We start from the raw sequence: 144,179 nt of genomic DNA, 5'->3' as shown, positions 1-144,179 counted from the left end.
CAAGTTGAGTGAGTGGGCAAATACATGGCAGATGCAGTATAATGTAGATAAATGTGAAGCTAACCCCTTCGGTAGGAAAAACAGAAAGGCAGTGTATTATTTAAATGGTAATAGATTGGGAAATGATGATGTACAAAGACCCCGGGTGTCCATGTACACCAGTCACTGAAAGCAAACATGCATGTGCAGCTAGCAGTTATGAAGGCAAATATTATGTTGGCCTTCATTGCAAGATAATTTCAGTAGAGGAGCAAGGATGTCTTATACAGTTATACAGGGCCTTGGTGAGACCACACCTGGAGTACTGTGTGCAGTTTTGGTCACCTGACCTAAGAAAGGATATAATTGCCATAGAGGAATTGCATCGAATGTTCATCAGACTGATTCCAGGAATGGCAGGTCTGTCATAGGAGGAGAGATTGGGATGACTAGGCCTGTATTCACCAGAGTTTAGAAGAATGAGAGGGGATCTCATTGAAACGCATACAATTCTGACAGGTCTAGACATACTGGATGCAGGGAGGATGTTTCCACTGGCTGGGGGTTCTAGAATGATGGGTCATGGTCTCAGGATACGGGGAAGAATATTTGGGACTGAGATGAGGAGACATTTCTTCACTGAGAGGCTGGTGAATCTGTGAAATTCTCTACCACAGAAGGCTATGAATGCCAAGTCGCTGAATATATTTAGGAAGGAGATGGATAGATTTCTAAACACAGAAGGCATCAAGCGGTATGGGGAGTGAGTGGGAACATGGTATTGAGAGAGAGCATCAGCCATGATCATATTGAACGGCGGAGCAGGCTCGAAGGGCCAAATCGCTTATTCTGCATCTATTTTTCTATGTTTCTATGACACTGCTGCTTGCAAAAGTTTTCCCATGTACCTGTAAGATGTATTCCTTTATTGGGGGACATCAGTCTTCATTTCAAATGTATTTTGTATATATCTTTTCTCAAAATGGCACATTTAAATTACACACAAATATATTTACAAATAACATAGACAACACTCACACAATAACAATGATAAATTACACAATGATACACACAAATATATTTATAACTAGTGCATAGATACAACCAAGTACATTTAGAATTATCACAGATGTAATTATATATATTTAATATTTTTATAACAGGACTTATCATATTATAAATATAAACTTTAAACTGTCCCACATATAATGCATCGCACTCATCACATAAACACTAATTTACTGTATAAACATCACACACTGACAGGAGGCTTGTTAAGAAGATTGAAACCCATGGAATTAAGGGAAGTGTGATGGTATGGATACGGAATTGGCTCAGTGACAGGAAGCACAAGGTGGTGATGGATGGATGTTTGTCAGACGAGGAGGTTGTTTGCAGTGGTGCTCCCCAAGGGTCTGTTTTGGGTCCATTACTCTTTGCAACTTTTATAAACGAACTTGACTCGAGCAGCAATATAAGGTTTGCAGATCTCACGAAACTTGGCACCTTAATAAATAATGATGAGGATAGTTGTCGACTTCAGGATGATACAGACAGGAGGGTGATATGGGCAGTAGCATGGCAGATGGAGGTCAATCCGGAGAAGTGTGAAGTGATGCACATTTGGAAGACGATTACGGAAATAGTCTGGCTGCTCTTTCTAAGCCAGCACAGGTACGACGGGCCGAATGGACTCCTTCTGTGCTGTGAGTTTCTATGATTCTACATACACACACACAGTTTATATTTTCACACGGCCTTGTTTGCAGTTCGGAACTACTGTCTCCACGCCGAAAGTTTAATTGTTTTCCATAAGCTGCTCGACCTGTTGTGTATTTTGAGCCGTTTCCTGGTTTATTTCTGCGGTTTCCATGACTTCGTGGCGCAACGGTAGCACGTCAGATTCAACATCAGAAGGCTGAGTGTAAAAATCACGTCGCGATCAAAATTTTTTCAGCGTTGATTGGTGTCTGGATAATTCCGTAATAGTTTCTTTGCTTTCTCACAATAAACAGAAACTTGCTAAAAATTCTGCCTCACTAGTTCCCCAGTGTTAGGGAGAGAAGTGCCATATGCTCTAATGTAACAAACAGAAGCCTCCGTTCTCACATCTGAGGCCGCTTTTAAAGAGTGTGTCCTTTCTGGGAGGGAGACTACTCCTGAAGTGAAGTCGGTGGGGGCAGTCAATCTGTGTTTGTGAGAGAAATGCGCTGTATAGGTGGGATTACTGGAGAAGGAAATGCAATTTCTGCTGTGTAATGAAGCAGGTGAGCCAGTGAAAGTCGTTGTATAACCCAAGAAAATCAGAGCCTGGATAGCTCAGTCGGTAGCGCATCAGCCGATTAATCTGAGGGTCCAGGGTTCAAGTCCCTGTTCGCGTGTTGCTTTTAAATCGCGATCCTCATCTGCACTTGCTAACAGCACCTTCAAACACTCATTATTGGAACAGGAGTAAGCGAATTACCCCTTCGGGCCTGTTCCACTATTTGATGAGATCATGTTTGACCTATGACCCAACTCCGTTTATAGCCCTTTTCCCTATATCCCTTAGATTAACTAAAACGATCAATCTCAGGTTTAAAACTAACAACTTCCTGGCACCAGGGGTGGCTCTGCTGCACAGAATGGGAGGAAAAAGAGGGGTAGAGCTATAGTAATAGGGGATTAAATTGTAAGGGGAATAGATAGGCGTTTCTGTGGCCACAAACGAGACTCCAGGTTGGTGTGTTGCCTCCCTGGTGCAAGGGTTAAGGATGTCTCCGAGCAACTCAAGAACATCTTGGAAGGGGAGGGTGAACAGCCCGTTGTCGTGGTGCATATAGGCACCAACGATATAGGTAAAAACCAGGATGAGGTCCTAAAAGCGGAGTATAGGGAGTTAGGAGATAAATTAAAAAACAGGGCCTCAAAGGTAGTCATCTCAGGATTGCTACCAGTGCCACATGCTACTCAGAGTAGAAATAGAACGATACTTCAGTTGAATACGTGGCTAGAGGAATGGTGCCAGGGGGAGGGATTCAAGTTCCTGGGACATTGGAACCGGTTCTGGGGAAGGTGGGACCAGTTCAAACCGGACGGTCTGCACCTGGGCAGGGCTGGAACCAATGTCCTAGGGGGAGTGTTTGCTAGTGCTGTGGGGGAGGGTTTAAACTAAAATGGCAGGGGGTTGGGAACCTGAGCAGGGATACAGAGGAAAGGGAAACAAGCATAAAAGCAAAAGATAGGAAGGAGAAAAACAAAAGTGGCAGTCAGAAAAATCAACGGTTTAAATCAAACATGGCCACAGTAAATAATAATTCTAATAGGTCTAAGAGCGTTAAAAAAACAAGCCTGAAGGCTTTGTGTCTTAATGCAAGGAGCATTTGTAATAAGGTGGATGAATTGGCTGTGCAAATAGAAGTAAACAAATATGATTTGGTTGGGATTACGGAAACGTGGCTCAAGGAAGGCCAGGACTGGGAACTCAACATCCAGGGGTATTCGATATTCAGGAAAGATAGGTAAAAAGGAAAGGGAGGTGGGGTAGCATTACTGGTTAAAGAAGGGATTAACACAATTGTAATGAAGGATATTAGCTCTGATGAGGTGGAATCTGTATGGGTAGAATAGAGAAATACTAAGGGGAAAAAAACGTTAGTGGGAGTGGTTTATAGACCTCCAAACAGTAAGGCGGAGGTTGGGGATGGCATTCAAAGAGAAATTAAAGAAGCGTGCAATAAGGGCACAGCAGTCATCATGGGTGACTTTAATCTACATATAGATTGAGCCAAATAAATGAGTAACAATACTGTGGAGGAGGAATTCCTGGAGTGTTTACAGGATGGTGTCCTGGACCAATATGTCGAGGAACCAACCAGAGATCAGGCCATCTTAGACTGGGTATTATGTAACGATAAAGGATTAATTAGCAATCTTGTTGTAAGAGGCCCCTTGGGTCGGAGCGATCATAATATGATCGAATTCTTCATTAAGATGGAGAATGAAGCAGTTGACTCGGAGACTAGGGTCCTCAATTTAAATAAAGGAAACTATGATGGTCTGAGGAGCGAGTTGGGTAGGATTGATTGGGGAATGGCACTCAAAGGGTTGACGGTGGATAGGCAATGGCAAACATTCAAAGACCGAATGGATGAATTACACAGAATTTGTTCATCCCAGTTTGGCATAAAAATAAAACAAAAAGGTGACCCAACCGTGGCTAACAAGGGAAATTAGGGATAGCATAAGGTCCAAGGAGAGGGCATATAAATTGGCCAGGAAAAGCAATAACCCTGAGGATTGGGAGCAGTTTAGGATTCAACAAAGGAGGACAAAGGGATTAATTAAGAAAGGGAAAATAGAATAAGAGAGTAAGCTTGCAGAGAACATAAAAACTGACTCTAAAAGCTTTTATAGATATGTGAAGAGAAAAAGATTGTTGAAGTCAAGCGTAGGTCCCTTGCAGTCAGAATCAGGGGAATTTATAAAGGGGAACAAAGAAATGGCTATCCAACTAAATACATATTTTGATTCTGTCTTCACAAAGGAGGACACAAATAAACTCCCAGAGATGCCGGGGAACATAGGGTCTGATGAAATGGTGGAACTGAAAGAAATCAGTATTTGTAGGGAAATGGTTTTAGGAAAATTGATGGGACTGAAGGCCGATAAATCCCCAGGGCCTGATAATCTACATCCCAGGGTATTTAAGGAAGTGGCCCTAGAAATAGTAGATGCTTTGCTGGTCATCTTCCAGAACTCGATAGACTCTGGAACGGTACCCATTGATTGGCGGGTAGCTAATGTTACCACACTATACAAAAAAGGTGGCAGAGAAAAGGCGGGGAAAAAGCTTGACATCGGTAGTGGGGAAAATGCTAGAGTCTCTTATAAAATATGTAATAGCAGAGCACTTGGAAAGCAATGAGTGGATCGGACAATGTCAACATGGATTTACAAAAGGTAAATCATGCTTGACTAATCTACTGGAATTTTTTGAGAATGTAACTGGTAAAATAGATAAGGGAGAACCAGTGGATGTGGTGTATTTGGACTTTCAGAAGGCTTTCGATAAGGTCCCGCATAAGAGATTAGCGTGCAAAATTAAGGCACATGGGATTAGGGGCAAGGTATTGACTTGGAGAGAGAACTGGTTGGCGGACAGAAAGCAAAGAGTTGGAATAAACGAGTCGTTTTCCGAGTGGCAGGCAGTGACTAGTGTGTTACCGCAATAATCGGTTCTAGGACCCCAGCTGTTCGCAATATATATTAATGATCTGGACGAGGGAATTGGATGTAATATCTCCAAATTTGCAGATGACACAAAGCTGGGGGGGAGGGTATTCTGTGGGGAGGATGTCGTGAAACTCCAGCACGATTTGGACAGGTTGGGTGATTGGGCAGAAACATGGCAAATGCACTATAATGTGGATAAATGTGAGGTTATCCACTTTGGTGGCAAAAACAGGAAGGCAGATTATTATTTGAATGGTAATTGTTTGGGAGATGGGGAAGTGCAAAGAGACCTGGGTGTTCTTGTACACCAGTCGCTGAAGGTAAGCATGCAGGTGCAGAAGGCGGTTAAGAAGGCAAATGGTATGTTGGCCTTTGTAACAAGAGGGTTCGAGTACAAGAACAAGGATATCTTGCTACAGTTGTACAGGGCCTTGGTGAGACCACACCTTGAGTATTGTGTGCAGTTTTGGTCGCCTTACCTGAGGAAGGACGTTCTTGCCATGGAAGGAGTGCAGCGAAGATTCACCAGGCTGATATCTGGGATGTCAGGAATGACGTATGAGGAGAGATTGGGTCGATTGGGCTTATACTCACTGGAGATTAGAAGATTGAGAGGGGATCTCATCGAAACCTATAAAAATCTGTCAGGCCTGGATAGACTAGATGCAGGAAGGATGTTTCTGATGGCCGGGGAGTCCAGAACCAGGGGTCATAGTCTAAGGATAAGGGGTAAGCCATTTAGGACTGAAATGAGGAGGAATTTCTTCACCCAGAGAGTGGTGAACCTGTGGAATTCTCTGCCACAGAGGGCGGTGTAGGCCAGTTCATTAAGTATATTCAAGAAAGAGTTGGATATATTTCTTAAGGCTAAGGGAATCAAGGGATATGGGGAGAAGGCAGGGACCGGGTACTGAATTTGGATGATCAGCCATGAGCTCACTGAATGGCGGAGCAGGCTCGAAGGGCCGAATGGCCTACTCCTGCTCCTATCTTCTATGTATCTATGTATCTATAAACCAGAGGATCTGAAGAATAAATGAATGCAAGACAAGAGAGAAGTTGACGACACACAGGAGAAAAAGGACTGAGAGGTTTTTCCTCCAGAGTGGGGGTGGTTTGAATTGTGGCTCATCCACCCTTGGGGCCTCCAAACTGGACCACACCCATCCAGACACCAGCCCACATGGAAACCCATCCACCCAGCTACCCACCAATCGAGACACAACCCATCATGGGACCCACCAACCCAAATATTGCCCCACCCAGTGATCCACTTACCCAGGGTCCAACTGATGCGCTATCAATCACTCAAACGACTGAGGTTAAGCGAGTAACTAACAGGCTTTTATTAACAAGAGAATGAAGGTGTGCATCGAGTGGTTGACCAGTGCAGAATACAAAGGGACTGTGGAGCAGTCACCATTATACCTGGAATCGTGGGAGGAGTCAGCCGAGGCATGTACAGACATGTACACAGTGGAATACAAACAGTGGTTTACCACATTCACCCCTTGTTTAAAAATGAATCCGGTGGGGTGAAGTGTATTCAAAGTTTGTGTATTGGAGTCTCTCCAGAGGTATTGTCTGCCGCTGTGATCGACATGGCGACGGCAGGGGTAGTGAAGCTTCCAGCATCGAGTCCCGCGTAGGCTGGGGCACTGGTGTGTAGTCCTCGTGGGTGTCGAGCGGGTCGCGGTGCCCAGGCATGCCGTCTGCTGGGGTTGGATATTGGATCGTGGGGGTGGGGGTGGTAGTGGGTAGTGGGTTACTGGGGCCCCCGAGGGTGCGAGGTCTTGTATGGAGACTGTGTCCTCCCGCCCGTCCGGGTACGCAATGTAAGCGTACTGGGGGTTGGCGTGGAGGAGGTCGATCCTCTCGACCAGGGGGTCCGTTTTATGGGTCCTCACGTGTCTTCTCAGTAGGACCGGCCCTGGAGACGTCAGCCATGGCGGTAGCGATTTCCCCGATGTGGACTTCCTTGGGAAGACAAACATTTTCTCATGAGGGGTGCCGTTAGTGGCAGTGCAGAGCAGTGACCGAATAGAGTGGAGCGCATCGGGGAGCACATCCTGCCAGCGGGAGGTCGGAAGGCCCCCAGACTTTAAGGCTAGCAGGGCGGCCTTCCAAACTGTCTCATTCTCTCTTTCCACCTGTCCGCTCCCCCGGGGGTTGTAACTGGTGGTCCTGCTTGTGGCAATACCCCTAGCAAGCAGGTACTGGCGGAGTTCATTGCTCATAAACTATGAGCCCCGGTTGCTATGGATATAGCTGGGGAAACCGAACAAGGTGAAGAGGTCGTTCAGACATTTAATGACTTTGGCACTGGTCAGGTCCGGCAGGGGATGGCGAACGGGAACCGGGAGTACTCATCAATAATGTTGACGAAGTACACATTACGGTCGGAGGAGGGGAGAGGCCCTTTAAAATCAACGCTCAGGTGCTCGAAGGGGCAGGTGGCTTTTATCAGGTGAGCCCTGTCAGGTCTATAAAATGCAGTTTGCACTCAGCGCAGACTTGGCAGTTCCTGGGCATGGTCCTGACCTCCGCAATGGAGTAAGGCAGGTTGCGGGCCTTGATGAAGTGGAAGAACCTGGTGACCCCCGGGTGGCAGAGGTCATTGTGGAGGGCCCGCAGTCTATCGATCTGCGCGCTGGCGCAGGTGCCATGCGATAGAGCATCCGGGGGTTCATTTAGCTTCCCGGACCGGTACAAGATCTCATAATTGTAGGTGGAAAGTTCGATTCTCCACCTCAAGATCTTGTCGTTTTTGATTTTGCCCCTCTGCTTGTTGTTAAACATAAAAGCAACTGAACGCTGGTCAGTGAGCAGGGTAAATCGTTTTCCGGCCAGGTGGTGCCCCCAATGACGCACAGCCTCCACAATAGCCTGGGCCTCCTTCTCCACAGCAGAGTGTCTGGTCTCCGGGCCCTGGAGGGTTCGTGAAAAGAAGGCCACGGGTCTCCCCGCCTGAATAAGGGTAGCGACCAGGGCAAAGTCGGATGCATCGCTTTCCACCTGGAAGGGGATGGATTCGTCCACTGCGTGCATGGTGGCTTTGGCAATGTCTTCCTTGATACGGTGAAAGGCTAAGCGGGCCTCTGCCGTCAAGGGAAAAGAGGTGGACTTGATCAGCTGACAGGCCTTGTCCGCATAGTAGGGGACCCACTGGGCGTAATAGGAGAAAACCCCTAGGCACCTCTTCAGGGCCTTGAGACAGTGGGGCAGTGGGAGTTCCATAAGGGGACGCATCCGGTCGGGGTCAGGACCGATGACTCCGTATTCCACAACACAGCCAAGGATGGCGAGGCGGGTTGTGCGGAATATGCACTTCTGCTTGTTATACGTCAGGTTCAGGAGTTGGGCGGTGCAGAGGAATTTTTCGAGGTTTGCGTCATGGTCCTGCAAGTCATGGCCGCAGATGGTCACATTGTCCAGATATGGGAAAGTGGCCTGCAACGCATTTTGATCGACCATCCGGTCCATCTCCCTTTGGAAGACAGAGACCCCGTTTGTGACGCCAAAGGGAACCCTAAGGAAGTGATAGAGGCGGCCGTTTGCCTCAAAGGCAGTATACTGGCGGTCCTCAGGGTGGATAGGGAGCTGGTGGTACGCTGATTTCAGGTCAATGGTCGAGAAGACGCGGTACTGCGTGATCTGGTTGACAATATCAGCTATGCGGGGGAGTGGGTAAGCGTCCAGCAGGGTGTAGCAATTTATTGTCTGGCTGTAGTCGATGACCAGGCGCTGCTTCTCGCCGGTCTTAACGACCACAACCTGGGCTCGCCAGGGGCTGGTGCTGCCCTCAATAATCCCCTCCTTCAGGAGCCGCTCCACTTCGGTTTTAATGAAAACCCTGTCCCCGGCACTGTATCGCCTGCTCTTTGTGGCGATGGGCTTACAGTCGGGGGTGAGGTTAGCAAACAGTGGCCGGGGGGTGACTCTGAGTGTGGAGAGGTTGCACCTGGTGCACGGCTGGCAATTTGGAAGCTGCTGGCTGTGGACTGTGAGTGGGGGGAGTGGTCCACCGTACGCCATCGTAACACTTTTAAGGTGGCACTGAAAATCTAACCCCAGTAGTATGGCAGCGCAGAGGTGGGGCAGGACCAGAAGTTTAAAATTATCATACACAGTCCCGTCTACTAAGAGTGTCACCACGCAGTAGCCGCCAATGTCCGCCGACTGGGACTCGGAGGCCATAGAAATCCGCTGGTGCACAGGCAGGACTGGGAGAGAGCAACGCCGCACCATGTCGGGGCAGATGAAGCTCTCCGTGCTCCCAGAGTCAAATTGGCAGATTGTTTCGTGACCATTTACCTTAATGTCCATTGTGGACCGGGCCAGTTGGTGCGGTCTCGCTTGGTCCAGCGTCACGGAGGCCAGCATAGGGGTCGGTGTGTCGTTGCGGGTATCAGATGAGGCGGTGTTGGGGGCCTGCTGCGTCCCGGCTGGCGTCCAAGATGGCGGCGTCCATGATCCCCATGTGGCTGGAGGCGTCCAAAACGGCTGCTGTTCCGGTGGTTCGCACATGGCTGGGGAGGCCCAAGATTGCGGCTCGCACGGCCCACATGCGGCGCTGCTGGGGTTCGGGGTGGCTTTGGCCCTGCAGATGCTGGCGTAGTGTCCCTTCTTCCCGCAGCCCAAGCAGATCGCATTTTTCGCCGGGCAGCACGCTCTGGGGTGTTTGGCCTGGCCACAGAAGTAGCATTTCTGGCCTTGGGACACTGCTGCGGTAGTTGGGCCATTGCTGGGATGTAGCTGGGGTGGCACGGCGCTATGAGACGGTCCTACCGTGTCCCAGGCTGTCGTTCCCCGCAGCGTCCATGGTGCAGAGGAGTAGGCATCCATGCCCTGGTAGGCTGCGTCCAATGATAGTGCGAGTTCAGAGGCCTTGTAGAGGTCGAGGTCACTCTGCTCCAACAGTCGCTGTCGGGTGTAATTGGACCTGTGGCCTGCTACAAAAGCATCCCGGATACGTTCCTCTGTGTACACGGCGGCCTTTACATCCTTACAACCACAGGCCCGGCCAAGCACAGACATTGCCTGAAGGTATTCCTCAGTCGATTCCCGTGGTTGTTGTTTACGACTCCCCAGGAGGTGCCTGGCGTACACCTCGTTCACTGGGCACATGTACTGGTCCTTGAGGAGCTTGATAGCAGCCGTGTACGAGGTCGCGTCCTGGATGACCGAGTACGCTCGGTGGTTCACTTTGGAGGTCAGGACATCCAGTTTGTCCTCATCCGATTTGACCGTTGCAGCGGAGGCGATCAGGAATTTTTCAAAGCACCTAAGCCAGTGAGTAAACTTGGTGGATGCGTCCGCCTCCCGATGGTCTAAGTCTAGGCATGCTGTTGTGAGGATGTTCTCCATTATAAAAAATCTTGTTAATAAAATTGATGCGCTATCAATCACTCAAAAGACTGAGGTTAAGCGAGTAACTAACAGGCTTTTATTAACAAGAGAATGAAGGTGTGCCTCGAGTGGTCGACCAGTCCAGAATATAGAGGGACTGTGGAGCAGTCACCTTTATACCCGGACTCGTGGGAGGAGTCAGCCGAGGCATGTACAGACATGTACACAGTGGAATATAAACAGTGGTTTACCACACCAACCAATCGAGATACAACCCACCCAGAGACACATCCACCCAATACCACACCACCCAGAGACCAGCCCACCCAAAGACCCACCAACCGAGACATTCTCCACACTGGGACTCACCCAGCCATGTGAGCAGCTTTATATTGCAGGCTGGAGCTCCTCCCCTGAGCCTTTGACAGGTTGGTATATCGCTCGTGTATGCCCGGTCTTTCTGCCCATTCTCATCTTAATCCGGACTAATGCTGTCCAGTCTCGGACTGCTTTACCCACGACCTTTCCAGGTACCTGTTTTTTGATTTGAAACCTTAATATTTGTTGTGAATATTACTGCAGTTTGATATAATCCTAAGCACTGATTCCACTCGCAGGCCATACACAGGGCTGGCCCAAGAACATCACCCGGTGAAACAGATCACAGCTCACACCAAACCACAAGGACCGGGCTGGACGGAGCAATACTGATGTGTGATGGACTCCTTCCCCATCCACTCCACTTCCTCCCTCCCCTGCTCCAAATCCCCCTGTGTGTATTCCTTGTCTGTGGACTTTGCCTCCGCAACCCCCAACCCCCGTCACCTGCTCCAAATCCCCCTGTGTGTATTCCTTGTCTGGGGACATCACCTCCCACCCCCACCCCCCGTCACCTGCTCCAAATCCCCCTGTGTGTATTCCTTGTCTGGGGACATTGCCTCCAGCCTCCACCCCCCGTCACCTGCTCCAAATCCCCCTCTGTGTATTCCTTGTCTGGGGACATCGCCTCCAGCCCCCACCCCCCGTCACCTGCTCCAAATCCCCCTATGTGTATTCCTTGTCTGGGGACGTCGCCTCCCCCCCCACCCCCCGTCACCTGCTCCAAATCCCCCTATGTGTATTCCTTGTCTGGGGACATCGCCTCCCCCCCCGACCCCCCGTCACCTGCCCCAAATCCCCCTGTGTCTATTCCTTGTCTGGGGACGTCGCCTCCCCCCCCCACCCCCCGTCACCTGCTCCAAATCCCCCTGTGTGTATTCCTTGTCTGGGGACATCGCCTCCAGCCCCCACGCCCCGTCACCTGCTCCAAATCCCCCTATGTGTATTCCTTGTCTGGGGACGTCGCCTCCCCCCCCCCACCCCCCGTTACCTGCTCCGAATCCCCCTGTGTGTATTCCTTGTCTGGGGACATCGCCTCCCCCCCCCACCCCCCGTCACCTGCTCCAAATCCCCCTGTGTGTATTCCTTGTCTGGGGACATCGCCTCCCCCCCCCACACCCCGTCACCTGCTCCAAATCCCCCTGTGTGTATTCCTTGTCTGGGGACATCGCCTCCCCCCCACCCCCCGTCAACTGCCCCAAATCCCCCTGTGTCTATTCCTTGTCTGGGGACGTCGCCTCCCCCCCCCCACCCCCCGTCACCTGCCCCAAATCCCCCTGTGTCTATTCCTTGTCTGGGGACGTCGCCTCCCCCCCCCACCCTCCGTCACCTGCTCCAAATCACCCTGTGTCTATTCCTTGTCTGGGGACATCGCCTCCAGCCCCCACCCCCCGTCACCTGCCCCAAATCCCCCTGTGTGTATTCCTTGTCTGCGGACGTCGCCTCCCCCCTTGTCACCTGTTCCAAACCCCTCTGAGTGTATTCTAAACCTGGGGCCATCCTCTCCCTCCCTCCCCTGCTCCAAACTCCCTGTGTGTATTCCTTGCCTGAGTTCACCTCCTCCCTCCCTCAGCTGCTCCATACTCCCCTGTGTGTGTTTCTGGTCTGGGGATATCCCCTCTTCCTAGAAAGTGATGAACTTTCCCGGCAAACTGGGATTAAGCTGTTGAATCACAGAATCATCGTATCATAGAAGGGTTACAGAAAGCGGGAGGCCATTCGGCCCGTCGGTCCCGTGCTTGCTCTCTGCAAGAGCAGTTCAGCTAGACCCACTCCCTCGCACTTACCCCCTGGCCCTGCAGTTTTTTTTCTTTCACGATTCCTTTTTTATGCCACGATTGAATCTGCCTCCACCACTATTTCAGGCAATGCATTCCAGATCCTAACCACTCACTGCACAAAAAGCTTTTCCTCATGTGGCCTTTGGTTCTGCTGCCAATCATCTTAAATGTTTGCCCTCTGGTTCTCGACCCTTCCAATAATGAGAACAGTTACTCTATACCTACTCTGTCTAGAACCCTCATGATTTTGAACACCTATATTAAATGTTCTCTCAAATTTCTCTGCTCTAAGGAGAACAACCCCAGCTTCTCTGGTCTATCCATGTAAATGACGTCCCTCATCGCTGGAACAATTCTTGTAAATCTTCTGTGAACGTTCTCTATGGCCTCCACATTCTTCCTAAAGTGTGGTGCCAGGAATTGAACACAATACTCCAGTCGAGCTCGGACCAGTGTTTTATAAAGTTTCATCATAACTTCCTTGCTTTTGTGCTCTATTCCTCTATTTATGAAGCCCAGGATCCCGAATACTTTTTAATTGCTTTCTCAACCTGCCCTGCCACCTTCAAAGATTTGTGCACACATAACCCCAGGATGTTTCAGCCCCTTAGAATTGTACCCTTTAGTTTATATTGCCTCTCTGCGTTCTTCCTACCAACATGTACCACTTCACACTTTCCTGCATTAAATTTCCATTTGCTTTGCGTCCGTCCATTCCACCAGCTTGTCTGCTCTCCTCAAGAAGTCTATCACTATCCTCCTCGTTGTTGACTCTACTTCCAGGTTTTGTGTCACCTGCAAATTTTGAACTTGTGCCCTGTATACCCAAATCCAAGTCATTAATATATATCAAGGAAAACAGTGATCTTACAACTGGCCCCTGGGGAACACCACTGTGTAACTTCCTCCAGTCCGAAAAACAAACATTCACCACTACTCCCAGTTTCCTGTCACTTAGCCAATTTCATATGCATGCTGTCCCTGTCCTCTTCATTCCATGGGTTTCAACTTTGCTGACATGACTATTGTGTTGTACTCTATCAAAAGCCTTTTCGGAAGTCCATGTACACCACATCAACCGCATTGCCCTGATCAACCCTCTCTGTTACCTCATCAAAAAACTCATTCAAGTTAGTTAAACATGATTTTCCTTTAACAAATCCATGCTGGCTTTTCTTAATTAATCCACACTTGTCCCGTTGAGTTTGTCCCGGATTATCATTCCGTAAATCATCCCCACTACCGAGGTTAAACTGACGGGGCTGTAGTTGCTGGATTTATCCTTACACCCTTCCTCTGGCACCACCCCTGTATCTATGGAGGATTGGAAGATTGTGGCCAGTAGCTCCGCAATTTCCACCATTAATTCCCTCAGCATTCTAGGATGCATCCATCATGGTGACGTATCTACCTTAAGTACAGCCAGCCTTTCTAGCACCTCCACTTTAACAATTTTGTTTTAATCCATTTTGTATCTCAACTACCTCCTCTTTCACGATGTCTTTGGCAACTCCTTCTCCCTTGGTAAAGACAGATGCAAAGTATTCATTTAGCACATCAACCATACCCTCTGCCTCCATGTGTAGATCTTCTTGTTGGTCCCTAATCACCCCCACTGCTCCACATACGAACCCTTCACTATTTATATGCATATAGAAGAATTTATATTCTTTCTAATGTTAGCTGTCAGTCTTTCTCACATTCTCTCTTGTCCGTTCTTATTTAATTTTTCACTTTCCCTCTGAACTTTCTATATTCAGCCTGATTATCAATTGTTCTCTCCACCTAACATCTGACATGCTCACTCTTTTTCTGCTTCATCTTACTCACTATCTGCTTCATCATCCATGGAGTTCTGATTTTAGTTAACCTATATCTCCCTCTCGTGGTAATGTACCTCGACTATACCCGAACCATCTCCTATTTAAAGGCAGCCCATTGTTCAACTACAGTTTGGCCTGCCAATCTTTGATTCCAATTTACCCGGGCCAGATCAATTCTCAACCCAATGAAACTGGTCTTCCACCAATTAAGTATTTTCTCTCTAGATTGCTCCCTGTCCTTTTCCATATCTAATCTAAACCTTATGATACTATAACCATTATCTCTAAATATGCTCCTGATGACATTTGCTCTACTTGACCCACCTCATTCCCCAGAACCAGATGCAGCAATGCCTCCTAGTTTGTTGAGCCAGCAGTTTGCTGATCAAGAAAGAACACACTTCAGAAATCCTTCCCCCTCTTTTCAATATTACTATCGCAGTCTATGTTAGGATAATTGAAGTCCCCATTATCACTATTATATAGTTCTTGCAGCTCTCTGTAATTTTCCTGCAAATTTGTCCCTCTATATCCTTCCTACTGTATGATGGCCTATAGAATACACCTAGTACTGTAATGGCACCTCTACTGTTTCTTAACACTAACCAAATAGATTCTGTCCTTGACTCTTCCAAGACATCCTCTCTCCAGCACTTTAATATTTTCCTTAATCAATACCGCCGTGACACCTCATTTCTTTCCTTCCCTGCCTTTCCTGAACACCAATGGTTAACTTGTTCATGCCTTTGCTGTCTATTTTACTTGTTGATATTAGATGATGTGGTTGATGACACATCGCCTTTTCACAATTGGAGCTGGGTTCAGATGCATCGCTGACTGATGGAATTAAAATCCCGGCCTGCTGTCTGACTCGCGCCTTAAATAGAGTTGGTCAGCTCAAATGTTTACGGTTCTGAGCTCGTTATCTTAGGCTTTTAAAAATGTCATACTAATTACAAACAGCTCGTTTTATAGATTGCTCTCACTCCCGCTATGTGGGAATCGATACAATTCTTTATTACATAATAATAATAAGTTAGTATTTAACTTCCTATGAGGGGAATTATTTTACTTATTCTTTTCAATAATGATAGATGGATGAATAAAAATAGGCTGAAGTGATCCTGAGACCGGGCAGGTAAATTGATTGCAATTAATTGTTAGGGTAGATGGTAAATGCAACCTAGGACTGGTTGTTTCATGTAGCCTTTGCTCCTGTCATAGCATTCTATTCTGTTGGCCAGTTGAGATTTTCAGTTAATATCTGTGAACAAAGATGTCTAATGTCACATTGACGAGACAAGTTCCTTTTGTCTCCATCATTAGACACTGATTAGGAGACAGGCCCCGGTGTATTGGTCCAGGAGACAATGGAGAACAGAGGCTGATGGGGAGACCAGCGTCTGCAACATTCACACTGAGATTACAGAATTATAGATAACCACCATTGTAAGATGTTGTTTCTACACTAAAGGAAACTTTACCTGTTAATTAAACTGAGCGTCTCATTCCAGTACCCGTGATGTGAGGCAGTTAACGCTAACGCCCTCATGGTCTACTCCACTGCTGAAGCTCCATCATGACTGTTCTCTCAGAGTATTACATAGTTTTTACAGCACAGAAACAGGCCATATGGCCCACCAGGTTCATTCCGCCATTAATGCTCCCCACGAGCCTACTTCCACCCCTCTTCTTCTAACCACATCAACATATCCTTCTATCCCTTTCCCCATATGTGCCTATCCAGTTTCCCCTTTGGACATCAATGTTATTCGCTTCAACTATTTCATGTGGCAGCGAGTTCCACATTCTCACCACTCACTGGGTAAAGAAGTTTCTCCTGAACTCCCTGTAGGATTTATTAGTGACTCTTCTATTTATGGTCCCTAGTTCTGGTCTCCCTCGCAAGTGGAAACATTTCCCCTACGTCTACGAATGAAACCCTTTCATAATCTTAAAGAACACTATCAGGTCACCCCTCAGCCTTTTCTTTCCTGGGGAAAAGATCCCTAGCCTGTCCAATCTTTCTTGATATGTATACTCTCTCAGTTCTCATATTATCCAGGAAAATCGTTATTTACACACCCTCCATTGTCTTTATGTCCTTGTTTTTAATATGGAGACCAGAAATGTGCACAACACTCCAAGTGTGGTCAAACTAGGTTCGATACGTGTTCAACATAATGTAACTACTTTGCAACTCTGTTCTTCTAGAAATAACCACTAGAGCTTGGTATTGCTTTTTTATGGCATTATTAACCAGCCTCATTTCTGACTCATGTTATTGTTGATAATGGTGTTATTGGCTGAGCTCAGCAAACAATCTCTTATGAATTAGAGTACAAAAACAACTTGCATTTATATGAAATCCGTTTGAATGTTGAGAGGGAAGGGCGCCTTTTAAGTGGGAATCAATTATGTTCACCCTGAGAAAGCAGCGGACATCAAACACCCGGCATAAATTGGAAGAAACGTTTCCTGATTCCTGCTCATTTTCACAACAAAAATTGGCATTCATCCTTACAGAAAGACGGTCATTCCTAAATGGAACACGGGCTGTAATATAACTCTAGTTATGTCAGGAAGATATGCTTTAATGTTACATTAATTTAACCAAAATCAGAATAAATGTTCAAGGAGATTTCACCATCTTCTTCAGCTCTTCCCTAAATTAAGTTTCTGCAGCTGCATAAATACACGTGTTTCTACAGGAACTCAAATGCATGAGCATAAACCAGCTTTCTGTGGCGATGTGTGCAGGAGATGTATAATCGGGTGGCTGATGAGTAGCGTTTGTCAGTTAAAAAACTTCCGGCAGATGTCAGCCACAACAACATTAAACTACCCGATACGCTGAACAGTAAAATGGTGGAATAACAACAGAAAATGCTGGAAAAACTCAGCAGGTCAGGCAACATCCGTGGAGAGAAATTTGAGTTGACGTTTCGGGTCGAACCCTTCTTCAAAACTGGAAAGAAAAGAAAATAGATCGAAGGCAGGGCTGCGATCTGACAAAAGAAGTAAAAGAAACAAAAGTAGTAAAAGAAACAATAAAAGGTATTCGAAGCTAGACGAGAGGGTAATAGGCTGAGATTAGGTGTGAAGTGTACTGGCAGGGCAAGATACAGCTGCCAGGTGTGAGAGTGAAACAAAAGGAAAGGGGGAGGGAAAAGTAGTGGAAAAATTACAAATAAAAATGTGATAGGGGCCGAGGTTATGATCTGAAATTGTTGAACTCGATATTGAGTCCAGAAGGCTGCAGAGTGCCTAATCGGAAGATGAGGTGCTGTTCCTCGAGTTTACGTTGAGCTTCCGTGGAACAATACAAGAGGCCAAGGACAGTGAGGTCCGAGTGGGAATGGAGCGGTGAATTAAAATGACAGGCGACCAGAAGCTCGGGGTCAACCTTACGGACTGAGCGGAGGTGTTCCGCAAAGCAGTCACCCAATCTGCGTTTGGTCTCCCCAATGTAGAGGAGACCACATCGTGAGCAGTGAATACAGTATACTAGACTGTGAGAAGTACAAGTAAATCGCTGTTTCACCTGGAAGGGGTGTTTGGGGCCCTGGACAGTGGGAAGGGGGGAGGTATAGGTGCAGGTGTTACATCTCCTCCGCTGCACGGGAAGGTGCCAGGCGAAGGGGAAGGGCTGTTTGGTGTGATAGAGGAGTGGACTAGGGTGTCTCGGAGGGAGCTGTCCCTACGGAATGCTGAAAGGGGAGGGGAGGGGAAGATATGTTTGGTGGTGGGATCACTTTGGAGGTAGAGGAAATGCTGGAGGATGATCTGTTGAATGTGGAGGCTGGTGGGGTGAAAGGTGAGGACAAGGGGAACCCTATCATGGTTCCAGGAGGGAGGGGCAGGGGTGAGGGCAGAAGTGCGGGAGATAGAACTGACACGGTCGGGGGTAGTGTCAACCACATTAGAGGGGAATCCTTGGTTGCGGAAAAAGGAAGACATGTCTGAAGCACTGGTGTGGAAGGTGGTGTCGTTGGAGCAGATACGGCGGAGACGGAGAAACTGGGAGAATGGAATAGAGTCCTTACAGGAAGCGGGGTGGGAGGAAGTGTAGTCCAGGTAGCTGTGGGGGTCAGTGGGCTTGTAGTGAATATTGGTCGATAACCTATTGTCAGAGATGGAGACAGAGAAGTCGAGGAAGGGAAGGGAAGAGTCAGAGATGGACCATGTGAAGGTGAGGGAAGGGGGGAAATTGGAGGCAAAGTAAATGAAATTGTGAAGTTTGGGGCGAGAGCAGGAAACGGCACCGATACAGTCATCAATGTATTGGAAAAAGAGGTGAGGGAGGGGACCCGAGTAGGACTGGAACAAAGGTTGTTCAACATAGCCCACAAAAAGGCAGGCATAGCTAGGACCCATGCGGGTACCCATGGCAACACCTTTGATTTGGAGGAAATGAGTGGAGTTAAAGGAGAAGTTGTTCAAAGTGAGAACAAGTTCAGCCAGGCGGAGGAGGGTGGTGGTGGATGGGGACTGGTCAGGCCTCTGTTCAAGGAAGAAGTGGAGCGCCCTCAGACCATCCTGGTGGGGGATGGAGGTGTAGAGGGATTGTACGTCCATGGTGAAAAGGAAACGGTTGGGGCCAGGAAACTGGAAACTGTTAAAGTGGCAGAGGGCATCCGAAGAGTCGCGGATGTAGGTGGGAAGAGACTGGACAAGGGGAGAAAAGATAGAGTCAAGATAGGAAGAGATAAGTTCCATGGGGCAAGAACAGGCTGAAACGATGGGTCTACCAGGGCAGTCCTGTTTGTGGATCTTGGGAAGGAGGTAGAAGCGGTCTGTGCGGGGTTGGGGAACTATCAGGTTGGTGGCAGCGGGGGGAAGATCTCCAGAGGAGATGAGGTCAGTGACAGTCTTGGAAACGGTGGATTTGCTCCGGCTCTCCATCGCTGGAGCGCTCTGATTCTCACTACTGTGACTCTTGAGGCCTCTGCGGTCTCTACTGGCCAGTAAAATACGTCTGATTGTCGAACAATTAAACAGTAATATCGAAACTAAAGGAATCTAAATCGTTAAAATACCTTGTAACCAGGAGAACGCGACACCTGCAGGCGATGGAAAATAGTCCAGTCCGGGGTAAAAACCCCAATGAATATTGTTAATTATTCGATCAGGTTTATAGGCAATTAAATCTGGAATGCTTTGCAAATTGATCAGGACAGAGACCGTTGTTATGGCGACAGCCGCGATTTTCACCCTGCAATAACTTGTTTTGAACCTCTGACAATATAAGGATAGAAATCGGCCAAATATGAACAAGACTGTAAACCACACCGACATATCTAGGCTGGTAGAACTGATGTAAGTAACGATCTTAAAAACGGCAGTGCAGGACAGGAAGGAACGTGGTAAGTGATTTGTACAAATGTGATACACTATTACATTGCGGATCGTGACCAGTAGATCAGCTGTTGCCATGGTCACCATGTAGCCAGAGATACATTTTGAAAGGCCGCAGGGTCGTCTGGAGAGAATCACCATTGTCAGTAGATTCGCTGTGAGAAAAAGGGACAAGAGGTCAGTAACGGGGACACTCAAATAAATCTCACAGCTTATTGTGGGGAAATGTTGCGCTGTGTTCCTATTATATTTTTATATAGGAGAGCGTTGTTCAAAAAATATATCATTCTACACTCAGTATAGAGGGACTATGTGGCTATGATAAATTGACCCTTAGTGTTAGGGGGATTAAATACATGGGGGTACGGGGATAGGGTGGGATATGTGTTGGTGTAGGGGTTACGGGGATCGGGTGGGATATGTGTCGGTGCAGGCTCGATGGGTCGAAATGGCCTCTATCTGCACTGTGGGGTTTCTGTGATTCTGTGATTCTGCGACTGAGAATGACCATCCTTCCAGCATACTTCAGTCAGACTTTGTCAAAGCGGCGGGGGAGGAGGCTCGCTCGGATTCTGTATCGGGATTGGACACGGAGAGTGCTCCCCAGCACCACAGACATCCAGGCACTGATATAGGCGGATATTAAATTTGTGCGATAATATAAAACCGGCGACATTGGATCAGCCGACCGTCATACATCTCTCCCGATTGTCAGTTCAATCACTGTCGCTCCTGACACTAGACTGAGCCTCCATTCACACTCTAACTGTGCGGTCTAGGTCAAGCCGGAGTACCTCGCAGGGAAGGTGCAGTTACAGTAAAAGAGACTTAAAGCGAAACCTTTGATGGTTCTCTAATTTGTTCGTTTTGATAGTCAATAAAGAAGGGGATTCCCTTGCATACATCCAAACACACATTCCATTGCAGTGTGGAGCGCTGAAACCATCCCGCCATGAGGCTGGTACCATGTGATGCACCGAGCCAATTTGATGAGTTTCTACAGCAGTCCCAGGGAGCAATCGATGGAATTTTACATTTCATCTCATTGGCTTAATTGGCGAGGGGGATCTCGGGAGCGGCATCAAATGTCAGCTGTATTCAATATCATTTACAATCAATTACTGGAAAGACATGAATTCAAACATAACTTTCAGCTGTAACACAAAGCATTATAACCACAGACCGCAAACGCTGCTGCCGACCAGGGGATCACCGGATGGGGAAAATAACAAGCATCACAAAGAATAATGGTGACACCTGATCAGTGAACTCCTGGTAAACTAGGGGAGTGAGCAGGAGCTGGGACTCCAAATAGAGAAATACTACTGATTAAAAAGAATTAGATTCCTGAACTTACTATTCATAGAGTTAAATCTATGGGGCTAAGTGGTCAGGTGTAAAACTATGAGAAAGGCCTTGATAGTTTTGACTGCTCCCATGAGACGACGTATTGCATCCCAGCAGCGGATCGTGCTGTAGGGAGTGCAAGGTACTGAAGGATTCTTTCCCGGCTCTTTAAAGAGAGGAAACATTCCGGACAGACCATTCCAGACACAAAGGGATATTCCCAGAAATCCCCGACCCATGGGCACAGCTCTTGGAGTCTGTCCACAGCTGAATGGGAGCTTGAGGTCCAGTGTCTTTTGATGGAAATTCAGCCCCAGCATCAATGGGCCTCAGACCCTCTTCGCCGAATTCACTGATCTCCGTCCACTCTGAGCAAAGCCGAGCCACTCCCGCCATGGCCAGTGATTCTGACAGGGGAATGTTGGCTTTCGCAGCCCGGAGGAAAGGGCTTTCACCCACTGGTGGACTGTCTGAGTTCACTTGGTTCCAGTCATTCTGCAATAATCTGAATCTACCCAGCATCTCCCGGGTTGTCATTTTCAAAGGCGAACACTCTGCTGGGACAGCATTGTAGTATCGGTCAAAGGCAGCACATGGCCCTCAGCAAGACCCAGAGAGACACCCAGTACAACATGGTTTAATTCCCCAGACCAGCCCCATTGTAGTATCGGCCAAAGGCAGCACATGGGCCTTAGCAACAGGCTCAGAGAGACTCCCAGTACAACATGGTTTCATTCCCCAGACCAGTTCCATTGTAGTATCGGCCAAAGGCAGCACATGGACCTCAGCAACAGACCCAGAGAGACTCCCAGTACAACATGGTTTCATTCCCCACACCAGTTCCATTGTAGTATCGGCCAAAGGCAGCACATGGGCCTCAGCAACAGGCTCAGAGAGACTCCCAATACAACATGGTTTCATTCCCCAGACCAGCCCCATTGTAGTATCGGTCAAAGGCAGCACATGGACCTCAGCAACAGACCCAGAGAGCTTTCCAACACAACGTGATATCATTCCCCACACCAGACCCATTGCGGTCTCTCTAACGGGGCTATCGTGCCCTTTTGCGGGGTCAGGAGTATTTTCTGTGGTGCGGGCCGATTATATAAAGAACTGACGCTGGCTTTATGAACTAACAGGGACTAGTTTCACAGAACAGACCTGTTGTGACCAAGACTCCCATTGAATAAGACGGCATAAAAAAGGAAGCTTCATCGATGATTGGAAAGGCTGAGAATCGCACCAGTACAGGACTTTTTCAACGTGAGAGACTGACAAGCTTTTGGGAGCCGTTTAATTTCTGGCAGAAGGCTCGGCCTTTGATGCAGTAATTTGACGGTGGATTCACTGGTATGTAAAGCTGGTCCATACCTCATCTGGGAGTGCGTGATGATTACATGTTCGGGGGTTTCTCTCCTGTATTCATACCATGCTGTACGTGTGATGGTGAGCTTCATTGGGTAGAGTCAGAGGAGCTTGTACACTGCATTCGCCACATGATGTTTCTGAGTCCACTGTGCTTGATGATCGATAATACAGTGAGATTTGCAATGTATCCAACTCCTGTGTACCTGTCCTGGGAGTGTATGATGTGACATTATTGAGGGGGCTTTACTCTTTTTTTTAACCCATGCTGAACCTGCCCTGTGCGTGTTGGATGGAACACTGTCGAGGGAGCCTTACTTTGTATGTGACACGTACTGTTCCTGACCTGGCTGTCTTTGATGGGACCGTTTGGAGGGAGCTTTACTCTGTATCTACCCCGTGCTGGGCTTGACATGGGCATCTTTGATCGGCTGTATGAATATGCTGTACACTGTATGTAACCCATGCTGTACACTGTATGTAACCCATGCTGTACCTGACCTGAGAGTGTTTGATGGGACAGTGTAGGTAGTTTTACTCTGCATGCACCGCGTGCCGCACCTGAACTGCGTATGCTTGATGGGATAGCGTAGACGAAGCTTTCACTATTATTGCCCATAATTTCCCCTCCAATTATTGCTCATATGGCCCCACCCGCTGATAGCCCCGATGACCCCTACAGTGTGGCACTGACGCCCATTCCCGTTTTTAGGGAACAAACTCGTTTTAGAACACTGATGTGGTTATTATATCTTCATGCAAGCACAAAGAACTGAAACTGTTTTTCACTGCTGAGGCAGGACGGAGACGCAGTGCTTTTGGGCCATTGAATAGTGGGAACTCCTTTTTGGAGTATGGGATGGGTAAATCATAAATGGCAATTTTGCGTGGTTGTGATCCATGCCTGGGGTCTCAGTACATGGTAACGAGTTTGGTGACAGAACTGAATGTACAACATGTGTTCATCCCCAGAGAGACTGCACACGAGGAGCAAGCCTGATCATGTGACCCTGTGAAACCTCCACTGGGCGGAGCTCCGGCTGCTTTGTGACATTGTTACTGGCTGCTGTGTGATTGGCTCCTGCCTCCTTTCTGATGTCACGTGGATACGCTCCATCAGTGGTGTGTTACTGTTGGCGGAGCTGGAGTTGGCAGCGGATATGGTGAGTGAGTTCAAACTCAATAAATAAGGGCAGGGAAAGGAAAAATCAATTAAATATTAAAATAAGTTATCCAACCAAATGTCATTAATTCTAAATATATTCAAATTAAATATATTGATAGTCCCAAAATTAGACCACTTGCTTTCGAGTAACATGTTCTAGAAATAAACTAAACATTTTTACTTTAAATTATTCTTTTAGTGAACTTTATCTCAGGAAAGTGGAGAGAGCAAAATCGAATCACACCCACACTAACTGGGAGTAGAGAAATGTCGATGGTTGCAGTGAGACTTACAATATATCTAACTCCTGTCTACCTGCCCTGGGAGCTTTTGATGGGTCAGTGTTGGGGGAGCTTTATTCTGTTTTTAACTCGTATTGTACCTGCCCTTTTAGTGTTTTGTGGAACAGTGTCCAGTGTGCTTTACTCTGTATCTGACCCGAGCTTGTTCCTGACCTGGGAGTGTTTTAAGGTACAGTGTAGTGGGATCTTTACTCTGTATCTAGCCCGTGTTGTACTTGCCCTGGGTGTGTATGATGGGAATTCGTAAAGGAACCTTTACTATTCATTTAAGCCATATCTAACCTGGGTGTGTTTATTGGGACCGTGCAGACAGAGCTTTATTCTGTCGCTAACACGATCTTTACCTGGCCTTGGAGTGTTTGATGGGACAGCCTAATGGGAGCTTTACTTAGTAACTACTCAGTGCTGGACAGGACATGGAATTGTTTGATCTGGCTGCTAAGAATGTGCTTTACACTCTATATAACACGTGCTGTACCTGATTTAGGAATGTTTGATGGGACGGTGTAGAATTAGTATTGCTCTGCGTGTATCTCGTGCCTTAACTATTATTGCCCTTGATTTCCCCTCCAATTCTTACTCACATGGCTCCAACCATTGATGGCCCTGGTAATCCCTACAATGTGCCTCTGATGCTCCTTCCTATTAATGGGGAATAGATTGGCTTTAGAGAACAGATCTGTTCGTTGCATCTTCATCCAAGCATCATTACCACAAACAGACTTTCAATGCCGAGGCAGGAGGGAGACGCAGTGCTTGATATTAAGTAAGGGAGTCTTTAGGGCGTATAAATCAAAAGGTGGACATTTGCGCCATTGAGCATTGGAGACTCATAGTTGGAGAATGAGGTGGAGAATTCTAAATGGGTAATTTTGTGCAGTTGTGTCACCTTGCCTGGGGTCTCAGTACATGGGAACGGGGTAGGATTGCACACCAGGAGCAAAGCATGGTCATGCGACCCTGTAAAACTTCGACGGGGCGGAGCTCCGGTTGCTTTGTGACATTGTTACTGGCTGCTGTATGATTGGCATCTGTCTCCTTTGTGATGTCACCTGGAGACAGGTCTCCGCCCCTGGTTACACACCATCAGTGGTGTGTTACAGTGGGCGGAGCTGGAGTTGGCAGCTGATACTGTGAGTGAGTGCAGCCCCTATAAATACTGCAAGGAAAGAAAGAAACAATTTAATATATATTTCAACTAAATGTAATTAATTGAAAAAAAAAATTATATATAAAATAATCACACAAATATTCCCCTTGTATTCCGATTACAGTTTATAGAATCAATATGAATCATTTTTACACTGCTAGATTCTTGGAGGCAGCAGTGTCTCAGGAAGGTGGAGAGAGAGAGAGGTCGAATCATCACCACATTAACTGGGACCGGAGAAAAGCCTCTGGGATTGCAGAACAGACCTGGTGTTAATGACCCCGTGTCAAAGACCGGATAAAACAGGAAGCTTCAGCAATGATTGGAATGATGAGGACCTTTCCTGAGAATCCAATCAGTCCAGGATTTTGTCGAGGTGAGAGTCGAACGCGGTTACTGCAGCTGTTCAACATTTGCCGTAAGGCTCGGCCTTCGATGCGGCAGTTTGACTGGGGACTCATTCGTGCGTGAACCTTGCCCATAGCTCACCTGGGAGAGCCTTAAAATTCCTGCAACCGCACCGCCCTGTACCTGTGTTAGTTTGCTTCATTGGAGAGTGTCAGAGGAGGTTACGCTGCATTAACCACAAGCTGTATCTGAGTTGACTGTGCTTGATGAACCAAAATTCAGCGAGATTTACACTGTACTGAACCCCTGCCGTAACTGCCCTGGTAGTATTTGACGGGACAGTAGAATGGAAACTCTACTCTGTATCTATCCTTTGCTGTACCTGCGCTGGGAGTGTTTGATGGGACAGTGTAGAGGCAGCTTTACTCTGTATCTAACCCGTGCTGTACCTGCCCTGGGAGTGTTTGATGTGACAGTGTAGAGGGAGTTTTAGTCTGTATCTAAACCGTGCTGAACCTGCACAGGGAGTGATTTCGGGGAGAGTGCAGATGGAGCTTTACTGTGGAACAAGCCTGTCCTGTACCTGCCCTTGGAGGGTTTGATTGCACGGTGTAGATCGAACCATTACTCTGTATCTAACCCATACCGGACCTGCCCTGGGAGTGCCAGCTGGTGCAGTGTTGAGCGAACTTTACCCTATATCTTACCCATGCTGTTCGTAAGCCGATGATTCAACCATTTGATGCCACTGATGATCCCTCTAATTATTTTTTCTGATGCTCCTTCTTGTTAAAAGGAAACTCACCCCAATAGCAGAAAGGGGAAGCTTCAACAATGATTGGAAATGTGGGGAGCTTTACTGAGAATCTCTTCAGTCGACGGTTTTGCCGAGGTGAGAGTCTAACAAGCTATTGGGAGAAGTTTAGAATCTGACATAAAACTCGACTTTTGATGTGTTAATTTGACTGGGGATTCACTGGTATTTAAAGCTAGCCGATATCTGTAATTCTTGACCCACTCGCCAGAGGGAATTGTTTTTCTGTGTCTACTCTATCATATCTCACGTCATCTTGAAAACCTATACTAGGCCACCTCTCAAGTTGTCTATTCCAAGGAAAACATTCCTAACTTTTCCCACTTCTCCTCCTAACTGAAGACCCGTATCCCTGCTAACATCCTGGTAAAACTCCTCAGCTCCCTTTCTATGACCTTAACATCTTTCCTGAAGTGTGGTGCTGAGAATTGTCAACAATACTCCAGCTGTTGCTTTACCAGTGATTTATAAGTTCTGGCCTGGTCGCTTTGCTTTTATATTCTATTCCTCCATTTATAAACCCAAGTAAATCATTTGATTTTCAACAAATGTGTGTACTTGCCCTGCAAAATTTACGGATTTGTTTATAAGGATATCAAGGTTTTTCTGATCATTTACAATGTTCTAAATTGTGCCATTTATAGTATACTGTCTTTCCATTTTAGTGCCCCCAAAGTTCTTCACTTCACATTTTTCCACATTGAACTCCATGTGCCATCCTTCTTCCTATTCCACCATCCTTGTTATGTCATCCTGGATTCTATAACTATCATAATTATCTTCTACTTTTTGAAGAGCTGTAAAATCTGCAAACTTTATAATGCTGCTCCCTAGGTTGTTAATTAAAAAAATGAAACGACGAATGGACCCAAAATGAACATTGAGGAACACCACGGCAAACTACATCCCAGTCTGAAAAACATCCATCCACTACCACAATTTACTTCCTGTCACTGAGCCAAATTTGTATCCATACCGCCACATTTCACTTAAATCCATGGGCTTCCATCTTTTTAATAAGGCACATATCCAATCCACATATCCAGGTATTGCGGCTTTCATAACCACCAGATGTCTCAATGCGCTTTATAGCCATTGAAGTACTTTTTGAAGTGTAGTCACTGTTATAAGGCAGGAAATGAGGCAGCCAATTTGCACTCAGCAAGCTCCCATAAACAGCAACGTGATCATGAACAGATAATATGCTTTAGTGATGTTGATTGAGGGATAAATACTGGCCCGGACACCGGGGATACCTCCCCTGTTCTTCTTCGAAATAGTGCCATAGGATCATTTACGTCCAACTGAGAGAGTAGACGTTTAACGTGTCATCCGAAAGATAGCACTTTCAACAGTGCAGCACTCGCTCAGTACTGCATTGATTTGTTGGCCTAGATTTTAACGCTCAAATCTCTGAAGTATACAAAGATACGCTACATTGTCAACAGTGTAGGTTTGAGCATAAACTCATAAAGATATATTCATAGATTAAGTAAGTGGGTGAACTGTGGCAAATGCATATGAATACAAGCATGTGTGAGATCATTCGTATAGACATAAAACGAATAGATCAAATACTTTCTAAATGGTGAAAGACTAGAAACAGTGGAGGTCCAAAGAGACGTAGGGGTCCATGTACATATGTCATTAAAATATCATGGGCAGGTGCAGAATATAATAAAAAATACGAATGGAATGCTGGTAATTATATCCAGAGGACGACAATATAAGGGGGAGAAGTTATACTACAGCTATACAAAGCCCTGGTTAGAATATGTTCAGTTCTGGTCACCACACCATAGGAAAGATGTATTAGCCTTTGAACGGGTGCAGCGTATATTTACCGGAATGATACATATACTCCAGGGGTTAAATTACATGGGGAGATTACGCAAACTAGGTTTGTAGTCCCTGGAATTTAAAATTTAAGGGATGATTTGATTGAAGTATTCAAGATATTAAAGGGAACTTATAGGGTAGATAGAGAGAAATTTTTTCCGATGGTTGGCGAGTCTAGGACGAGGGGGCACAGTCTAAAAAATAGATCCAGACCTTTCAGGAGTGAAGTTAGGAAAACACTTTAACATGCAATGGGTGGCAGAAATATGTAACCGACGGCCACAAGCAGCAGTTAATGCTGGGTGAATTGTTAGTTTTAAACCTGAGATTGATCGTTTTTAGTTAATCTAAGGGATATAGGGAAAAGGGCTATAAACGGAGTTGGGTCACAGGTCAAACATGATCTCATCAAATAGTGGAACAGGCCCGAAGGGGTAATTCGCTTACTCCTGTTCCAATAATGAGAGTTTGAAGGTGCTGTTCGCAAGTGCAGATGAGAATCGCGATTTAAAAGCAACACGCGAACAGGGACTTGAACCCTGGACCCTCAGATTAATCGGTTGATGCGCTACCGACTGAGCTATCCAGGCTCTGATTTTTTTAGGTTATACAACGACTTTCACTGGCTCACCTGCTTCATTACACACCAGAAATTGCATTTGCTTCTCCAGTAATCCCACCTATACAGTGCATTTCTCTCACAAACACAGATTGACTGCCCCCACCGACTTCACTTCAGGAGTAGACTCCCTCCCAGAAAGGACACTCTCTTTAACAGTGGCCTCAGATGTGAGAACGGAGGCTTCTGTTTGTTACATTAGAGCATATGGCACTTCTCTCCCTAACACTGGGGAACTAGTGAGACAGAATTTTTAGCAAGTTTCTGTTTATTGTGAGAAAGCAAAGAAACTATTACGGAATTATCCAGACTCCAATCAACGCTGAAAAAATTTTGATCGCGACGTGATTTTTACACTCAGCCTTCTGATGTTGAATCTGACGCGCTACCGTTGCGCCACGAAGTCATGGAAACCGCAGAAATAAACCAGGAAACGGCTCAAAATACACAACAGGTCGAGCAGCTTATGGAAAACAATTAAACTTTCGGCGTGGAGACAGTAGTTCCGAACTGCAAACAAGGCCGTGTGAAAATATAAACTGTGTGTGTGTATGTAGAATCATAGAAACTCACAGCACAGAAGGAGTCCATTCGGCCCGTCGTACCTGTGCTGGCTTAGAAAGAGCAGCCAGACTATTTCCGTAATCATCCTCCAAATGTGCATCACTTCACACTTCTCCGGCTTGACCTCCATCTGCCATGCTTCTGCCCATATCACCCTCCTGTCTGTGTCATCCTGAAGTCGACAACTATCCTCATCATTATTTATTAAGGTGCCAAGTTTCGTGAGATCTGCAAACCTTATATTGCTGCTCGAGTCAAGTTCGTTTATAAAAGTTGCAAAGAGTAATGGACCCAAAACAGACCCTTGGGGATCACCACTGCAAACAACCTCCTCGTCTGACAAACATCCATCCATCACCACCTTGTGCTTCCTGTCACTGAGCCAATTCCGTATCCATACCATCACACTTCCCTTAATTCCATGGGCTTCAATCTTCTTAACAAGCCTCCTGTCAGTGTGTGATGTTTATACAGTAAATTAGTGTTTATGTGATGAGTGCGATGCATTATATGTGGGACAGTTTAAAGTTTATTTTTATAATATAAGTCCTGTTATAAAAATATTAAATATATATAATTACATCTGTGATAATTCTAAATGTACTTGGTTGTATCTATGCACTAGTTATAAATATATTTGTGTGTATCATTGTGTAATTTATCATTGTTATTGTGTGAGTGTTGTCTATGTTATTTGTAAATATATTTGTGTGTAATTTAAATGTGCCATTTTGAGAAAAGATATATACAAAATACATTTGAAATGAAGACTGATGCCCCCCAATAAAGGAATACATCTTACAGGTACATGGGAAAACTTTTGTAAGCAGCAGTGTCATAGAAACATAGAAAAATAGATGCAGAATAAGCGATTTGGCCCTTCGAGCCTGCTCCGCCGTTCAATATGATCATGGCTGATGCTCTCTCTCAATACCATGTTCCCACTCACTCCCCATACCGCTTGATGCCTTCTGTGTTTAGAAATCTACCCATCTCCTTCCTAAATATATTCAGCGACTTGGCATTCATAGTCTTCTGTGGTAGAGAATTTCACAGATTCACCTGCCTCTCAGCGAAGAAATGTCTCCTCATCTCAGTCCTAAATATTCTTCCCCGTATCCTGAGACCATGACCCGTCGTTCTAGACCCCCCAGCCAGTGGAAACATCCTCCCTGCATCCAGTATGTCTAGACCTGTCAGAATTGTATGCGTTTCAATGAGATCCCCTCTCACTCTTCTAAACTCTGGTGAATACAGGCCTAGTCGTCCCAATCTCTCCTCCTATGACAGACCTGCCATTCCTGGAATCAGTCTGATGAACATTCGATGCAATCCCTCTATGGCAATTATATCCTTTCTTAGGTCAGGTGACCAAAACTGCACACAGTACTCCAGGTGTGGTCTCACCAAGGCCCTGTATAACTGTATAAGACATCCTTGCTCCTCTACTGAAATTATCTTGCAATGAAGGCCAACATAATATTTGCCTTCTTAACTGCTAGCTGCACATGCATGTTTGCTTTCAGTGACTGGTGTACATGGACACCCAGGGGCCTTTGTACATCAACATTTCCCAATCTATTACCATTTAAATAATACGCTGCCTTTCTGTTTTTCCTACCGAAGTGGTTAGCTTCACATTTATCCACGTTGTACTGCATCTGCCATGTATTTGCCCACTCACTCAACTTGTCTAAATCGCCTTGTAGCCTCTTTGCATCCTCCTCACAACTCACAATTCCACCTAGTTTCGTGTCGTCAGCAAATCTGGAAATCCCTCATCCAAATCATTGATATATATTGTGAATAGCTGGGGCCCAAGCACTGATCCCTGCGGTACCTCAATAGTCACCACTGCCACCCCAAAAAAGACCCATTTATTCCTACTCTCTGTTTCCTGTCTGATAACAAATTTTCAGCCCATGCCAGTATATTACCCCCATCACATGTGCTTTAATTTTGCATACTTACCTCCATTGTGGGACTTTATCAAAGGCCTTCTGAAAATCCAAATACACCATATCCACTGGATCTCCCTTAATTTTCTTTCAGTTACATCCTCAGAAAACTCCAGTAGGTTTCTCAAACACGATTTCCCTTTCATAAATCCATGTTGACTTTGTCTAATCCCGTTGATATTTTCTAAGTGTCACATCCTTTATAATACACTCTAGCATTTTCCCTACTACTGATTTTAGGCTAACCGGTCTGTAGTTCCCTGTTTTCTCTCTCCCTTTTTTAAATAATGGGGTTACATTTTCCACCCTCCAATCGGCAGGAACAGTTCCATAATCTGTAGAATTTTGGAAGATGACAACCAATGCTTCCATTATTTCCATGGCTACCTCTTTTAGTACTCTGGGATGAAGATTATCAGGCCCTGGGGATTTATCGGCTTTTGGTCCCATTAATTTCTCCAGCACTATTTTTTACTAATACTAATTTCTTTTAATTCCTCCTTCTCCCTATACCCTTGGTCCCCTAGCATTTCTGGGAATTAATTTGTGTCCTCTTCCATGATGACAGAACTAAAGTATTTGTTTAATTGATTTGCCATTTCTTTGTTGCCCATTATAAATTCTCTCGTTTCTGACTGTAATGGACCTACATTTGTCTTTACTAATTTTTTTTTACATACTTGGAGAAGCTTTTACAATCCGTATTTACGTTCCTTGCAATTTTACTCTCATACTCTATTTTTCCCCTCTTAATCAATCTCTTGGTCCCTTTTTGCTGAACTCTAAACTGCTTCAAATCCTCAGGCTTGCTACTTTTTCTGGCAACTTGATATGACTCCTCTTTGGACCTAATTCTATCCTTAATTTCTTTTGTTAACCATGGTTGGGCCGCTTTTCTTTTAGTGTTTATATGCCAGAAAGGAATGTATAACTTCTGTAATTCATGCATTCGTTCCTTAAATGTTAGCCATTACCTGTCCACCGTCATGCATTTTAATGCAGCTCCCCCAATCTATCATAGCCAACTCACACCTCATACCTTCGTAGTTTCATTTGTTTAGATTTAGGACCCTAGTTTTGGATTGGACTTCTTCACTGTCCATCTTAATGAAGAATGTTATCATGTTACGGCCACTCTTCACTAAAGGGCCCCACACAACAACATTATTAATTAACCCCTTCTTATTGCACAATACCCAATCTAGGATAGCCTGTTCCCTAGTTGTCTCCTCAACGTACTGTTCTAAAAAACATCTCGTGCACACTCCAGGAATGAATCCTCCACAGTACTTTTGCTCATTTGTTTTGGCCAGTCTATATTTAGATTACAGTCACCCATGATTACTGTAGTTCCCTTTTTACATGCATCTCTAATTTCCTGTTTGATGCCATCCCCGACATTAGCACTACTGTTTGGAGGCCTATAGACTACTCCCATCAATATTTTATTCCCCTTGGTGCTTCTTAGCTCTATCCAGACTAATTCTGCATCTTGACTTTCTGAGCCAATGTGCTTTCTCACTATTTTTCTGATTTCATCCGTTACTAACAACGCCATCCCACCTCCTTTTCCTTTTTGCCTGTCCTTTCTAAATATCTAACATCCTTGGATATTCAGCTCTCAGCCTTGGTCACCCTGCAGCCATGTCTCCGAGATCACAATGATATCGTATCAGTTTATATCTCTATGCGCTGTTAATTCAGCTACCTTATTATGAATGGTTCCTGCATTGAATTACAGTGCCTTTAGATTTGTATTTTTAACATTTTTAGACATCTACAAATTTCTTTGTATATCAGCCGTATTTGTCGTATTACCATTTATTCTTACCCGGACCCCATTTGATTGTGTGCTCCTTTGATTGTACGCTTTGTCCCTTTCTGACACCACCTGGTTATCCTTACCCCAATCACTTTCCTGCACTGCTTCCTTGTTTTTTGATCTTTAGCATTCTAGATTTCTCTCCACCGGGACCCTTCCCCCTTTATTTACTTAAAAGCCCTATCTATCTCCCTAGTTATTCGATTCGCTAGATCAATGGTCCCAGCATGTCCCAGCAATGGAACATCTCTCTCTCTTTCCCCAGTACTGATGCCAGTGCCCCACGAATTGAAACCAACTTCACCCACACCAATCTTTGAGCCACACATTCATCTCCCTGATCCTATTAACCCTATGCCAATTTGCTCGAGGATCCGGTAATAATCCAGAGATTATGTCCTCTGTGGTTCTGCTTTCTAATTTAGAACCTAGCTGCTCAAACACTCTCAGCAGAACCTCGTTCTTTGTCCTACCTATGTCGTTGGCACCTACATGGACCACGACAACTGGATCCTCCTCCTCCCACTTCAAGTTCTTCTCCAGCCCGGAGGAGATGTCCCATATCCTGGCACCGGGTAGGCAACCTGGCCTTCGGTTCTCATGCTCCTGGCTGCAGTGAACAGTGTCTATCCCTCTAACTATACTGTTGCATACTTCAACCACCTTCAATTTTACTCACCCTACCTGAATGGTTTCCTGTACCACGGTGCCATAGTCAGGTTGCTCGTCCTCCCCACAAGGGTTGCAAGAACCTCGAATCTATTGGACAATTGCAGGGACTGAGGCTCCTGCAATACTACCACCTGGATCCCCGTACATGCCTCACTCACAGTCACACCATCCTGTCCCTGACCATGTTTCAATTCTTTAGTATTTAATCTAAGGGGTGTGGCTGCCTCCTTGAGCAAAAGGTCCAGGTAATTTTCTGCCTCCCGGATGTCTCACAATGTCTGCAGCTTGGACTCCAGCTCCTCAACTCGGAGCCGAATTTCCTTGAGCAGCTAACACTTTCCGCAGATGTAGTCATCCTGGACAAAAATGCTCAGAAGCTCCCACATATTGCAGCATCAACACATCTCCTGTTCATCCATAATTTTTTTAATTTCTTTAATTAGATATGTATTAATCAAGTTATTTATCTCGTTTCGTTTATTAAATTAATTAATTTAAGTTTAGTTTTTAAAATTTAGTTATATGTTATATGTTATCTTAAATCTTAGCCCACAGTCACTACCAATCACTTACCTGCCTTACCTGTGACTTCACACTGCCGTTATCTTTTGCTGATGCAAGTCTGCTGATGCTTTTATCCCCGCTCTTGGGTGTTGGTCTGTACCCGCTCAGGTCTGCCACCACTCTGTGGGAGAAGTTAGGAAAAGCAAGCACCTCCTTTCTCCACTTCACCGAACGCCCACACGTATCAAACTCCCAGCTGTTCACTCTGTGTGCATTTACATGTAAAACAAGTCAATATAAATTTGCATTCAAAATGGATAGACCCAATTATATTTAAAATTAGCACAATATTTTAATTCAGTTTTCCTTCGTGGTTAGTTGTAAGGAATCGTAGTGGTAATGTCGCTGGGCTAGTAATACAGAGGCCTGGACCAATGATCCAGAGACTTGAGTCCAAATCCCAACACAGCAGCTGCAGAATTTAAATTCAGTTAAGTAAATAAATCTGGAATAAAAGGCCAGTATCAATAATGGCAACTATGAAAATATTGGATTGTTGTGAAAACCCATCTGGTTCACTAATGTCATTAAGGGAAGGAAATCTGCCGTCCTTACCTGGTCTGGGCAATATGTGACTCCAGATCCACAGCAATGTGGTTGAATCTTTACTCTGCAATGGCCTAGTAAGTCACTCAGTTGTAACTAACCGCTATGTAACATAATAAGAATGAAACCATATGGACCACCCGGCATCGACCTCGTCACCGGCTACGGACATGGAAACGGCACACACAGCCCAGTTATCCCTTCAAAGTCCTCCTCACCAACATCTGGGGACTTGTGCCAAAATTGGGAGAGCTGTCCCACAGACTAGTAAAGCAGCAGCCTGATATAATCATACTCACAGATGCATATGTTTCAGCCAATGTCACTAACTCTTCCATCAACATCCCTGGGTATGTCCTGTCCCACAGGCAGGACAGACCCACCAGGGATGGCGGCACAGTGGTATAAAGGTGGAAAGGAGTGGTCCTGGGAGTCCTCAACATAGATTCCAGACCCCATGAAGTCTCATATCTTTAGCTCAAGCATGGGCAAGGAAAACTCCTGCATATTACCACATACCGCCCTCCCTCAGCTAATGAATCAGTACTCCTCCATGTTGAACACCAATTGGAAGAAGCACTGAGAGTTGCAAATGTAGAACACCAGTTGGAAGAAGCACTGAGAGTAGCAAGGGCACATAATATACTCTGGGTGGGGGAATTGTCCATACCAAGAATGGCTGGGTAGCAACACGACTGACCGAGCTGGCCGAGTTTTGAAGGACATAACTGCCAGTCTGGGCATGCGGCAGGTGGTGAGAGAACCAACACGAGGGTATAACATAGTTGACCTCGTCCTCACCTATCTATCTGTCGCAGATGTAACTGTCCATGAAAACATTGGTAGCAGTGACCACAGCACAATCATTTTGGAGACTATGTCCCTTTTTCACAGTGAGGGCACCCTCCATCTTGTTGTGTGGCACTACCACCGTGCTAAATGGGATAGATTCAGAACAGATCTAGCAGCTGAAAATTGGGCATCCATGATGTGCTGTGGGCCATCAGCAGCAGCAGAATTATATTCCACCACAATCTGTAACCTCATGGCCCGGCATATCTGCAACTCTACCATTACCGGCAAGCCACAGCACTAACCCTGGTTCAATAAGGAATGTAGAAGAGTATGCTGGGAGCAGCACCAGGCGAACCTAAAAATGAGGTGCCAACCTGGGGAAGCTGCAACACAGGACTAGATGCATGCTAAAAAGCGGAAGCAACATGATATAGACAGGGCTAAGCAATCCCACAATCAACGGATTAGATCAAAGCTCAGCAATCCTGCCATATCCAGTCGTGAATGGTGTTGGACCATTAAACAACTAACGGGAGGAGGAGGCTCCATGAATATCCCTATTCTCAATGATGGTGGGGCCCAGCAGGTGACTGCAATGACAAGGCTGACGCATTTGCAACCATCTTCAGCCAGAAGTGCCGAGTGGATGATCCATATCGGCCTACTCCAGAGGTCCCCACCATCACAGAATCCAGTATTCAGCGAATTCGATTCACTCCGCGTGCTATCAAAAATCAGCTGAGCAGACTAGATACAGCAAAGGCTGTGGGTCGCGACAACATCCCGGCTATCGTGCTGAAGACTTGTGCTCCAGAGCTAGCCTTGCCTCTATTCAAACTGTTCCAGAAGAGCTACAACACAGGCAACATTTGACTGAGTCTGGCATCAAGGTGCCCTAATAAAACTGAAGTCAATGGGAATCAGGGGAAAACACTCCACTCCACTGGCTGTAGTCATACCTAGCACAAAGGAAGATGGTTGTGGTGATTGAACGTCAATCATCACAGCCCCAGGCCGTGGCTACAGGAGTTCCTCAGTGCAGTGTCCTCGGCCCAACCATCTCCAGCTGCTTCATCAATGACCTTCCCTCAGAAATAGGGATGTTCGCTGATGACTGCACAACGTTCAGCGCCATTCACATCTTCTCAGATAATTATGCTCTCCATGCTCGCCTGCTCAGAGCTCTTAAGCGAATGAAAAATTGGCTCTTTCATTGTCTCGGCCTGTGTTCGATTCCCAGCCAAAGGCTAAAGCGCACCTTTTAATTAAATTATTTGCATGCATCTGCTGTGAGAGAAAAAAAAACAATTGTTTTAATCACCATTAATTAACTCATGACCATCTTTTTTTGAAGAATGGAAGAAATGCTTATTGATCAAGAGTCGATACTTCAATATTTTTTCTGTGAAGAAATGTTACACACACCACATTTCACACATAGGAGTCTGGTTTAAAAAGTTAATTGCTTCTGACACCAGGATTCTGGGACACTTTGGTTAAACTTAACAGGACCGGATTTTTCTCAGACAATAATGGCCTGTATTTTCTGATGGCTGTGGCTATGTGCAAGCTGTGTACACACCTGTCGGGACATCGGAAATGCCGGTTTCAGGCATGCGAATCGAATGTGCTGAAAACCGGCATTTCTGATCTGTCAGGAATTGCCTTGACATTTCGGCTGCCTGCCCGGGAGAGAGGTTTCTGCAGAACCTCCGCTCACTGAAATCACTTAAAGATCTTGGCCCTGAAATTAGGATCGGTGGCTTGCCGCGCGTGCAAGCCCCCGATGTGCACTCACCCTGCGCGCCGACATCTGAAGCCCGGGCCTGCTTGCATTTCCTGTCACAGGCCCGGTTCCCATGTCGGCGCGATGTGCTTACCTGATCCAGCGGCATAGTTAGTGCGATGTGCCGGCTGGGATCAGGTGAGCACTGTGCAGCCAATCAGGGAAGGGGAAACTCATTCATGAGTTTCACAGTAGGAGCTGTCAAACTCATGAAAAGTATGGGCTGCCAAAACACTACTTTAACTTTAAATAAAATTTTAAAAAACATCCCACTGATTGTATTAACTATAAATAAGTTTAAAATAATGTTTTAAACAATTAATCAATTTTTTGAAAAAAATAAAATTTTTTAAAATAGGGTCTAAAACTAAACTTACCATCCTGTAAATTCTTTAAAAATAACAAACCTGTGGAAAAATAATTTCTACATTGTACTTAAAGCCCACTTACCTGAAAAACTAAATACTTACGTCTTGTTTTTCCACGCGTAAAGACCGGAGGCCTTTACGCGCGCGCAACTGTGAAAAAAAAAGGAATTTTACTGTGCACGCGCTGCCTGTGCAGTCGCGCGTGTTCTGCCTCTTAACCCCTTGGGTCAGAGGACAGGAAATGCTGGTTTTCAGCGCATGCGCTGTGCATGCTGAAAACCAGCAATTCCTCCGGGCACACGCGTGAGTACCCCATCCGTACTCACGCATTGTGCCCGGAATTACTGGGCCCTTAAGTCTGGTAAAGCAGGCGTAAGGTCTGCTTTTAGCAGCATAAGAGTTTAAAAAAGTAAAAAAAAAAAGGTTTTCACTCATTTATAAGTTAAAAGTACTTTGAAGAAAGGTAAGTCTTTAAAAATTAAAAAATCTTAGCCCTGAAAATCACATTAATTATTTTTTTCAAAAATTAAATGTTTGTTTCAAGTATTTAATTTAATGACATTTTAACTCTTTTAAAAAGAGTGATTTTTAAATTTATTTAATGTTTTAGTCTCTTTTTTCGTTGATCCCCATTCATACAGGTCAATCTATCAAAAGTATGAAGAGAGATTCCATTCGTTCATTGGCTCGCCTGGCCCACGTGGTCCCAGGGATGCCTGCGAACCGCAGGCATACCTGGGATACTTGGGCCCTGAGCATTTGATTCAGGAGAGGCCCAGGAGTGGAAATGGCCGGAGCTCGTGAGCCCTCAGGTAAGGGTGTACATTTTTTCCCGATCGTAGGCATCCGCACTCAGGAAGCCTCCTATCGGTAATTATGGGCCAATATTCAATGTCACAATATTCCTGCTCAGGCCTGGGACATCCCGCGCTTGAGGCGAAGGTGATAACCGCTCCGATCCGGAAACCAGTCCTTCACCGCGCACACACACTGTTCAGCGAGATGCTCAATTCCTCTTTCTGCAAATTCATCACCAGTGAACGACCAATCACATGGTGCTGGGTTTCAGATTTACATCAGGAACCTTTTAAATAAAGTCATGTCACCGCGAAACAGCTCTCCTGCAACCGGTGCGGTCTCCCTTCCAACCTTTTGGTGCCTTGTTTGTTCCAATATTGTCATCGAGCTGAAATGTTAACTCTGTTTTTCTCTCTCCACAGACGCTGCCTGACCTGCTGGATATGTTGATGGGGTTAGATGAAGGAGGGTGGGAGGAGGCTCATGTGGAGAATAAAAACATGGGCAAGGACCTCTTCGGCTGAATTGCCTGTTTCCCAGCTGTAAATACTGTTCAATACTGTGTAATACAGCACAGATATTCCCTCCTGCAAACGTCATCTACTTGTGCAACATTTAAGTGGTTCCGGGCATCAATTGTTCAAATGTTTGCCGCCGGTTTGATGTTGGCGTAGACCAATTTCACTCAACGATCGTCTGACGCGTAGATGACAGTGCTGGTACTGAGTCAAAGCTGTTCTGAACCCTACCTCTGTTCCTATATTGTTGTTTGGGTTGTTTGCTATTATCCTACTCTTTTCTATTCCAGGCTACGAAAGTTCCGACCCTCAGTTGTTGAATAAAATGATCACAAATCTTCGATGACCGACACTGAAAACTTTCTCAGTTTCCACACCCACTTTCTCCTAATATTGTTCGAAATGCCAGACCAATATCCAAACCACTTTTATATTAATGGTAATTATAATCCAAGTTCATCTCTCTTGATTAATCGAATCACATTCCAGGTTGAGTGGGTCTATATCAGTGCTTTGGTTGAAGATTTGTGCGTGGGGAATATTATTTAAGCTTTTGTGGCACTGAAACTTAACATATAAATTTCAGTAATATTGTGCACATGCAGTTGGTTTAAGTGTTCGGTTGGGACGCAGTGGCCGAATGGTTCAGCGGTGGATTATTAATCAATTGTGTGAAGTTCATGTGGATTTGAATTACGCCCTCACTCACGTCAAGTCCCATTCAACCATTGCGACTGTGCTCGCGGACCTACATTGGCTCCTGGATAATCAATGCCTCGACATTAGAAATCTCATCCTTGTTTTCAAGTCCTTCCATGGCGTCGCCCAGCCCTTCAACCCCCAGAGATTTCCGCGCTCCTCTAATTCTGGCCTCTTGTACATCCCCGATTTTAATCGTTCCATCATTAGTGGCTGTGCATTCATTTTGAAAAGACCCTAAGCTCCGGAATGTCCTCCCTAATCCTGTACGCCCCTCTCTCTCTCCTCTCTTTCCTTCTTTAAGACGCTCCTTAAAATAAGCTTTCGGTCATCTGCTCTAATATATGCTTATATATGATGCGCTTTGGGACATTTTAATACGTTACAGGCGCTATATCAATACTACTTGTTTTTGTTAGAAACATAGGACGCCATTCAGCCTCGTGAGCCTGTTCCACTAATTAATTAGATCACGGCTGATCTGTATCTTAACTCCACCCACCTGCCTACTTACCATTATCATATTTGCCTTTTATTTTATCCTTACTATATACATGTTTTAGACTGTGATTGACCTCGAGACCATCATTTCTCGATTATTGCCGAAACCCCATCGAGCTCTAGAATGGTTTCTCCTAGTTGTACTTCCAGCGTCCTGGATGGTGTGAGTGCTCCAGCGTGTGACGTCACAGTTGCTGCCATTGAGGCAACGACAGGAACATGGGAGAGGTGGGAAACCGCGGGTAGTGGCTGCTAACAAGGATCGGAGACAGAATCATAGAATCACACAGCATAGTAGGAGGCCATTGGGCCCAGCGTGCTTGTGCCGGCTATTTGAAAGGCCGATCCAATTATACACACTCTCCTGCTTTTTCCCCATATCCCTGCAATGCTTTTCATTTTATATTCCCTTTTTGAATTTATTATTGAATCTGCTTTCCCCGCCCTCAAGCAGTGCACGCACTCTCACCCAGATCGTAACAACTCGCCGAGTAAAGAAAAATCTCCCCACACCACCTCCCACGCCACGGCATTTATTAGCAATTATCTTAAATCAGTGTCCACTTGTTACCGACCCTATTGTCAGGGAAACAGTTTCACCCTCTCTGCTCTATTACCCCGCCAGCCCCGCACCCCCATAATGTTGACTACCTCAATTAAATCTCCGCTTAACCTTCTTTGCTCTAAGGAGAACAATCCCAGCTTCTATATTCTCTCCACCTAACTGAATTCCTTCATCCAAGGACCTGATGCAAAGCGACGATGTTTGGAAAATATTGCCAGTTAGGAGCGGGAAAATCGAAAGGATCCAAAAATTATAATACCGTCACCAGCTTTGTGAATCTTTAGATACGCTTTGGGAAAGGGAATCAGAGGAGAATGAACAGCGAACAGCCCGATCGACCAGAGGCGGTTAGGACACCGTTCCCTGGTTTCAGACGCTTTGATGTTATCGGTGACATTAACAGCTCTGAGACATTGAGACATTTAAAGGATTCTCGTTACTGTCGATCAGGAACTCGAACCTAACATCCGGTTCAGGACAAGCAGAATACTTTGCAACAAACAAGGAACCGAAAGAATGGACGGGAGACCGCTGTTTCGCGGTGACATGGGTGTGTCTGCAGTGAGCGGGATACACAGACTCTCTGTGTGTTTACCATGAATGTCCCATTCTTTAATTTGGAAATGTAAAACTGATAGTAGGCAATTGCTATTCCGGTCACAGAAATCTGAAACTTAATCTCGCCGGCACCCTGATTTAGGGAATCTTACAACAATGCGTCCGACAGTCTCTGTGGCGCAATTGGTTAGCGCGTTTGGATGTTAACTGAAAGGTTGGTGGCTCGAGCCCACCCAGGGACGAAGATTTTAACAGTTCTCTTTCCCTTTATGATTCTTTGCTACACAGTTCCAGGTTTTCAATGTGTGTTGTGACTGCAGGAAAATATTCCTCAAGCATTGCCAGCTGTGCTGTTATCCAGTATGTTCCTACACAAATACTTTTATGAGTGCTCATTCCAAATCAAATGATGAAAACATGTCGATGGATCATGTTCCTCCAAACAACCAATTACAAATATATTAAGTTATTGGGTTCAAATAAACTGATGGAAATTGATTCTGTATCTACGTATATAGAATTGGAACACGCCATCACACCGTGTGAGGCTACATTGAATGTATGGTTATTGTACAGTTGGCCTTAGGGAAAACAATTAAAACACGCTAGGCCATTTTAGTGATAATTTAGCTGCATCAAGTAACTTTATTTTTTCAATGTAAAACGTTGTAAAACGCTGGGGTCTGATCGAAGGCACATGCGAACATGATGCAATATTTGTGTAGGCATCATGCACTGGAACTCCCTGCCTAAACCCCACCACCTTTACCCCACCGTCAACTCCTTTCAGACCCTCCTTAAAACCGAAGGCTTTGAACAGTTTGTGTCACCCCCTCTTACTAGTTCCATACTTGTGTAATATAATGAGCTAAATCTGACGCCGATCAAAGGGACATAACACACTAAATATAAGGATGAGCTCACAAATATCAGGCGCAGTGCGGGACTGGTCAACTTCAAACTCCTCCTTTCTCATTCAATAGAGGAAGAAGAGACTCAACGGGAGTCAGACGCCAGAAAGTTGAATAAATAGAACAACAAAAGACACAAATATAAGTGACATCTATTTCCAAAGCTTGTCAATGCACCTTTATTTCACTTTATATTAAAGATGAATGCTATGACTTTGAAAATGAGCAGCATGTGGTTTGTGTTCACTAGTGACTTGTATTCCTATGCTTGTCCTTCAAGTTTGCAATTCACTTTGTATTGGATATTGAAGAGACTCGCATTTCAAATGAGAGGACAATGCACCACGTGTAATGCAATCGACTTGTATAATGACACATGGAGCTTTTCCAACACCTGTGCTACCAAATCCTTTCAATGCCTTTCAGCGGGTATATTGATGACAGAATGAAACGACTAACATCTGTGACTGGCATGGTCAGAGGGCACCTGAGTTCAATGGGTGGGCCCGACAGTTGAGTGAATAACCACATAAACCAATAAAGAGTAATTTGTGACACTGTTTGTATGTATATGCCCCCATTCTGTAGTAGGTGGGCATTGCTTATACAATTGTATAACTTGAATGAACAACTGCTCATCCCTTGTAAGTGCACCCCGAGCTTGAGGAAGCTGAGTGGCTCTCCCTTGTGCACAAGTTTCTCTTGGTTGTTTTGATACATTCTGAATTTGTCCTCAATTCCGTCTCCGTCTGGGGTTTCTCCAAATTCGAATCTAACAGTTGGTGTCGGAAGTGGGATATTGCGGGATACCATAGTAGTTAAAAGTTACTGGAATTGATGGCTGAGGCGAGAACCATGGCGTGTCCTAAGGGAAGAAGCCAGAGTAGGCTTATAGGAGGACAAGGAATCGCTCGTTCACCATTGGGGCTAAAAACCTTGTATGGGCCTGTCAGTATTAAATTACCCACATAGTAAATTATTCCTCATGGAGACCGTGGACTGACGGAATTGATTAGACTTAAGTGTATGTTTCTGATTTAGAGTATAAGGTGATACGTTTGTGCCGATAAAGTATAAGATAGAGTACAAGAATATACGTAACAATTAATACGGGTCACATGGGTGACGAGGGGAGCCCTCTTTCACCGGACGTTCCGGCTATGGCCACCAGTGTCACTGTCATTCGATGGGTCCTAGAGGCTAATTTGAAATTTCAAAGTGAGATGATTAAAAAGGGGTGGAAAGAAACAAGCTCGGTAGTTGAGCAAATAAAGTGGTGGGCGGAACAAAACAACACCAAACAAGCTAATTACGGGGCAGTTTTGTGTGCTAGTTGGATGGATCAGATGGGACCCGTAATCGTGGACAAGGGGGGCGACCAGCCCCGTTACAAGAATTCTTGAGACCCGTGCAGGAGGCTAAAGTCCAAGCCAGTAGTCTCCTGCATCTTAAGCCACCAGGGACTGAGAGTCCAGATGACTTAAAAAGTTGAGGTGACATTGTCGAGGCTCTAGAAAAAGTGACTCGAGACACGTCGACCTTATATCCTGGGCCCTCATCGGGGACCAAAGAAATTTAATGAGTCGAGACCATCCAACCCACATGCCCCCCAAATACACTCATATCTACCCCTCCTACCACTTCAGTCTGGGGCCAAAAAATCCAACCCCGTGGCCCCCGTCTGAGTTAATCAGGCAGTAGGACCCCAAAACTCAGATAGGTGGACGGGGTACAATGGGCGAGCCACAGTCTTTTAAGCCTCAGGAGAGATCTAGCGTCATCCTTCTCATTCCCGACCTCAAAAGACACAATCCTAACATCAAAGTATGGGCAAGAATATGAAGTGCTGCTCAGCACTTTCTGTACAAGACGTAAAATATATTATCGAGGTGAAATGTCCCTCTATGGTTTATGGGGCGTTGGGACACCATGACCTAAATGCCCCAGCCATGGTAGCGGAGTATGAGATCCAATTCGATGGTTTGAAAACTTGGGTTCAGACCGGACTGGGCAATGGCACCGCTACCTGGATGGGGCTCACCGCCCAGCACCAGAGTCCTGGAGAAAAACCCACTGTCTACATTGATCGAGTAATCGAGCAGTATGAATATTGGGGCCAGATGAATGACATTCCCACTAATCACGACGACACACGGTTTACAGATAGTCTACTCCTGGGACTGGAAAAGCCGTACCAAACTGCCCTCCGAATGGGGGCCAGCCCCCAGCCCATGGAAGCCGGAATCCGGGAGTGGGCTGGTCGACTTTTTGGGCTCCACCAGGTGGACCTTTATGCCACCCGTCAAGGTCCTATCCTAACTTCTCTGCCCTGCTCCATCAAAGTGGCCCCGGGCATTAAAACAGAGCCTGTAGCAGTCATACAAGAGGCTCGACTCTGTTACAATTGTAACGCACCGGGCCACGTGGTTAAGGATTGCACCCAGCCGAGAGTTAAGTGTACTAATTGTGCGTGGACAGGGCATCAACAGGCCGACTGTTACCTTCAAGGTGGAGGTAAAGAGGGGCAGGGACCGAACCGACCCACTTCAGGCCCTCAGGGACAACCCAAGAGAGGCATTTCAAACCAAGAGATGGAGGCGCTCAGAGCCCTCCTCGCCAGCCACTAGGATGAGCCGGTCTCCGAGGTCGGGAGCTGGGGTCCACACGACCATGTCTAAATGTACTGTTAGGAGGCCGGCAGTACTGTGCCCTTTTCGACACGGGGGCCTCGGTGTCGATAACCGACACAGAATTTCCCACCTTAGATCAAAGCATTCAGATAACCGGTGTTAGTGAAGAAAGGTGGTCCTCCATCGGACTGTTCCACTTCCCCTGCAACTATCGCCAGGAGGTAATACCTGGTGGGTCACCCTGTGGGTAGGTCCCAACAGTGAGGGCCTGCTCTTAGGCATGGATATTCTCCATCAGATAGAGGCAAATTTGCTCCTAAGGGATCATCTATTGGAAGTAGGGGGGTCCCAAGGAGGGAGATTCCCCTTCCAGGAATATAAAGCCCGACAATGCAGATTACAAGCTCTCCGTCCGGTTAAGCGCGCATGGGCAGAGGAAGGACCATGGGGGAAAGTTTGGGAGGCTTACCCTCTCGCATGGGCCACCCACAAATTAGACTGTGGTAGAGCAGAGATGGATTCAGTTAGGGTCCACGGCCCCTACCACGAGGCCCACCGACAATACCCCCTCCAATCAGAAGCGCAATGGGCTGTTGAGTCGATAGTAGCGGACTTTTTTGAAACTGATATAGTGACAAAGAGTCGCTCCCATAACAGCTTCCGGTATGGCCAGTGCAGAAACCAGATGGATCCTGCAGAATGACCATTGATTATACAGCTCTGAATCGGGTCACTCCCAAGCTCCATGCCTTAGTGGCGAATCCCGCCACTATTTAAGATGGCCTCTACCCAGCCCTGTCCACGTTCACGGCACTAGACATTCAAAACGAATTTTGGACATGTCCTTTGGATCCCGGGTCCCAAGAGCACTTTGTTTTCACTGTCCGGTCCGCCCAGTATACTTGGACCCAGTTGCCTCAGGGATTTCACAATGCCCCTACTATTTTTCACAAGAGCCTGGGAAAGCCACTCCAGCCGGCATTAGCAGATACCCAAATGCAAGATTCTGCCTGTCTTCAATATGTAGATGACATTCTCATTGGTAATCCCTCACCCTCAGCTCATCTGGACGCCCTGACGTGTGTCCTGGAGACTTTAGTTTTAGAAGGTTTCAAACTGAATCCAATCAAAGCTCAAATTGGGCTGCCTCGGGTTACCTACCTTGGTCAGATCATCTCCCCAGAGGGTAGGACCCTGACCCCCGAAAGTGTTCAAGCACTCTTGCAGATGCCGCAACCCGTCACTGTCTCTAGCCTGCGAAGCGTGATGGGATTGTTTAACAATTGCCGTACCTACATAGCCGACTTCACCGAATTGGCAAGACCTCTAAATGACCTCCTAAAGGGAGGGTCCCCAGGAGAGGCAAGGCTCAATTGGACACCAGAGGTAGTCGAAACCTTTGAGATGGTCAAAATCACTTTGGGCAACGCACCTGCCCTGGGTGTCCCGGACCCCGTTAAACCATTCCACCTGTGGAATTGGGTGGGCAAACGGGCGTATAGTGCGGTAGTGGGACAATCCCGGAACGATCGAATATGATCGACAGGATATTACTCGTGCCCGGTACCATCCTCCATGATGGGAGAGACCCGGTGCCTGGCGGCAACTGATTCTGCAGCTTGGGCGATAGAAGCAACAGAGTCCATGGTAGGTCCCGGGAAGGTAATCCTTCATACCCGCCACAGCCTCGTGAAACTTCTTGCAGGTAGCCTGAAAACTATTTCCAACCAGAGACGTGCGAAATGGGAGGCTTGTTTATTAGGGAGGGCGGTTCGGATCGAGGTGGTAACCGACCCTCGAGCGAACCCAGTATCCTTCCTAATCAATGAAGGGACCCCCCATGACTGCACCACTATCTTACATCTAGATTGTCAGGGACCCCTCCTAACTGAACCCATAACAGAGGCCTGCCTAGAGATGTACGTGGATGGGTCCAGTTACTACCACGAGGGCCGACGGTTCACCGGATGGGCAAGAGTAGGTCCGTTAGGACAGACCCTCGCCCAAGGGGCCCTGGGGATGGGAGGAGCCCAGCTGGCAGAAGTCACCACATTCACTAGAGCCCTTCAATTGGCAGAAGGAACAACCGCCAATATCTATACAGACAGCCAATATGCCTACTCCGTCGTCCACGACTACACCCGCCTGTGGCAACGACGGGGATATTTGACTACTTTAGGCAACACTATTAAACATGCTGCCATGATCGCCGACCTCCTTCGGGCAGCGGACGGCCCCACGTTGGGGGCGGTAGTCAAGATTCGCACCCAGCAGGCAGGGGAGACCCCGGAAATCCAGGGTAACCGAGCCGCTGATTTGGCCACCCGACGGGCCGCGTTGGCTCTCCCTGTGGTGGCCCTTAGTCCTAAGGCGGTAATACAAACTGAAGAGGCTTCCCTGATCAACGATTTACCGAACGATACGCTGCTAACCGTGTACCTTTCCGAGTCCCCTGAGAATATACAGTTTTGGGTGCGTGAGGGAGCGTACAAAGACCCCAGTGGGTTTTGGCATCACGAGACCTATTACGTGGTTCCTACGTCGATTCGACGTGCCCTGATACAATCTTACCATGAGCCCGTGCAATTGGGAATCTATAAATTTTATTACATTACAGCTGACAACTGGTGGTGGCCCAGCATGGCCAGAGAGATCCACGAGTTTGGGCGCCGATGTCTACCTTGCTTCCAAACAGGAATCGGGGGGCACATGCGAGTATGTATGGGGTACGCCCGGCAGCCCAGGGGACCTTGGACTCACTTACAAATGGATTTCACAGGACCCCTACCCCCCAGCGGTGGGTATAACCATGCCTTTGTAGTCATCGACCTTTTTATCCGTTGGGTCGAGGCCTTCCCCACTAGGAGGAATACAGCCGAAGCAGCTGTGAAAATGCTAGCGATGGAAGTCATTCCCCAATGGGGTTTCCTTACCAGATAGATTCAGACCAGGGAACCCACTTAACCGGCAATGCCATGAAACAGGCCTTAGCCCCCCTGGGGGTTCGACAATGGTTCCACATCCCTTACCATCCACAATCCACAGGAATGGTGGAACGGATGAATCGTACTTTAAAAGAGTCTGTGACTAAGGCCATTTTACAGATCGGAAAGGGGTGGCACGCAGTCCGCCCTGCCATCCTCTGGGGCATACGAGCCATGGCGGCCAAAGGCACTGGCTTAACCCGTTCAAACTAATGGCTGGACGAGCTATGGTGTTACCCCAAGACGCACCCCCTCAGGGTATGGGGGACGCTTCCCAATTCCAGACAACACTCCTGACATATCTACGCCTGATCAGTGAGGCCTGTGGTGTATGTGGCTTTAAGAGCCCCCTGTGTACTGTAATGCCAGTAATGGCCACTCGGGCTATATAAGCCTGTATATTGTCTTGTATCTGTTAGTTCACCACCAGACTTTGTTCAGTAAACACCTGGGAAACCAAATCCTGCCTTCCGTGTCTCTATTAACACACAGATACAACAGTGGCGACGAATTGGAAACAGACTTACCTGCAATTCGGCAGCACCTCAAGGAAATCGATTCCTCAGATGAAAGTCGAAGAAAAGAAAGAACAGAAAAAAAAAACTGTGGTTTCACCAGCTAGCCGAGCTGCTGGCAGGTACTGCAATAATCCTTCCTGGGTGGCGGGCTGGGGCTCCATCGGCTGGCTCTGCAGCGGTGCCGAGCAGCGAAGGCGGAGGCAAACAGAGACAGAGGGGGGGAGCACTCGGGAGAAGGCCGGCGCTGCAAAGCAGGTCGGCGTATGGACCAAGCAGAGGGGGGGGAAAGTCCCAGAGAGGCCGCCGGGAATGAGTCTCCACCTGTAAATAAAAACCGCGGGAAACAGCGTTGTCAGCAGCAGCAGCGGCGGGAAAGCGCGGGAAGCGCCATTTTTTTCTGCAGGGAAGAAAGGAAAGCGCGGGAAGTGCCATTTTTTTTCAGGATGCCTAAGGCTGGCAATATTAATGCTTTCGATAACAATATAGAGGATTGGAGCACATATGTGGAAAGAGTGGAGGTATATTGCACAGCAAATGGAATAGAAAATGATAAAAAGGCATCAGTACTTCTAAATCTAATGGGCGCAAGGACATACGGCTGTTAGGAAACTTAATCACTCCAGCCAAACCAAAGTACAAGAATTTTAAGGAGATTGTTGATACCCTACAGGAGCACTTAAACCCAACACCGCTGCTGATAGTGGAACGATTCAAACTCTTCAAGAGGAATCAGCACAAGAATGAAAGTAACGCTGATTACCTCACCAAATTAAGGAAGCTATCAAAGCACTGTCAATTCGGGGCAGGACTGGCAGATTCTCTACGAGACAAATTCATCTGCGGTCTCCTAAGTGAAGGAACACAGAAAAGGCTACTTTCTGAGAAAGATTTGACACTGGACAAGGCTTTCAGTATGGCTGTATCATACAAAGCAGCCGCAAGAGGAGCTGCAGAGATACAGCAAAAGACACAGGACTTCGGCACCCATGAAATGACACAGGGTTTCGAGAGATGTTATCACTGCGGCAGATCCACCCATGACCAGAGGGACTGCTGATTCAAGGACAAAGCATGCAGGCAATGCGGAAAGATTGGACACATTGCACGTGTATGCTGATCTGGACACAAAAAATCCACGGACAGGAAAAAAATCAATAAGGAAAAGTACAGGAAGGTACAAATGATGACGGACAGTAGCTCCGAAGACCAGAAGAGCGATAGCGACTCCGGAAACAAGAGACTAAGCTGTCTCAAATTACATAATGTAATTGCCAAAGAAGATTACCAGACCATTTGGGTTACCCTCACGATAGCGGGGTCCCCAGTTAAAATGGAGCTAGATACAGGATGAGCTCTGACCATCATAAGTCGGCGGGATTACGAGCGGCTATTTCCGCATATACCTTTGAAAGACACATCCATTAACTTGAAAACATATACGGGGCAGAAAGTATACCCCAAAGGGAAAATAAGGGTGCCTGTTGTTTTCAATGGCAAGGAAATACAGAAGTTGTATTTATACGTTCTGCAAGATGGTGGTCCACCGCTGTTGGGACGTGAATGGATCAGGAAGATACGTTTAGACTGGCACTCCATTCAGGCACTGACGGTGACCAGTAAGAAAAAAAACTGAGGATGACGTCATACCTGAACGATTAAAAAACTTCTTGGCCAACGCCAAGGAAGTGTTTCAACAGTAACTAGGAACCTTGAAAGGCATCACCGCCTCAATAAAAGTGGAAGATGTGGCAATTCCCAAGTTTTTTTAAGGCAAGGCTAGTGCCATACGCAATTCGTCCAGCAGTCGGGGCAGAGCTGGTGAATTTGGAAAAGGCAGGCGTATTATCCAAGATAGATTGCAGCGAGTGGGCAACACCCATCGTCCCGGTCATGAAGAAAACGTTGAATAGCTTTAAATCTGAAGAACAGAGAAAAATTCGCATCTGTGGGGACTTCAAGGTGACTGTAAACCCGGTCCTTCACACGGCATAGTAACCCCTTCACAATCTTATATGTTTCAATAAGATCGCCTCTCATTCTTCTGAACTCCAATGAATAGAGTCCCAATCTACTCAACCTCTCCTCATATGTCCATCCACTCATCCCCGGGATTAACCGAGTGAACCTTCTTTGTACTGACTCGAGAGCAAGTATGTCCTTTCTTAAGTATGGACACCAAAACTGTATGCTCTATTCCAGGTGCGGTCTCACCAATACCTTGTATAACTGCAGCAATACCTCCCTATTTTTATACTCTATCCCCCTAGCAATGAAAGCCAACATTCCATTGGCCTTCTTAATCACTTGCTGCACCTGCATACTAACCTTTTGAGTTTCCTGCACCAAGACCCCCAGATCCCGTTGTACTCAGTACTTTCCAGTTTCTTGCCATTAAGTTAATAACTTGCTCTACGATTTTTCCTGCCAAAGTGCATAACCTCACACTTTCCAGTATTGTATTCCATCTGCCAAATCTCTGCCCACTTACTTAGCCTGTCTATGTCCCCTTGCAGGTTTTTTATGTCCTCCTCACTCACTACTTTCCCTCCCATCTTAGTATCATCTGCAAACTTTGATATGTTACACTCGGTCCCCTCCTCCAAATCGTTAATATAGATTGTAAAGAGTTGGGGACCCAGCACTGACACCTGCGGAACACCACTAGTTACTGATTTCCAGTCTGAGAATGAACCATTTATCCCAACACTCTGCCTTCTGTTAGATAGCCAATCCTCTATCCATGCCAGAATATTACCCCCAATCCCGTGATTTTTTATCTTAAGCAATAAACTTTTGTGTGGCAACTTGTCAAATGCCTTTTGGAAGTCTAAATACACAACGTCCACTGGTTCCCCTTTATCCACCCTATACGTTACTTCCTCAAAGGACTCCAGCAAATTTGTCAAACATGACTTCCCCTTCATAAAACCATGCTGACTTTGTCCTATTAAATTATGATTATCGAAATGTCCTGCTACTGTCTCCTTAATAATGGACTCCAAAATTTTACCTACCACAGATGTTAGGCTAATCGGTCTATAGTTTCCAGCATTCTGTCTACTGCCCTTTTTAAATAAGTGTGTTACATTAGCAGTTTTCCAGTCTGCCAGGACCTTTGCTGAGTCCATGAGTTTTGGAAAATTATTACTAATGCATCCACAATCCCTACTGCCACTTCCCTCAAAACCCTAGGATGTAAGCCATCAGGTCCCGGTGAGTTATCCGCCTTGAGACCCATTATTTTACTGATTACCACTTCCTTAGTGATTTTGATCGTGTTTAACTCCTCCCACCCTATAGCCCCCTGTTTGTCCAGTGTTGGAATATTCTTAGTGTCTTCTACTGTAAAGACTGATACAAAATATTCAGTGTTTTTGCCATCTCCATATTTCCCACCATTAATTTCCCGGTCTCATCCTCTAAGGGACCAGCATTTACTTTAGCCACCCTTTTTCTTTTGATATAAATATAAAACCTCTTACAATCTGTTTTTATATTTTTTGCTCATTTAATTTCATAATCTATCTTCCCTTTCTTAATCAATCTTATTGTTATTTTTTGCTGTCTTTTAAAGTTTTCCCAATCCTCTATCCACCCACTAGATTTGGCTACCTTATATGCCCTTGTTTTTAGTCGAATACTATCCTTAATTTCTTTACTTAGCCACGGATGGCTGTCTTTTCTTTTACACCCTTTCCTTCTCAGTGGAATATATTTTTTATGGAAGTTGTAAAATAACTCCTTAAATGTACACCACTGATCATGTATCGTCTTACCCTTTAATCTATTTTCCCAATCCACTCTACTCAATTCCGCTCTCATACCTTCATAGTCTCCTTTATTCAAGCTTAGCACGCTTGTTTGAGATCCAACCTTCTCACCCTCTAATTGAATATGGAATTCAACCATGTTATGGTCACTCATTCCAAGGGGATCCTTTACTGGGACATTTTTAATTAATTCTGTCTCGTTACTGTAGTGTATGTACCTTTAAGAGCCCCTGTGTACTGTAATACCAGTAGTGACCACTCGGGTATATAAGCCTGTATAGCGTCTTGTATCTTTTAGTTCACCTCCACACTTTGTTCAGTAAACACCTGTAAACCAACTCCTGCATTCCGTGTCTCCATTAACACACGGATACAATAGTGGCGACGAATTGGAAACGGACTTACCTGCAATTAGGCGGCACCTCAAGGAGATCGATTCCTCAGACGAAGGTCGAAGAAAAAACAAATTCTGTGGTTTCACCAGCTAGCCGGGCTGGTGGCAGGTACTGTAGTAATCCTTCCAGGGCAGCGGGCTGCAGCTCGATTGGGTGGCTCTGCAGCAGGGCCGAGCAGCGAGTCGGAAGGCGGAGGCAAACAGAGATGGAGGGTGGAGCACTCAGGAGATGGTCGGCGCTGCAAAGCAGGTCGGCGGTCGGACCAAGCAGAGGGAGGGAAAAGTCCCAGAGAGTCCGGCGGGAACGAGTCTCCAACTATTAAAAATATCTGTGTAAATAAAAACCGCGGGGAACAGCGTTGTCAGCAGCAGCGGCGGGAAAGCGCGGGAGGCGCCATTTTTTCTCGGCAGGGAAGAAAGGAAACGCGGGAGGCGCCATTTTTGATTTTCAGGGTGCCTAAGACTGGCAATATTAATGCTTTCGATAGTAATATGGAGGATTTGACCACATATGTGGAAGGAGTGGAGGTATATTCCACAGCGAATGAAGTAGAGGATGATAAAAAGTCATCGGTACTTCTAAATCTGATGGGCGCATGGACATACGGGCTGTTACGAAACTTAATCACTCCAGCCAAACCGATGGACAAGAATTTTAAGGAGATTGTTGATACCCTACAGGAGCACTTATACCCAACACCACTGCTGATAGCGGAACGATTCAAATTCTTCAGGAGGAATCAGCACAAGAATGAAAGTAATGCTGATTACCTCACCGAATTAAGAAAGCTGTCAAAGCACTGCCAATTCGGGGCAGGACTAGCAGATTCTCTACAAGACAAATTCGTCTGCCGTCTCCTAAGTGAAGGAACACAGACAATGCTATTTTCTGAGAAAGATTTGACACTGGACAAGGCTTTCAGTTTGGCTGTATCATATGAAGCAGCAGCAAGTGGAGCTGCAGAGATACAGCAAAAGCCACAGGACTTCGGCACCCATGAAATGACACGGGGTTTCGAGAGATGTTATTGCTGCGGCAGATCCACCCATGACCAGAGGAACTGCTGGTTCAAGGACAAAGCATGCAGGCAAAGCGGAAAGATTGGACACATTGCACGTGTATGCCGATCTGGAAACAAAAAATCCACTGACAGAAAAAAAATCAATAAGGAAAAGTACAGAAAGGTACAAATGATGACGGACAGTAGCTCCGAAGACCAGAAGAGCGATAGCAACTCCGGAAACAAGAGACTAAGCTGTCTCAAATTACACAATGTAATTGCCAAAGAAGATTACCAGACCATTTGGGTTACCCTCATGATAGCGGGGTCCCCAGTTAAAATGGAGCTAGATACAGGATCAGCTCTGACTGTCATAAGTCGACGGGATTACGAGCGGCTATTTCCGCATATACCTTTGAAAGACACATCCATTATCATGAAGACATATACGGGGCAGAAAGTATACCCCAGAGGGATAATAAGGGTGCCTGTTGTATACAACGGCAAGGAAATACAGAAGTTGTATTTTTACGTTCTGCAAGATGGTGGTCCACTGCTGTTAGGACGTGAATGGATCAGGAAGATACGTTTAGATTGGCTCTCCATTCAGGCACTGACGGTGACCAGTAAGAAAAAAAATGATGATGTCGTCATACCTGAACGATTAAAAGACATCTTGGCCAACGCCAAAGAAATGTTTCAACAGGAACTAGGAACCTTGAAAGGAGTCACCGCCTCAATAAAAGTGGAAGATGCGGCAATTCCCAAGATTTTTAAGGCAAGGCCGGTGCCATACGCAATTCGTCCAGCAGTCGAGGCAGAGCTGGAGAATTTGGAAAAGGCAGGCGTGTTATCCAAGGTAGATTGGAGCGAGTGGGCAACACCCATCGTCCCGGTCATGAAGAAAACATTGACTAATGATAAATCTGAAGAACAGAGAAAAATTTGCTTCTGTGGGGACTTCAAGGTGACTGTAAACCCGGGCCTTCACACAGTACAGTATCCTCTTCCGAGGATAGAAGATATTTTCCCCTCACTATCCGGAGTGAAACGTGTCACCAAAATTGACTTGGCACAGGCAGATGGAGGTTGAGGTGGCCTCTAAAAAGTATCTCAAGATAAACACACACAAAGGCCTGTACCAGTACAGTCGACTGGTTTTCGGAGTAGCATCAGCTCCAGCTATCTGGCAAAGAGATATGGAGCAAGTCCTGCAACGGCTTCCGGGGACTCAATGCTACCTAGACGACATCCTTGTAACAGGAGAAAACGACAACGAGCACCTTGCCAATTTGGAGCAGGTGCTCACTAGGCTGAGAGAACGGGGCTTACGAGCAAATCGCCACAAGTGCGAATTTTTCCAGAAACAAATATCATATTGTGGCCATATAATTAACGAAGAAGGGTTGCATAAGTCACCTGAAAAAATTGAAGCGGCCATAAAAGCCCCAGCACCTGAAAATGTCTCACAATTAAGGTCGTTCCTGGGATTGATAAATTACTATCATAAATTTTTACTGAACTTGTCAACTGTTCTGCACCCTCTTAACGCACTGCTACAAACGGGAGTAATTTGGAAATGGGGCGAAGACTGTAAACGTGCCTTCCATAAATGCAAAGGCTTGATCACGTCCAAGGAAGTGTTGGCTCATTACAACACATCACTGCCAATTTAGACTGGCGTGCGATGCATCCCTTTACGGCGTAGGAGCGGTATTATCGCATAGATTCTCTGATGGCTCGGAGCGGCCGATAGCTTTTGCGTCACGCTCATTGAACTCAGCTGAGCGTAACTATGCCCAGATCGACAGGGAAGCACTCAGGCTGGTGTGGAGAGTGAAGAAATTCAACCATTACCTACGCGGACAAAAATTTACCTTGTTTACTAACCATCAACCCCTGGTCTCCATATTCAACCCTGAAAAGGGCTTTCCCATTATGACAGCGCAAAGGCTACAGAGATGGTCCCTTTTCCTAGGGGCACACCAATATGACATAGAATACAATGGATCAAAGCAGCATGGGAATGCTGACAGTTTATCGCGCCTACCGTTGCCAACGGTAGAAGAGGCACCTACAGTGGACCCAGTGGAGACGTTCCACTCGACCATAGTGGAATGTCTACCAGTAACAAATTCGACCATTGAAAAGGAAACGAGAAATGACCCGACTCTCACGAGTCTACGATTTAACGGTGAAGGGATGTCCAACACCTGGTGAACCACTGTTGCCAGCATTCTCGCAAAGAAGAGAACAGCTGTCAGTGTGCTGAGGAACCTTGATGTGTGGATCCAGAGTGGTGATTCCACCCAAACTCCAGGATAAAGTGCTAAAGGAGCTTCATGAGGGGCATCAGGGTGGAGTGAAAATGAAGAACCTAGCCAGAGCGTTTGTGTGGTGGCCAGGTATCAATGGAGACATCGAAGAAATGACAAAGAGCTGTCTAGGATGCCAGAAGGTCCAAAACGTCCCACCACAAGCCCCTCTACATCCATGGGAGTGGCCCTCATCTCCATGGCAAAGGGGACATATCAACTTTGCTGGTCCATTTATGGACTCAATGTTCTTAATCGCGGTGGATGCACACTCCAAGTGGCCGGAGGTAATAAAGATGTCCTCCACCACCACGGAAAAAAACCATCACAGTATTAAGGACCATATTTGCCGGGAATGGGCTGCCTGAACAGATCTGTTCTGATAATGGACCGCAATTTGTGTCCGAAGAATTCAGGAAGTTCTTAAAAAACAATGGGGTTAAGCACTACACGTCCACCCCATACCATCCCGCCACCAATGGATTGGCTGAAAGGTTTGTCCAGACCTTCAAGAAGGCCATGAAGGCCATGGGTAATGAAGACATAAAACTTCAGCATAAGGTAGATAACTTCTTGTTTGCATATAGGAATGCAACACATGTAGTTACAAACCAAACTCCCGCCATGATGTTCTTCAATAGAAGCCAAAGATGCCGGCTGGATTTGATCAAGCCAAACATCAGAAGGGACGTGGAGAACCGGCAATTTCAAGGCATGAATGAAAGGCCAACTAGAACCTTCCAGATAGGTCAACAAGTTTTACCGGGACTACCGTACCGAGAAAGGGCAGCCTGGAACTATTTGCACACGGCTAGGACCACTGATGTATACCGTGGACATTGGAGATAGCATAATAAGGCGCCATGCAGACCAGATCATAGAGTCATCCGAAAAGGGACAACCTACACCACAACTCTATACACCTAATGATGAAGTATTGCTACCCATAGTATCTACCTCCGATCCGGTGATACTGGAACCAGATGAACCCGACACTGGCATTCAAGCTGAATCGACCTTGCCAAAAGAACCTACTACACCACCAGAAACTACTACACCACCGAGGCGTTATCCGGACTGAGTCAGGAAGCCTCCAGAGAGACTGACTTATAATTGATTAACTGCAGCAATGTGTAGATTATTGTTCTAGTAACATGTTATTTAATGATTACTTAAAATATTATGTACTGGTTGTCTAAAAGGGGAGGAATTGTGGTGTATGTGCCTTTAAAAGCCCCCCGTGTACTGTAATGCCGGTAATGGCCACTCGGGCTATAAAAGCCTGTATATTGTCTTGTATCTGTTAGTTCACCGCCAGACTTTGTTCAGTAAACACCTGTGAAACCAACTCCTGCCTTCCGTGTCTCTATTAACACATGGATACAACAAGGCCAATCACGCCAACTACTTTCGGGTTCAACACTTACAGGAGGCACATGATGCCAAGAGACAAAGGGGAATTTGGGAAGCACCCCCTTGGTTAGGACAGTGGTTGATGGTTCAGGGACCGGTTCGAGGTACCTTTGAGCCACAGTGGGATGTGCCCTTCCAGGTCCTCCTAAGTACAAGTACCTCCGTTTGCCTACAGGAAAAATTGGATGTAAGATGGAGACACTGGAGCCAGACCAAGCCTGTGATGGAGCCCGGGGAAGAGATTTCCCCATCTCATGGGGACCATGTGATTAAAAGGAAATAATAATGAGTATTGACCTGCCTTTTCTCCCCTATGTTTGATCAGGACCGAATTTCAAAGGTCTAAGTCGATTCTTCGGGTTGCTATTTTACCTGTCCCTTTCTTACAGATGTGTGAGCCCGACCTCAGTACTGCCACCACTTCCGGGGATGTCGACCTTTCGACGGTCCAGTTTTTCGACTTAACCAGAGATCCTGTGAACTCTCACTACTATACGACTCTAACCTTCCTCAGAACTCACCCCTTGACTCTAGAGTTCCGATTATTTCCTTTTTGTGGTAGGACAACCGGACCCCTCATTCCACATCCCAACAGAACTCAGAATCTTTTATTTACCCTACCCCGCGCAGAGTAGACTGATTCCGGGACACAGCTGCTCTTTGGGAACTGCTGGTGTCGGCACTGGAGGACCTTCCCCAGGGGATATCCACCCCCTTTTATAGGCCCTCCTACCGCCGAAGGAGGACAGTGCAACCTGTCTTCACACATTCCCGTCCGACGGCTCCTAACCATCACCGAATTACGATAAGTCAGGTAAGTTACATTGAGCCACTGTTACAAGGCCACCGCCTCCGCCTCAACACCACGTATGAAGTAGCCTTAACCCCGCTCCGAGGCTTGTGCACACGGCGAATAGCAGGACAGATCGAAAGGGGGCCGGAGACAGAGGGTCGGAGGGAGAGAGCCTGCTAGTTACCACAAGCTAGTGCCGAGACTGCTAAATGAACTGGACTCCTTATGCTTGGTGGTGGTATAGGAAAACGATGGGGTGGCTTATCATGGGAATGATAGGGTTACTGTTCGGCGAACAAACAACACCCACCACGGCCCTGGAGTTCTGTGTCGACTGGCCAGGAGCCCCCTTTTTATGTGAGATGACCACTGGTCCATACAAAACACACAAGGGTGTCTGTACCAGTAAAATCACAGGAAGAAAGGACAGGATATGCTGCCAGAATAATGCGTGCTGTTGGGACCCCTTATGTACGCCTACCCTAGAGAGACGTCAAACTGTCAGGATTATAGAACAGCACGAGGAGCCCGGGCTACCACTTGTGATTGACAGCTACTGGGGTGCCCCCCCACAACCCCGCCCCCAGTGGTTTCCATGAGCTCGAGCCACTGACCTGCATCCCCCCCCCCATGACAGAGGGACCAGCTAGTGGGCTGGTGTTCACCTGTACTGGGGATATATTGTATGATAATATGCGTCATGAATTAGTGTCAGTGGTGCTGAACCTGGCCAACACCACCCTGCCTGCTTGGTGTTCACCACAAACTCAACAGTTATACCAACGCCTTCTAACACAGGTATTGAAACAAGGCGCAGACTGTAGCAGAGGCAGATACAGACAGAAAAGCCGGTGGGCATGGTGACGTAAGAGGTCTTTAGTTAATGATGCAGCGACGGTCTTTAACACCGGCACATCGGTTGTTAACACCATTGATCAGGCTACCATCGATCAGAAGGTCCGGGACCTGGGTTCCCACATTAAAGCCATTTTAAAAGAGCAAAATAAGAATGAGGACCAAGAGTTAAAAGAGGACCAGATGTTAAAGGTATACCTCCAGAATATAGCTACTGCATTAAAAACACACGCGCAGACTATAAATAAGTTAATTAAAGAGGAATACAATGCCTCACATCAGGCAGCAGCAAATTTCATTTGCAGGACATATGGGAATTGGATAGTGGAGCAAACCCAAGAAAACTTGGAACAGATACAGGCGGGGTAGGTACCCCTGTGGATTACCAACCGACAGTTAAAAGGGACCCTGATTCGCTGGGGCGGGTACGCCCAACCATCTCTTAAGTAGCCTCAATATGACCGTTTGTCAATTCCGAGCCATGGTACGGGTATACCCCACGCAGGTCAAATTCAAACCAGACGGGGGGGTTGGAGGGTGGTTCCTGGGTTTAGTTTTGGTCGTCCCGGTGATGACACTGGAGACACAAGGGCGGGAGGTATACCAGGTACAAAATATTGGTATATTAAAAATGGCATACATATATCTTACCACAATATGTTACCTTATGCAGTGATGGTGAAAGGAACCCGGACGGGTACCAAGCTGGAAGGATGAGTCACCAGACATGCCATCATCATGTGCCCGCTTGCAATCAGCCAAAGCCCACAAGCCCAATGTGGTTTCAATAACACAGGCATGGAGATTAACTGCACCATGGAGGCATTGGACGCAGCCTCAAAGCCCACCCAGGTGGCATACGCTGGCAAAGGCGAATACTGTGTAACGACCAACTTGGAGATGTTTGAGTATGCCAATCTAACTTGAGACATCCCCAGTCCAGAGTTCTGCTTCACACCAGCAGTTCCGCTACGGATTGGACACGATGAGTTTGTGGACATACACCAGTTTAATATTACCTCTCTTCAAGTGTCTGAAGACATCAAGTATGGATTATGGAACTACATCAACACATTTGGGTATCCTATACCCCCACTGCCAAACAGGTGAGGCAGTTGTGGAAGGAGATACAGCTCTCCCAAAAGGTGTACCATATTCTGCAACAACAGAATATGGATTTGAAGAAAGACATCGGTGCAATCAAGGTGACCACATGGGTGGATGGCATTTGGGACTGGGGACTAAATATACAGATCCATCCATGGATCCGACTGATTTCACATGTATTAGTCGTTGTGCAGTTAGTAATTGTCCTGACATTGTTATGTATGACATGCAGGAAATGTAAACGGACTCAGGCGAAACAAATTGCAAAACAAGTGGTTAAAACTGCTAATGCTTGTACTGCTCCTACTCCAAGCGTTTCAGATGATGGCTTTAACATCTTGTTGGGAAATCAAGTGTATGAATAGTGAAGCAATCATATAATGAATCGGGGAATGCCTAAATATTAACTTTACTCATCTGATGCATATCTGGTGCCTCGACGGGTGGCCACCCAGACAGGATTCACACCAGACCATATGCAACAAATGTGTGGCCTACCTAGAATAGCCAAAGGCCTGGGGGCGGGGGGCGGGGCGGGGGGGAAGTTTTGAACAAATTGGGAAGGGGTTACAGGAAAACCTTCATCATTCGTGCTATTTGATCTGGGAAAACCTATATGTGTTTCTGACATACTATAAACCCACCAGCTTATCACACTATCATAGCTTAGAGAGCACACTCTCCAACCCCGCTTTAAGGGTCCTTTCCAGGAGCTGGAAGGGGTGACTGAAAGGTCCAGCTTGTTTTCAATGAATTCTGGAATACTTGAATATGTTGACCCTCTATTTACCCAGTGTAGGTTTAGCTGAGTGCAGCACATTTGCAGACTGCAAGACGCCACTTCACTAATCAAACTTTGGAATGTGTGTGTTCACAGCCTCAGTAGAGCCATTGTCTAAACACGGCCTGTCCTCCCAGGAGATGATGGTACAATTAACAACCAACGTTGTACCAGTCACAGGATACATGAATCACTGTGGCCTTGTAGCCATCCTGCTTGTTCAACAGTTAAGGATAAAACATGTTTTCTCAAAACTATAAACTATGCCGACAACAGGGAAGAGATAACAGCAGGAATGTGGGGAGTAGGATGAAACAATTAACATCTGTGACTGGCATGGTCAGAGGGTACCCGTGTTCAAGGGGTGGGCCCGACAGTTGAGTGACTAACCACATAAACCAATAAAGAGTAACTTGTGACACTGTTTGTACGTGTACGCCCCCATTCTGTAGTAGGTGGGCGTTGCTTATACAATTGTATAACTTGAATGAACTGCTACTTGTCTCTCAATAGTGCACCCCTAGCCTGAGGAAGCGGAGTGGCTCTCCCTTGTGCACAAGTTTCTCTTAGTTGTTTTATTAAATTCTGAACTTGTCCTCAATTCCGTCTCTGTCTGGGGTTTCTCCAAGTTCGAATCTAACCCCTCCATTGGCCTTCAGCTGCCTAGGCCCTAAGCTCTGGAGTTCCCTCTCCACCTCTCTCTCCTCATTTAAGACACTCTTTAAAACCTCCATCTGTCAACAAGCTTTTGCTCACCTGTCCTAATATCTCCTTAGGTGACTCGGTGTCTAAGTTTTTTCAGATTACGCACCTGTAAAGGAGCTCGGGAAGTTTTACTACATTAGAGTTCTATAAATTCGTATTATTGTTCTGAGACAGTGAAGAGACAGAGGGTGTTTCAGTCCTAGACCGGGAACAAATCAGTCCAAGGCGGGGGCGGTTCAGCCTGAGAGAGAGGGTGGTTCAGTCTGAGAGGGGGGCGGTTCAGTCTGAGAGGGGTTGGTTCAATCTGAGAGGGGGCGGTTCAGTCTGAGAGGGGGCAGTTCAGTCTGAGAGGGGTGTTCAGTCTGAGAGAGGGGGTGGTTCAGTCTGAGAGAGGGGGTGGTTCAGTCTGAGAGAGGGGGTGGTTCAGTCTGAGAGGGGGCAGTTCAGTCTGAGAGAAGGAGTGGTTCAGTCTGAGAGGGGGTTCAGTCTGAGAAGGGGCGGTTCAGTCTGAGAGGGGGGGCGGTTCAATCTGAGAAGGGTGATGCTTCGGTCTGAGGCGGGAGACGGAGTCGCGGGGGAGGTTAAGTCTGAGACAGGGCTGAGTGGTAGACTGTGATCCAGTCATTCCTGTATTGGAAAAATAGGGTTGTCACCAACACAGCAAGTGTGTGGTCAGAACAATGAATGCAAGAGTTGGGTCACCACAATCAATGCAAGATAACAGTGACGGAAATAATGCAGGAGTGGGACCAGTACTGGCACTTACAGAGTGAGGGATTCACCAGTGCTGTGAGATAAGGCTCAACTGACCACAACTGACCGAGCTGGCGGAGTCCTAAAGGACATAGCTGCCAGACTGGGTCTGCGACAGGTGGTGAGGGAACCAACAAGAGGGAAAAACCTACTTGATCTCGTCCTCACCAATCTACCTGTTGCAGATGCATCTGTCCATGACAGCATTGGCGGAAGTGACCACCGCACAGTCCTTGTGGAGACGAAGTCCCGTCTTCATGTTGAGGATACCCTCCACCGTGTTGTGTGGCACTACCACCGTGCTAAATGGGACAGATTTCAAACAGATCTGGCAACTCAAAACTGGGCATCCATGAGGCGCTGTGGGCCATCAGCAGCAGCAGAATTGTATTCAACCACAATCTGTAACCTCCTGGCCCGGTACATCCCTCACTCTACCATTACCATCAAGCCGGGAGATCAACCCTGGTTTAACGAAGAGTGCAGGAGAGCATGCCGGGAACAGCACCAGGCATACCGAAAAATGAGGTGTCAAGCTGGTGAGGCTACAACACAGGACTAATTGCATGCCTAACAACGGAAGCAACATGCGACAGACAGAGCAAAGCGGTCTAACAACCATCGGATCAAATCAAAGCTCTGCAGTCCTGCCACATCCAGTCGTGAGTGGTGGTGGACAATTAAACAGTTAACAGGAGGAGGAGGCTCCAAAAATATCCCCATCCTCAATGATGGTGGAGCCCAGCACGTGAGTGCAAAAGACAAGGCTGAAGCATTTGCAACTATCTTCAGCCAGAAGTGCCGAGTGGATGATCCATCTCGGCCTCCTCCTGAGGTCCCCAGCATCACAGATGCCAGTCTTCAGCCCATTCAATTCACTCCACGTGATGTCAAGAAATGGCTGAAGACACTGGATACTGCAAAGGCTATGGGCCCTGACAACATTCCGCCAATAGTACTGAAGACTTGTGCTCCAGAACTAGCTGCGCCCCTAGCCAAGCTGTTCCAGTACAGCTACAACACTGGCATCTACCCGGCAATGTGGAAAATTGCCCAAGTATGTCCTGTCTACAAAAAGCAGGACAAATCCGACCCATCAGTCTACTCTCAATCATCAGCAAAGTGATGAAAGGTGTCGTCGACAGTGCTATCAAGCGGCACTTATTCAGCAATAACCTGCTAACTGACGCCCAGTTTGGGTTCCGCCAGTGCCACTCAGCTCCTGACCTCATTACAGCCTCGGTCCAAACATGGTCAAAAGAGCTGAACTCAAGAGGTGAGGTGAGAGTGACTGCCCTTGACATCAAGGTAGCATTTGATCGAGTGTGGCATCAAGGAGCCCTAGCAAAACTGAAGTCAATGGGAAGCAAGGGGAAAACTCTCCATTGGTTGGAATCATACCTAGCACAAAGGAAGGTGGTTGTTGGAGGTCATTCCTCTCAATCACATGACATCACTGCAGGAGTTCCTCAGGGCTGTGTCCTAGGCCCAACCATCTTCAGCTGTTTCATCAATGACCTTCCCTCCATCATAAGGTCAGAAGTGGGGATGTTCGCTGATGATTGCACACATCATTCGAGACTTGTCAGATACTGACGCAGTCCGTGTCCATTGCAGCAAGACCTGGACAAAAATCAGACTTGGGCTGACAAGTGGCAAGTAACATTCGCACCACACAAGTGCCAGGCAATGACCATCTCCAACAAGCGAGACTCTAACCATCTCCCCTTGACATTCAATGGCATTACCATCGCTGAATCACCCACTATCAACATCCTGGGGGTTACCATTGATCAGAAACTGAACTGGACCAGCCATATAAACTGTGGCTACAAGAGCAGGCCAGGGGCTGGGAATTCTGCGGCGAGTGTCTCACCTCATGACTCCCCAAAGCCTTTCCACCATCTACAAGGCACAAGTCAGGAGTGTGATGGAATACTCTCCACTTGCTTGGATGAGTGCAGCTCCAACAACACTCAAGAAGCTCGACACCATTCAGGATAAAGCAGCCCGCTTGATTGGCACTCCATCCACCACATTCAACATTCACTCCCTCCACCACCGGCGCACTGTGGCTGCAGTTGTACCATCTACAAGATGCACTGCAGCAACTCGCCAAAGCTCCTTCAACAGCACCTTCCAAACCCGCGACCTCTACCACTTAGAAGGACAAGGGCAGCAGACACATGGGAACATCACCACCTACAAGTTCCCCTCCAAGCCACACACCATCCTGCCTTGGACCTGTATCGCCGATCCTTCACTGTCACTGGGCCAAAATCCTGGAACTCCTTTCCTAACAGCATTGTGGGTGTACCTACACCATATGGACTGCAGCGGTTCAAGCAGGCAGCTCACCACCATCTTCTCAAGGGCAATTAGGGATGGGCACCAAATGCAGGCCTAGCCAGCGACGCCCACATCCCAGCAATGAATTAAAAAAAACTGTTAATACTGCAGGAGTGGGCCCAGTACCAGCATTGATGACGTAAGCCTACTTAAGCGGTGCGTCCGGCGCAGGCGTAGTAGGAGTGGCCACGCCCCTCAGCAATCGCAGCCGCTGTGGGCGGGGCGATGGCGTCATCCGCGCTCTCCCGGGCTTCCGCTGAGGCGGTTGAACGGCCGCGCGGGGTCACATCAGGAGCCACGTGACCCCGAACAACCAGCGCCTCTTAACATAGTGGGCGTGGCCTTGTGGCGTTACGGGCTCTGATTGGTGAGTGCAGCTGTCAATCTATGAGCCGCAGCCAACAGAAGAGACGGATTCAGTGATCGACATTAATTTGTTGCACTTGCGCGCTCTGTGGCCGCAGTGCGCATGCTCGGTGCTGCTCCAATACCCCGGATGAAACACAGGCTCTTGTAAAACTCGGTTGAGGAAGAAACGGTTCCGGAGATAAAATGGCCGAGTTACGGGGGAGCCGCTGGAAACCGGACTGAGGAGCGGCGGATCAGAGACTGGGCGGGCGGCGATGGTGAGTGTGGAGATCCTAGAATCATAGACATTTACAGCTCAGAAGGACTCTTGTCCGCGCCGGCCTGTCTCACAGAGAGCGAACCTCCCCAGTCACACTTTCCAGCTCCTTCAGAACATCAGAACCAGGAGCAGGAGTGGGTAACAGGGCCCTCGAGCCTGCTCCCACATTCAATCAGATCCTGGCTGATCATCGACCTCACTTCACTCTCCCGCCCCATCTCCATATCCCTGGATCCCCCAGAGTCCAAAAATCCATCTCAGCCTTGAATATATCCAAAGACTCGGCACTCACAGCCCTCTGGGGCAGAGAATTCCACAGATTCACAGCCTCTGAGTGAAGAAATTCCTCCTCATCTCAGTCTTAAATGGCCGACCCCTTATCCTGAGACTCTGCCCCGAGTTCTAGACACTCCAGCCGAGGAAACAACCTCTCAGCATCTACCCTGTCAATCCCCTTCAGAATCGTGGATGTTTCAGTGAGATCACCTCTCATTCTTCTAAACTCCAGAGAGTGTCGGCCCATTCTACACAATCTCTCATCAAAGGACAGCCCTCTCAACCCAGGAATCAATCGAGAGAACCTTTGTTGCACCGCCTCCAAGGCAAGTATATCTTTCCTTCGGTAAGGAGAATAAAACTACACAGTACTGCAGCTGTGGTCTCACCAAGGCCCTGTACAATTGTAGTAAGACTTCCTTACTCTTATACTCCAACTCTCGTGCAATAAAGACCAACATGCCATTTTCCTTCCTTATTGCTTGCTGTACCTGCATGCTAGCTTTCTGTGTTCCTTGCACGAGGACACTCAAATCTCTCTGAACACCAACATTTAAAAGTTTCTCACCATTTAAAAAATATTCTGTTTTTCTATTCTTCCTATCAAAGTGAATAACCTCACATTTCCCTACATTATACTCCATCTGCCACCTTACTGCCCACTCACTCAGTCTATCTATATCCCTTTGCAGACTCTCTGTGTTCTCCTCGCAGCTTACTGTCCCACCTGGCTTTGTATCATCAGCAAACTTGGATACATTATACTTGGTTCCTTCATCTAGGTCATTAATATAGATTGTAAATAGCTGCGGCCCCAACACTGATCCTTGCGGCACCCCACTAGTTACAACCTGCCAACCTGAAAAAGATCTGTTTATCCCTACTCTCTTTTCTGCCCATTAACCAATACGCTGTCCATGCTACTGTATTACCCCAACCCCATGAGCCCTAATCTTGTGCAATAATCTTTTATGTGGCATCTTATCGATTGCCTTTTGGAAGTCCAAATATACTACATCCACTGGTTCCCCTTTATCTACCCTGCTAGTTACATCCTCAAAAAACTCAAATAAATTTGTCAAACATGTTTTCCCTTTCATAAAACGATGTTGACTCTGCCTAATCATGTTATGATTTTTCTAAGTGACTTGATACCACTTCCTTAACAATGGATTACAGCATTTTCCCGATGACTGATGTCAGGCTAACTGGCCTGTAGTTCCCTGGGTTTTCTCTCGCTCCTTTCTTGAATAGCGGTGTTCGATTTGCGACCTTCCAATCCACTGGGACCATTCCAGAATCTGGGGAATTTTAAAAGATCAAAACCAATGCATCCACTATCTCTTCAGCCACCTCTTTTAGAACCCTAGGATGTAGGGGATTTGTCGGCTTTTAGTCCTATTAGTTTCTCTAGTTCTTTTTCTCTGCTTTATATTAATTACGTTAAGTTCCTCACCCTCATTAGACCCTTGGTTCCCCACCATTTTTGGTATGTGTTTTTGTGTCTTCTACTGTGAAGACAGATACAAAATATTGGTTTAACGTTTCTGCCATTTCCTTATTCCCCATAATAATTTCTCCTGTCTGAGCCTCAAAGGGACCAATGTTTACTTCTGCTACTCTCTCTTCCTTTTTACATACTTGTACAAGCTCTTACAATCTCCTTTTATATTTCTTGCTAGTTTTCTATCATTCCATTTTCCCCCTTTTTATCAATTTTTGGTTCAATCTTTGCTGGTTTCTGAAACTCTCCCAATCATCAGGCTTACTATTATTCTTTGCAACATTATAATCTTCTTTCAATCTAACGCTATCCACAACTTCTTCAGTTAACCACGGTTGGATCACTTTTCCCGTGGAGTTTTTGTTTCTGAATGGAATGTATTTTTGTTGAGAATTATGAAATATTACTTTAAATGCTAGCCACTGCTTATCTACTGCCATACCTTTTAATCTATTTTTCCAATCTACCTTAGTCAACCCGCCCCTCATACCTATGTAATTGGCTTTATTTAAGTTTAAGACTCTAGTTTTGGACTTGGGCAAGTCACTCTCAGAATTTCATGTTAATTTTATCATATTATGATCACTCTGCCCCAGAGGATCCTTTACTATGAGATTGCTAATTAACCATCTCATTACACAGCACAAGATCTAAAATTACCTGTTCCCTGGTTGGTTCCCTGTCATATTGTTGTCGGAAACTCTCCCGAATGCATTCCATGAACTGGTCCTGCAGACTCTTGGTTCGTTGCCCTGCTCTTCAAGTGCACACCCACGTACTTTTTAAAATGTGCTGAGGGTCTCTGCCTCTACCACCATTTCAGGCAGTGAGTTCCAGACCCCCACCACCCTCTGGGTGAAAACAATTTAATCTCCTCTGCACCCAGGGAGAAAGGTCTTTATTAGCAGAAGCAGAGAATATAAGAGCAGGGAGGTTATGCTTGAACTGTATGAAACACTAGTTAGGCCGCAGCTAGAACACTGCATGCAGTTTTGGTCACCACATTACAGGAAGGATGTGATTGTACTAGAGAGGGTGCAGAGGAGATTTATGAGGATTTTGCCTGGGCTGGGGAATTTTAGCTATGTGGAAAGCTTGGATAGACTGGGGTTATTCTCTTTGGAACAGAGGAGGCTGAGGAAAGTCCTAATTGAGGTGTATAAAATTATGAGGGGCCTAGATTGAGTGGATAGGAAAGACCTATTTCCCTTAGTAGATGGGTCAGTAACCAGGGGTCATAGGTTAAAAGCAGTTGGTCGAAGGATTAGAGGGGATTTGAGAATTCTTTTCACCCAGAGGGTGCTGGGGGTATGGAACTCACTGCTTGAAAGGGTGGTAGAGTTAGAGACCCGCATCAGAGTTAAAATGTACTTGAAACCTACAAGACTATGGACCAAGTGCTGGAAAGTGGGATTAGGGAGGATAGATCTTTGTCGGCTGGCACGGACAAGATGGGCCGAATGGCCTCCTTCTGTGCTGTAAATTTATATGGTTCTGTGGTAAGTATATCCTTTCTTCTGTAAGGAGACATAAACTGTACACAATATTCCCGGTGTAGTCTCACCAAGGCCCTATATAATTGTAATAAGACGTCTTTACTCTTTTAATCAAATTCTCTTGTGATAACACCATTTGCTTTCCTAATTGCTTGCTGAACCTGCATGTTAACTTTCAGTGATTCGTGTTCAAGAACAGCGAGGTCCCTCTGAACACCAACATTTCTCAATCTCTCACCATTTAAAAATATTCTGCTTTTCTATTTTTCCTACCAGATTGGATAACTTTTCATTTCTCCACATTATATTCCATTTGCCATGTTTTGCCCACTCACTTAGCCGGTCTATTTCACCTTGAAGCCTCCTTGCATCTTCCTCACAACTTACATTCCCACCCAGCTTTGTATCATCGGCAAACTTGGATATATTACTTTTAGTCCCCTCATCCAAATCATTGATGTAGATTGTGAATAGCTGAGGCCCAAGCACTGATCCTTGCGATACCCCACTAGTTACAGCCTGCCAATCCGAAAATCACCCGTTTATTCCTACTCTCTGTTTTCTGTCAGTTAACCAATCCATGCTGGTATATTACCCCCATTCCCAAGAGCCCTAATTTTGTTTAATAACCTCTTGCGTGGCACCTTATTGAATGCCTTCTAAAAATCCAAATACCCCACATCCACTGGCTTCCCCTTATCTATTGTTAGTTACAACCTCAAAACACTCTAACAGATTTGTAAAACACGAATTCTGTTTCAGAATTCCGTGTTGACTCTGCCAAATCCTATTATTATTTTATAAGTGCTCTGTTACCGCGTCCTTAATAATAGATTCTAGCATTTTCCCTGCTTCTGATGTCAGGTTAACTGGTCTGTAATTCCCTGTTTTCTCTCTCCCTCCTTTCTTAAATCGTGGGGTTACATTTTGCTCCCTTCCAATCCGTGGGAATTGTTCTAGAAGCTGGAACTTTAGAAAATGACAACCAATGCATCTACTATCTCTATAGACACCTCTTTCAAAACCCTAGGATGTAAACCATTGGGTCCAGGGGATTGATTGGCTTTCAGACCCATTAATTTCTCCAGTACTATTTTTTTACAATACTAATTTGTTTCAGTTCCTCATTCTCGCTAGACCCTTGGTTCTCCACTATTTCCGGGAATTTTTGTATCTCTTGCCCAAAACCTTAAATCTGTGTCCCCTAGTCATTGAACCATCCACTAGTAGAAACAGCCTTTCCCCGTCTAGCCTATTCAAACCCATCATAATCTTGTACACCTCCATCACATCACCCCTCAACCTCCTTTGCTCGAATGAAAACAAATCCAGCTTTTCCAACCTGTCCTTGTAGCTAATATATTATCCTCAACCCCATGAGCCCTTATCTTGCATAGCAAGCTTTTATGTGGCACCTTATCAAATGCCTTTTGAAATCCAAATATATTACATCCACCGGTTCCCCTTTATCTACCCAGCTAGTTGCATCCTCAAAAAACACTAAAGTTGTTTAAGCATGATTTACCTTTCATAAAACTATGTTGACTCTGCCTGATCATATTATGATTTTCTAAGTGCCCTCTTACCCTTAATAATGGATTCCAGCATTTTCCTGACGTTAGGCTCACTGGCCTGTACTTCTCTGCTTTCTCTGTTCCCTCTTTCTTGAATAGTGCGATTACATTTTCTACCTTCCAATCTGCTGGGACTGTTCCAGAATCTGGGGAATTTTGGAAGATCGCAACCGATGCATCCACTATCTCTGCAGCCACCTCTTTTAGAACCCTAGGGTGTAGGCCGTCTGGTCCAGGGGATTTGTCGGCTTTTAGTCCCATTAGTTTCTCAAGTACTTTTTTTCTCTACTGATATTAATTACTTTAAGTTCCTGACTCTCATCAGCCCCTTGGTTCCCTGCTATTTTTGGTATGCTATTTGTGTCTTCTACTGTGAAGACAGATGCAAAATATTTGTTTGAAGTCGCTGCCATTTCCTTATTCCCCATTATAATTTCTCCTGTCTCGGCCTCTAAGGGACCAATGCTTACTTTTGTTACTCTCCATGTTTACATACTTTTAGAAGCTCCTGCAATTGTTTTTTATGTTTCTTGCTAGAATACTCTCATTCTATTTTCTCCCTTTATAACAATTTTTGGTCATTCTTGTAGTGTCCGTGTGTAGATAAAGACACTGAAGACAGGAGTTGGTTCATAGGTATTTACTAAGCAAGTCTGGGGGGGGTTTCTAAAGGATATACACAATACACAGGCTTATATAGCCCAAGTGGCAATTACCGGCATTACGCACACCTGGGGCTCTTAAAGGCACATACACCATAATTGCGCTTAAAGGCACATACACCACAATTCCTCCCCTTCCAGCTAACTAGTACATCATATTTTAAGTAATTATTAATTACATGTTATATGCAAAATAATATACATTGCTGTATTAATTAATTATAAGTTAGTCTCTCAGGAGGCTTCCTGACTCGGTCCGGATAACGCCTCGGGGGTGTAGTAGGTTCTTCTGGCAAGGCTGATTCGGCATGAAGGCCAGTGTCGGGTTCATCGGGCTCCAGTATCACCGGATCGGAGGTAGATATGGGTATCTCTACTTCATCATTAGATGTATAGAGTGGTGGTGTAGGTTGTCCCTTTTCGGATGACTTGATGATTTGGTCAGCATGGCGCCTTATTATGCTGTCTCCGATGTCCACGGTATACATCAGTGGTCCTAATCGTGTGCAGATAGTTCCAGGCTGCCATTTCTCGGTAAGGTAGTCCCGGGCCAAAACCGGTTGGCCTATCTGGAAGGCCCTAGTTGGCCTTTCATTCATGCCCTGAAACTGCCGGTTCTCCACGTCCCTTCGGATGTTGGGCTTGACCAAATCCAGCCGGCATCTTAGGTTTCTATTGTAGAACATCATGGCGGGAGTTTGGCTAGGAACCATATGCGTTGCATTCCTATATGCAAATAAGAAGTTATCCACCTTGTGCTGAAGTTTTATGTCTTCATTACCCATGGCCTTGATGGCCTTCTTGAAGGTCTGGACAAACCTTTCAGCCAATCCATTGGTGGCGGGATGGTATGGGGCGGACGTCTAATGCTTTACTCCATTGTTCTTTAAGAACTTTCTGAATTCTTCGGACACAAATTGCGGTCTATTATCAGAACATATCTGCTCCGGCAGCCCATTCCTGGCAAATATGGTCCTTAATACTGTGATGGTTTTTTCCGTGGTGGTGGAGGACATCTTTATTACCTCCGGCCACTTGGAGTGTGCATCAACTGCAATTAAGAACATTGAGTCCATAAATGGACCAGCAAAGTCGATGTGCACCCTTTGCCAGGGAGGTGAGGGCCACTCCCATGGATGTAGAGGGGCCTGTGGCGGAGCATTTTTGACCTTCTCGCATCCTAGGCAGCTCTTGGTCATGTCTTTGATGTCTCCATTGATACCTGGCCACCATACAAACGCCCTAGTTTGGTTCTTCATTTTCACTCCACCCAGATGCCCCTCGTGAAGCTCCTTTAGCACTTTATCCTGGAGTTTGGGTGGAATCACCACTCTGGATCCACACATCAAGGTTCCTCGGCACACTGACAGCTGTTCTCTTCTTTGCGAGAATGCTGGCAACAGTGGTTCGCCATGTGCTGGCCATCCTTTCACTGTTAAATCGTAGACCCGTGAGAGGGTAGGGTCATTTCTTGTCTCCCTTTCAATGGCAGAATTTGTCACCGGTAGACATTCCACTATGGTAGAGTGGAATATCTCTACTGGGTCTACTGTAGGTGCCTCTTCTATCGTTGGCAATGGTAGGCGTGATAAACCGTCAGCATTCCCATGCTGTTTTGACACTTTGTATTCAATGTTGTATTGGTGTGCCCCTAGAAAAAGGGACCACCTCTGTAGTCTTTGTGCCGTCATAATGGGGACACCTTTTTTAGGGTTGAATATGGAGATGAGGGGTTGATGGTCAGTCAGCAAGGTAAATTTTTGTCCGTGTAGGTAATGGTTGAATTTCTTCACTCCCCATACCAGGCTGAGTGCTTCCCTGTCTATCTGGGCATAGTTACGCTCAGCTGAGTTCAATGAGCGTGACGCAAAAGCTATCGGCCGTTCCGAGCCATCAGGGAATCTATGTGACAATACCGCTCCTATGCCGTAAGGGCATGCATCGCACGCCAGTCTGATTGGTAGTGATGGGTTGTAATGAGCCAAAATTTTCTCGGATGTGATTAAGTCTTTCCATTTATGGAAGGCACGTTTACAGTCTTCGTTCCATTTCCAAATCACTCCTGTCTGTAGAAGATCATTGAGAGGGTGTAGAATAGTTGATAATTTCGGTAAAAATTTATGATAGTAATTTATTAATCCCAGGAATGACCTTAATTGTGAAACATTTTCAGGTGCTGGGGCTTTTATAACTGCTTCAATTTTTTCAGGTGACTTATGCAACCCTTCCTTATTAATTATGTGGCCACAATATGATATCTGATTTTGGAAAAATTCGCACTTGGGGCGATTTGCTCGTAGGCCCCGTTCTTTCAGCCTAGTGAGCACCTGCTCCAAATTGGCAAGGTGCTCGTTGTCGTTTTCTCCTGTTATAAGGATGTCGTCTAGGTAGCATTGAGTCCCCGGAATCCCTTGCAGGACTTGCTCCATAGCTCTTTGCCAGATAACTGGAGCTGATGCTATTCCAAAAACCAGTCGATTGTACTGGTACAGGCCTTTGTGTGTGTTTATTGTGAGATACTTTTTAGAGGTCTCCTCAACCTCCATCTGTAGATATGCCTGTGCCAAGTCAATTTTTGTGAAACGTTTCCCTCCTGATAGTGAGGCGAAAATATCTTCTATCCTCGGAAGAGGATACTGTACCGTGTGAAGGACCGGGTTTACAGTCACCTTAAAGTCCCCACAGATGCGAATTTTTTTCTGTTCCTCAGAGTTATTTTTCAATGTTTTTTTCATGACTGGAACGATGGGTGTTGCCCATTCGCTCCAATCTATTTTGGATAATACGCCTGCCTTTTCCAAATTCTTCAGCTCTGCCTCGACTGCCGGACGTATTGCGTATGGCACCGGTGTTGACTTAAAAAATTTTGGAATTGCTGTATCTTCCACTTTTATTGAGGCAGTGATGCCTTTCAAGGTTCCTAGTTTCTCTTGAAACACTTCTTTGGCGTTGGCCAACATGTCTTTTAATCGTTCAGGTATGATGTCATCATTGTTTTTTTCCTTACTGGTCACCGTCAGTGCCTGAATGGAGTGCCAGTCTAAACGTATCTTCCTTATCCATTCACGTCCCAACAACGGTGGACCACCATCTTGTAGAATGTATAAATACAATTTTTGTCTTTCTTTGCCGTTGTATACCACAGGCACCCTTATTTTTCCTTTGGGGTAGACTTTCTGCCCCGTATATGTTTTTAAGATAATGGATGTGTCTTTTAGAGGTATATGCGAAAATAGCCTCTCGTAATCTCGTCAATTTATTACGGTTAGAGCTGATCCTGTATCTAGCTCCATTCTAACTGGGGACCCTGCTATTGTGAGGGTAACCCAAATGGTTTGGTAATCCTCTTTGGCAAGTACATTATGTAATTTGAGACAGCTTAGTCTCTTGTTTCCGGAGTCGCTATTGCTATTCTGGTCTTCGGAGCTATTGTCCGTCATCATTTGTACCTTCCTGTACTTTTCTTTATTGATTTTTTGTTTTCTGTCAGTGGATTTATTTTGTCCAGATTGGCATACCCGTGCAATGTTTCCAATCTTACCACATTGCCTGCATGCTTTGCCCTTGAACCAGCAGTCCTTCTGGTTATGGGTGGATCTGCCGCAGCGATAACATCTTCCGAACTCCTGTGTCATTTTATGGGTGCCGAAGTCCTGTGTCTCTTGTTGTATCTCTGCAGCTCCTTTTGCTGCTGCTTCGTATTATACAGCCATACTGAAAGCTTTGTCCAATGTTAAATCTTTTTCAGAAAGCAGTCTTTTTTGTGTTCCTTCACTTAAGAGACCGCAAACAAATTTGTCTCGAAGATAATTTGATAGTCCTGCTCCGAATTGGCAGTACTTTGAGCTTTCTTAATTCGGTTAGGTAATCAGCGTTACTTTCATTCTTGTGTTGATTTCTCTTGAAGAACTTGAATCGTTCCGCTATCAGCAGCGGTGTTGGGTTTAAATGCTCCTGCAGGGTATCAACAATTTCTTTAAAAGTCTTGTCCTTTGGTTTGGCTGGAGTGATTAAATTTCGTAACAACCCGTATGTCTTCGCGCCCATTAAGTTCAGAAGTACTGAAGCTTTTTTTTCATCTGTTATTCCATTTGCAGTGCAATAAACCTCTACTCTTTCCACGTATGTGGTCCAATCTTCTATTTCGCCATCAAAAGCCTCAATATTACCAGATTTAGGCATTTCAGAAAAGATATGGCGCTTCCTGCGCTTTTTTTTTTCTCTCTGTAGCAACGATATGGCGCTTCCCGCGCTTTCCCGCCGCTGCTACCGATAACAACGCTGTTTTACTGTGGTTTCCGTTTATTCACTGTTGGAGACTCGTTCCCGACGGAGGTCTAAACGCTGACCTGCTTGCCGCGCCGGCCGTCTCTCGAATGCACCCTCCCAGTCCGTTATTGCTTGCCTCCGATTTCGCTGCCTGTCTCAGCTGTAGAGCCCGCCGCTGGAGCTCCAGCCTGACGCCCAGGAAGGATTAGCGCAGTACCTGTCGCCAGCTGGTGAAACCACAGTTTCTCTTACTTCCTTGAGTGTTCTGGACGCTGGAGGAATCGATGTCCTTGAGGTGCTGCCGAATTGCAGGTAAGTCCGTTTCCACTTCATCGCCACTGTAGTGTCTGTGTGTAGATGAGGACATTGAAGACAGGAGTTGGTTCATAGGTATTTACTAAGCAAGTCTGGGGGTGGGGGGGTTCTTAAGGATATACACAATACACAGGCTTTATATAGCCCAAGTGGCAATTACCGGCATTACGCACACCTGGGGCTCTTAAAGGCACATACACCATAATTGCTCTTAACAGCACATACATCACAATCCTTTGCTCGTTAACAGAATAAAACTTCCAAATGCAATTTCACACGCTACAGGTCTGCTTCTGTAAATAGCATTCAAGTACATTTATCGTTTATTACACGCTTAGTAACAAAACGTTGGAGGTCGATACCATCAGAAACTTGGAATCATACAGCTCAGAATGAGGCCATTCGGCACAACGTGCCTGTACCCGCTCTCTGAAAGAGCAATCCAATGTGTCCCACTCCCCTGCTCTCTCCCCAGAGCACTGCTAATATTGGCCCCGTCATGTATTTAACTAATTCAGTTTTAAAAGTTACTATTGCCTCTGCTCCCACCACTCTTTCAGACAGTGCATTCCAGATCATAATAACTCGATACCTGAAAACAATCTCCGCCTCTCGCCTCTGGCTCTTTTGTCAATTACATTAAATCTGTGTCCTCTGCTTTCCGACCCTTCTGTCAGTGGATACAGTTGCTCCTTATTTACTCTATGGAAAAACCTTCATGATTTTTAACACCTCTATTAAATCTCCCATTAACATTTTCTGCTCCAAGTAGAACAATTCCAGCTCCTCTAGTATCTCCATGTAGCTGAAGTCCCTCATCTCTGTTGCCATTCTCGTAAATCTCCTCTCCACCCTCTCCAAGGCCTTGAAAGCCTTCCTAAAGTGCGGTGCCCAGAATTGGGCACAATGCTCCAGCTGAGGCCTAACCAGTGTGTGATAATGGCTGAGCATAATATCGTTGTGTTTGTACTCTGGGCAAAACTGTGGCAGATAGAGTTCAATGTGGGAAAGTGTGAGGTCATTCACTTTGGACCTAAAAAGAGAGATCAAGAGTATTTTCTAAATAGTGAGAAGCTAGGAACTGTGGATGAGCAGAGAGAATTAGAGGTCCACGTATAGACATTACTAGAAGCTAGTGGAATAAGTTAAAAGGCTAATGGAATGTTGGACTTTATCTCAAAGGGCTGGAATACAGAAGTTATGGTACAGCTGTACAGAGCTCTGGTTAGAACCGATTTAGAGTTCTGTGTTACATTCTGGGCACCGCACCTCAGGAAGGAGATCTTGGATTTGGTGGTGATGCAGCTCAGAGTTAAGAGTTAAATTATGAGGACTGATTGCATAGACGAAGCTTGTAATTTCTTGAATATAAAGTGTTAAGGGGTGATCTAATTGAGGTATTTAAGATGATCAAAGGAATTTATAATAAAAAGATATAACCTGATTCTTCTGATGGAGGAGGCCAGTACAAGGGGGCATAACCTTAAAAGCAGAGCTGGGCTGTTCAGTGGTGACGTTAGAAAGCATTTCTTCACACAAAGGGTAGTGGAAATCTGGAACACTCGCCCTCAACAGCTGTTGAGGCTGGGGGTCAATTGAAAATTTCATAACTGCTATTGATAGATTTTTGTTAGGCAATGTTATTTAGGCTTATGGAATCAAGCAGGTAGATGGAGTTAAGATAAAGATCAGCCATGATTGAATTGAATGGTGGAACAGGCTCGAGCCAATGAATAGCCTACTGTTCCTACGTTCCTATATTCCTATGGCTCTATTTATAAAACCAGTGATTCCATATGCTTTTCTGAACTTGTCCTGCCACCTTCAAAGATTTCTGTATGTATACCCCCATGTCTGTCTGTTGCACCCCCTTTACTCTTGTACTATTTATTTTATATTGCTGCATCTCATTCATTCTTCCAAAATGCATCACTTCACACATCTCTGCATTAAATTTCACCTGCCATATGTCTGTCCATTCCACCAGACGGTTTATGTCCTCCTGACGTCTTTTATTATCCTCCTCGGGGTTTACGACATTTCCGAGTTTTGTGTCATCTGCAAACTATGAAATGAAGCCTTGTACGCCCAAGTCCAGGTCATTAATATATATTAAAAGAGCAATGCTCGTAATACCAACCCCTGGGGATACCACTATAACTTCTCTCCAGTCTGAAAAACCTCGCTTCACCACAACCTTCTGCTTTCTGTCCCTTCCCTAATTTAGTATCCACGCTAACATTGCACCTTTAATGTCATTGGCTTCAATTTTGCCAACAAGTCTAGTATGAGGTATTTTGTCAAAAGTCTTCTAAAGTTCCATATACACATCAACTGTACAACCTTTAACAGTCCGCTCCCTTATTTCATCGAAGAAATGAAACTAGTCAGACTCGATTTGCTTTTAACCAATCTGTTCTGGATGTTGTTTATTAACCCATGTTCTTCCAAGTGACAAGTACTTTTGTCTCTGGCTATTGTCTCAATGATTTATCTCGAAGTTTCCTGAACACCAGCACTAGACTGACTCGCCTGTAATTAATTGGTTTACCACACGCCCCACTTTTAAACAAGGGGGTAACATTTACAATCTCCAGTCCTGTGGCACCACTCCCTTATCCAAGGAGGATTCAAAGATTGTGGCCAGAGCCTTGCTTCTCTCAGCAACCCAGGATGCATCCCATCCAGACCAGTGACTTTTCCACTTTGAGCGCTGTTAACTGTTTTAGTACCGACTCTTGGTCTATTTATATCCTGTCCAATTTCTCTATCACATTCTCCTTTACTGTAACATTGGCAGCATCCTCTTCTTTAGTGAACACAGGCAAAGTACTCATTTAGTACCTCAGCCATGCCCACGGCATCCACAAGACCCTTTTGGTCCTTAATTGTCGCACCTTTCCAATGACTGTCCTTTTAGGCTTTATGGCCTAGAAATTCAGTCGCGTTTGCGCCCACTTAGGGGCGAAAGAGTGGGTTGCACCGGAAGTTTTTTAGTGCCCGAAATTAAGTTGGTCCCTAACAGCGGCGTTAGCCGGTAGCGCTGCGCCAGCACCGATGATGTCATCGGTGTGCGCAGCGCCCCGGTTCCAACGCGATTCCGTGCCGAAGGCCAAATTCAGTTGCGGCCGCAGCGGCCGCAAACGATGTTTGAAAAACGGGGCCTTGCAGCTCCGAGAGGCCGGCGCATAAAGGTGGAGGGGCGGCCGGCCACTTTCCCGGCGGCCGCATGGCCGCACCTCCCTCCCCGGACTCCTGCACCATCCCCCCGCGGCATTGCTGTCTGACTCCCGCGAGCCCGGCACTTCTCCATGGTGCCGGGCTCATTTGCCGGGGGAATCCAGCGGCGATCTCACGGCTGCAGGCAGCTCCTCCTTAAGAGAAGGAGGAGGCCTGCAGTACCCCAGCCTGCCGCACCGCATCGGGTGGCGCAGCGGCAGCTGGACGCCTGAAATAGACTTTCATCGCCCCAAGCGAGGCGGCCAAACCCTGCAATAGCGCCCGCCTCCGTCTTGGCCCGTTGCAACTGAATTTCAGGCGGGCGCTACGGGAATCCGGGCGAGCGCTAAATTTCGGGCGCTAAAGACCTGGCGGGGCCTTACTGAATTTCTAGGCCTATATGTTTAAGATAGATTTTAGTGTTCCCTATTGTAATACCACTAATCTTTTCTCATTTTTTCCTTCTTAATTCATTTTTGATTTCTCCTTTGTACTCTCTGTATTCAGCTTGATTCCCTACTGTGCTGCTGTTGCTGTCGTGTGTTTATTATACCAGCGTCTGTGTGTGTGAAACAGCAGAAAACTGAATCTTACAAGGTCTCAAATTTGGTTATAATTTAATGCCGGCGAATAACTTCAACCAAATTTTGTAGAAATTACTGATCTGAGACTGAATCACTTTTACATTTCCCCAGTGGGGAAAGGAAAGGACGCTGACTGAGTTTGATTGGACGAACGTGCAAGGGCCCACACACAGCGAGACACATGCACAAGTGGAGAATTGTGATTGTAAAACAGTAGTCAGATCAAAGTAGTTATGTATTTAAGACGTTTCCAGATATTCCAAACAAACATGTTGTGTATCGCCAATCTGCTTAAAGTTACACAACTGCTCACATTGCACATTAGTTTAATATTAGTGGAGCAGTGGTGAATGTCCTCACCTCCTACAGTGCTCATTAGTCAAGTGCTGACACCATGAGGGATGTCCTCGGCTTTATTGCTAGAGGAATAGCGAATAAAAGCAAGGAAGTTATGTTAAACAGTTATAAAAGACTGGTTAGGCCTCAGCTGGAGTATGGTTTTCAATTCTGTGCACCGCACTTTAGGAAGGATATCAAGGCCTTGGAGATGGTGCAGAAGAGATTTGAGAGAATTTTACCATGGATGAGCGACTTCAGTTATGGGGAGAGAATGGTTTGTTCTCTTTAGAGCAGAAATGGTTAAACAAAGATTTTATAGAGCTGTTCAAAATCATGACTGGTTTTGATCAGTAAATGAGGAGAACTTTCCTGTGGCTGAAGGGTCGGTAACCAGACAACGCAGATTTAAAGTGAGTGGAGAAAGAGCCACAGGCACCGTGAGGAAACATTCTGTTACACAGCGAGTTGGTGTGATCTGGAATGCATTGCCCGAAAGGGTGGTGGAAGCAGGTTCCATTGTAACATTGAAAAGAGAAGTGGATAAATACTTGAAATGAAAACATTTATAGGGCTATGAGGGAAAGATAGGGACAGTGTTAATAATGGGATAGCTCTTCCACAGAGTCAACACAGGCATGACGGGTCGAATGACCTTCCTCTGAGCTGTATCACATTGAGCCTATGATGCAGCCTCACCAAGTCAATGAAGGTGCATGATGAAGCGATCTCCGCACAGAGGTTTCAATCCACCGGCAAATCCCAAGAAGCAGATATTGAAACAATCAAATCTGCCTCTGGCGCTACAGTAATCGGTTACTATGAACCAGAAGCAGCATCATCGGTTCAATATTGGCCTACAATATAGGTGTGGATAGAAAGACGAAAGTTAACCCATTGCTGGAGATTTGCTATCTGCGGTCGGAGAGATGGAACAGTAAGCAGACAAGGATCAGTTTTATGGGATGGACAATGGAGGCCATGACATGGAAAAGGATGCCAGATGAGACCATTTCTAGAAATAGGCCCTACAAATAGTAGATGCATTGCTGGTCATCTTCCAGAACTCAATAGACTCTGGAACGGTACCCATGGATTGGCGGGTAGCTAATGTTACCCCACTATTCAAAAAAGGTGGTAGAGAAAAGGCGGGGAATTATAGACCAGTAAGCTTGACATCGGTAGTGGGGAAAATGCTAGAGTCCATTATAAAAGATGTAATAGCAGAGCACTTGGAAAGCAGTGACTGGATCGGACAAAGTCAACATGGGTTTACAAAAGGTAAATCATGCTTGACTAATCTACTGGAATTTTTTGAGGATGTAACTGGTAAAATAGATAAGGGAGAACCAGTGGCTGTGGTGTATTTGGACTTTCAGAAGGCTTTAGATAAGGTCCCGCATAAGAAATTAGCATGCAAAATTAAGGCACATGGGATTGGGGGCAAGGTATTCACTTGGATAGAGAACTGGTTGGCGGACAGAAAGCAAAGAGTTGGAATAAATGGGTCGTTATCCGAGTGGCAGGCAGTGACTAGTGGGGTACCGCAAGGATCGGTCCTAGGACCCCAGCTGTTCACAATATATATTAATGATCTGGACAAGGGAATTGGATGTAATATCTCCAAATTTGCAGACAACACAAAGCTGGGGGGGAGGGTATGCTGTGAGGAGGATGTCGTGAAACGCCAGCACGATTTGGACAGGTTGGGTGATTGGTCAGAAACATGGCAAATGCACTATAATGTGGATAAATGTGAGGTTATCCACTTTGGTGGCAAAAACAGGAAGGCAGATTATTATTTGAATGGTAATAGTTTGGGAGAAGGGGAAGTGCAAAGAGACCTGGGTGTTCTTGTACACCAGTCGCTGAAGGTAAGCATGCAGGTGCAGCAGGCGGTTAAGAAGGCAAATGGTATGTTGGCCTTCGTAGCAAGAGGGTTCGAGTACAAGAACAAGGATGTCTTGCTACAGTTGTACAGGGCCTTGGTGAGACCACACCTTGCGTATTGTGTGCAGTTTTGGTCGCCTTACCTAAGGAAGGACGTTCTTGCCATGGAAGGAGTGCAGCGAAGATTCACCAGGCTGATACCTGGGATGGCAGGAATGACGTATGAGGAGAGATTGGGTTGATTGGGCTGATACTCACTGGAGTTCAGAAGATTGAGAGGGGATCTCATCGAAACCTATAAAATTATGTCAGGCCTGGACAGACTAGATGCAGGAAGGATGTTTCTGACGGCCGGGGAGTCCAGTACCAGGGTTCATAGTCTAAGGATAAGGGGTAAACCATTTAGGACTGAAATGAGGAGGAATTTCTTCACCCAGAGAGTGGTGAACCTGTGGAATTCTCTGCCACAGAGGGCGGTGGAGGCCAGTTCATTAAGTATATTCAAGAAAGAGTTGGATATATTTCTTAAGGCTAAAGGGATCAAGGGATATGGGGAGAAGGCAGGGACCGGGTACTGAATTTGGATGATCAGCCATGATCTCATTGAATGGCGGAGCAGGCTCGAAGGGCCGAATGGCCTACTCCTGCTCCTATCTTCTATGCATCTATGTATTTCGAATGCTGTGGGAAGGTGAATGATGGACAAGGAAGGGTTACACACCATGGTCACAGACATGGAGGTTGTAGTTTGTGACTGTTCAGGGCAGCTTAGAGTTACATAGAAACTGCAGCAGAAAAACAGTTCATTCGGCCCAAGTGGTCTATGCTGTGTTTATACTCCAGGGGAACCTCCTCCCACTCTAATTACATCTTGACACCGTGTCCACTTTTATACGTTCCACGGCGTTAGACTTGCGACACCAATATTAAATAACATTCAGAACGCCGGAGATCCCATCCTTCTGGAATGAATTGAGCGAGTTTCTTGCACTCCCCTCACTTCCGAAAAAAATGAGGTTATTCACGTTGGACCTAAAAAGCAGAGATCAGAGAATTTTCAAAATGGTTAGAAGTTAGGAGCCATGCATGAGCAGAGAGAACTAGGGGCCCAAGTACAGAAGTCACTAGAAGCTCGTTGATAGGTACCAAAAATAAGTAAAAGTCTAATGGAATGTTGGCCATTATCTCGAGGGCTGGAATACAAAGGGTAGAAGTTCTGTTCCAGCTGTACAGAGCTCTGGTTAGACCCATTTAGAGCACTGTGTTTAGTTCTGGGCACCGCACCTCGGGAACAATATCTTGGCTTTGGAGGTGGTGTAGCTCAGATTCACCAGAACGATACCAGGGCTAAAAGCTTTAAATTAAAAGGATAGATTGCATAGACAAAGCTTTTATTCCCTTGATTATGCTAAATTAAGGGGTGATCTAATTGAGGTGTTTAAGATGATCAAAGGAATTGCTGGGATAGAGTTAAACTATTTCCTTTGGTGGACGAGTCCAGAAAAAGGGGGCATTGTGGTTATTCGGGTTCACCAATTGTAGGTGTTGGACGAATGCCTTTCAAATAATCGAGGTCAACTCCAGGAGAACAATCAAATAGTTCTTTCATGCAAGAATAATCAAATTCCAACAGCTGGCTGAGATCGGTACAGGAGAGCCATTAAGTAGGTCTTAACCAGACGGAGACGCCACAAGGACTGACTAGTCAGTCCCGGGGAATGCGTCATGACGTCATCGCGTTTTCCCGCGCTTGGGGCGGTCATGTGATGTGCGGCATGATGTCATCGTGTTTGCCCGCACTTGGGGCGGTCACGTGATGTGCGACGTGCCGTCATCGCGTTTGCCCGCGTCATCGCATTCGCCTGCGCTCCCGAAGGGGGAATGCCCTGAACCGGCAAACTGTATATATACATCGTTAAAGGGAATTATGTCCGGTAAGTAAGGGACACTCGGTGGTACTGCACCATGCGCCCCCCCCAGCATTCACTTTAATGGTCAACGTCAAACAATGAGATGGTCTGACGAGCCTGTCTGAATGACCCCTGTAGTCTCGAGACGGAGACTGTTGGGTGGCTGGCGGTCGTACTTGGGTTGGCTTAACGACGATGGGTGGCTGGTGGTCAGGTGGATGATCGTACCTGATGTGCCGTAATGACGATGGTGGCCGGTGGCCTTGGCGGTCGTGCTGTCTCGACTTGGCGGGCGAGGTCTAAAGGTGCTGGTCGTGAGTGGATCGTTGCATGCGTCGTGGCGGATAAAATGTATCCAGCCTTGCGAAGGACCGTGGCGTCATGGCGAATAAAATGTATTCAGCCATGCGAAGGACCATGGAAGCGTGTGACCTCTGCAGCCCATGGTTCGAAGCGGGCGCCGGGGCGAAATAGCTGGCCGCGTCATAGTGACTGGCAGGTTTGGCAGACACGGACCATGGTTCTGTCATTGTTGGAAGAAGGTCCCCAGTCTGACGAAATCTGCAGGAACGCCGAACGGGCGATCCAGGAGGAAATAAACGTGTGTCTTGGCAGGTCAGTGAACTCACCGACAGGCGAGCGAACTCTTCGGCATTCGGGAACGCACGGAACGGTGCGTGCCGTAGTGCTACTACGGTAACACAAGAGAGTGAACCATTGCTGCGTTGATCAGCGAACTCTTCGGCAGTCGAGAACGCAGACGAGAGTGACCCGATGCTGCGTTGATCAGTGATCGGTGATGACAGCAATTTTCGCGTGGCCGATCGCAGCCGCGGGATGCCCGCTGGACCCGTCCTCGATGGTTGCAGCGTCAGTAGATGTTTGCTTTTGTTGAGGGGAAAACTGTAGAGAGGACGGCAACGCTTCTAGTTGTTGTTGATTTCGGTAGGGGGAAAACTGCCGGGAGGGCGACAATGCTTCTAGTTGTTGTTCATTTAGGGGGAAAATGCCAGGAGGGCGGCAACGCTTTGCCTTCGCGCTGAAAAGCGTGGTAGAAGAAACAGACCAGCAGGCTGACGGGCTGGTGCTGCGTTGGCGGGGGATGGGTCCCCGTGGTTTGCGAGGGGCGAATCTTCGTGGTTTCCGAGGGATGGGCCCTCGTGTTTTGCGAGGGAGGAATCCTCATGGTTTGCGAGGGAGGAATCCTCTTGGTTTGCGAGGGGCGAATCCTCGTGTTTTGCGAGGGGCGAGTCCTCGTGGTTTGCGAGGGGCGAGTCCTCGTGGTTTGCGAGGGGCGAGTCCTAGTGGTTTGCGAGGGGCGAGTCCTAGTGGTTTGCGAGGGGCGAGTCCTCGTGGGTTGCGAGGGGCGAATCCTCGTGGTATGCGAGGGGTGAGTCCTCATGGGTTGCGAGGAGCGAATCCTCGTGGTTTGCGAGGAGCGAATCCTCGTGGTTTGCGAGGGGCGAGTCCTCGTGGTTTGCGAGGGGCGAGTCCTCGTGGTTTGCGAGGAGTGAGTCCTCGTGGTTTGCGAGGGGCGAGTCCTCGTGGGTTGCAAGGAGCGAATCCTCGTGGTTTGCGAGGGGCGAGTACTCGTGGGTTGCGAGGGGCAAGGCCTCGTGGGTTGCGAGGGTTGGTTTGCGAGGACTGAGTCCTCGTGGCCTCTCCACCGGAGCGCGCTCCGATCCTGTGAGCCCGAAAACGTGCTGCACCCGCGCTGTGAGGGTGTTATACTTGCTGTTCCGCCGTGGGGTTCTCAAAGAGGCTGACGCTCCGAAATTCGGTAGAGCTGTCGAAAACGGAGACTGTATCCAGGTACGTGGTCTGTGCCGTATCAATGTTGCACAGGGCGAACGGGGCTTCTACCAGAATAAAGCACGAGGGCGATTTTTGCTCCCAGTGTTGCCGTAGCAGAGCGAAACGGCTGTAGCTTCCATGCGTGCTTCTTTCGTGAAAGACGTTCACGAAAAACGGGGTCACCAATGTAGGTATTGATGGGCTCACGGTGTTGGTCACCAATTGTAGGTATTCGGGTTCACCAATTGTAGGTGTTGGACGAATGCCTATCAAATAATCGAGGTCGACTCCAGGAGAACAATCAAATAGTTCTTTAATGCAAGAATAATTGAATTCCAACAGCTGGCTGAGATCGGTACAGGAGAGCCATTAAGTAGGTCTTAGCCAGACGGAGATGCCACGAGGACTGACTAGTCCATCCCGGGGATTGCGGCGTGATGTCATCGCGTTTGCCCGCGCTTGGGGTGGTCACGTGATCTGCGGCGTGATGTCATCGCGTTTGCCCGCGTCATCGCGTTCGCCCGCGCTGCCAAAGGGGGAACGCCCCGAACCGACAAACTGTATATATACATCGTTAAAGGGAATTATGTCCGGTAAGTAAGGGACACTCGGTGGTACCACTACGGCATAACCTTAAACGCAGAGCTCGGCCGTTCAGGGGTGATGTTAGAAAACACTTCAGACAAAGTGTAGTGGAAATCTGGAACACTCGCCCTCAAAAAGCTGTTGGGTTTCGGTCAATTGAAAATGGCAAAACTGTCATTGATAGAATTTTGTTAGGCAATGGTATTTAGGCTCATGGAACCAAGGCGGGGAGATGGAGTTAACATAGAAGATAGGAGCAGCAGTAGGCCATTTGGCCCCTTGAGCCTGCTCCGCCATTTAATGAGATCATGGCTGATCATCCAAATTCAGTACCCTGTCCCTGCTGTCTCCCCATATCCCTTGATACCTTTAGCCTTAAGAAATATATCTAACTCCTTCTTGAATACATTTAATGAATTGGCCTCAACTGACTTCTGTGGTCGAGACTTGCACGGGTTCACCACTCTCTCTGGGTGAAGAAATTCCTCCTCATCTCTGTCCTAAATGGCTTACCCCTTATCCTTAGACTGTGACCCCTGGTTCTGGACTCCCCCGCCATTGGAAACATCCTTCCTGCATCTAGTCTGTCTAGTCCTGTTAGAATTTTATAAGTTTCAATGCGATCCCCTCTCTAGCGAATATAAGCATAATTGACCCAATCTCTCCCCATACATCATTCCTGCCATCCCAGGTATCAGTCTGGTGAATCTTTGCTACACTCCCTCCATGGCAAGAACTTCCTTCCTCAGATCAGGCGACCAAAACTGCACACACTACTCAAGGTGTGGTCTCACCAAGGCCCTGTACAACTGCAGCAAGACATCCTTGCTCCTGTACTCGAATCCTCTCGCTATGAAGGCCAACATACCATTTGCCTTCTTAACCGCCTGCTACACCTGCATGCTTACCTTCAGCGACTGGTGCACAAGGACACCCAGGTCTCGTTGCACTTCCCCTTTTCCCAATCTATTGCAGTTCAGATAATCTGCCTTCCTGTTTTTGCCACCAAGTGGCTAACCTCGCATTTATCCACATTGGGCAGATGCAGTATAATCACCCAACCTGTCCAAATCATACTGGAGTTTCTCTGCATCCTTCTCACAGCACACGCGCCCACCCAGCATTGTGTTGTCTGCAAATTTGGAGATCGAACATCAAGTTCCCTCGTCTAGATCAGTAATATATATTGTGAATAGCTGGGGTCCTAGCACCAATCCCTGCGCTACCCCACTAGTCACTGCCTGCCACTCGGAAAAAGACCCGTTTATTCCAACTCTTTGCTTCCTGTCTGCCAACCATTTCTCTATCCAAGTCAGTACCTTACCCCCAATCCCATGTGCTTAACTTTGCATGCTAATCTCTTATGCGGGACCTTATCAAAGCCTTCTGAAAGTCCAACTACACCACATCCACTGGTTCTCCCTTATCTATTCTACCAGTTACATCCTGAAAAAATTCCAGCAGAGTAGTCAAGCATGATTTACCTTTTGTAAATCCATGTTGACTTTGTCCGATCCTGTCACTGTTTTCCAAGTGCTCTGCTATTACATCTTTTATAATGGACTCTAGCATTTGGCCCACTACCGATGTCAGGTTTACGGGTCTATAGTTCCCCGTTTTCTCTCTACCATCTTTTTTAAATAGTGGGGTTACATTAGCTACCCTCCAATCCATGGGAACTGTTCCAGAGTCTATAGAATTTTGGAAGATGCCCAGCAATGCATCTACTGTTTCTAGGGTTACTTCCTTAAGTACCCTAGGATGTAGATTATCAGGCCCTGGGGATTTATCGGCCTTCAATCCCGTCAATTTCCCTACAAATACTGATTTCATTCAGTTCCTCCGTCTCATTAGACCCTATGTTCCCCGACATCTCTGGGAGGTTATTTGTGTCCTCCTTTGTGAAAACAGAACCAAAGTATGTATTTAATTGGTCTGTGATTTTGTTGTCCCCCATTATGAATTCCCCTGATTCTTACTACAAGGGACATACACTTTTCACCAATCTTTTTCTCTTCACATATCTATAGAAGCTTTTACAGTCAGTTTTTATGTTCCCTGAAAGCTTACTCTCATATTCTATTTTCCCCCTCTTAATTAAGTGCGAGTCAGCAGAGAGTGCTGTGAGTTTGTGTAAGTGTGTGAGTTAGGGTAAGTGGGGTGTTATGTGCTCTTTTCAAACTTTAACTCTGTGGGTTGTTGTTAATAAGGCCTTTCTGGTGCAGAGTGACTGGTAAGCCATTTAACTGGTGTAATTAGAGGGATTGATTTAATTTAAATCCAATTAATTAAAGGGGATACCAGCATCTAAAATCGGGCAGAGGGTGTCCATAACTAACAATAAAAAAATAAATTAATTACATAGAATGGAGCAGGTGATCTGTTACTGTTGCGAGATGTGGGAGCCGGTGGACCCCATTGAGGCTCACGGTGATTACGTCTGTGACAAGTGTCTGCTGCTACAGCAACTCCAGCTCCGTGTCGATGAGCTGGAGTCTGAGCTTCAGACACTGCGACACATCAGGGAGAAGTACCTGGACTCTGTGTATCAGGAGGTGGTCACAACTATGAAGTTAATTAATTCAGATGTAGCCCAAAGGTCAGGGACAGGACAGTGCGACTACGAGTGAGGCAGGTACGGGGATCCAGGAGGTAGAGCTGGAGGAGCCGCAGCAGGTTTGAGATTCTTACTCCCTGTGGGGACAGGAGCAGGGACTGCAGGGAGGATGAGCAACCTGGCCACAGCACCGTGGAACGGGGGGCCATTCAAGAGGGGGGAGTAAATAGAAATGTTGTAGTGGTAGGCGATAGTATTACTAGGGGGATAGATAGAGTTCTCTGCAGCCGAGAGCGAGAGTCCCGAAGGCTGTGTTGCCTACCCGGTGCCAGGGTTAAGGACATCTCCTCTGGGCTGGAAATAAACTTGCAGTGGGAGGGGGTGGATCCAGTTGTCATGGTCCATGTTGGTACAAATGACGTAGATAGGACTAGGAAGCCGGTTCTGTTAAAGGAGTATGAGCAGCTAGGGGTCAAATTAAAAAACAGAACCTCAAGGGTAATAATCTCTGGATTATTACCTGAGCCACGAGCGAATTTGGCTAGGACAAATAAAATTAGAGAGTTAAATGCGTGGCTCAAAGACTGGTGTGGGAGAAATGGGTTTTGCTTCCTGGGACACTGGCACTAGTACTGGGGCAGGAGGGAGCTGTTCCGTTGGGACGGGCTTCATTTGGTCAGTGCTGGGACTAGAGTCCTGGCGGATCATATAACTAGGGCTGTAGCGAGGGCTTTAAACTAACCAGTCGGGGGGAGGTTCCTAGAGAGCAAATAATAAAAATGACAACAGAGAAGGTCATAGACTTAGGTAGCAGTGGGGAAATTAAAAACCAGAGCGTGTCAGGAAGGGGCAGAAGGTATGGAGTAAAAGATAAAGTAATAAAAAGGGCAAAAGCAGGAACTAAGTGTCACAAATCATATTTGAAAGTTCTCTATCTGAATGCATGTAGCATTCGTAACAAAATAGACGAGTTAATGGCACAAATAACTACATATGGGTATGATCTTGTGGCCATTACAGAAACATGGCTGCAGGGTGACAATGCCTGGGAATTAAACATACCAGATTATTTAACGATCAGGAAGGACAGGCAGGTAGGAAGGGGAGGTGGGGTGGCTATGTTAATAAAGGAAGGAATCACTGTAATACAGAGAAATGATATTGGGTCAAAAGATCAGGATAATGAAACAGTTTGGGAGGAGATGAGGAATAATAAGGGGAAAAAAACACGTGGGCGTAGTCGATAGGCCTCCAAACAGTTGCAACTCTGTTGGACGGAGTATCAATCAGGAAATAGTTGAGGCTTGTAATAAGGGAACATCTATAATCATGGGGGATTTTAACTATCATATTAATTGGACAAATCAAATTGGGCAGGGCTGCCTTGAGGATGAGTTCATTGTGTGTATTAGGGATGGACTTCTTGAGCAGTATGTAACTGAACCGACCAGGGGGCAAGCAACCTTAGATCTGGTCCTGTGTAACTATTGTATCCGTGTGTTAATGGAGACACGAAATGCAGGAGTTGGTTTAACAGGTGTTTACTGAACAAAGTCTGGAGGTGAACTAAAAGATACAACACGCTATACAGGCTTATATACCCGAGTGGTCACTACCGGTATTACAGTACACAGGGGCTCTTAAAGGTACATACACTACAATTCCTCCCCTTTTTAGATAATTAGTACATAACATTTTAAGTAATCATTAATTAACATGTTTACAAGAACAATAATCTACACATTCGCTGCAGTTAATCAATTATAAGTCAGTCTCTCTGGAGGCTTCCTGACTCGGTCCGGATAACGCCTCGGTGGTGCAGTAGTTTTCGGTGGTGTAGTAGGTTCTTTTGGCAAGGTCGATTCAGCTTGAATGCCAACGTCGGGTTCATCTGGTTCCAGTATCACTGGATCGGAGGTAGATACTATGGGTATCTCTGCTTCATCATTAGGCGTATAGAGTTGTGGTGTAGGTTGTCCCTTTTCGGATGACTCTATGATCTGGTCAGCATGGCACCTTATTATGCTTTCTCCAATGTCCACGGTATACATCAGCGGTCCTAGTCGTGTGCAAATAGTTCCAGGCTGCCATTTCTCGGTACGGTAGTCCCGGGCCAAAACTTGTTGACCTATCTGGAATGTTCTAGTTGGCCTTTCATTCACACCTTGAAATTGCCGGTTCTCCACGTCCCTTCTGATGTTTGGCTTGATCAAATCCAGCCGGCATCTTAGTCTTCTATTGAAAAACATCATGGCGGGAGTTTGGTTTGTAACCACATGTGTTGCATTCCTGTACGCAAACAAGAAGTTATCTGCCTTATGTTGTAGATTTATGTCTTCATTACCCATGGCATTTATGGCCTTCTTGAAGGTCTGGACAAACCTTTCAGCTAATCCATTGGTGGCGGGATGGTATGGGGCGGACGTGTAGTGCTTAACCCCATTGTTTTTTAAGAACTTCCTGAATTCTTCGGACACAAATTGCGGTCCATTATCAGAACAGATCTGTTCAGGCAGCCCATTCCTGGCAAATATGGTCCTTAATACTGTGATGGTTTTTTTCCGTGGTGGTGGAGGACATCTTTATTACCTCCGGCCACTTGGAGTGTGCATCCACCGCGATTAAGAACATTGAGTCCATAAATGGACCAGCAAAGTTGATATGTACCCTTTGCCATGGAGATGAGGGCCACTCCCATGGATGTAGAGGGGCTTGTGGTGGGGCGTTTTGGACCTTCTGGCATCCTAGACAGCTCTTGGTCATTTCTTCGATGTCTCCATTGATACCTGGCCACCACACACACGCTCTGGCTAGGTTCTTCATTTTCACTCCACCCTGATGCCCCTCATGAAGCTCCTTTAGCACTTTATCCTGGAGTTTGGGTGGAATCACCACTCTGGATCCACACATCAAGGTTCCTCAGCACACTGACAGCTGTTCTCTTCTTTGCGAGAATGCTGGCAACAGTGGTTCGCCAGGTGTTGGCCATCCCTTCACCGTTAAATCGTAGACTCGTGAGAGTCGGGTCATTTCTCGTTTCCTTTTCAATGGTCGAATTTGTTACTGGTAGACATTCCACTATGGTTGAGTGGAACATCTCCACTGGGTCCACTGTAGGTGCCTCTTCTACCGTTGGCAACGGTAGGCGCGATAAACTGTCAGCATTCCCATGCTGCTTTGATCCATTGTATTCTATGTCATATTGGTGTGCCCCTAGGAAAAGGGACCATCTCTGTAGCCTTTGCGCTGTCATAATGGGAACGCCCTTTTCAGGGTTGAATATGGAGACGAGGGGTTGATGGTTAGTAAACAAGGTAAATTTTTGTCTGCGTAGGTAATGGTTGAATTTCTTCACTCCCCACACCAGCCTCAGTGCTTCCCTGTCGATCTGGGCATAGTTACGCTCAGCTGAGTTCAATGAGCGTGATGCAAAAGCTATCGGCCGCTCCGAGCCATCAGAGAATCTATGCGATAATACCGCTCCTACGCCGTAAAGGGATGCATCGCACGCCAGTCTAAATTGGCAGTGATGGGTTGTAATGAGCCAACACTTCCTTGGACGTGATCAAGCCTTTGCATTTATGGAAGGCACGTTTACAGTCTTCGCGCCATTTCCAAATTACTCCCGTTTGTAGCAGTGCGTTAAGAGGGTGCAGAACAGTTGACAAGTTCAGTAAAAATTTATGATAGTAATTTATCAATCCCAGGAACGACCTTAATTGTGAGACATTTTCAGGTGCTGGGGCTTTTATGACCGCTTCAATTTTTTCAGGTGACTTATGCAACCCTTCTTCGTTAATTATATGGCCACAATATGATATTTGTTTCTGGAAAAATTCGCACTTGGGGCGATTTGCTCGTAGGCCCCGTTCTCTCAGCCTAGTGAGCACCTGCTCCAAATTGGCAAGGTGCTCGTTGTCGTTTTCTCCTGTTACAAGGATGTCGTCTAGGTAGCATTGAGTCCCCGGAATCCGTTGCAGGACTTGCTCCATATCTCTTTGCCAGATAGCTGGAGCTGATGCTACTCCGAAAACCAGTCGACTGTACTGGTACAGGCCTTTGTGTGTGTTTATCTTGAGATACTTTTTAGAGGCCTCCTCAACCTCCATCTGCCTGTGCCAAGTCAATTTTGGTGACATGTTTCACTCCGGATAGTGAGGGGAAAATATCTTCTATCCTTGGAAGAGGATACTGTACTGTGTGAAGGCCTGGGTTTACAGTCACCTTGAAGTCCCCACAGAAGCAAATTTTTCTCTGTTCTTCAGATTTATCATTAATCAATGTTTTCTTCATGACCGGGACGATGGGTGTTGCCCACTCGCTCCAATCTACCTTGGATAACACGCCTGCCTTTTCCAAATTCTCCAGCTCTGCCTCGACTGCTGGACGAATTGCGTATGGCACCGGCCTTGCCTTAAAAATCTTGGGAATTGCCGCATCTTCCACTTTTATTGAGGCGGTGACTCCTTTCAAGGTTCCTAGTTCCTGTTGAAACATTTCTTTGGCGTTGGCCAAGATGTCTTTTAATCGTTCAGGTATGACGTCATCATCATTTTTTTTCTTACTGGTCACCGTCAGTGCCTGAATGGAGAGCCAATCTAAACGTATCTTCCTGATCCATTCACGTCCTAACAGCAGTGGACCACCATCTTGCAGAACGTAAAAATATAACTTCTGTATTTCCTTGCCGTTGTATACAACAGGCACCCTTATTATCCCTCTGGGGTATACTTTCTGCCCCGTATATGTCTTCATGATAATGGATGTGTCTTTCAAAGGTATATGCGGAAATAGCCGCTCGTAATCCCGTCGACTTATGACAGTCAGAGCTGATCCTGTATCTAGCTCCATTTTAACTGGGGACCCCGCTATCGTGAGGGTAACCCAAATGGTCTGGTAATCTTCTTTGGCAATTACATTGTGTAATTTGAGACAGCTTAGTCTCTTGTTTCCGGAGTTGCTATCGCTCTTCTGGTCTTCGGAGCTACTGTCCGTCATCATTTGTACCTTTCTGTACTTTTCCTTATTGATTTTTTTTCTGTCAGTGGATTTTTTGTTTCCAGATCGGCATACACGTGCAATGGGTCCAATCTTTCCGCTTTGCCTGCATGCTTTGTCCTTGAACCAGCAGTCCCTCTGGTCATGGGTGGATCTGCCGCAGCAATAACATCTCTCGAAACCCCGTGTCATTTCATGGGTGCCGAAGTCCTGTGGCTTTTGCTGTATCTCTGCAGCTCCTCTTGCTGCTGCTTCATATGATACAGCCACACTGAAAGCCTTGTCCAATGTCAAATCTTTCTCAGAAAATAGCATTGTCTGTGTTCCTTCACTTAGGAGATGGCAGACGAATTTGTCTCGTAGAGAATCTGCTAGTCCTGCCCCGAATTGGCAGTGCTTTGACAGCTTTCTTAATTCGGTGAGGTAATCAGCATTACTTTCATTCTTGTGCTGATTCCTCCTGAAGAATTTGAATCGTTCCGCTATCAGCAGCGGTGTTGGGTATAAGTGCTCCTGTAGGGTATCAACAATCTCCTTAAAATTCTTGTCCATCGGTTTGGCTGGAGTGATTAAGTTTCGTAACAGCCCGTATGTCCATGCGCCCATCAGATTTAGAAGTACCGATGACTTTTTATCATCCTCTACTTCATTCGCTGTGGAATATACCTCCACTCCTTCCACATATGTGGTCAAATCCTCCATATTACTATCGAAAGCATTAATATTGCCAGTCTTAGGCACCCTGAAAATCAAAAATGGCGCCTCCCGCGTTTCCTTTCTTCCCTGCCGAGTAATAATGGCGCCTCCCGCGCTTTCCCGCCGCTGCTGCTGACAACGCTGTTCTCCGCGGTTTATATTTACACAGATATTTTTAATAGTTGGAGACTCGTTCCCGCCGGACTCTCTGGGACTTTTCCCTCCCTCTGCTTGGTCCGACCGCCGACCTGCTTTGCAGCGCCGGCCGTCTCCTGAGTGCTCCACCCTCCATCTCTGTTTGCCTCCGCCTTCCGACTCGCTGCTCGGCCCCGCTGCAGAGCCACCCAATCGAGCCGCAGCCCGCTGCCCTGGAAGGATTACTACAGTACCTGCCACCAGCCCGGCTAGCTGGTGAAACCACAGAATTTGTTTTTTCTTCGACCTTCGTCTGAGGAATCGATCTCCTTGAGGTGCCGCCTAATTGCAGGTAAGTCCGTTTCCAATTTGTCGCCACTATTGTATCCGTGTGATAATGGAGACACGGAATGCAGGAGTTGGTTTACAGGTGTTTACTGAACAAAGTGTGGAGGTGAACTAAAAGATACAAGACGCTATACAGGCTTATATACCCGAGTGGTCACTACCGGTATTACAGTACACAGGGGCTCTTAAAGGTACATACACTACAGTAACGAGACAGAATTAATTAAAAATGTCCCAGTAAAGGATCCCCTTGGAATGAGTGACCATAACATGGTTGAATTCCATATTCAGTTAGAGGGTGAGAAGGTTGGATCTCAAACAAGCGTGCTAAGCTTGAATAAAGGAGACTATGAAGGTATGAGAGCGGAATTGAGTAGAGTGGATTGGGAAAATAGATTAAAGGGTAAGACGATACATGATCAGTGGTGTACATTTAAGGAGTTATTTTACAACTTCCAAAAAAAATATATTCCACTGAGAAGGAAAGGGTGTAAAAGAAAAGACAGCCATCCGTGGCTAAGTAAAGAAATTAAGGATAGTATTCGACTAAAAACAAGGGCATATAAGGTAGCCAAATCTAGTGGGTGGATAGAGGATTGGGAAAACTTTAAAAGACAGCAAAAAATAACAATAAGATTGATTAAGAAAGGGAAGATAGATTATGAAAGTAAATGAGCAAAAAATATAAAAACAGATAGTAAGAGGTTTTATATTTATATCAAAAGAAAAAGGGTGGCTAAAGTAAATGCTGGTCCCTTAGAGGATGAGGCCGGGAAATTAAGTGGGAAATATGGAGATGGCAAAAACACTGAATATTTTGTATCAGTCTTTACAGTAGAAGACACTAAGAATATTCCAACACTGGACAAACAGGGGGCTATAGGGTGGGAGGAGTTAAACACGATCAAAATCACTAAGGAAGTGGTACTCAATAAAATAATGGGTCTCAAGGCGGATAACTCACCGGGACCTGATGGCTTACATCCTAGGGTCTTGAGGGAAGTGGCAGTAGGGATTGTGGATGCATTAGTAATAATTTTCCAAAACTCCCTGGACTCAGCAAAGGTCCTGGCAGACTGGAAAACTGCTAATGTAACACACTTATTTAAAAAGGGCAGTAGACAGAATGCTGGAAACTATAGACCGATTAGCCTAACATCTGTGGTAGGTAAAATTTTGGAGTCCATTATTAAGGAGACAGTAACAGGACATTTGGATAATCATAATTTAATAGGACAAAGTCAGCATGGTTTTATGAAGGGGAAGTCATGTTTGACAAATTTGCTGGAGTCCTTTGAGGAAGTAACGTATAGGGTGGATAAAGGGGAACCAGTGGACGTTGTGTATTTAGACTTCCAAAAGGCATTTGACAAGGTGCCACACAAGTTTATTGCTTAAGATAAAAAATCACGGGATTGGGGGTAATATTCTGGCATGGATAGAGGATTGGCTATCTAACAGAAGGCAGAGTGTTGGGATAAATGGTTCATTCTCAGACTGGAAATCAGTAACTAGTGGTGTTCCGCAGGTGTCAGTGCTGGGTCCCCAACTCTTTACAATCTATATTAACGATTTGGAGGAGGGGACCGAGTGTAACATCAAAGTTTGCAGATGATACTAAGATGGGAGGGAAAGTAGTGAGTGAGGAGGACATAAAAAACCTGCAAGGGGACATAGACAGGCTAAGTAAGTGGGCAGAGATTTGGCAGATGGAATACAATACTGGAAAGTGTGAGGTTATGCACTTTGGCAGGAAAAATCGTAGAGCAAGTTATTAACTTAATGGCAAGAAACTGGAAAGTACTGAGTACAAAGGGATCTGGGGGTCTTGGTGCAGGAAACTCAAAAGGTTAGTATGCAGGTGCAGCAAGTGATTAAGAAGGCCAATGGAATGTTGGCTTTCATTGCTAGGGGGATAGAGTATAAAAATAGGGAGGTATTGCTGCAGTTATACAAGGTATTGGTGAGACCGCACCTGGAATAGAGCATACAGTTTTGGTGTCCATACTTAAGAAAGGACATACTTGCTCTCGAGTCAGTACAAAGAAGGTTCACTCGGTTAATCCCGGGGATGAGTGGATGGACATATGAGGAGAGGTTGAGTAGATTGGTACTCTTCTCATTGGAGTTCAGAAGAATGAGAGGCGATCTTATTGAAACATATAAGATTGTGAAGGGTTTGGATCGGGTGGATGCGGGGAGGATGTTCCCGATGATGGGTGAAACTAGAACTAGGGGGCATAGTCTTAGAATAAGGGGCTGCTCTTTCAAAACTGAGATGAGGAGGAACTACTTCACTCAGAGGGTGGTAGGTCCATGGAATATGCTGCCCCAAAAAGCTGTAGAAGCTACATCATTACATAAATTTAAAACAGAAATAGACAGTTTCCTAGAAGTAAAGGGAATTAAGGGTTACGGGGAGCGGGCAGGAATTTGGACATGCGTCTAGGTTCGGATCGGTCATGGCCCTGTGGGTAGCGGAGCGGGCCCAGTGGCCGTGTAGCCTGATCCTGCTCCTATTTCGTGTGTCTAATTCTGTTAGATTCAGGAGGTGGTTCTGTGATAGTGGATTTGAGGTTAGGATCAGATCAGCCATGATCTTATTGAATGGCGGAGCAGGCTAGAGGGGCCGATTGGCCTACTCCTGCTCCTATTTCTTATGTTCTTATGTAATCCCTTTGTCCTCCTTTGCTGAATCCTAAACTGCTCGCAATCCTCAGGTTTGCTGCTTTTTCTGGCCAATTTATATGTCCACTCCTTGGATCTTACGCTATCCCTAATTTTGCTTGTTTGCCACGGTTGAGCCACCGTTTTTGTTTTATTTTTATGCCAGACCGGGATGAACAAATTCTGTCGTTCATCCATGTGATCTTTAAATGTTTGCCATTGCCTATCCACCGTCAACCCTTTTAAGTAATGTTCCCCAATCCATCCTAGCCAACTCGCGCCTTATACCATCGTACTTTCCTTTATTTAAATTCAGGACCCTAGTCTCCGACTACTACTTCACTCTCCATCTTAATGAAGAATTCTATCACATGATGCTCCTCCCCAAGGTGCCTCGCACAACAACATTGCTAATCAATCCTTTCTCATTACATAATACCCAGTCTAAGATGGCTTGATCTCTAGTTGGTTCCTCGACATATTGTTCCAGGAAACCATCCCGTATACACTCTAGGAATTCCTCCTCCACAGTATTGTTACTAATTTGTTTAGCCCAATCTGTATGTAGATTCAAGTCACCCATGATAACTGCTGTGCCCTTATTGCACGCGTCTCTAATTTCCCATTTAATGCCATCCCCAACCTCGGCATTACTATTTGGGGCCTGTACACAACTCCCACTAACCTTTTCTGCCCCTTGGTATTTCTCAGCTCTACCTATACAGATTCCACATCATCAGAGCTAATATCCTTCCTTACGATTGTGTTAATCTCCTCTTTAACCAACAATGCCACCCCACCTCCTTTTCCTTTTTGCCTGTCCTTCCTGAATATTGAATACCCCTGGATGTTGAATTCCCGGCCTTGGTCACCCTGGAGCCATGTCTCTGTAATCCCAACCATATCATATCCATTTACATCTATTTGCACAGCTAATTCATCCACCTTATTACGAATACTCCTCGCATTAAGTAACAAAGCATTCAGGCTTGTGTTTTTAACACTTAGTCCTTTTAGAATTATTATTTACTGTGAGCCTGTTTGATTTACACCCTTGATTTCTCTGCCTTCCTGTCTTTTGCTTCTATCCTTGCTTACCTTACGTCTGTCTCCCTGCACAGGTTCCTAACCCCCTGTCATTTTAGTTTAAACCCTCCCCAACAGCACTAGCAAACACTCCCCCCTAGGACATCGGTCCCAGTCCTGCCCAGGTGCAAACCATACAGTTTGTACTGGTCCCACCTCCCCCAGAACTGGTTCCAATGTCCCAGGAATTTGAATCCCTCCACTTTGCACCATTACTCTAGCCACATATTCATCTGAAATATCCTTCTATTTCTACTCTGACTAGCACGTGGCACTGGTAGAAATCCTGAGATTACTACCTTTTGAGGTCCTATTTTTTAATTGACCTAACTCCCTATATTCTGCTTTTAGGACCTCATCCCATTTTTTACCTATATCATTGGTACCTATATGCACCACGACAACTGGCTGTTCACCCTCCCTCTCCAGAATGCCCTGCAGCCGCTCGGAGACATTCTTGACCCTTGCACCAGGGAGGCAACATACCATCCTGGAGTCTCGTTTGCGGCCGCAGAAGCACCTATCTATTCCCCTTACAATAGAATCCCCTATCACTATAGCTCTCCTCTTTTTTCCTCCTACCGTCCTGTGCTGCAGATCCACCCATGGTGCCAGGAAGTTGGCTGTTGCTGCCTTCCTCCATAAGCCAACTCCCCCAACAATATCCAAAATGGTATATCTGTTTGAGTGGGGGATGGCCACAGGGGACCCCTGCACTACCTGCCTGCGCCTACTACTCTGCATGGTGGTCACCCATTCCCTTCCTGCCTGTGCAGCCTTTAGCTGTGGTGTGACCAACTCCCTAAATGTGCTATCCACGACGTCCTCAGCATCGCAAATGCTCCAGTGTATATCCTTTCGCAGCTCCAGCGCCGCAAGGCGGTCTGCCAGCAGCTGCATCTGGATACACTTCCCACACACATGGTCGTCGGACACAGGAAGTGTCCCTGATTTCCCACATTGCACAGGAGGAGCATGCCACGGGGCTGAGCTGTGCTGCCATGACTTGCCCTTTAATTAACTTAAATTAAATTACATCAAATCAAAGACCACTAATTACACTACAATTAAATGATATTAATTACTCAAGGGCCCTTGTTTACTAGCACTCCCTGCTACACAACAGAGACCTTGGAAACTATAAACCACAAAAAGTAAGACCTTATAAGCCTTATAGACTATTAACCTTAACTGTCAAACTATAGAGCAGTAAAAATACTCAACTGGCCGTACTCACCCAATCAGCTGCTTCCTCTTACCCTCGTCACTTATTGAATCGTGACGTGGCTCTGGGACGCTGCCACCTGTCTGAGATTGGTAAGCCTCTGAAAAAACCCGGGAAACTGAGTATAAATACTCACCAGCTGCTCCCGACACTGGGCCTCTGAACAAACCCGCGAAGCTGAGTACCAACTAAGATAAAGCTCAGCCATGATCAAATTGAATGGAGGAACAAGCTGGAACGAATGAATGGTCTACTCCTGTTCCTATGTACCTATATTCCTATGTCTCTATCTATTTATAAAGCCAATGTTTCCATATACTTTTCTAAAAGCCTTATCGTCCTGTCCTGCCACCTTCAAAGATTTCTCCATATTTTCCTGTTCCTGCAACCCCTTTAAAATTGAAACATTTAGTTTATATTGCCGCATTCTTCCTTACCAAGTGCATCACTTCACACTTCTCTACATTAAATTTCACCTGCCATGTGTCTGCCCATTTCACCAGACGGTCTATTTCCTTCTGGAGTCTTCTCCTATCCTCCTCATAGTTTGACTTTTTCGAGATTCGTGTCATCGACAAACTTTTAAATTATGCTCTGTATACCTAAGTCCAGGTCACTAAAATATATCAAAAAGAGCAGTGGTCCTAATACCGACCCCTGGGGACACCACTGTATACTTCCCTCCAGTGTGAACAATATCGGTTCACAACTACTTTCTGTTTTCTGTCCCTTCGCCAATTTAGTATCCACGCTGCCACTGCTCCTTTAATATCATTGGCTTCAATTTTGTTAATAGTCTATTATGAGGTAATTTATCAAACGCTTTCTGAAAGTCCATATATTGAACATCAACTGCACTACCTTCATCAATCCTTTCCTATTTCATCGATTAGCTCATTCAAGTCAGCCATTTTTGATTTGCCTTTATAAAAAAAATCAATTTTGGCTGTTGCTAATTAACTCATGTTCTTCCAAGTGACAGTTAATTTTGTTTCAGAAATGTTGTCCTGAGGAGTTTCCTCAACACCGATGTTAAGCTGAGTCGCCTGTAGTTATTTGGTTTATCACTCTCCCCTTTTTTTGAAGAAGGAAGTAACATTTGCAACCCTCCCGTCCTCTGGCACCTTTCCCATATCCAAGGATTGGGAGGTTGTGGCAGAGCGGGTGACATTTCTACTTTGAGCCCTGTCAACCGTTTTAGTACATCATCCTAATCTATTTATATCCTCTCCAATTTCTCTACCACCTCCTCCTTTACTGTACGATTGGCAGCATCCTCTGCTTTAGTGAATACGGATGCAAAGTGTTAATTTAGTACCTCAGCCATGTCCTCTGCTTCCACAAGATGATTGCCTTTTTGGTCCCAAATCGGCCCCAACATCACTTGGACTGTTCTTTCACGCTTTATGGCCTAGAAATTCAGTTGCTTGCACCACCAGTTTGTGCCCAAAGAGGCCACTCAGAGGCTTTATCGCCACTGGCCACAACCACCGTGATATTTAGCGGGGCGCTAATGGTGGCGTTAGCCTGTAGTGCTGCGCCGCCACCGATGACGTCATCGGTGTGCGCAGCGCCCCGCTACCACCCCGAACGCCATATTAGGTCGCGCCCGCCTCTTCCGCGCTGGCCGCTATTAGCGACCGGTACACAGGGGCCAACCTGTGGCGGTAGTGGCGCTAGTTAAGGTGGAGGGGCGGCCGCCTGCATGCACCTCCGTCCCCGGCCTCCTACACCCCCCCCCCCCCCCCAGCGGCATTGCCGTCTGTTTCCTGAGAGCCCGGCACTTCTCCTTGGTGCCAGGCTCATTTGCCGGCACTTGCGAGCGGGGATCACGCTGTTGCAGGCACCTCCCCCTTAACAGTGGGAGGAAGGCCTGCAGTACCGCAGCGTGCCGTGCCGCAGCGGGTGGCGCTGCGGCACTTTGTGCGCCGATATTCAGTTTCAGCGCCCCAAGCGGGGCGCGGGAAGCCTCGTTTAGCGGCCCGGTTCCATTTGGGGCGCAGAAACTGAATATCCCGCTGGCGCAAGTGGCTCCGCGCGCAACGGTAATTCCGGCGCCCAGGCGAGCTTGGCGCCCCAAACTGAATTTTTAGCCCTATATGTTTATAAAAGTCTTTGGTGTTCCCTATTATGTTATCGCTAATCATTTCTCATACATTCTCCTTGCCCCTCTGTTGCTGTTGTGTGTTTATTGCACTAGTGGCAGTGTTAGTGAAACAGCAAAGTGCTGAATTTTACAAAGTCTCAAACTGGTACTGAATTAACTGAATCGCTTTTACATTTCCACAGCGGGGAATGGAAAGGACGCTGATTGATAGTTTCAATGGACACACGTGCATGGGAACACACACAAATGGAGAATTATGATTGTAAAACAGCAGTCAAATTTACCACTTGTATATTCATGGTATTTTCTGAAATCCCAGAGCTAACAGTTAGTTGTACTTATTGGGGAGGAGGGATTTGATATCATGATTAACAAGGCAACGTTCTCCGTCTCATTTCAATTTTTCTGTCTAACCCTCCTGTTAATATTATATTTATTACAGAGCATCAGAATCTGGGAACGCCTGTCACCACCATGGCTGAAGGTCCAAACAGGGGAGAAGATCCAACATCTTCAAAAAGAATGATAATGGACACAGGTAGGTTCACAAAATACTTTAAATACAATTTCTGTCCTGACAAAAGGTCCAGCTCTCGTGCATGAACCTGCAGCTCTCACAGGAAGAGGGAACAGGACAGCGACTGAGTACAAAGAGGGAAGTGAGAGACCACCTAGCGGGACACCGCAGTCACAGATGGAGGGAGCCCCTGAGTACAGGAAATGTCCAATAGAAGCTTGGTATTGGGGACTGTAAGGTGGACAGAGACAGTAACTCAGAGGAGGGTCTTCCTGAGCAACAGTGTGTTACCAGGGAGCAGGAGGTCACCCAGCGGGGCGACCGTGAGGGGCAGGTGGGGCACAGGAATAGGAGAGCGATAGTCGTGGCAGATTGTATAGTCGGGGGGAATAAACAACCTGTTCTGCAGCCCTGAGCATGTCCCGAATGGTTAGTTGCCTCCCTGGTGCCAGAGAGGAGAACATCCTGGAACGGATGGGACCATCTGTCTGAAGGAAAGGAGAGCAGAAATTACCCATAGTCATAGCCAGTAACACAGATAAAAAAACGTTTATAGAGGGACTATTAACACTTAGGCACTAAACTAAGAAATCAGGCCTCAAGCTGTTGATCTCCGGATTGTTTTGCACTGATCTGCTTAAGGAGTGAAATATGAGGCAGGTCAATTTGCAGCTGCAGGGCTGGAGCAGGAGGGAAGGGCTCACGTTCTTGGGGAGCTAGAGTGATTTCAGTTGGAAGGGAGGGGACGGCGGTGAATGGAGCAGTGGGAGGGTATCGGGATGTGACTGGAGAGTGGGAAATACCCCGAACTGAGACTAGAGAGTGGAATTAATAAAAATGTTCGAGCTGAAGCAGAAGGTTGAAGAAATAGTGAAAAGTTATTGGCAAGAAAAAGGAAGGAGGATTTTTTTTTTTAAAAGAGAACCGGGGACAAGTCAAGTTTCCAAATGTCGGAGCTAGTATTGAGTGTTGTGTATGTGAGTGTACAAATCATTCCAAACATTTAGAAGCATGAGGGATGTGATCTAATATCTATAAGACAGGGCCTTGGTTTTCACAGGATTTAGATGGAAATGTTCCTGGTGATAACATTTTGAGGGAAGAGCAAAAAATGTTTGGGCTCCAGTATCAATAAAGTATTCTATGACAGCTCAAGAACAACAACAAGAACAAACTGGCGTTTATATAGCGCCTTTAATGTAGTAAAACTTCCCAAGGCGCTTCACGGAATGTTATCAATCAGAATTTGACACCGAGTCACATAAGGTGATATTAGGACAGGTGAGCAAAGGCTTGCGCAAAGAGGTAATGTTTAAGGAACATCTGGAAGGAGGAGAGCGAGAGAGGTTTAGAACATGCGGGTGTTCCAGGGAGCTATGCTAAGATGGAATCCATATGTACGCAGTTCAGCAATAGGAAGGGAGATAGCACAATTCTCATTGGCTTTGTGGGCCAGCAAGCAGTGGAGGTGAGGTAGTGGGGTTGCTGGGGAAACTAGTTGTGGAGGATGCAATTTGGGGGAGATACAAAATATTTCCTGTACTTTCTAAAAATGATGGTGGAAGAGAGAATGTTGATGTTCTAGAGCAGGATGTGGGTCCACAGTTAGAGATCACTGTAGAGAAGGAGTGGATCTGAGTAAAATAGCTGAGGTGGAGAAGTCATTGGGCTCAGAAATAAGGCACCCAGATTGTTAGGAAGTCAGAGAGGAGATAGGAGGGACTGACCACAGCATTTCAACCCACGTTTAATATCAAAAATATACTGGTGGACTGAAGGAGCCCAAGTGATGTTTCTGTTATAATGTGGAGAGAGGATTAACCTGGTAACCAGAGATTATTGTTTCCATCTAACCCTCCCATTAATATTATATTTATTACAGAGCATCAGAGCCTGGGAATGCCTGTCACCACCATGGCTGAAGGTCCAAACAGAGGAGAAGATCCAACATCTTCAAAAAGAATGAGAATGGACACTAGTAGGTTCCCAAAATATTTTAAAATATAATTTCTGACCTGATAAAACGTCCCGATCTTGTGCATGAACCTGCAGCTCACAGGTCGAGGGAACAGGACAGGGGCTGAGTAGAAAGAGGAAAGTGAGTGACCATCTGGAGGGGCATCGCAGGCACAGGTGGAGGGAGCCCCGAGTACTGGAAATGTCCAATAGGTACCTGGTATTGGGGACTGTAAGGTGGATAGAGACAGTGATTCAGAGGAGGGTCTTCCTGAGTAGCAGTGACACCAGAGAGCAATAGGACCCTGAGTGGAGCGCGAGTGAGAGGCAGGAGGGACACAAGAATAGGAGAACGATAATGGTGGGAGATTCTATAGTCAGCGTAATAGACAGGCTCTTCCACAGCCCTGAGCAGGTCTCGAATGGTAAGTTCCCCCTGGTGCCAGAGGGAACAAGAACCTGGAACATGTGGGGCCATCTCTGGGAAGGAAAGGAGAGCAGAAAATAGCCATGGTCGGATTCAGTAACACGGATAGAAATGCGTTTATAGAGCGACTATTAAGACTGAGGCTCTGGAATAATAATCAAGGCCTCGGTGGTGATTTCCGGATTGTTTTGCACTGGGCTGCTTATGGAGGAAAATATGAGGCAGTTCAATGTGCAGCTGCAGGAGGGGAGCGTTCACGTTCTTGGGGCACTAGAGTGAATTCAGGGAGAAGCGAAGGGATGGCTGAGACCTGAACTGACCAACAAAAATGATTTTCCAGAATGATAGAATGAATTGCATTTATATAGCACCTTTCACGACCACTGGACATCTCAATGCGCTTTACAGCCAGTGAAGTACTTTTTGAAGTGGAGTCGCTTGTAATATGGGAAACGCGGCAGGCAATTTGCGCACAGCAAGATCCCACAAAAAGCAATGTGATAATGAACAGCTAATCTATTTTAGTGATGTTGATTGAGGGATAATTATTGGCCCGGACACTGGGGATAACTCCCCTGCTCTTCTTCGAAATAGTGCCATGGTATTTTTCACATCCACCTGAGAGCAGACGGGGCCTCGGTTTAACGTCTTATCCAAAAGACGGCACCTCCGACAGTGCAGCACTCCTTCAATACTGCACTGAGTGTCAGCCTAGGTTTATATGCTCAAGTCCCAGGAGGCGAGTGTGCTACCCATTGAGTCACAGCTGACATTCTGGGAATGGGTGAATGGAGCAGTGGGAAGGTATCAGCTGATATGACTGGAGGGTGAGAAATATCCGGAATTAATAAAACTGTTGAAACAGGAACACTTGGGTAGGGTTTGCCGTGATGTTGACCCAGCGATGATGACGAACGGCGATATATGTCCAAGTCAGATCGGTGTATGACTTGGAGGAGAAATGGGAGCCAATGGTATTCCAATACACCTTCTGCCTTTGTCCTCCTGGGTGCTGTGATCTACTAACTATGAGACATGACTTAGGTTTGAACGGGACTCGGAGCGGAACGATCCTGATTTATAACATTTTGAGGAGAGTGAAACAATATTTGTGGATGCCAGTATTACTCGAGGGTTCCAAGTCCGCCCTGGAACACAAGGATGTTCCCTGGAGTTATGTTAAGATAGAACCGATATTTATACAGTTAAGGAATAGGAAGGGTAACAGCACATTTTGTGGTGGGTTTTGCAGGCTATCGAGCAGTGGAGATGAGGTAGAGAGGGAGGAACGTGTTGTGAGCAAACTCCTGGAATCTGTATTTGAAGGTCGAATTAGTGAACATTTACAGATACCGGGGATGATCGGGGTGGCTGTACCGATAATTTGTAGGCAAGTCGTGTTTGACAAATTTTCACGCTGTTTTTAATATTGGCCATATAAATCGATGGAATGAAACACATGCGATGTATGTGGGTTTTCAGAAGGTGTTTGTTAATGTGCTTCTTTGTGTTCACAGATCCGAACTCGACAAACAATAAGTTCTTGACAAATTGCGACGATTACCAGCTGTTCCGGTGGATGAAATTCTGCCGGGACAGACTGGAACAGGCGATTGAAGAGGGTGTGGAGGGACTCGGTCTCTGGTTAACAGGTGAGGACCATTTCAGTGGACAAGAGTATCGCGTAAGTGGGAGGGACACAATGACTTTAGATTATTTTAACATCACAGAACTAACAGAATATCCTAACATAGGAACAAAGGAATTGACAGATGAGAAAAGACCGAGGTCTGTGTAATTCCCCTCCTAACATCGTGGTAGTAAAATGGTACAATGATAATGCAGTTGTTGACTAATCGATCTCTTAACAATTAGTCTACATCAGACTCGAACATGAGGTGAGGAAAACCTCCGAGTTGGAGTGCTCTGGGAGCAGAGGTCAAAAGTCACCTGTTCCCCTCAAGCATGCTACACTTACCACGTCATATCTCAAATTACTCATATACTGCACCCCAAAATGTGATTTTCTGAAATAAATTTGCCTTTTAAAGAATCAATACTGTTTCTGCCATCTCCCGAGGGAGCCTGTTCCCCAGATTGACCACTCGCTCACTGAAATATTGTTTCTGTGGAGTAGTTTTGAATTTACCCTCCTTCAAGCGCAGGCTGTGTCCCCTGTTTCTACTATATTGGACTAAGTGAAACAGCAATCATATCAACTCTCAAACTTCTCTTTTCCAGTGAGAACATGCCCAATTTACACAATAATTCCTTCTAATCCAACCCCTCCACCGTCCTAATCCAACCCCTCCACCGTCCCAATCAATCTAGTTGCACTCTTCAATAGCTGCGATAAAATTTTTGTACTGTCCATGGTATTCTAAGTGTGGTCACACCAATGATTTATAAAGTAGCAGGATTATCTCACTATTTCGGCTCAAAAATGTTAATAAACGCCAACTTGCATTTAATTTATTCACTGCCACTGAGAATAGTTGAAACAACAAATCTTACAATCATATAATGTTATATAGAAATATAAAACTGAAGAAATGGATGAAACTGCAAATATTGTGAATCTGAAACAATGATACAAATAGGTGAAAATACCCAGCGGATCCATCAGTATCTGTACAAAGGACAGGGGAACGGTTTGGGTATAACTCATGAGTGGATGGAAAGTAAAAGGGCAACCGTTTTATTGGGACTGGGAAAAGTGGAGATCTGAGACAATAGACATGAGTTAGAGGGAAGGCAATGAACTAAGTGACCAGGAACTACTTAATATTAACTCGGGGTAAGGTTAGAGGACACAAAAAACATCCCTTGTGGGTAAAACAAAGGTTATTTAAAAAAACACAGGAGCTCAAATGATGAAAACGCATAAGACTCGGGGAAAACAACCCAGAAATAACTGTGGATGGAAAAATCAGATCGCTCCCTTCTCGATGTTGTGCAAAGTTGTTTTCTCCTCAGTCACCGAGTCTAATCCCAACCTGCTCACTACACATTACCGTTAATATCCGTCCCAGTCTAATCCCAATCTCCTGCTCACTACCCATTACCGTTAATATCCCACCTCGTCTAATCCCAACCTCCTGCTCACTACCCATTACCGTTAATATCCCACCAATCTAATCCCAACCTCCTGCTCACTACCCATTACCATTAATATCCATCCCAGTCTAATCCCAACCGCCTGCTCACTACCCATTACTGTTAATATCCCACCTCGTCTAATCCCAACCTCCTGCTCACTACCCATTACCGTTAATATCCGTCCCAGTCTAATCCCAACATCCTGCTCACTACCCATTACCGTTAATATCCGTCCCAGTCTAATCCCAACATCCTGCTCACTACCCATTACCGTTAATATCCGTCCCAGTCTAATCCCAACCTCCTGCTCACTACCCATTACCGTTAATATCCGTCCCAGTCTAATCCCAACATCCTGCTCAGTACCCATTACTGTTAATATCCGTCCCAGTCTAATCTCAACCTCCTGCTCACTACCCATTACCGTTAATATCCCACCTAGTCTAATCCCAACCTTCTGCTCACTACCCATTACCGTTAATATCCCACCAATCTAATCCCATCCTCCTGCTCACTACCCATCACCATTAATATCCGTCCCAGTCTAATCCCAACCTCCTGCTCACTACCCATTACCGTTAATATCCGTCCCAGTCTAATCCCAACCTCCTGCTCTCTACCCATTACCGTTAATATCCCACCTCGCCTAATCCCAACCTCCTGCTCTCTACCCATTACCGTTAATATCCCACCCTGTCTAATCCCAATCTCCTGCTCACTAGCTATTACTATTTATATCCAACATAAGCTATTTCCAACTTTCCAGTTTCCTGTTCACTTCTGAAACACTATCAATTCAATTTGTCAAAAATAATAGAACTTTCTTTTATAATAATTTATCGAGTGCTTCTGCAACAGGTTGTTGGATGAAATTATGCATTCTAACCACAATATACGTAAATAAATGTATCTAACCTTACCCGAAATACTTCGAATTATCCTACATTTGTCCCCTCTGAACAAACAGTGGAAACAATCTATGGTTGGAGGCGTAGCTCGGGAGTGCAACTCCAACCCACAGATTAATTCAGAAAGTACATGCTGAGGGCCAGGCTTTGAAGAGTTCCAGTCTTGGGCCTCCAGGCGGAGGCAGCGTAAGGGCCCACATATCCCAGTGACACAGGTGGTTTGGAAACATCCCTGGGATCTTGTGCGCCTGGTCCTCCAATGACAAATGCAATCACTTATGAAGGGAATCCCCTAATGAAATGCAATGTATTCCCCAAATAATTAGAAATATACAGAATGCGAATAATTATAAATGTACTGAACTGCAATTTTATTCAAAAGATCCTTCAATAAAAATGTAATTTTTTGATGAATAATTTTAAGCATCTTCATCCAGGCCAATATTTGCATGAACTCATTTGATGTGTATGTGCATAATTTTGGATTATTAAATATTTTATTTAAGCCTTATATAAACCATTATGCCAATGCAAGCAGACCCTGCACCTGCTTTTAGCAGCCATAAGAGTTGCGTGGGCAATTGCTGGGCAAATAGCCCTACTCTGTGCCAGCAATGCTCATTTTACAGGCGCTTCAGATGATCTGTCAAGGTGTAAATTGACGGATCACAAGTTCCGGCTCCAAAAGTTGCGAGTCCTTTCAAATGGAATCCAGAGACACTAATTTCAGGGCTATTTATTTCATCATGTCTGTTCAGAACCTTGAAGACTTCCATCAACTCCTCACTTAATCTTCTCAACTCTAGTGGCATGAGCCCATATTTTCAAATTCCCTCTATAACACATGGCGTACCGTGACTGCAGTGTGTACCATCTACAAGATGCATTGCAGCAACTCCCAAACCCGTGACCTCCTCCACCTAGAAGGACAAGAGCAGCAGGCACATGGGAACACCATCACCTCCAAGTTCCCCTCCAAGTCACGCACCATCCTGACATGGTAATATATCGCTGTTCCTTCATCGTCGCTGGGTCAAAATCCTGGAATTCCCTCCCTAACAGCATTGTGGGAGTACCTTCACCTCACGGATTGCAGCGGTTCAAGAAGGCGGCTCACCACCACCTTCTCAAGGACAACTAGGGATGGGCAATACTTGCTTGCTTTGCCAGCGACGCCCACATCCCATGAACGAATTTTAAAAAAAATAACACACAACTCCTCATTTCTGAAAACATCCCGGTGAATCCGCAAGATAGGTTCCCAGTTTTTAAAATTTCCTTCCTTTAACTGGAGTGTCCAGAATGGAGCCTGCGCTACTTGGTAAATTACCTACTCCTGTGCTCTTGGTCTGGAGTGTCACTCCCCAGAGGAACATCAGGAAATTGAACTCATTCAGTCTGCAAATTTTGTCAATTAAATTTAGTGGATGAATTTCCGCTCCACTCTGGTTTCAGAGAGAATGACTGACAGATTAATGTTAATAGTTGCATTTTTTTTCTTCCACGTTTTAGATTCAGCATTTTTATTAGATCGTGCTGTTTCTTGAGTTTGAACTTTCATAAGAACATAAGAAATAGGAGCAGGAGTAGGCCAATCGGCCCCTCGAGTCTGCTCCGCCATGCAATAAGATCATGGCTGATCTGATCCTAACCGCCAATCCACTATCACATAACCATCTCCTGAATCTAACAGAATTAGACACACAAAATAGGAGCAGGATCAGGCTACACGGCCCCTGGGCCCGCTCCGCTACCCACAGGGCCATGACCGATCCGAACCTAGACTCATGTCCAAATTCCTGCCCGCTCCCCATAACCCTTAGAAAGTTTCCTAGAAGTAAAGGGAATTATTTCTGTTATAAATTTATGTAATGATGTAGCTTCTACAGCTTTTTGGGGCAGCATATTCCATGGACCTACCACCCTCTGAGTGAAGTAGTTCCTCCTCATCTCAGTTTTGAAAGAGCAGCCCCTTATTCTAAGACTATGCCCCCTAGTTCTAGTTTCACCCATCATCGGGAACAACCTCCCCGCATCCACCCGATCCAACCCCTTCACAATCTTATATGTTTCAATAAGATCGCCTCTCATTCTTCTGAACTCCAATGAATAGAGCCCCAATCTACTCAACATCTCCTCATATGTCCATCCACTCATCCCGGGATTAACCGAGTGAACCTTCTTTGTACTGACTCGAGAGCAAGTATGTCTTTTCTTAAGTATGGACACCAAAACTGTATGCAGTATTCCAGGTGCGGTCTCACCAATACCTTGTACAACTGAAGCAATGCCTCCCTATTTTTATATTCTATCCCCCTAGCAATGAAAGCCAACATTCCATTGGCCTTCTTAATCACTTGCTGCACCTGCATACCAACCTTTTGAGTTTCGTGCACCAGGACCCCAGATCCCTTTTGTACTTCAGTACTTTCCAGTTTCTTGCCATTAAGATAATAACTTGCTCTACGATTTTTCCTGCCAAAGTGCATAACCTCACACTTTCCAGTATTGTATTCCATCTGCCAAATCTCTGCCCACTTACTTAGTCTGTCTATGTCCCCTTGCAGGTTTTTTATGTCCTCCTCACTACTTTCCCTCCCATCTTAGTATCATCTGCAAACTTTGATATGTTACACTCGGTCCCCTCCTCCAAATCGTTAATATAGATTGTAAAGAGTTGGAGACCCAGCACTGACCTCTGCGGAACACCACTAGTTACTGATTGCCAGTCTGAGAATGAACCATTTATCCCAACTCTCTGCCTTCTGTTAGATAGCCAATCCTCTATCCATGCCAGAATATTACCCCCAATCCCATGATTTTTTATCTTCAGCAATAATCTTCTGTGTGGCACCTTGTCAAATGCCTTTTGGAAGTCTAAATACACTACGTCCACTGGTTCCCCTTTATCCACCCTATATGTTACTTCCTCAAAGAACTCCAGCAAATTTGTCAAACATGACTTCCCCTTCATAAAACCCTGCTCATTTTGTCCTATTAAATTATGATTATCCAAATGTCCTGTTACTGTCTCCTTAATAATGGACTCCAAAATTTTACCTACCACAGATGTTAGGCTAACCGGTCTATAATTTCCAGCCTTCTGTCTACTGCTCTTTTTAAATAAGGGTGTTACATTAGCAGTTTTCCAGTCTGCCGGGACCTTTGCCGAGTCCTGGGAGTTTTGGAAAATTATTACCAATGCATCCACAATCGCTACCGCCACTTCCCTCAAGATCCGAGGATGTAAGCCATCAGGTCCAGGTGATTTATCCGCCTTGAGACCCATTATTTTACTGAGTACCACTTCCTTAGTGATTTTGATTGTGTTTAACTCCTCCCACCCTATAGCCCCCTTTTTTTCCAGTGTTGGAATATTCTTAGTGTCTTCTACTGTAAAGACTGATACAAAATATTCAGTGTTTTTGCCATCTCCATATTTCCCACCATTAATTTCCCGGCCTCATCCTCTAAGGGACCAGCATTTACTTTAGCCACCCTTTTTCTTTTGATATAAATATAAAACCTCTTACTATCTGTTTTTATATTTTATGCTAATTTACTTTCATAATCTACCTTCCCTTTCTTAATCAATCTTATTGTTATTTTTTGCTGTCTTTTAAAGTTTTCCCAATCCTCTATCCACCCACTAGATTTGGCTACCTTATATGCCCTTGTTTTTAGTCGAATACTATCCTTAATTTCTTTACTTAGCCACGGATGGCTGTCTTTTCTTTTACACCCTTTCCTTCTCAGTGGAATATATTTTTTTTGGAAGTTGTAAAATAACTCCTTAAATGTACACCACTGATCATGTATCGTCTTACCCTTTAATCTATTTTCCCAATCCACTCTACTCAATTCCACTCTCATACCTTCATAGTCTCCTTTATTCAAGCTTAGCACGCTTGTTTGAGATCCAACCTTCTCACCCTCTAATTGAATATGGAATTCAACCATGTTATGGTCACTCATTCCAAGGGGATCCTTTACTGGGACATTTTTAATTAATTCTGTCTCGTTACTGTAGTGTATGTACCTTTAAGAGCCCCTGTGTACTGTAATACCGGTAGTGACCACTCGGTTATATAAGCCTGTATAGCGTCTTGTATCTTTTAGTTCACCTCCACACTTTGTTCAGTAAACACCTGTAAACCAACTCCTGCATTCCGTGTCTCCATTATCACACGGATACAATAGTGGCGACGAATTGGAAACGGACTTACCTGCAATTAGGCAGCACCTCAAGGAGATCAATTCCTCAGATGAAGGTCGAAGAAAAAAAAAAAATTCTGTGGTTTCACCAGCTAGCCGGGCTGGTGGCAGGTACTGCAATAATCCTTCCAGGGCAGCGGGCTGCGGCTCGATTGGGTGGTTCTGCAGCGGGGCCGAGCAGCGAGTCAGAAGGCGGAGGCAAACAGAGATGGAGGGTGGAGCACTCAGGAGACGGCCGGCGCTGCAAAGCAGGTCGGCGGTCGGACCAAGCAGAGGGAGGGAAAAGTCCCAGAGAGTCCGGCGGGAACGAGTCTCCAACTATTAAAAATATCTGTGTATATAAAAACCACGGAGAACAGCGTTGTCAGCAACAACAGCGGCGGGAAAGCGCGGGAGGCGCCATTTTTTCTCGGCAGGGAAGAAAGGAAACGCGGGAGGCGCCATTTTTGATTTTCAGGGTGCCTAAGACTGGCAATATTAATGCTTTCGATAGTAATATGGAGGATTGGACCACATATGTGGAAGGAGTGGAGGTATATTCCACAGCGAATGAAGTAGAGGATGATAAAAAGTCATCGGTACTTCTAAATCTGATGGGCGCATGGACATACGGGCTGTTATGAAACTTAATCACTCCAGCCAAACCGATGGACAAGAATTTTAAGGAGATTGTTCATACCCTACAGGAGCACTTAAACCCAACACCACTGCTGATAGCGGAACGATTCAAATTCTTCAGGAGGAATCAGCACAAGAATGAAAGTAATGCTGATTACCTCACCGAATTAAGAAAGCTGTCAAAGCACTGCCAATTCGGGGCAGGACTAGCAGATTCTCTACGAGACAAATTCGTCTGCGGTCTCCTAAGTGAAGGAACACAGACAATGCTACTTTCTGAGAAAGATTTGACACTGGACAAGGCTTTCAGTGTGGCTGTATCATACGAAGCAGCAGCAAGAGGAGCTGCAGAGATACAGCAAAAGCCACAGGACTTCGGCACGCATGAAATGACACGGGGTTTCGAGAGATGTTATCGCTGCGGCAGATCCACCCATGACCAGAGGGACTGCTGGTTCAAGGACAAAGCATGCAGGCAAAGCGGAAAGATTGGACACATTGCACGTGTATGCCGATCTGGAAACAAAAAATCCACTGACGGAAAAAAAATCAATAAGGAAAAGTACAGAAAGGTGCAAATGATGACGGACAGTAGCTCCGAAGACCAGAAGAGCGATAGCAACTCCGGAAACAAGAGACTAAGCTGTCTCAAATTACATAATGTAATTGCCAAAGAAGATTACCAGACTCTTTGGGTTACCCTCACGATAGCGGGGTCCCCAGTTAAAATGGAGCTAGATACAGGATCAGCTCTGACTGTCATAAGTCGACGGGATTACAAGCGGCTATTTCCGCATATACCTTTGAAAGACACATCCATTATCATGAAGACATATACGGGGCAGAAAGTATTCCCCAGAGGGATAATAAGGGTGCCTGTTGTATACAACGGCAAGGAAATACAGAAGTTGTATTTTTACGTTCTGCAAGATGGTGGTCCACTGCTGTTAGGACGTGAATGGATCAGGAAGATACGTTTAGACTGGCTCTCCATTCAGGCACTGACGGTGACCAGTAAGAAAAAAAATGATGATGACGTCATACCTGAACGATTAAAAGACATCTTGGCCAACGCCAAAGAAATGTTTCAACAGGAACTAGGAACCTTGAAAGGAGTCACCGCCTCAATAAAAGTGGAAGATGCGGCAATTCCCAAGATTTTTAAGGCAAGGCCGGTGCCATACGCAATTCGTCCAGCAGTCGAGGCAGAGCTGGAGAATTTGGAAAAGGCAGGCTTGTTATCCAAGGTAGATTGGAGCGAGTGGGCAACACCCATCGTCCCGGTCATGAAGAAAACATTGACTAATGATAAATCTGAAGAACAGAGAAAAATTTGCATTTTGGGGACTTCAAGGTGACTGTAAACCTGGTCCTTCACACGGTACAGTATCCTCTTCCGAGGATAGAAGATCATGTATCGTCTTACCCTTTAATCTATTTTCCCAATCCACTCTACTCAATTCCGCTCTCATACCTTCATAGTTTCCTTTATTCAAGCTTAGCACGCTTGTTGAGATCCAAACTTCTCACCCTCTAATTGAATATGGAATTCAACCATGTTATGGTCACTCATTCCAAGGGGATCCTTTACTAGGACATTTTTAATTAATCCTGTCTCGTTACACAGGACCAGATCGAAGGTTGCTTGCCCCCTGGTCGGTTCAGTTACATACTGCTCAAGAAACCCATCCCTAATACATTCAATGAACTCATCCTCAAGGCAGCCCTGCCCAATTTGATTTGTCCAATTAATATGATAGTTAAAATCCCCCATAATTATAGATGTTCCCTTATTATAAGCCTCAACTATTTCTTGATTGATACTCCGTCCAACAGAGTTGCCACTGTTTGGAGGCCTATAGACTATGCCCACTAATGTTTTTTTCCCCTTTATTATTCCTTACCTCCACCCAAACTGTTTCATTATCCTGATCTTTTGACCCAATATCATTTCTCTGTATTAGTGATTCCTTCCTTTATTAACATAGCCACCCCACCTCTCCTTTCTTCCTGCCTGTCCTTCCTGATCGTTAAAAAACCTGGTATGTTTAATTCCCAGGCATTGTCACCCTGCAGCCATGTTTCTGTAATGGCCACAAGATCATACCCATATGTAGTTATTTGTGCCATTAACTCGTCTATTTTGTTACGAATGCTACTTGCATTCAGATAGAGAACTTTCAAAGATGTTTTGTGACACTTAGTTCCTGCTTTTGCCCTTTTTATTACTTTACATTTTACTCCATACCTTCTGCCCCTTCCTGACATGCTCTGGTTTTCAATTTCCCCACTGCTACCTAAGTCTATGACCTTCTCTGTTGTCATTTTTATTATTTGCTCTCTAGGAACCTCCCCCCCCCCCCCCACTAGTTAGTTTAAAGCCCTCTCTACAGCCCTAGTTATATGATCCGCCAGGACTCTAGTCCCAGCACTGGCCAATTGAAGCCCGTCCCAATGGAACAGCTCCCTCCTGCCCCAGTACTGGTGCCAGTGTCCCAGGAAGCAAAACCCATTTCTCCCACACCAGTCTTTGAGCCACGCATTTAACTCTCTAATTTTATTTGTCCAAGCCAAATTCGCTCGTGGCTCAGGTAATAATCCAGAGATCCAAACTCCCTCGGCAGAACCTCCTTGTAAACATTGTGAAAACTGAAGCCATCATATTCAACCTGTCCCACATACTCCGTCTCTTCACCACTTCATTTCATCCTCCTACCAGAACACAGAGGCTGAAGCAGACTGACCAAAATATCTTCATCCAACCTCGATCTGAATTCCTGACCCCATATTCCTTCCATTTCAATGGTCACCCACTTCTGTCTCTGTCATATTGTCCGTCTTCAGCCCTACCTCGTTCCAATTACTGCTGAACCCTCATCCATGCCTTTGCCAACTCCAGACTCGATTAATCCAAAGCTCCCCTTGCCGGCCTCCCACACTGCCCCTCCATAAACTTCAGCTACTCCAAACTATGCTGCCTGTGCCCTGTTGTTCTGATTCAGGCCTCTTGTGCACCCCTTCCTGGACAACACCACTGGTGGCCAAGCGTTCAGCTGTCTAAGGCTCCACACTCTGGAATTCACTCTCAACACCGCCTCTTCGCTCTCCTCAAAATGTACCGTTCCTCCAGTTTTTGGTCATCTCTAATAGTATATCCTGCTTTGTCTTGGGTCCATTGTCTGATTCCGCCTCTGAAGGGCCTTGGGACGTTCTTCTACATTAAAGCCGCTATATAAATGTAAGTTGTTGATGATAAAGGTCCTGATGACAGGAGTCACATTGCTGCAGGTGTGCCTCGGTTACTGCGGTTTCATACCGGCAGCGGGTGAGTAAAATAATGGTTGTCAAACCAAGGGACATGTGAATGGAGTTTTCATTTTATTTTTTGTCGATTTTGTGACCAATAAATCAACAGTGGTTGCTTCGATTAGTCGATGTAATTTCTCACATAGTTTTCCAGCAGCTTCCCTCACTTCAGAATCGTCCCTTCCCTGCCACTCGAGTTCCGATTCTCTGCTGTTTTAGTTCTCAGTAAATAACAAAAGTCTGACAGCCGGAACTAAGTGTGAGAAACGCGTGCATCATATTGTCAAATCAGTAATCTGATGTCATGTTGGACACTGAAGAACAGAGAATACTAATCCCATTAAAACAATTTCAGATTCTCAGTGATTCCTCACTCTCCGAGAGCAATATCTCATTTATTTCCCGTTAATGAGTGAATCAAGATATTTACAGAATATTTAGACCATGTTCAGAATGGATCAGTACCCGGCCCAGTGATTGCTTTCCATGCTCAAAACAACTGAGAGATGCCACTATTGAGCAGATCCGTTCCTTCTCATTCTCAGTGTGTGTCTTTCACTCCGCTCCTCAACACATTCATTATTATTCATTACAGAAAGTCACTGAGCTCGCAGAGAAGGGAAACCGTGCGGACAGTTCCAAACTTCTCCTAACGCTGGTGATGGAGAAAGGCTCTCGGGCACGAAGGGTGATGTGGGAATCCTTTGTGAAAATGCGCCCCAGGTTACCAAAGCTGGACAAAATACTGAGAGAAATACAGGAACTTGGTACAGTAAAATCGCACACTGAACTTGTGCACTAACAATGACAATAAAGTTGATTATTATTATTATTATTATTTATTATCCGAATTCATGATAGTTAATTGATTTAAACAGGTTCTGAGCCATTTGATTACATGCACATCGCAGAAGGTTTATCCGAAATACCAAGTAACCTGAAAGGTAAGTGATGAAATGTGGATTTCAAACCGTTGATTGAATTTCTGAAGATCAAATAGTATGACTGGATCCTTTTGTTTAGAGGTTGTCAGAATCTGGGAATCAGAAGTTCAAAGGCTGGGGAAACAGGATTGAACATCATTTGGATTGTTCAACAATCCTCAACTATTCTGTGTTGATTCATGTTACAATTTGTACGATCCCTGACATAATCCAGTAAATGTGCAGCCGTTTTATTATTGCACGTAATCCAGCTGCTGCTCACTATAAATTGTGCACTCTTATACACACCTGGCAGCATCCAGATACAATGAGATGCCAATTGCACAGCTGGCAGGATCCTGATGCACTGTGAAACCCCATACACACCTGGCAGGATCCTGATACACCGTAAAACCCCAGACACACCTGGCAGGATCCTGATACACTGTGAAACCCCAGACACACCTGGCAGGATCCTGATACACTGTGAAACCCCATACACACCTGGCAGGATCCTGATACACTGCAATCCCATACACACCTGGCAGGATCCTGATACACTGCAATCCCATACACACCTGGCAGGATCCTGATACAATGTAAAACCCCATACACACCTGGCAGGATCCCGATACACCGTGAAACCCCATACACACCTGGCAGGATCCTGATACAATGTAAAACCCGATATACACCAGGCAGGATCCAGATACAATGAGACACCAATTACACACCTGGCAGGATTCTGATACACTGTGAAACCCCATACACACCTGACAGGATCCTGATACACTGTGAAACCCCATACACACCTGGCAGGATCCTGATACACTGAAACCCCATACACACCTGGTAGGATCCTGATACACTGAAACCCCATACACACCTGGCAGGATCCTGATGCACATGGAAATACCATGCACATCTGGCAGGATCCTGATGCACTGTGAAACCCCAAACACACCTGGCAGGATCCGGATAAACTGTGAAAATCCCTACACATCTGGCAGGATCCGATGCACTGTGACAACCCATAAACACCTGGCAGGATCCTGCTACACTGCGAATCCCCATACTCATTTGGCAGGATCCAGATATACTGTGATACCCCATACACACCTGGCAGGATCCTGATCCACTGTGAAACCCCATACACATCTGGCAGGGTCCTGATGCACTGTGAAACCCCATACACACCTGACAGGATCCTGATACACTGAAACCCCACACACACCTGACAGGATCCTGTTACACTGTGAAACCCCATACGAACCTGACAGGATCCTGAAGCACTGTGAAACACCATACACACCTGGCAGGATCCTGATGCACTGTGAAACACCATACACACTTGGCAGGATCCTTATAATCTTGGAAACCCACTTACACATCTGGGAGGATCCTGACACACTAAAACCCCATACACACCTGGCAGGATCCTGATACACTGTGAAACCCCATACACAACTTACAGGATCCCGATATAGTGAGACACCAATTACATACCTGGCAGGATCCTGATACACTGTGAAACCCCATACACACCTGGCAGGCTGCTGATGCACTGTGAAACACCATAAACATCCGACAGGATCCTGATGCATTGTGAAACCCCTACACATCTGGCAGGATCCTAATACACTGTGGAACCCCATACACACCTGGCAGGAACCTGATCCACCTTGAAACGCCATACTGTTAAACGCCATACACACCTGACAGGATCCTGATGCACTGTGAAACCCCACACACACCTGGCAGGATCCTGATGTACTGTGAAAACCCCTACACATCTGGCAGGATCCTGATACACTGTGGAACCCCATAAACACCTGGCAGGAGCCTGATACACTGTCAAATCCCATACACACCGGGCAGGATCCTGATGCCCTGTGAAACCCCACACACACCTGGCAGGATCCTGATGTACTGTGAAAACCCCTACACATCTGGCAGGATCCTGATACACTGTGGAACCCCATAAACACCTGGCAGGAGCCTGATACACTGTCAAATCCCATACACACCGGGCAGGATCCTGATGCCCTGTGAAACCCCATACACACCTGGCAGGATCTGGATACACTGTGAAATCCCATACACACCTGGCAGGATCCTGATGCACTGTGAAATCCCATACACACCTGGCAGGATCCTGATGCTCTGTGAAACCCCATACACACCTGGCAGGATGCTGATACACTTGGAAATACCATGCACATCTGGCATGATCCCGATATACTGTGAAACCCCATACGCACCTGGCAGGATCCTGATACACTGTGAAACCCCAGACACACCTGGCAGGTTTCCGATATACTGTGAAACCCCAGACACCTGGCAGGATCCCGATACACTGTGAATCTGCATACACACCTGACAGGCTCACGAAGCAGCGTCAAAGTAACTTTGGCAGCTGCCCACAAAGATTTAATCGTCTTTAGAGCAGAGACGTGCTGCCATCAATCGTCCTTTCCAGCACTTTTCCCTCTATAGGGAATCTGTGGACTGTGAGCAGGCGAAGAAACGGCGAGACTCTTCACCCAGTCATATGGAAGTATCCTCACTGAGACACGCAGATTTTAAAACAGTAAATATAAATTACATTTATATCATGTAGAGAAAGTGAAATAAAGATTTGTAAATATACATTGGATTAAGAGAGAGACATAAAAGTGACAAACAGAAAAAGTAAATATACATAAGTATATACATTTTTAAATCTGTAACATTAATTTTCTTAATGAATGAGACAAGAAGTCGCTGTCAATTTTACCCAGTAATAACGGCGAGCGCTGATAGTCTCCCCATTATTATTACAGCAAAATCCCCGCCAATGTTCAGGCTGACGAGGAGGTTATTGTCTAGCTTCCCAATTGCAGTGAAAGAGCGAACAATATTCTACTCAAACAATAGTCCTTCAATTCAAGAGTCTTTTTAGACCCAATGTAATGACGAACAGAAAAATATGTTGGTTCCCAAACCTGCAGTATAGGAAACTATGACCAAAATAAAACAACGGAGTATAATTATTGGTAGAAAGTTTCAAATGAACTGTATATGTTTTCTGCTCTAACATTACACTGAGTGAAGTGGGCTATAGTTCTATTTCAGTTTCTAATCAGTGATATGACAGAGGTTCATTGAATGTGTTTTATAACAATCCTATGTGTAAAACTGCAGTAAAATTGTTCGCAATTTCTGAATCACAATATAACAGGAGAATGATTGGCCCAAAATAAGCCTGTCCCTGTTAGAGATGACCAACTTACCCCTCCTCTCCGTGTATTTACTCAAATACGTTCAATTGTCCTAACCCATCTAACGCAGTCCCATTACTGTCTTTCCCGGTAACTGGTCCACCCGATCTATTACCCTATGGGTGACAAAAATACCCTGATTTACCTTCTTACTCTGACTTTCAATTCACCCTATTATATTGCTAATTGTTGCCTATTTCCTGTATTAATTTTGTGAATTTCATTAAAACATTTCAATACCGAAGTCTCTTGACTAAACAAAACTCATCAAACCCAGTAACCCTTCGCACAGCCTAAACTCTGAGGCCTAGAAATTCAGTAGCTCCCCGTTTGGGGCGCCATCCTCGCCAAGGTGCTAAAAGTAGCGCCCCGGAAGCATTCGCGGCCGCCCGCCGGAAATTCAGTTGGAGCGCCCCAAAGGGAAGCGCGGTGCTACTGGAGGCACCCCACGTCCCTCTTGGGGCGCTGCAACTGAATATCGTTGCGCAATGTGCCACAGTGCATCACGCTGCAGCATGTCGCACTGCGGTACTGCAGTCCTTCCTCCCCTTAAAGGAAACAGGCCTTGTTCTGCGCGATCTGGGGCCCAGCTGGGCCACCGAGGATCTTGAGTGCCGACAAAAGAGCCCGGTACCGAGGAGAAGTGCCGGGCTCTTGCAATGCAGCCGGCACTCCGCCGTGGGGGGCGGCGGGTTAGGAGGCTGGGGACGGGAGCACAAAGATGGCCGCCCCGCAGCTCTCCTTTAATTTGCTCCTCCCCCTGAAGCGGTCGCACATAGCGTCCGGCGGTAATGCAGGGGGCGCTTCCTAATATCGCGGCCGGGGCGCTGCGCGTAGCACTAATGGCTAGCGCCACCATTAGCGTCCCGCTGAATTTGGCGGGATGCTTGGCCAGTGGTTTGCGACCCACTTAGCACCCTCTTATGGTGCTAACGGGTGGCACAGCCACCTGAATTTCTAGGCCTGAATACCTTAAATCATCTTTCTCTGTGCACAATACACCGGATAACCTGCGCAAGTCATGAAACAATAGCAATGTACCTCCTGTCTATTCACAGTCGGTCCCTCTCTCAGTGCACACAATACCCCAGATAACCTGCCCAAACCCTGAGACATTTGCAGTGAACCTTCTGTTAAGGGAGGGAAAGGTTTATTGTGGTAATTCCTGAGCTCAGCGTCCTGGCAGCTGAAGGCACGGCCGCCGATGGAGCGAAGTAAATCCGGTCTGTGAAAGGGGCATGAATTGGAGGAGCGCAGTTATCTCAGAGGATTGTGTGGCTGGAGGGGGGCATGGACATGGAGATATTCGTAAATAAGAATGTGAATTTAAGATCGAGACTTGCTTGACCGGGAGCCAATATAGCACATGGATAATGGGTGATCAGGATTGATGTGATTTTGGATATGGGCAGCAGAGTTTTAAATGAGCTTGTTTATGGAGGGTGTAAGGTGGGAGGCCAGCCAGGAGACCATTGGAATAGTCGAGTCCGGATGTAACGAGCAGCACAGATGAGGGTTGCAGCAGCAGACGAGCTGAGGCAAGGGTGGAGACTGACGATATGGCAGGGGTGGAAGCAGGCAGACTTCATGATGGAGAGGATATGGGGTCAGATGGTTAAATAGAACACCGAGTGCAACGTCCATCCATTCAGTCTGTCCCACTCGCAATTCATACAATACCCCAGATAACCTGCCCAAGGTCTGATACAGTAACAGTGGAACACCTGACCATTCACAGTCTGTCCATATCCCACTGATAGCCTATGCCTTATTTCCCATTAAATATTAGAGTCAAGTGAGGATTTGAAACAGTTCTCAGCCACTAACTGAGTTTTAATTTCGACACACATCTCTATCGAAACTGCCAATTAAATCTTGCGTTATTTTACTGGATAGTGAAATGCTATTGAGAAGTTCTTTTTATTTATGTAAATACAACTAACATTGAGTATGAATTTCTGCCTGTTCTAATTGAAGATGTTCAACAGAAACACAAGGAAACACTCCGGGTACAAGCTGAAACACTGAGCGTGAACACTATCCTAATAAAGGAGAAGGTTAAGGTTTTCCAGCTGGTTGATCGATACACTGAGCTATCGGTCATTTCTACTGTTCGAGATCGGACACTTGTAGAACATGAACTGCTGGCAAGAGGCTGAGACCATGAAGAGTGGAGAGAGAAACATCTCCGGAGAGAGCTGGAAAAAATCCGAACTGATCAATTGTTCCAGAGCAGTTTTTCCAGGAGAAAATCAACTTCTGGGAGTTCAGGAGCAGTGAGCGGAGTCCCGGGGATTGGAAAAACAACAATGGTACAAAAGATTGTTCATGACTGGGCCACTGGGAAAATATACCCACACTTTCAATTTGTTTTCAGTTTTAAATTCCGGGATTTGAACGCTATTAACTGTAGAATAAACCTGAGGAATCTGATACTGGATCTGTATCCTTACTTTGGGAATATTCTGGGAGAGCTCTGGAAGAACCCAGAGGGGTTGCTGTTTATATTCGATGGTTTGGATGAATTCAAGGACAGGATCGATTTTGCTGACAATCGGAGAAATACAGAACCTCAGCACATGTGCACAGATCCCGAAGACTGGTGTGAAGTGTCTGACATTGTGTACAGTTTAATACAGCACAAGCTGCTCCCAGGATGTTCAGTGCTAGTGACCAGCCGCCCCACTGCATTACATTTATTGGAAAAGGCTGAGATCAGTGTCTGGGCTGAAATCCTGGAGTTTGTTGGTGAAGAGCGGAAGGAATATTTCAACAAGTTTTTTGAAGATCAGACGGTGGCAGCAGCTGTTTTCAAACACGTGGAGGAGAACGAGATCCTGTATACCATGTGCTACAACCCTTCCTACTGCTGGATCCTCGGTCTGTCACTGGGCCCCTTCTTTACACAAAGAGACAAGGAACTGCAGCGAGTTCCCAAGACCATCACCCAACTATATTCCCACTATATTTACAACATTCTGAAAAACCATGGCCGAAAGATTGAAAGCCCCCGTGATGTGTTACTGAAACTTGGTGAGATGGCCTTCACAGGAGTCTCCGAGAAGAAGATTGTGTTCAGTAATGGAGATTTGATCAAGTACAATCTGCAACCTTCCCAGTTCCTGTCCGGGTTCATGATGGAACTGTTGGAGAGAGATGATTCTGCCCAGAGCGTGGTGTACACATTCCCGCACCTCACCACCCAAGAGTTTGTAGCCGCACTCACACAATTCCTGACTCCAGATCCTGGGGACATCCTGAAACTCCTCAGAGAATCACACAGCAAGGAAGATGGGCGATTTGAGATATTTCTCCGTTTTGTTGCTGGTCTCTCCTCCCCACAGGCAGCTCGGCCCCTGGAGGAGTTTCTGGGTCGATTTCTTCATCAAACAACCTGCCGAGTGATTGACTGGGTGAAGGAGAAGGTTGAAGGACAGATTGGAGACACAGAGTGAAACTGGTAAAAGGAACCTCCTGAACACATTCCACTACCTGTTTGAGTCTCAGAATAAAGCACTGGCTCGGGCCACAGTGGGATCTGTGGAAAAACTTACTTTTAATGCATTGACATTGACCCCGATTGACTGTGCGGTCCTGTCTCATGTGAGTGGACTCTGTGATACAGCGAAAGAACTCAATCTACAGAACTGCAACATTCAGTGTGAAGGACTCCAGCGGCTGGCACCCGTACTGCACAAATGCCGGGTGTTGAGGTAACTGTTTATTTGTCTCTAACTGTTGGGCGAATTGTAGGACAGTCACGGATTGTGTTGTTGCTCCGTAATGAAGGGAAATAAACAGTTCAGTTAAACTAGAGAGAAGAAGATTCAACACAAATATGACCAATAATAATAGGATCAGTTAGTAATTCCTTAAGGACTGGAGAATCTAAAATAGATCCTTGTGAACAAGTATGGATTTTACAGTCTTTATCGGATCAGCAAATACAGGTCACTGAGAGTCTGATAATTAATTACAATAAATCATATTTAATAAGGCTGGAGATTGCAATGTAAACATAAAATATAATATAGCCGAGAAGTTAAAATTAATTGAAAATATTTTCCACATCCACCATTTCAACTGGAAACTGTAGAGAAACCCGAGTTTAAATCACTAACAGTTCGATATTTACTCCAATACTGTGCAGGGTGTGTCTTGTCGAGGGGGACGTTTCCTGGATTGGGAATATTGGGGAATCGGGAATTCGTTCAGCTGTAAATGTTTGCAAATATACACAGTCCTGAGCATTGTGTAAAGATTGTTATTCAGGACCTTAAATCTGTCCGTAAAAAGGTTCCAATCTAACTTGTTCTGGGGTGTTAGCCCCGGAGTACAGACACACACTGGCCAGCGGTGGGTCCTTGCACACAGCGGGGGGCTCCTGGGTAAACCGGCGGCAGCGAACCCGGGAATTCCCCATAATCCGCCTCCTGTGTGTGAGGCCCCACTTGGGGAGGGACTTTCCGAAAATTCACCAGAAACTGTTGGGCCAGTTACACCTGAAATAAATGTAGAGCCAGTTTAATGGGAATAAAGTGAGAGACCCCCCCCTCCCCTATAAAGTAGGAGCACAGGGACATTTAAAACTTGTAACGGGACAGAATAAACTCTATTGCTGCTATTGACAAACATTTACTGTAAGCCCTCTGACTCCCACAGCTACCTGGAATACACTTCCTCCCACCTCGCTTCCTGTAAGGACGCTGGTCCATTCTCCCAGTTTTCCCATCTCTGCCGCATCTGCTCTGACGATGCCACCTTCCCTACTGGTGCTTCCGAATTATCTTCCTTATTCCTCAACTGAGGATTCTCCTCTGCTGTGGTTGACCTAGGTCTTGACCGTGTCGATTCTATTTCCCGCACTTCAGCTCTCACCCCTTCCCCTCCCTCCTGGAACCACGGCAGGGTTCCCCTTGTCCTCGTCTTTCACCCCACCAGCCTCCGCATTCAACGGATCATCCTCCGCTATTTCCACCACATCCAGCGTGATCCCACCACCAAACACATCTTCCCCTCACCTCTCCTTTCAGCATTCCAAGGGACCACTCCCTCCATGACACCCTGGTCCACTCCTCAATCACCCCCAACACCCCTTCGCCTCTCCACGGCAACTTCCCATGCAAGCGCAGGAGATGCAACACTTGCCCTTTCACCTCTTCCCTTCCCACTGTCCAGGGCCCCAAACAGTCCTTCCACATAAAACAGCGATTTACTTGTAGTACTTGCAATTTAGTAGACTGTATTCGCTGCTCCTCTACATTGGGGAGACCAAACGCAGATTGGGTGACCATTTTGCAGAACACCTGCGCCCTATCCGTAAGTGTGACCCCGAGCTTCTGGTCGCCTATCGCTTTAATTCTCTGCTCCACTCCCACTCTGATCTCTCCGTTCTCAGCCTCTTACCCTCTTCCAACAAAGTACAACATAAGATCGAGGAACAGCACCTCATCTTTCAATTAGGCATTTTACAGCCTTCTGGACTCAACATTGAGTTCAACAATTTTTGTCTATAAACTCTGCCCCTATTTTATTTTTCTCATTATTGTTTTTCCGTTTCCCTTTTTTTCCTCTCGCATGACTGCTGTTGATTATTTTGCCATTGCCATTCACACCTCATCTAGATTCATCTTTTGTTTCATAATTTGCCCCATTACCATCTCCTTTTGCTTGCACCATCATCCCTTTTGTCTTTTAATCTCTCCTGCCTTCCATCCTATCACAGACCTCCCCTTTTGTTCTGTCCTCTGCTCCCCACCCACCCCCCGCAAACTTTCCCTGCCCCTACACTTGCTTAAAAATCTGTTATATCTGTAACTTTTTCCAGTTCTGACGAATGGTCCTCGACCTGAAACATTAACTCTGTTTCTCTCTCTATAGATGCTGCCTGACCTGCTGGGTATTTCCAGCATTTTCTGTTTTTATTTCAGGATAAATTCTCCTTGTTACAGGAAACTTTAGTTTATCCGGAGGTTAAAAGTCCAGAAAGCTCTAACTACCGGCAAAATTCAGGAGCCATTTCCTATAAGTTTTTTTACTTCTCGTTGCTTTTCTTTTCCCTGTCAGGCTCTGCAAGGTCTGTAGCTAAGCAACAGCTTCAGCTAGCGACGCTTTAAAGCTGCAGCCGACTGTTTTGAAGCTGTTGCTAAGCAACAGGTTTTGTTGATTCACACGGAGCTGAAAATCTCCATATGTTTCAACAGGTCCGGCAGTTTTGATCTAATGGCAACAGCTCGGTCCCGTCGGTGCCGGATATCTCACAGTTTCCTGTATATAAAATCCTGGGGGACGGACTTTACAGCAGCAGTTAGCGTTTCACAATATAACTCACCCCGATATTATACAGATTAATAAAATGCACAGCGTATAAAGTACAGGGAAACACCACTTTATCATTGAATTATGGGAAAATCGCCCCATTCCCATAAAATCTGGGATTTAAGGAGCAGCAGAAATGAGACAAGTTTCTCCAAACATGAAGGAGCTCCAGGAGGGTAATTCTGATCATCAGGAAATGAGACCGGACTGAAGGACATTTAAAGGCGTCACACAGACAGCACTTTATTTTTTTTTTTATTCGGTTATGGGATGTGGGCGTCGCTGACAAGGCCAGCATTTATTGCCCATCCCTAATTGCCCTTGTGAAGGTGGTGGTGAGCTGCCGCCTTGAACTGCTGCAGTCCGTGTGGTGAAGGTACTCCCACTGTGCTGTTAGGTAGTGAGTTCCAGGATTTTGACCCAGCGACGATGAAGGATCGGCGATCTACTTCTAAGTCAGGATGGTGTGTGACTTGGAGTGGAACTTGGAGGTGGTGTTCCTATGCGCCTGCTGCCCTTGACCTTCTAGCTGGAAGAGTTCACAGGTTTGGGAGGTGCTGCCAAAGAAGCCTTCGCAAGTTGCTGCAGTGCATCCTGTAGATGGTACATACTGCAGCCACGGTACGCCGGTGGTAGAGGGAGTGAATGTTTAAGGTGGTGGATGGACTGCCAATCAAGCGGGCTGCTTTGTCCTGGATGGTGTCGAGATTCTTGAGTATTGTTGGAGCTGCACTCATCCAGGCAAGTGGAGAGTATTCCATCAAAACTTCTTACTTCTGCCTTGTAGATGGTGGAAAGGCTTTGGGGAGTCAGGGGGCGAGACACTCGCCGCAGAATACCTAGTCTCTCACCTGCTCTTGTTGCCACAGTATTTGTGTGGCTGGTCCAGTTAAGTTTCTGGTTAATGGTGACCCCCTAGGATGTTGATAGTGGGGGATTTGCCGATGGTAATGCCATTGAATGTCATGGGGCGGTGGTTAGACTCTCACTTGCTGGAGATAGTCATTGCCTGGCACTTCTGTGGCGCGAATGTTACCTGCCACTTATCAGCCCAAGCCTGAATATCGTCCAGGTCTTGTTGCATGCAGGCCTGGACTGCTTCATTATCTGAGGAGTTGTGAATGGTACTGAACACTGTGCAGCCATCAGCGAACATCCCCATTTCTGACCTTATGTTGGAGGGAAGGTCATTGATGTAACAGCTGAAGATAGTTGGGCCTAGGGCACTGCCCTGAGGAACACCTGCAGCGATGTCCTGGGGCTGTGATGATTAACCTTCAACCACCACAACCATCTTCCTTTGTGCTAGGTATGACTCCGGCCAGTGGAGCGTTTTCCCCTTGATTCCCATTGACTTCAGTTTCACTAGGGCTCGTTGATTCCAGATTCGGTCAAATGCTGCCTTGATGTCAAGGGCAGCCACTCTCACCTCACCTCTGGAATTCAGTTCCTTTATCCATGTTTGGACCAAGGCTGTAATGAGGTCAGGAGCAGAGTGGTCTTGGTGGATCCCAAACTGGGCATCAGTGAGCAGGTTATTGGTGAGTAAGTGCCGCTTGATAGCACTGTCGATGACTTCCATTACTTTGCTGATGATTGAGAGTAGACTGATGGGGTGGTACTTGGCCGGGTTGGATTTGTCCTGCTTTTTGTGGACAGGACATACCTGGGCAGTTTTCCACATTGTCGGATAGATGCCAGTGTTGTAGCTGTAATGGAACAGCTTGGCTAGAGGGGCATTTACTGACAGTCCCTGAATATATTGAGAGTTGGACAGAGTGAGATTCATTCCCAGTGACAGGAATAGGGGGAAATTTCGCAGGGGTCAGCGGGCGCGATCGGTGGTGGGTCTAGTGGGAAACTGGATTTTTTTCCCAGCGGGTCAGGACCCTGCTGTCAAACCAGCACCTCGCGCCTTTCCCAAATGTCGGGTCTGTCAGCGCTGAGCAGACACGACACGCAGCAGTGGGGGTGGAAATTCAGGTCATTATGACCTTGTTAACAAAGGATTAACAACTATTTTCAGCTCACATTCAGAGTTTACCAGGTCGCCCACATGGTCTACGCTGCTCGGGGATCAGGTTAGGTAAGCAGGGCGGGAGGTGAATGGCCATGGAATAATTTCATTAATTGACAGCTGGAAATGTGCTATAAAAGCTCCCATCTCACAGCAGTTCACTTTCCAAGCTCAGAAGCTGTTGCTTACTGCATTTGGAAGACAGATTGAGCTTTATGCAGGTTGCAAGTGTTTGGACCAAACTCTCTATCCAGTGTCCCCTCAATGGAACCACCTCTCTCGCCATTGACCGATCGAACCTGCCATCTCAAGTTCACCTGCCATCTATTACATAAGCATGGGTACGGTTTATACTGTCTCAACTTGGGCCTCAGAATCCCACCACGATCTGTCCCAACAGCTGCAGCACCAACAACAACACCAACCTGTTCTGCAACTCCTGATGCTGCACAGCGCAGAGGGCATCAACACCCGTCCACATTGCTGACCGGGACGCCAGATTTGGCCTCACCATGGCCAGATTTGCTGCACGCCCTGGACGCCACATGATGCTCCAGGTTGCCACCAGCCCACTCCAGCAACATAAAGTATCCCTACAATGCCCAAACCATTCCTGTCTCACTCATCAGCATTGCAGGGGTAACGTTATGTCTCACCATTCACTGCAACTCACTAAGCTGCATCCAAAGGTGCACACAACTCTGTCGAAGACAGGAAAGTGTTGAAAATATAGATTTCAATGTTTGACACCACATTAACAGAAACTTCACATGAACATTGGCTAAAACTTACAATTGCCTACCTTTGTGTGTTGTTAGTTGGTATGATTGGATTAGGATGAGGGTGAGTGTGAGGGGTGGGTAGTGAGATGGGGATGTGATAATATAGAGAGGGATGGGTGGAGCTGCAAGGTAAGTTGGTGTGAGTAAGAATGTACAGGAGTAGGGCAGGGAAGGCAGAGTGAAGGGCATGTGATGAGTGGCACAGCAGGATGAGGTTGAGGGTGTCTTTGCAGTAACATTTCATAATCTACTGAGATCATTGACAGGTTAACGTCACTACAGCCTGGTCCTCCTGATGACATCCCTGCTTCAGCCCCACTGCAATGTAGAACCAGGCTGCGGGTCACCTGGGGAGGTCTCTTCCGCCCCTTGGAAGTGAAGAGAACCTCCCTGTGTGCTGTGGCTCCCCCCATAACCATATGGAGGGAGTTATGGGAGAGCCTGGGTGCAGCCGTGCTCCTCTGTGCAGAGGTTGTCAGTGTTTGCAGCACCTCAATACTGTAGAACACTGACATCACAATGGTCAAACTCAATGTGCGCATCATCAAATGATGTCATCAAACCCGCTTCCTCCAATTCTCCAGAGTGAGGCCGCGACCCACCACCGCACCCGACCTGCCACCGACCCCGGCCGCTCCCGACCCGGCCCCACCCGACCCGCCACCGACCCCGGCCGCACACGACCCGGCCCCACCCGACCCGCCACCGACCCCGGCCGCACCCAACCCACCACCGACCCGCCCAGGTGGGAAATCACGGGGGGAAACCGGGTTATTAATGTCCTGAAGTACTTTCAGTGATTGTTGTAATATCCCTGAGAGAAAAATATATCAGATCCTGGGTTTGATTCAGTTTGTTTCTCACTCTCTGTTTAGACTGGGGAGCAATGAGCTAGGAGATTCTGGAGTGAAACTACTGTCTGCAGCTCTGAGGAACCCGGACTGTAAAATACAGAAACTGGTGTAAGTACCAGATTGTGTGAGACTGTGTTCATAATAACTGGATGTCTGACACTGAACATTATTATTAGTATCAGTAATAGTGTTATTAATAAACACTGGGGATTTACTCTGATTCCTGTTATTTCTCTCTCTGATCACCAGGCTGTGTGAAAACGGTCTCACAGATTCTTGTGCCGAGGATCTTGCCTCCGCTCTCAGTACAAACCGGTCACTGACAGTTCTGAACCTGGATTATAATAAACTGGGAGATTCAGGAGTGAAACTACTGTCTGCGGCTCTGAGGAACCCGGACTGTAAAATACAGAAAATGTGGTAAGTACCAGACTGTGTGAGATTGTGTTTATAATAACTGGATGTCTGCTCCTGTACATTAATATTAGTATCAGTAACAGTGTTATTAATAAACACTGGAGATTTACTCTCATTCCTGTTATTTCTTTCTCTGATACCCAGTCTATGGGGTGTCGGTCTCACAGATTCTTGTGCCAAGGATCTCGCCTCCGCTCTCAGTACAAACCGGTCACTGACGGGTCTGAATCTAAGTAATAATAAACTGGGAGATTCAGGAGTGAAACTACTGTCTGCGTCTCTGAGGAACCCGGACTGTAAAATACAGAAACTGGAGTAAGTACCAGACTGTGTGAGATTGTGTTTATAATAACTGGATGTCCGACACTGTACATTATTATTAGTATCAGTAATAGTGTTATTAATAAACTCCAGGGATTTACTCTGATTCCTGTCATTTCTCTCTCTGATCCCCAGGTTGGTTGGTGTCAGTCTCACAGATTCTTGTGCCGAGGATCTCGCCTCCGCTCTCAGTACAAACCGGTCACTGACGGATCTGTCCCTGGGATCAAACTCCTTCACAGGCCTATCTGTCCCCGCTCTCAGCCAACTCATACTGACCTGCAGGAGTCTGGAGCGGATTGGGTGAGTGTCAGTGTTAATGTTTAATGTAATAAATAAAATATAAATGGGATTCAGTCATTTTATGGGTAATATTTCTCTGTAATTATTATTGAAATATTAACCCAGTCTCCCTGTTATTTGCACTGTTGTTAAAACTGTTTATTTCCTGTTTAATCTTTAATCTGTTTCAGGCTGCGGAATCAGTTCAGTTCAACCGGACAGAAACTGCTGAGGTCTCGACAGGGAACAAGACCCGGACTGAGTGTGACAGTGTGAACATTTCAATTGATGACGTCACTGCTGTCATTATTTGACCATTTTTGATTTGATTTTAATTTAATTTACCGGTTTCCAGCTCAAGCTGAGCGCGTCATCTCCCACTGTGAGGTCAGAGGCCCAGACACAGGGTCCCGAGACTCAGCCGCCCGGCCCCACAGCGCTGCTTCTGCAGGATATCCAGGGCTAAATGTTCCCCAATGGGGCACTGGGGAAATGCACAGACAGGAAGGGCCCAGGGTGGGGCTCAGTCTGGGCTGCAGTGGGACACTGACAATTGCACTCGGTATTCCTGAGTGTCTCTCTGTGAGGAGTCAGACTCTGTAACAAGTGTCCCTGTGTACAGTGTGTGTCTCTCCCAGTGAGGAGTCAGGCTCTAACAAGTGTCCCTGTGTACAGTGTGTGCCTCTCCCAGTGAGGAGTCGGACTCTGTAACTAGGTTTTCTACAACCCTCCTAGATCTCTCCATTCCTCTGACCTGTTGCACATCCTCGATTTTCGTTGCTCCACATTGGCGCCATGACTTCAGCTGCCAAGTCCCTAAACTCTGGAATTCCCTCCCTGAACTTCTTCGAAGCTCTAACTCTCTCTCCTCCTCCTTTTAAAAGCTTTTTAAAACCTACCAGTTTCACCGAGCTTTGGGCCATCTCTCCTAAACTCTCTATGTGGCTCAGTGTCAAATTTTGTCTGCTAATTGCCTGCTGTCGTTTCATTACATTAAAGCTGCTATATAAATGCAAGTTATTGTTGTTGTCCCTGTGCTGTGTTAATAAAACTCCACCACTTACTTCAGCTCACACCTGGTCTCCTCGACATTTTCAATAACTGGTTCATTGTTTTAATATATTAAATAAAGGTTTCTCTAAAGTACATCCCACCTTCTCCCCCTCTGGACGAGACCTCAGTCAGTCCCCTCTGGAGGAGGTCTGACAGTAAAAGCTGCTGTGGGATGTTTGCATTATTCTAATTCCCCTCCACTCACAGAAGCCCCACAGTGCAGATAGAGGCCATTTCGGCCCATCGAGCCTGCACCAACATATATCCCACCCAATCCCCGTAACCCCTACACCAATACATATCCCACCCTATCCCCGTAACCCCACGTATTTAAACCCCCCTAACACTAAGGGTCAATTTATAATAGCCAATCAACCTAACCCGCACATCTTTGGACTGTGGGAGGAAACCGGAGCACCCGGAGGAAACCCACGCAAACACGGGGAGAATGTGCAAACTCCGCACAGACAGTCGCCCGAGGCCGGATTCGAACCCGGGTCCCTGGCTCTGTGAGGCAACAGTGCTAACCACTATGCCACCGTGCTGGCAGCATCTGTGGAGAGAGAAACAGAGTTAATGTTTCAGCTCGATTACCTTTTGTCAGAACCTTGACAGAACCTGACAAAAGGTAATCGAGCTGAAACATTAACTTTGTTTCTCTCTCCACAGATGCTGCCTGACCTGCTGAGTATTTCCAGCATTTTCTGTTTTTTTATTTCTGATTTCCCACATCCGCAGCAATTGCTTTTGATGCAGAATAGAAAGCCTGTTTCTGTAGGCTGCAAAATGAAAAGTTAAAATACTGAAAAGTGTATTTTTCCTTTTAAACTGCCAAACACAGCAGGGCAATGAGAGAAATCAACTTTCTTTCATTGCTGATAGCGTTGTGTGGCAATTTGCAGGCTGGCGTGTGTGTGTGTGTGTGTGTGTGTGTAAATTTTAGTTCAATGTGCGTGTGAGGGAGACTGAGTGAGAGGCAGACAGACAGACAGAGAGAGAGAGGGAGACAGAAAATCAAAAGGCAAGTTGCAGAATAGAAAGCCTGTTTCTTTGGCCACAAAGCGAAAAGATAATATACTGAAAATTATCTTTGTTTTTAATCTTCCAACACGGCAGTCATCGTTCTGCAGGCTGGCCAGGGTGTGTTTGTGTGTGAGAGAGAGGGAGAGGGCAAAAGCTGGTGTTTGTGTGAGATGTGGTTTGGTGTCTTATTACCTGCTGGTGTTGAATTCATTCTGGCCTTGTCCACATGTTATGCTGCTGTGTATCACTTTATTGCACTTCACTTCAAGACAGACAGTCAGTGAATGAAATACTGAAAAATGTCTTTGTGGACTGTCTGACAGTAAAAGCTGTTATGGGATCATTGCATTCTTTTTTTATTCCACTGCACTCAAATCAAGAAAAGGCAGACACGCAGGGGCAGCGATTTATGGAATCAAGACAACGTGAGAATAGAAATAAAAACAAAGTGCTGGAAATACTGAGCTGGTCAGGCAGCATCTGTGGGGAGAGAGAGAGAGAAGAGGAGCGAATGTTTCAGCTTAATGACCTTTCATCAGAACCTTGACAGTGCAGGAATCGACGGATTCCTATCTAAATCACTGAGGTCGAGGCAGTTCAGTAAATTAACCGAATTTAATTTAACTGGTGAACAAAACAAAAACATGCAGGAGCAACAGCAAACAGGTCTACCCAGTAACTAGTTCCACGGGGTCTGAACTCAGAACCTCCCACCTCTCATGTCATCACGTTTCCCACCACTCGGGGCACCATGTGACCAACGTGATGTTTCAGGGTTTTTACAGAAAGCTTGTTTACACTCAGCAAACGGACATAGGTGCTGTAACTTTGCTTTAAAGACAGTTATTCATGAGTACAGGAGTTCATTGGTGGTTTTACCACATGCGCCCCCACCCAGAAGTGTCTTTAATCATCAAAGTCAATCGCCGAGGAGGTCGGACAATCCTGTCGGAGCGACTCCGATATTCCCGGAATCACCAACTGTCATTGTGGAGGCGAAACTGACCTCGGGGCTTCCCTTCCGGTTGCGCACTCGGTGTTGCTGCTTTCTCGGTGCTGTTGGCACGAATTTACACGGGGGTCGGCAGCATCTGGCTTTCTGACCGAAACGGGCATGGTAGTAGCAAAAGCCAGTCTCTGGAGGTGCCGAGGCGGGGTTCTTGGAGGCGGGGCGCGTTGAGGTGGTGCAATACTGTTGCATCACCGCGTAAATGGTGTCGGCTTCAGCCGCGAGCGCCACACCGTCCGTAGCCGTCGACCTGGCCAGGGCTGCTTGTACCTGCTCAGGGAGCTGGCTGAGGAACAGTTCACGAAATATAAAACACTGCGGCTCAGACCTGAGGAGGGTGAGCATGTGGCTCATCAACTCGGAAGGCTTAGCATCGCCTAACCCGTGGAGTGCGAGCAAGCGTCGTGCGCGCTCCGCCTTTGTGAGACCGAATACCTGCAGGAGGCGCGCTTTGAGCGTTTCGTACTTGTTCTCCGTGGGCGGGGTCTCCAGCAGGCTGATAATGCCGGAAGCCGTCGAGCTGTCCAGTGCGGAGACCATATACAGGTAACGGGTCTGATCCAGCACTATGTTTCTCAGTTGGAACTGAGCCTCTGCTTGTACGAACCAGGAGGCTGCCTGTTGTTCCCAAAATTGAGGGAGCTTCAAACTCGCTGCATTTACATCCATCTTGTCCTCGAGCGTGTCTCCGCGAAAATCGTCTGCGAAGCTTCGGGGTCACCAATGTAGGAATCGACGGATTCCTATCTAAATCACTGAGGTCGAGGCAGTTCAGTAAATTAACCGAATTTAATTAAACTGGTGAACAAATCAAAAACATGCAGGAGCAACAGCAAACAGGTCTACACAGTAACTAGTTCCACGAGGTCTGACCTCAGAACATCCCACCTATCACGTCATCACGTTTCCCGCCACTCGGGGCACCACGTGACCAACGTGATGATGTCATCGCGTTGTTTCAGGGTTTTTACAGAAAGCTTGTTTACACTCAGCAAACGGACATAGGTGCTGTAACATTGCTTTAAAGACAGTTATTCATTAGTACAGGAGTTCATTGGTGGTTTTACCACAACAGAATCTGAGCTGCAACATTAACTCTCTTTTTCTCTCTCTCTCCACAGATGTTGCCTGACCTGCTGAACATTGCCAGCATTTTCTGTTTTTATTTCAGATTTCCAGCATCCGCAGTATTTTACTTTTGATGCAGGATAGAAAGCCTGTTTCTGTAGGCCGCAAAATGAAAAGAGAAGATGCTGAAAAGTTGTTTTGCTTTAAGGCTGCCAAACACAGCAGAGTAATGAGAGAAATCAATTCTCTTTCATCGCTGACAGTGTTGTGTGACAATTTTGCAGGCTGACCTGTGTGAGACAGACAGACAGACAGCAAAAGCCGGTGTGTTTGCAGTGCTTGTCTGTGTTCAAGTTGCCTGCTGTGCGCATTGGTGCTGCATCTCATGTCTGGGAAAAAAACAGGAGGTATGTACCATTAGATCATACTGATTTCATTCCAGACTGCGCTGCTGTGAGATCTTACTTTGCCTTTCTATCAAGACTTTTGTAAAAAGTAAAGCTACATATACACATAAACAAATTTAATTTTTTTCTGGACTGGACTTTATCGGGGCATATGCTGCTGTGGAATCATACTCTCCCTTTAATTCACAACACAACCCAAACCAAGACAAGACTTTTGAAAAATCGATTTTTATTTTTTAATTATTTTTATAATAAATCCATTTGATTTTTTTCTCTGCTCTGGACTGCATTGGGGAATGTGCTTGGTGTGTCTCACAGCAAAAGCTGCTGTGGGATCTTTCCATTCATTTGATTTCACTCCACTCGAATCACAGACAGGCATTTAGTTAACAAAAGTATATATTTATTCTTGATTGTATTTACTTCTTTTCACCCTCCCTGCCTCCTTCCCACCTCCTGGGACGTCACTCACCCCCTTCTTGCCTGTTCACCCCTCCAATCCTCTCCTCCTCCCCCCCAGCCTTGTGGTCCTGAGCTCCACCCTCACTCACACAGGAGCTGAGCTGCAGCCACCATTCCTTCCTTGCTTCCTGCACCATGTGCTGCCTGCCTGGGTGTGTCTGTGAGCAGCAGCACAGCCTGCGAGCGGCTCCAGACAATGGCCACACACAGAATCCGAGCGGGACCCCGCTCTGCAATGCAAGTTGTGAGCCCATTTAAAGTGACAGTCACCACAAAGCACGATTATACTGCAAAGTGATATTGCATTACAAAGGATAATTTTACAATCATACAAATTTATAGCACTGGAGGAGGCCATTCGGCACGTCGAGACTGTGCCGCTCCCAATCCCCCGCCCTTTCCCGTAGCCCTGATTTTCTTCTTCAGGTAATTGTCCAATTTTCTTTTGAAAGCCACGACTGAATCTGCCTCCACCACCCTTTCAGGCAGTAGATTCCAGATCATAACCACTTGCTGCGTAAAAAAGTTTTTCCTGATTTTGCCTTTGGCTCTTCTGCCAGTCACCTTAAATCTGTGTCCTCTGGTTCTTGACCTTTCCACCAATGAGTTTCTCTCTATCTACTCTGTCTGGACCCCTCATGATTTTGAACACCTTTATCAAATCTTCTCTCAACCTTCTCTGCTCTGTGGAGAACAACCCCAGCTTCTGCAGTCTATCCACGTAACTGAAGTTCCTCATCCCTGCATACACATCATTCTGGTAAATCTTTTCTGCTCCCTCTCTAAGGCCTTCACATCGTTCCTAAAGTCCATTGCCCAGAATTGGACACAATACTCCAGTTGAGGCCGAAACAGTGTTTTATAAAGGTTCATCATAACTTCCACACTTTAGTACTCTATAACATTATTTATAAAGCTCAGAATCCCATATGCTTTTTAACCACTTTTGCAACTTGCCCTGACCCCTTCAATGATGTGTGCACATGTAGCCCCAGGTCTCTGTTCATGCACAGCCTTTACAATTGTAGCCTTTAGTTTATATTGCCTCTCCTCATTCTTCATGCAAAAATGTATCACTTTTCTGCATTAAATGTCATCTGCCACGTGTTCGCCTATTCCACCAGCCTCTCTATGTCCTCTTGAAGTGTATCACTATCCTACACACTCTTAACTATACTTCCAAGTTTTGTTTCATCTGCAAATTTTGAAATTGTGCCCTATACAGCCATATCCAACTCATGAATATATATCAAGAAAAGCAGTGGTCCTTGTACCGATCCCTGGGGTACGTCACTGCATACCTTCCTCCAGTCCGAAACAAAACCGTTCATCGCTACTCTCTGTTTCCTGTCACTTGGCCCATTTTTTATCCATGCTGCTACTCTCCCTTTTATGTCATCTGCTTCAACTTTGCTGGCAAGCCTGTTATGTGGCATTTTATCAAAGGCCTTTTGGAAGTCCATGTACACCACACTACCTGCATTGGCTTCATCAACCCTCTGTGTTACCTCATTAGAAAACGAAATCAAGTTAGTGAAACATGATTTGCCATTGACAAATCCGTGCTGGCATTCCTTAATAAATCCACGATGGCGTTCCTTAATGAATCCACCCTTGTCCAAGTGACTGTTAATTTTTGTCCCGGATTATCATTTCTAAAAGCTTCCCCACTATCAAGGTTAAACTGACTGGCCTATAGTTGCTCGGTTTATTCTTACACTTTTTTGAACAAGTGTGTAACAGTTGCAATTCTCCAGTCTTCTGGCACTACCCCCGTTTCTAAGGAAGATTGGAAGAGTACAGCCAGTGCCTCCACAATGTCTTCCTTCACTTCCCTCAGCATCAAAGGATGCATCCCATCCAGTCCTGGTGACTTATCTACTTTAATTACAGCCAGCCCTTCTAGTACCTCGACTTTATCAATTCTTATCCCATCCAGTATCTCTGCTTTCTCCTCCTTTAATATGTCTATGGCAGCATCTTCTTCCTTGGTAAATATAGATGCAAAGTACTCATTTATTACCTCAGCCATGCCCTCTGCATCCACGCTTAGGTCTTATTTTTTTCCCCTAATTGGTACACCCCCACCACCTTCTTACTACCCGTTTACTATTTATATGCCTATAGAAGACTTTTGGATTACGTTTTATGTTGGCTGCCATTCTATTCTCATACCCTCTCTTTGCCCCCCAAATGTTCCTTTTCACTTCTCCTCTGAACTTCCTATATTTTGCCTGAATCCCAGATGCATTCTCGACATCTGTCATATGTGCTCTTTTTCTGTTTCAGCTTACTCTTTACCTCTATTGTCATCCAAGGAGCTCTGACTTTGGTTGCCCTACCATTCCCCCTAGTGGGAATGTACTTCAATGTACCCGAACTATTTCCTCTTTAAAGGCAGCCCATTGTTACATTACACTTTTGCCTGCCAATCTTTGATTCCAATTTACCTGGGCCAGCTCCGTTACCATCCCACTGAAATTGGCCTTCCTCAATTAATTATTTTTACTCTAGATTGCTCCCTGTCCTTTTCTATAGCTAATCTAAGCCTTATGATACTATGATCACTGTTGACTGAATATTCACCTACTGACATTTGCTCCACTTGAACGACTTCATTCCACAGAACCAAATCCAGCAATGTCTCCTCCCTCGTTGGGCCAAAAACATACTTATCAAGAAAGTTCCCCTGAACACACTTCAGAAATTCTTCCCTGTCTCTGCCCTTTAGACTATTACTATCCCAGTCTATATTAGGATAGTTGATGTCCCCCATTATCACTACTCTATAGTTCTTGCACCTCTCTGTAATTTATCTGTAAACTTGCTCCTCCATATTTTTCCATTAGTTGGTCGCCTATAGAATACACCTAGTAGTGTATTGGGACCTCTATTGTTTCTTAACTTGTCATATAGATTCTGTCCTTGACCCCTCCAGGACATCCTCTCCCTCCAGCATTGTAACATTCTCCTTAGCCAACACTGCCACACCACCTCCTATATTTCCTTCTCTATCTTTCCTGAACACCTTGGGGGAAAAATTCAGTTGGTTGCGCCTCCTGTTAGCGCCTTAAGAGGGTGCCAAGTGGGGCGCAAAGTAACTAGCGCCCGGGCACGGCGATATCTGCGCCTCTCGCAAAATTAACTAGACATTTTGCGGCGGCGCTAAACACTACCACCACGATCTCCTGTGCCGGCAGATGGTGACGTCAGTCGAGTGCACAATGCCCCGGTAGCACCCTGGACCAGATATTGAGTGGCGCCCCCTGCCTTACCACCTACCGCTAGCAACGACAGGTTGAGGGATGCATTCTGCAGTCAGAAAGGGCCTGGGGGAGTACTATTTAAAGGCAACCACTTCCTGTCTTTTTTTGTTGGTGACATTTTTGCACCACACATTCTGAGAGAGAGAGACTTCTGGAGAGATTCAACGCTGTGTAAAGGAGTTTAGGGTACTGAGCAGCACTTTGCAGGTTCATTTTGATTTCCTTGTATCGATTTAGAAGAGACTGTGGTGGCTCTTTCCCTGGGTCTCTCCATTGTTCTTTCCAGCAGATTTGATGTACAAGTCTCTCCAGGCCGAGATTCAAGGCTACAATGAGCAGGATGTGGATGGAGAGCAAGATCAACCCATCCCTTTAAGAACTGGCTGGTGCCATTGTGTCTGTGTTCCATTGCTGACTGACATCACATGAGCTTCGCCCGCCCTCTGAGGTAGCGCCTCGCTCCTCGGCCTTAGCGCCTTAAAAGAGGTGTGTAGCACCCGATTTAGCGCTCCAATCACCTCCAGGGGTGATAAAAGCAAAGTTTACTGTCGGAGGAGATAATTAGCGCCAGGCGCTAAACTTTGCGCACCGCCAATAATGGTGCCCCAAATGGGGCGATACCAAATTTTTCCCCACTTATATCCATGAATATTTAATACCCAATCCTGCCCAGTTTTTGAGCCAGTCCTCCGTTATTGCCGTGACATCATATTCCCATGGGGCTATTTGCACCTGCAGCTCACCAACCTTGTTTACAATGCTTCGTGCATTCACTTACATAGAACATCCTGTGTTCTCATTTAGTCTGACCCCACCTAATAACTTTCTATTTCTTACGTAGGTGCTACCCGTCTATCCCAATACTTTTTGCTCTTTGTTCCTCCTTTCTAATGCAAAATACTGGTGCCCATCCCCCTGCCAGCTTAGCTTTAACCCTCCCCAACAGCATTAGGAAACCTCCCCGTGAGGATATTGGTACCGGCTCTGTTGAGGTGCAATCTGTCCGGGCTGTTCAGGTCCCAACTCCCCCAGAACCGGCCCCAATGCCCCAGGGATCTGAAGCACTCCCTCCTGCACCATCTCTCCAGCCATGCATTCATCTGCTCTATCCTCCTATTTCTATACTCACTAACGCATGGCACCAGGAGTAATCCAGAGATTACTACCTTTGGAAGTTCTGCTTTTTAATCTCTTTACTAGCTCGCTGAAATCAACCTGCAGAATCTCATCCCTCTTTCTACCTATGTTGTTGGTACCAATATGGACCACGACCTCTGGCTGTTCACCCTCCTACCTCAATGTTCTGCAGCTGCCACGTGACATCCTTCACCCTGGCACCAGGGAGGTGACATACCATCCTGGAGTCATGTCTGTGGCCGCAGAAACGCCTGTCTGCTCCCCTAACTATCGAATCCCTTACAATTATTGCTTTCCCTAACTTCCTCCTCCCCCTTGTACAGCTGAGCTGCCCATGGTGCCGTGGACCTGGCTCTGGCTGTACTCCCCAGAGGAACCATCTCTCTTACCAGTACTCAGAAAAATTACTGGCTGCAAAGTGAGATGCACTCAGGGGACTCCTGCATTATCTGCCTGGTCCTCCTTTTCTGTCTGGCAGTCACCCATTCCCTCTCTGCCTGCACTTTCCTTAGCTGCGTGGTGACCACCTCCTGAAACATGCTATCCATGTAGCTCTCAGCCTCGCAGATGCACCACAGTGATGGGAGCTGCTGCTCAAGCTCTGAAACCCGGGGCTCGAGCACCTCTAGCTGTTGGCACCTCCTGCACACGTGGTTAACATAAGAACATAAAAAATAGGAGCAGGAGTAAGCCATTCGGCTATTTGAGCCTGTTCCACCATTCAAAGAGATCATGGCTGATCTTCTGCCACAATTCCATTCATCGGCCCTATCGCCATATCCCTGGATGCCCTGATTAGTGAGAAATCTATCGACTTCTGTTTTGAATATACCTAATGACTGAACCTCCACAACCCTCTGGGGAAGAGCATTCCAAAGATTCACCACACTCTGTGTGAAGACATTTCTTCTCATCTCAGTCCTGAATGGCCTACCCTTCATCTTGAGGCTGTGGCCCCTGGTTCTAGACTCCCCAGCTAAGGGAAACCGTCTCCCAGCATCAACCCAATCAAGCCCTGTAATAATTTAGTATGCTTAAATGAGATCCCCTCTCATTCTTCTGAATTCAATCTCTTCTCATACGACAGTCTCGCCATCCCAGGACTCCATCTCGTGAACATTTGCTGCACTCCCTCTATGGCAAGTATATCCTTTCATTGGTAAGGAGACCAAAATTGTACACAGTACTCCAGGTGTAGTCTCACCAAGGCTCTATATAATTGGAGAAAGACTTCTTTAGCCCTGTACTTAAATCCTCTTGTAATGAAGGCCAGCATACCATTTGCCTTCCTAATGGCTTGCTGCACCTGCACATTCACTTTCAGTGACTCATGTACAAGGATACCCAGGTCCCTTTGAGCATCTGCATGCCCCAATCTTACATCATTTAGGAAATACTCTGCCTTTCTGTTTTTTCTACTAAAGTGGATAACTTCACATTTATCCACATTATATTGCATCTGTCATGTTCTCGCCCACTCACTGAGCCCTGTCGAGATCCCCTTGAAGCCTCTTCACATCCTCTTCGCAACTGACACTGCCACGTAGCTTTGTATCATCAGCAAATTTGGAAATGTTACATTTAGTCCCCTCATCCAAATCATTGATATAGATTGTGAATAGCTGGGGCCCAAGCACCGATCCTTGCGGTACCTCACTAGTCACAGCCTGCCATCCTGCAAACGACCCATTTATCCCTACTTTTTTTCTGTCTATTAACCAATTCTCAATCCATGCTAGTATATTATCCTCGATTCCTTGTGCCCTAATTTTGTTCACCAACCTCTTGTGTGGGACTTTAACGAAAGCCTTCTGAAAATCCAGATTCACCACATCTACCGGTTCCCCTTTGCCTACTCCACTAGTTACACCCTCAAAGACCTCTAATAGGTCTGTCAAACAGGATTTCCCTTTCATAAATCCATGTTGACTCTGCCCAATCTTACTATTATTTTGTAAGTGCCCAGTTATTGCATCCTTTATAATAGATTCTAGCATTTTCCCAACTACTGATGTGAGGCTAACAGGTCAGTAGTTCCCTGTTTTCTCTCTCCCTCCTTTCTTAAATAGCAGGGTTACATTTACTATCCTCCAATCTGCAGGAACCGTTCCAGAATCTATAGAACTTTGCAAGATGACAACCAATGCGTCCACTATTCCAATGGCCACCTCTTTCAAACCCTAGGATGTAGGTAATCATGAGAAGCGTCTTGGAGTTCCTTCATGGCACAGGAGGTGCATTCTGCTGGACCGAGCTACTCTGCCATATTTATTCGACTATTAACTAACTTTGCAGAAACGTAAGACTAAGCTGTATCTAATTCAAGTTATTAATATAATATTGCACTAAAAGTTACTAATTAAATTTAGTATTAACAGTTATTAATTTAATATAGTATTGACAGTTACTAATCATAGAATCATAAAATGGTTACAACGCAAAAGGCCGTGGAGCCCATGCCAACTCCCAGCTAGTCCCACTCCCCCGCCCTTTCCCCCTAGCCTTGTATGTTTTTCCCATCAGATGCTTATCCAGCTTCCTTTTGACAGATAAGATTGAATCTGCCTCCACCATTTCAGCCAGCACATTCTAGATCATAATGACTCGTTGCATAAAATCTTTTTTCTTACATCACCTTTGGTTCTTTTGTCAAAATCTGTGTCCTCTGGTACTGTCAATGGGAACAGTTTCTCTCTATCTACTCTGTCCAGACCCCCCATGCTGTTGAACACCTCTATCAAATCTCCTCTCAATCTTCTCTGCTCCAAGGAAAACAACCCCAGCTTCTTCAGTCTATCAACATAACTGAAGTCCTTCATTCCTAGCATCATTCTCCTAAATCTTTTCTG

The 144,179-nt window shown here is 46.1% G+C and overlaps 1 protein-coding gene and 2 pseudogenes across 2 annotated transcripts; all 3 read left to right on the top strand.

The window, feature by feature from the left end:
• The first annotated feature begins 59,804 nt into the window (after window positions 1-59,804).
• LOC147092661 (uncharacterized) lies at window positions 59,805-60,743 on the top strand (annotated as a pseudogene).
• A 4,532-nt stretch (window positions 60,744-65,275) lies between these two features.
• On the top strand, window positions 65,276-124,334 carry LOC147092660 (uncharacterized; annotated as a pseudogene). The gene is made up of 7 exons (XR_015075059.1): window positions 65,276-65,450; window positions 102,128-102,223; window positions 104,085-104,180; window positions 106,103-106,269; window positions 117,327-117,498; window positions 117,610-117,675; window positions 122,892-124,334. The product of XR_015075059.1 is annotated as an uncharacterized LOC147092660 (transcript).
• On the top strand, window positions 124,332-132,980 carry LOC147092659 (NACHT, LRR and PYD domains-containing protein 3-like; the record flags this gene model as incomplete). The annotated part of the gene is made up of 6 exons (XM_085975658.1): window positions 124,332-124,627; window positions 130,907-130,993; window positions 131,135-131,305; window positions 131,447-131,617; window positions 131,759-131,926; window positions 132,097-132,980. Coding segments are annotated over 6 exons (978 nt in total), but the record flags the coding sequence as incomplete, so codon positions are not given.
• Between the last annotated feature and the right edge of the window lie 11,199 nt (window positions 132,981-144,179).

This window comes from Somniosus microcephalus, unplaced genomic scaffold, assembly GCF_052327205.1.
Source record: "Somniosus microcephalus isolate GS21.2 unplaced genomic scaffold, FLI_Smic_1.0 unresolved_chr2, whole genome shotgun sequence".
Classification (NCBI taxonomy): domain Eukaryota; kingdom Metazoa; phylum Chordata; class Chondrichthyes; order Squaliformes; family Somniosidae; genus Somniosus; species Somniosus microcephalus.
The sequence above is the reverse complement of the archived record's forward strand: the minus strand, read 5'-3'. Positions and strand labels throughout refer to the sequence as shown.